Raw genomic sequence first — 144,179 nt, 5'->3', positions numbered from 1 at the left:
GGAAGGAGAGCTTGTGCTAAGGTATGACAATCGACTTGACAATCGTTTTGATGCCAAGTTTGAAACAAGATGGCAAGGGCCATACATAGTCAAGAAGGCTTTCAATTCAAGTTACTATCAACTTATGGACTTGAATGGTAAAGAGCACTCCAGGAAAGTAAACGGGTATCGCTTGAAGCCCTATTTGAGTCGCCTTCTACCAAAGGATCTACCAAAGATCTGTCCAAAGGCCGCTGTCTCATGTCAGTATTGTTACATGAAGCATGAGTGTAACTCCAGCCAAAATTCTGAGGGGCTAAACAATGAAGATCTCGTCAAGGACTCTGAAGCACTCTCTTTGGAAAAGATGCTCTATGATGGTACATGAATATACCATCATCCAGGGGGAGGGCTAATGATAGCCGTTTTTTCGGCTCTTTGTAATTGCCACAGTGAGTTACCTCACCCTACCAAAATCACCCAAACACTGTGGCTACCCCTACCATTTCACTGTACATAGGCGTGCGTGAGTCACGGGACTTTTCCCATATCTTCTTAAAAACCCTCAGCTAGCTAGTCACTGGGCTAGGTGAGCCAAAAAAAAAAAAAAAAAAAAAGTATATTATGGCCTCTTTGTGTGTAAATATTTCATTGTATATATGGCCTAAATATAGGGATTTTTTATAATTATTTTGGTATTTTATTTAAATATTTCTACTTAGGTGTGTGTTTTATTAAACATATGTACACCTTCTTTCATCCTCTTACACCATAAGTATATTTTTTGCCAATATGTACATACTCTAACCTTATATTTTTCCTTTATACAAATCACTCCCACATTTTCACCCTCACCCTCGTGAAAACAAAAAATTGATTTCTACTCATTGGTCAAGTTTATTATATTATTTACTTGCATACCTTTTCCTCTTTCACCCAAAATAATTCAAAGAGGGACCATATCATATGATTCCAATATCTTTCCATATCCATAACTCCTCCATATTTTTATTATTATTTTTACTCATTATTCTAACACCATGTGCTCATTGAGCTAAAGTCCATGAATAGTCCATACACTAGTCCCACCATGTATATATTTCTTTATTCACCAATAATCCTCCTCCATGCATGTGTCAAGGGCAACTTGGATGCTTTGTATTATGATATGACAAAGGAGGGGCTCACTCTTGGATGCATTGTACAAATTCAACAAAGGAGGGGTCCACTAAAAGACTTTTGCAAGCATAAAAACAGGCTTTTTGGTGAGAATTTTGGCACCTATCTCCACTCCGAATTTGGAGCAGTGGTCAAAAGAGAAAATGTAGCCCACGCTCTGGATAATCACCTCAAATGTTTTCATGATTTTTGGAGCTACCAGCGGTGAGCTATGATTTTTTGAGTGGACCCCAGTCTGCCCACTTTTTTCACAAGTAGTCCATAGTCTTCTCTCACCTCTTTCCACACTTCTACACACACACACACACATTTCTCTCAATCCCTCACTCAAACCTGCACCTTCAATGGTTTCTCTCACCTTCTTCACCATTAACCTCCCCACTTACTCCCATAGCTCTCATATGAGCTCTCCATGTACATACACCATCTCTATGCCTCTCTCTATTACTTCCAAAGTACAATTCCATCTTACCCCTTATATATATACATAAATTCAGCATGTGTACCATGATTAACCTCTGCAAATCAAGAGATATCATCAACGGAATTACCATTTTCATCCCGATAATCAACCTTGGTGGCGGTGGCGTAAAGAAGGGAAGACGAAGAAGAAGGTCGATAGTCATTTTGAGAACCTACACAAGTAAGTCCAAAACTTCTTCAAGCTTCACCATCACAAGGATTTTCTCACTTCATTCAACCATCTTACTTCAACCATCCACCTCATTCTACCCATTGTAAATGTAACATTAACTTTCTAGTGATTACTAACACTAACCACTAACATACTAACACAAAATAGCATTGACCTAACCATAAAAGACACCTCACCTCAAGACATGTATAGTAACTCTCTCTCTCTCTCTCTCTCTCTCTCTCTCTCTCTCCCCTTCCTTAAAACTTACTTTCACCTTATCTACCATCAATAATGCTCTCTTTTGAGCCCACACCCATGACTCAAGCAGACAAAGAAGGCCCGCAATGTTTTGATATTCAAAAAAATCATAATCCTGATTTGTTAGCTTGTAAATTAGGATTTCCAATAATCTTAATATGGGGTCTCCAACCTATAAATAGGCCCCTCTCCTTCTTGTAAAACAACCTCCAACATCTCACATAGCACCCCAACACTCTATGCGTGAGGAGAGACTTAGGTGTAGCAACCACTTGTGAGCTTCACTCTTGGTGTGAGAGAAGCCTTCAAGCTACACATTGCAAGTGAGAGAGCGTGAGTTCCACAAATCTCAAAACCACTATTTTACATGCTCCTTCATCATCAATAAATTGAGGTTTGGTGCATCAAAGGCGTGATTCGACGTTTAAATCTTCGTCCTTCCATTTGTGCAATACGGTTTGGTAAATTCAAGGTGACTTGTGTATTTTGAGTTTTTATCGGTTGATCTTGATTTGAGAAAGTGTTTTAGTGTGTTTTCCATTGCCAGTTTTGTGTCCATTGTAAGAGGGTATTGTGGTGAGAGGTCTCCCACACCCTAAGACAGTGTGTGTGTGTGTGTGTTTTGGCAATGATTAGCAATCACTAAGCATTGAGTGAGTTTTGTACAAGTTCTACGATAGCATCATAACGAACCATCTCCATTTGCAAGTCACAAATAAGGTATTACGCAAGATCCTTCCCTCTCTCTCTTCCCTTTGCTCTAGCTCTCTCTGGTCCATTTCATGTGTGTCTTGGTGTGAGGTTGTTTGTGTGTGTTGTGTGGTGCATCTTCTTGGTTGTGCCAAAATCTCTCTTGCGTCCTAGTTCGCATACCATAACTAGGTGGTGCCCCTATCTTGTTTTGGTTTGGCTGTGGGTTTGTTGTTGTGTTGTGCTTGTGGTTGCCCCAGCCCCAATTGAGCAGCACGGGAGCCTTGAGGGGTGTTTAGAGGTCGCCTCTCTTGTTGCCCGCCCCGGACCGCCTCAATAGTCTCGCTCGCTACGGAGGAGGAGCTACTGGATGCAGAATCTGTATCCGCTGACACTTCTCCATAAACCGTACAGTTATACACTAAGTACAATGCCTCTCTCGTTACTTGCTCGAAACTTGTACAAGCTTTCAAGTGCAAGTCCTTCTTGAGAGTGTCGTTCCTCAGTCCCTCAATAAAGAGAACAGATAGTCTGTCATCTTGTGGTCGTTCACGTACTGGACATCTCTCAATGTATTGTTTGAAGCGAAGTGAAGCTTCCTTCACCTTTTCGTGTTCTCTCTGTTTAAAAGCATATATTTGTGAGACCGTATTGTGCTTAATCCCTCGTTTTGAGAATTCCTCAGCAAACTCTCTTAGCAAATGGTCAATGTCATGGAATCCCCCAATGTTCATTGGTTGAAACCATGTCAATGCAGTACCTTCTAGAGTAAGACCAAATCCCTCGTATTGTGTATGGAAATCTGTTATCTGCTCAGCTCTTAAGACTTGCTTAAAGAGTGACACATGTGCATACGGATCTCCTGAACCACCATACTTCTTTTGCACACACTTGGCTACTTGAGATGGTCTCATACGTCTATGATCTGCTACCAATCTCATTGCTCCTGTGTCTCGGCTAAAGTTTTCTCTAGCATCATGGACTTCATGGGTTACCCTTGTCGGTTCCTCTGCCCTGAATCTACTACTAGGAGGTAAATGTGATGGTTCCGCTTCAAACCTTGGACCTGGAGTGGTATAGGTGGGGATTGGAACTGCACTACCTCGATTCGTCTCCATTGACTCTCTGGAATGTAATGATCCCATTGGTCCGAGCTTCGAGTCCCAAGGTTGACTGAAAGAGTCAGCAACCTGAGTTCTTTGTCCTCCTGTTGTCATTGAGTTTTGCACTCCATTTGTTGGTGCTGGTCTATGTGAGCTAGAAGTAACATAATACTGATGTAGTGGTCCCCCAAAGTATGTATATCCTTCTAATTCTTTCTTGCCCATTGTTGAGTATTGCCTGCCATACTTATCGTAAGCGGCAATTTTCACTTCCGATCCCTCTGTGTAGGTAAAGACATAGAGTCTTTTTTTGTCTGTCAACTCTCTGGTGTAGGGTTCTTCACATCTATAATAGAGATCTTGCTCCCCATTATTATATTTGTACAGCCCCACATAGATGTTATCAGTGTTGATCCTTATAGTTTCATTCTCTCTTCTTAACCTCGCATTAGGGAAGTTCATTATTGGTGCTTTCTCCTCGAGTTCTTCATCTATTCTGGCTTTGGTGCCCATCAATCCCCACTTGTCCACAATGTTAGGGTTTAGGACTACCAAGTACCTGGTACCCTCATCATCTAGATATCTATCTCCGCTATAGCTCACAGGCACTAAGTCCTTGAACTCACTAGGTCTATCTTCTATCTTTACACAATAGCGGTCCATTCCATCTTTGTAGATCTTGGCACCTTGCTCATTGTCGTACTGGTATTTTATGAACAATAGCTTCATGGTGGCGGAAGGGTTTGATGATCCTGCTGCCATATTTTCTCTGTTGTTCAGGTTCAAGTGTTCCAAGTTTTCGGTGAAAATCTCGTAAGATCTCTCCGAAGAAGTATCAGAAACACTTCCTTCAAAGATCGGCTCTAATGGTTGCACCCAACTTTGGTTTACACTTCCCTCGGTTGATATGACACTTGCTTGTTCCCCTTGTTTTGGTTGATTATTCCGGAGATTCCTGCCCGATCTCAAATTCATCAATTCCCCTAAAGGACTGTAGCTTTTCCGTCTCGGCAATTTGTTTTCCCCAAGTTTTTGTGGTCAGAATTGATCCAAACTGACTGATAATTGGTCAATTGTTTAATCTTGTCAGTTGGGCAACTTCTGTTTCATCAAGTGAGAATTTTGTTACTGTTATGCTGAAAAAGACATTATACGCGTATGATGTCGTTTTTCACAGATTTTGACTATTTTGGTTATGCTCACTCTCAGTGGCCCCTTTATGCTCTGTTCACTCACAAAATTCAGTTTTAACTCTGTTTGAGCAAGTTATGGCTAGTTCAGGCTTTTCTTGGCAATTTCCCGCTTTTGACTTGTTTTTTGGGTCAATTGTGATCCAAATGGTATGAAACTTGAAATATAACCTCTAGACAGCTATTACAATGGATCTGTGTTAGCAAAGTATCAAAATATGTCCAAAATTAGGTCAAAGACATCATACGCGTATGATGTCTTTTTCATCAATTTGGGTCCAAACTTGATATTTATGCTTTCAACAGTGTTTGTGACAATCTTGTCAGGTCAGATTTCAAAAATAAGTAGTGGATGTGCCAAAAGACATTATACGCGTATGATGTCTTTTGTCCCAGATTTTGACTATTTTTGGTTTTAAGCCTTCTCCAATGTTTATAATTGAGTTTCAAGTGTTTTTGTCAGGTTTGAATGTAAAAACAAGATCTGAATCCAAAATTTCCTATTCTTTGCGTTTCTTGGACTCCGACTTGTCTTTTTTGGGTTTCTTTGAGTGTTAATGCTCTTGTTTTAAGTTGATCTTAGGGTAAAACCCCCCTTCTAAACACTCTGGCAATGTCAAATTTTCAATTTTAGTCTCTGTTTAGGTCCTAAGACATCATACGCGTATGATGTCTAAAGTTGCAGATTTCCAGTTTTTCAGCACAGAACTCTTCCAATAGCTCTTTTAAGTGCTCAGCAACAATCAGTTACACAGAAAATTTTTCTGAACTTTGTTTATTGCATATTTCACTATCAAAGCGACTTTTTCAGTGATCTAACATGCAATCAAACACATCAAGCAAATAGAACACCAATTGATAGCTCTAGATCACGATCAAATCAGGCCCTACCTAAGCTACTTCTAATCATAAAATGGATTTTTTGCAATTGAAAATATAAAGAGATTTACTACCACACAAGGAGTAGCAAATGCTTTTTATGTCAACAACCACTTAAACACCATCAAAAACAATCTAATCTAAGCTAAACTAAAAATACTGTCAACACGGAAGACCCAGGAATACCCCACTTCCTAGTATCTCTCGAGACCTTCGGAGTCCACCACTCCTAGATCTTTTCTAACTAAAGTATACAAAGTAGTTTATACGACTCACCTCGTAGGATTAGTCTAAGGTCACCTACTTAGGGCTCTCGTCCCCGGCAGCGGCGCCAAATGTTAAGGCGGTTACGCCGCTAGTGGAAGCTAAATAGCGAGAACTCAACCAACAACAGAATTTGTCAGACGAGGACGAAGCTTGACCCGCAGGCGCATGGAAACAACTAGGTGGGTGTCAAATCACCTACTCGACCTTCTAATGACAATCACTACTAAGGAAATCAAATCTAAGTTCTAAAACACGCAAGTGACTGAAATCCGTACTACGAACGAATGCTATACGAAACAGGATCTAGAATCATTGAATCGATCTCAAACTCAAGGGGAAGTCTATACACTAGGTAAGAACAACACCCTAAAGACTTGAACTGCAAAATCAACCTATAACCACTCCGTGCGGTAAACGCGTATGAAGACAGGCCGAAAAATACAGGTGACCGAAACTTGACCCCGATGGTACTAATGTGTAGCTCTACTCGTTGTGGTTCTATAGATATGCTGCACGCTCTATTCTGACACACGAGTTGGAAGAAAACTCACGCCGAAGCTCGTAGGAACTTACCACACGTAAAAGCCGATAGCGCGCACTCTTGGTATCAGTGCGTAGCTCTCGCCGTTGCTAACACAATGGCGGTGTCGCTTCTCCAATGGCGGCTCCGTAGCTCGCGTAGCAAGGAGATAAGACTCTCTCTCTCTCTCTCTCAGACACAGTCACGGCGCTCAAAAACTCACTTTGATTAATAATTGAATCCCCCTTTAGGTTACAAAACTTTGGCTTATATACCTCAGCCTTGGAGGTGAGAACATCTCTAATTATTTACATTAACAGGTGAAATTACTTCGGGATTACAAGTTGGAAACTCAATTGAGTCCCGTTACTTAATGAATGGCTCAAATCAAAATTAATGTCGGAAAGACATTTATTACAATCAATGGTTACAAAATGATGGATGTGAGCAAAAATGCGGGTGTGATCCTCTGCTGGCTCAACACCATTTGTCAAGATTAACTCATGGAAAAGTACCCATTAGGATTGATGGTGACGTTGGTGCAATCAAAGTGTGTTAGCAGTGGCTAACACATGTTACACCAATTATGCATCAATCTAACGATGTGCACAATATTTCCTATTCACAATTGTATAAGGTCTTGGGCTCATTTGGAGTTCCAAATTGTATATGCTAGAGGGTTCATCTTAATCCCATCGTAGAAAGGCTTGTGGTGTATGCCTTTATAAGAAATCCTTTTATGCAAAGAGGCTTCATTCTTGAGTATCCATTCTTGAGAGCTCTCTCTTGAGTGTTGCCTTTATGGATAGCCTAGCCTTGAGCTTAATGCCCGTGCTTAGAAGGCTAGTGCTAATCCTTTGTAATTAGAGAAGAAGTTCTTAATCTAATCTCTACTTTCTTTATTAGTCTTAATATTTCTATATTCCATTATGTCATGAAGTAGTTTCACCTTCTCATTATTCTAGATTTGAGTGCATGTGATGACTTCTGGCTTATTGACCACTCCTATCGTTCTATGAACACTCGATTTGTGATATTTAACATCTCTAATTAGGTTGATTAAGTAGGTTCTTAATCTTGTGATTAGAGTATGTGTCCTATTGTTTGCTCATGTGTGGATGGGTTTAATGAAACTCAAGCACCATTCACCTTGTGTGTGTAGCTTTTGATTAAGTACCTTGATTGGTATGTGGTGATTGGAGAGGCCAACACCAATGCAATTAGTGTGTGATTGTAAAGAGTGTGCTTTGAGATTCTAGTCTATGGCAAGATTGGAGAGGCCAACACCAATGCAATTAGTGTGTGCTTGTCAAGAGTGTGCTTTGAGATTATAGTCTATGGCAAGATGGACTTTGGTGGGCTTAATGTGTGTAGGTGAATCTTGATTCATGATTATGGTGTGATTAGAGTTAGTGATTCATGGATAATCTCTATTGCATTAGAAGAACATTCTCTTGAATCCTCTCATTCGATACATCCAATGATGCTCATTTTTAATATTTCTCCCATGAACATGCTTTCTACCATGTCTTAGTGTTTTGCTTTAGCGGCACATGAGGATGTACACCAAATTAGGAAGGGGGGAATGTTAGCAGTGGTTGACACATGTTACACTAATTATGCGTCAAGCTAGGGATGTGCTATGAATGTGCAAAATATTTCTTATTCACAAATTTTTATAAGGTCTTGGGCTCATATGGAGTTCCAAATTGTATATGCTAAAGACCTCAACTTAATACCATAGTAGAAAGGCTTGTGGTGGATGCCTTTATAAGAAAGCCTTTTATGCAAAGAGGCTTCATTCTTGAATATTAATTCTTGAGAGCTCTCTCTTGAGTGTTTACTTTATAGATGGCCTAGCTTTGAGCTTAATGCCCATGCTTAGAAGGCTAGTGCTAATCCTTTGTAATTAGAGAAGCATTTCTTAATCTAATCTCTACTTTCTTCATTGGTCTTAATTCTTCTATATTCCATTATGTCATGAAGTAGTTTCACCTTCTCATTATTTTAGATTTGAGTGTGTGTGATGACTTCTTGCTTATTGACCACTCCTATCCTTCTATGAGCACTCGATTTGTGATGTTTAACATCTCTAATTAGGTTGCTTAAGTAGGTTCTTAATCTTGTGACTAGAGTATGCGCCCTATTGTTTGCTCATGTGTGGACGGGTTTAATGAAACTCAAGCAGCATTTACCTTGTGTGTGTAGCTTTTGATTAAGTACCTTGATTGGTATGTGGTGATTGGAGAGGGCAACACAAATGCAATTAGTGCGTGCTTGTCAAGAGTGTGCTTTGAGATTCGAGTCTATGGAAAGTCGGAGTTTGGTGGGCTTAATGAGTGTAGGTGATGCTTGATTGATGATTATGGTGTGATTAGAGTTAGTGATTCATGGCTAATATCTATTGCATTGGAAGAGAATTCTCTTGAATCCTCTCATTCGATACATCCAATGATGCTCATGCTTCCATGCCCTAGCCGGGTTTCCGATCCTAGGATTGATAATTTTGTTGGTCTTGGGTTGATTAGGTGATGCTACAATTGCCCCGAACAAAGTGTGTTGACCAAAGAGAGAGAGAGAGAGAGAGAGAGAGAGAGAGAGAGAGAGAGAGAGAGAGAGAGAGAGAGAGAGAGAGAGAGAGAGAGAGAGAGGAGATCAAGGCCAACAGAGGATCAGGAGAGAGAAAAAGTCAAGGGTGCATGAGAGAGAGAGAGAGAGAGAGGCCAAGGTTGACAAAGGATCAAGAGAGAAGATCGAGAGAGAGAGAGAGGTCGAGGCTGATAGAGGATCAAGAGAGGGAAAAAAGGAGCAAAATTGATGGTGATGACAATGTGGGATTGAGATGTGTTTGCCAAGGGAAAAAATCTAGGAGAGAGAGAGAGAGAGAGAGAGAGAGAGAGAGAGAGAGAGAGAGAGAGAGAGAGAGAGATAGATAGATAGATAGATAGATAGATTTTATTATCATCCTTGGAGGTCAAATATAACCTATGGGACCAAAGTTACATGTGATGTAGTATGTGTATGGCTGATGAGTGACTCTTGATGCTCCAAATTGTGGTGATGAGAGTCACAATGGAGAGCCCACACTGTGGGCTGGGAGAGGAAAGCGTGAAGGTCTAAGTTATGGCTGAAAATGTGAGAGAAGCAAGTTCAGATGTGACCAAAAGCTGAGCACTCTAGTAGTGTGTGGTACTCAGACTCTCGAACTTGCAGTGAGCATAATGTGCACAATCAATTTGACTCTTCTCCATTGCCCCAACGCCCTATCTCACATCGAAGGAAATGGGAGCTAAGCTGAATGGCTGCGATAGTGCGTATCGCGGACAAGGAAATAGGCTCAAGCATGTAAGTGTGAGTACTATTTCCTCTCTCAGCGCAGAACATGGTTTTGTAGTTGGGGGCAATATGGGTGGTGTAATGTATGAAGCATGACCCACCGGATTTCTCCCAAGCCGTAATACATTGCAGTTGTAGAAAAGCTTCATTCACTTGGGAGTCAATTGAAGCATCATGTAGCAAGTGTAATGCATCCCATCTCCCAAACCACTTCTTTATGTCTTGCATCCATCCCGTGCTCAAGATCTTACTTTTATGCATCTTTTGAACTTTTTTGCTTGCTTCCCATGCAATTGTAGGAAGTCGATGTGAGGGGTTTTGATGCATCTTTATCATGTACTCCATAACTCTTTCCATGCCCATAACCTCAATTGGAAGAGATCTCGACTCAAGAAGTAGGAGCATATATGGTGTTTGTGTCTTAACTTGGAGAAAGTTTGTAAGAAAATGCTTTTGGACATTCTCAAACGCTTTCCTTTGAAAGCTTTTGTGCTAGCAATGGTATTCGGAGGCAAAGGACAACCCCAATGACACCTCAACAAAATGGAATTTCAGAAAGGATGAACGAGAAAATCATGGAGCAAGCACAACGCATGCGGCTACATGTAGGATTGCTGCTTGAGATTTTGGCAGAATCCATAAGTACATTGTCGTGCAGCTCCGCTCCCATGCTAAGAAAGATGCTAGAAAAATTCACATCAAGTTGTTTGAAGCTTACATGATTACAAATGAGATATTGTGACCTAGAATTGCAGTGCTCGATGTGCTCTACCAGCCTGTCTGTAGGGCTCGTCAATCGGAGCTACGGATAAGAAGTTATGAGAGTTTTAAGTTGAGTCAGCAGCAGATCCGTACCGGATTGAGCAGCTGCTGCAGCTGAGGGGACAGAAGTGAAATGAATGCACGGGCCTGAAGTGATCACTTTGTGGAGCGTGTCGGTCTTTTCAGATCAGCGAATCGGAGTTACGTTTGCCAAGATATGGGCCGTTAAAGATTCACCGAGGGTCGGCTTCGTACCAGTTAGGTCCGCTTGATCGGAGTGCCGTCTGGGATTTTTATAGCCTCAATAGGGTTTGTATGCATTTTATGCAGTTTGGGAGTTCTACAGGGATTTACGGCTCGTCAGACAGAGTCCGGCTTGATCAGATATTATCGCTTGAGGTCGGTGTCAGTTGTCGGCACTGTTGAGCTGGGTAATTTTGGCATTATCTGAGAAGCTGATGCAAGCTATTAACAACCGAGTGCAAAGGGACTTCTGGCAAGTTCAATCACCTATACGTGCATCTTAGAAGCATGAGGCATTATTCGAGATGCTAGTATGCACAGTAAAAGTCACGAAGATATTGTTAGTCAAGGATTGTTGTGGGAAGATGTCGTGCTTGACAAAAAACATTTTGATCTTCACTTGTGGTTGGCAATGCTTTGGCCGGCATGCGTGCCAAATGTGATGCCTTCTACTTGCCGTCCGCTCACTATTAGACTCAATGGTCGTCGTCGGGAGCAAAGGCTGGCCGTCCAAGGCCATAAGTTAAAGGGCCGCCCAAGGCCATAAGACAATGGTCGCCAAAAACCATTTAAATAGATACCCAATAGGGTAAGCAGTGTGAAGGCAAAAGAAAAAGAAAGCAAAGAGATGGCGTTGCAGTGCGCAGAATAGCGCATGGGAGAGGAAGAGCTCGCGCGAGCCGGCTCGGGCCTCACTCGGTGTAGGCGAAGAAGGAAAAAGTGCTTAAAATCCCCTTGCACTTCATTTTGGTCCAAGCGGCGGCCGATTTGGCGCTGGTCACTGTCCGGGCCTGCCATGTCATCACAGACGCTCCCACGCCACGTCAGTCTCACGGCGCTGTGACTGCGTGGTGGGGCAAAAACAAAAGGAGGGCTATTAAAAGAAAGCTATCAATGAGAAGGTGGGGTTCGTGGAAAAGCAACGAAAGAAGGGAACGAAGGGAGGAAGAAAGAAAAAGCTTGGGAAGCAAGAGGGAAGCTCTCTCTCTCAGCTTGGAGAAGGTGCTCGCTCTCTGTCTTCCGAGCTTAGACAAGGAGCTCTCTCTCTTTCGTTCTTGATCTAAAGAGAAGCAAAGGCAACAAAGAGAAGGGGAGAGTTGTTCGAAGAGAGAAGGAGAAAGTCAAGCATGGATTCTCTCTCTCTCTCTCTCTCTCTCTCTCTCTCTCTCTCTCTCTCTCTCTCTCTCTCTCTCTCTCTCTCTCTCTCTCTCCAGATCTCGGGAAGACAAGAGAGGGAAGCCATCGAGCTTGGAGCAGAAGGTAGAAAGGGCGAAAGAAGCTTGAAGAAAGCACGATTCTCTTTTGGCTTAGGCAAGGAGAGATCGACAAAGGCTGGTAAGCAGTCATAGGAGAAGAAATAAGTTTCAGCATAGACAGTGATTGAAGACAATCAAACAGATGGAATCGACACAATGGGATTTTGTTCGTCGGCAGGCAACCTAATTTTATTTTTTTCTTTTTATTGAATCGCGGAGCCGCTAACGGCCCGGAGTATTTTGTAAGGGGAGTTTAAGCTCCTAAATCGTCATTCGTATCGATTAACGGTGTCATTAACGACACTTCTTCATAATTGTGCATCAATTTTGTCGGTGTTACCGATTTCTGAGCAAGTTTTGTGCGTCGATAGCATTACCAAGTGATTAAAAGCTGCTCTATTGTGTGGTGCGGAAAATTTTTGCTCTCAATTTTTCCACAACCAGCAGCCCGGTGATGACCTGGCTCAAGTTTCGAACACCTATCCCCCGACACCTGGTGAACCCGACGTGAAACCGAGCCGGGGGTGGGAAAATTGTTGAAGCCTATGTCTACACCACAAGAGGCAGCCATGCAGTAGATGATGCAGCAGTTTGCGGCATACATGCAACAGCAACAGGCTGCCCAACAGCAACATAATTTGCAAGAGCGGATTCGTAAAGCTCGTCAAAATGTCTGCAACGGTTTGAGGGCCGAGATATTTCAAAATTTTGCAATTTGTATGAGCAGTCTATGGAAGATAATGGTATTGAAGACCAGGATGTAGTGGAAGGATTTCATCTGATTGCAGTGCTAGAACTTAGGGCCCGGATTAAAGAAATTCAAGCGGCTCAAGGGCCGAGCTGGCAGGCTTTTAAGAAGGCGCTGCAAGAGGAATATTTTCTGGAGGATTCTCAACGGGTGACCAGACAGAGTTTTTCGAAGTGGGTGCAGAAGAAGGGTAAAAATTTATCTGCACGAGAACTGTTGCGAGAGTTTGAAAAGAAGTTTGATCAGTTATCGTTAGTAGAACAACATTCCTTGAGGGATCAAAAGGTGGAATTGTTTATTCAAGCTGATGATCCGCGACTACAAAAGAATTCGGTTCAATTATTGGAGGATCTGGCGGGAGAATTGGGTTTGACATCAAATTGGAAAATAGTATCTGAAGCGGTGAACATGATCGTAAAACGACAGAAGCGAGTTGATAAGCAAATCGTGATCGAGGTACTGGATGATGATGAAGAAGAGATTAAAGAGAAGCCGCCCACTACATTACCCAAAGTGGAGGGGCCTGTTCTTGACGATCTCGTTAAAGGTATTCAAGAACTAAATTTTAATTTTAAAACTGTTAAATTTGAAGGGTTAGCTGCAAAGGCGTCTACTTCTGAACCTATGCAGCAGCAACAACCACCACGTAAAAATTGGGATCGATGCATGTGGTGCAATAGTAAAGACCACAGGTTTGTGAGAGAGTGTAATGAGTTTGATGAAGCTTATAAGAAGAATGTGGTTTTTTGGAAATACAAGAAGATTCATCTCAGGGCGACAGGGGAAATGCTCCGCTTGAACTTTGGCAGAGGCAAAATGAAGAAGATAGTGGAGGAAATACAGCATATGGGCTGCAAGTTTGTGGTAAGGAAGATGATGATGGTACAGGTGCAAAGGGCCAGTTGTGGCCATATGCTCTAAAGACAGTAGAAGCAGGTGAGGTAACATACAGGAAGTTACGACAGGTGGGAAATTCTATTCGAGAAACCACTCGGTGGAGCGATCCAGTGGATTCTCTTTCGGTATATGCTTATATTGCTAAAGCTCAAGCCAATGAAGCTATGGTGGAAGAGAAGCGGAAAAGAGATGAAGAGGTGGCTGTGGCATCAAAAAGGACGACGAGATCCAGTAATAAGAAAGAAGAAGTGCCAGCTCCTAAACCTGCTCCGGAGGTGGTTATGGAAGAGGCTCCGAAGGATAAGAAGCAAGGTAAGCCTAAAGGGCCCTCGTATAAACTCAAGTCTGATATTGAACTGGCTACAAATTTGAAGAAAGTTTTTGAAGAACGTATCCTAAATAGTAAAGTGGAGCTTGGGGGATATTCTTGGAATTGCTAAGCACGAGTTCCATGAAGAGATCATCGACATTATAAAAAGAAAGCGGCAAGTATCGAGTGATCAAGAGTCAGACCCAGTTAAAAGCCAAGTGGTTCGTCACATTGAAGCAATCTTGGAAGACTATGAAGAGTATTTAGCAGATCTTGAAGAAGAAGAACCAAAGCCTGTGCTGGTTCCAAGCCCGATTATACCTGAGGTAAGAAACATGCATTTTAATGACGGTGAAGATGAAGAAGTCATACCCAAGAGTCACTTTTGGAGGACTCATTGGGCAAGAGCCACGACAGAAACAGTGGTAAAGCTTGGCGACATTGAGGAGCCGGTCTTAGCCCTCATAGACCATGGTTCAGAAATCAAGCTCATGGCAAAGAATTTGCACCAAAAGGGGAAGTGGCCTATTGATGTGGATCACGGGTGGCGAATTCGAGCTGCCAACATGCTTCTTGGAGATATTTACGGTGCATGTGCGAATGTTAAGGTAACTATTGGGGATGTCTGTGATGAGAATTTTTTTTTAAATACAGGAGCATTCTTCCTACCCATTGATTCTAGGACAACCCTACATTACGGCTGTGCGGATGGAAACTAAGGTGCTGGATGATGGCTCGGCCTATGCCAGGGTTCGAAGCCGAGATGGTAAGAAAGCGGTTCAATTTCTAACTGTATGTGTTGATCATGTTAGAAACAAAGACAGTTTATGTGATCGTCCAACACCAAAGATACGTAAGGAGTTTAAAGAACAAAGATTTGCTCAGGATTTTCTTGGGGTGCCACTATAAAGCGGGACTATGGTGGTGCAAGTGAGGAGAAGTTCTCGCAAAGAGAAACCTTCTCTTCAAGATTTCTAGGGTTGACATCTGAGGGTTCAGTATCCTACAGGAAATTTAATGATTTAACTAAGTGGGAGAAACAATATGTTTCAAGCATTCAAAGTGACTTGCAGGGATGTGATGTGCTAGAACCGGATGATGTGATATCAGGAATCTTCGAAGAGATCTCTTATGTTGATACTATGTCAGAGCTTGAGGATATCAAGCAGAACTGGTTAGAAAGTGGAACTGAAGTTGTTAAAGTGCACTCAATGGACATATATGAGGCACTTATGCATATTGAGGATGACTTGGATAAAGAAGTTGAAGCACAAGTAGAGAAGAAGTACAAGACAGTTGCAAAGAAAGTGAGACCTCTGGCTACACCTCTACCAGAGGGAAGTGATGAAGTAATTAAAGAAGCTTCTCGACAGCCTATGCTCAGAAATCCTAAGAACATTGGGCACAAATTCACTAAAGAGACATTGCAACAGCTGAAGGTGGGAGAAGATGGTTTTCTCAACGAAGAGGAAATCAAGTGTTTTCAAGGTATGCTCGAAAAACATGGTAAAGCTTTTGCCTTTGAGCCAAGTGAGATTGGGTGTGTGGATCCAAGTGTTGTTGCACCTATGGTTATATTCACCGTTCCTCACATGCCATGGAGCTTACGTCCTATTCCAGTTCCTAAATCTCACTTGCCAAAGCTTATCAATTTGCTTAATGAGAAGATACAAATGGGAATCTTGGAACCATCATGTGCGCCATATTCTAACCGATGGTTCACTGTTCCGAAGAAAAATGGTACTTTAAGGTTTATACAGGATATGCAACCTGTTAACAAGGTAACAATCGCAATGTGGGTTCTGGCCCAATTGTGGATGAATTTGCTGAGTCTTTTGCAGGTAGGTCAATTTACTCTATGGGTGATCTTTATTCTGGATATGATCAATTTCAGTTAGCTTTGGAGAGCAGGGATCTTACTACGATGCGTACACCTCTCGGATTGGTAAGGATGTGCACTATGCCACAGGGTGCTACTAATTCTGTAGCTTATATGATGAATGGCATGAATAAGGTATTAAGGGACTTTATCCCACATGTTACTATGCCTTTCATTGATGATCTACCGATTAAGGGCTGTGAGGAAGGCTCAAAAGATGAGGTAAAAGATCAGAGGGGGTGCCGACAGTTTGTTGCTCAACATATTGCTGACTGTGATGCCATATGATCCAGGCTGTTTGTATGAAGATTTGTGGGTTAATGTATGTTTATGCTCGACTGATTGGAAATTCTTGTATATTCCCTATGATCCTGGAGGATGGTACAAATTTTTTAAAGGAATACTCACAAAGGGACAAATGATTGGGTTCCCGTTTGATCCCGGGGGCTACTAAAGTGCTAGTTACAGATTTGAAGAGTATCAGTTATCTGTTGTAGCAGGTTTCAAGGTACAAAGTTTTGTTTTCTAAATTATGCTAAGTCATAATAGCTTTGGTTATGCATTCAATAAGATTACATGGCTGGCTTCTAGCTGACTTCTTTGGACAAATGCTGAAGTATCTTTACATCTTTTGAGTTGGTTCTGCTACCATAACTTGAGGTAAAGGACTTGACGGCCATTCTGTGTGCAGACAGAGTAAGGCATACTTGAGCTTGACAGGGTTCCTTAAAGAGAGCTTAATGGTCAAACCGTGTGCATCATTAACTGGAGCACTTGAGTCTGGTGGGGTTCACTAAACAAGTTATCCATGATTGAATGCTTTGAAGATACGAGAGATGCAGTTTAGAGAATTTTGATGGGACAGCTACCTAATGATTAAGCTAGAACATTGATGATAGGGTATAAGACTTATTTCATTTATTATATGTTTACCAGTTACGTGGATCTGATGATGGGGAAAGAGCTTAAGGTACCCGTAGTAGATGCAGATTGAAGTGCTGTTGGCACAGACCGGAGGCTGTGCAGGTTCAGAGGGGGTGGATGTCGTGCAGCTCCGCTTCCATGAAGAGAAAAGAGCAGAGGAATGCAATCTAAGCTTCTTTGAAGCTTACACATTAAGTGAGCAGTGATCAGGGCTTGATGATAGGCCAAGCTTAATGATTAATGTATGCTAGATGCGACTTAAAAGGGCCAATAGATGCCTCAATGATGCCAAAAATGAGTATTCTTGCAGTGACCATAGATGAGAGATTATGACCTAGAATTGCAGTGCTTGAAGTGATCTATCGGCCTGTCTTTACAGCTCGTCGATTGGAGCTACGGTGAAGAAGTTATGGTAGTTTGAAGTTTGAGTCGATTGCAGATTTGTACCAGATTGGGCAACTACAACTGAGGTGACAGAAATGAAATGAATGCAGGGGCCTGAAGTGCTCACTTTGTGGAGCACGTCGGTATTTTCAGATGAATGATCGGAGTTCCGATCGATTGCCAAGATATTGGCTGCCCGTTAAAGATTCACGGAGGGCCGGTTCCGTACTGGTCCGCCGATCGGCTCGGTTGGTGTCTCAACTCTTGGAGTTTTTGTCTTTCGTCCAGGTTTTGGAATGCATGAGCAGTAATTGCTTTGATGAGTCTCATGTTTGGAATGTGGTCTCTTGGAATGCATTGACTGCGGGATATACCCAACAAGGCACGGTCAAGAAGCATCCTTTGCCTTACCTAGTGCTTCACCGGAGTCAAGCCTCGAGCTTGCTCTCCACTTAGCTAGTCAATTAATCAATTAATTGATGATTACGATGATTTCCAGATTCAGTTGCATCGGTTGTTCTTGTTCTCTCTCTTTCACACCTCTCACAGTCAGAGGCCCGACGCCTGCCCGGCTCACGTAGCGAACACATATCCCCCGACAACATGTGTATACTTGATCAACCAGTCACCCTCAACAACATCCTGCTTAGCCAAAACCTTCTTCTTCCTCTAGGCTACTAATGTCAATGCTAATTACTACTTCCTTGTGATGCAGTTGCCTTGGTGGCTCATTGTTATAAGGCTCTGATTGCATGGTGCTACTATGCTTCCCTCTCACCATGGCTAAAGGCAAGTGTACAATAAGAGCATACTTTAGAAACTCTGGTGACAACATATGTGAAGGATGAGTGCGACATAGGTGATGGCTTGCACCTTTGATTAGCGCACCCCAATTCTCACACACCTCTAATGGTATCCTCTTTGTGATGATTTTGCTTAGTGGGGAATCAACTCGCAATTCCAAAATTTTTCCAAAATTTCCCACTTTTAAGATTTTGACCAACCAAAATCTGATTGCATATGACCTAATAACATCCGACTTCAGATATTCCAAGTGACCAACCATTTAGCTCTATAGACTGGGAGCTCTAACCTGCTACTTGATCCAACTCACCATCTGAAAGTGCATCAATTTTAAGTGCAATCTTCTTCTCTTGTATTGGGTTGTCAAACACAACCTTCTTCTTCTCCATGTTCTGTTCATAACACTGATCAGCACTAGAAACTCTATCCACTTGTCTTTCTATCAACTTCTCTGACTCTTGTATTGGGTTGTAAGATACAACCTTCTTCTCCATGTCCTGTTCATAAAACTAATAAGCACTAGAAACTCTAGCCACTTGGCTTTCTATCAACTTCTTTGACTCAATCAACCAAGTTAAGGGCCAATCCAAATGAGGTGGTTTCCCCTAAAAAAATTTCAACCTGAATCCATTAACATAATTCTCAACCCTAGTGCCAAAAACATTAGCTACAATAAATGTTCCCTGGACCAAGTCTTGCACAATCTGCTATGGACCTTTATATATTACAGTTAACTTACCTGGATGTGGCTCTAATTTGGAGTTATAAAGCATCACCCAATCTTCAATTTGAAAAACCTTAAATTTGACATCCATGCTCACCTGAGCTTTTCTCCTTCATTGAATCACTTTAGTGATGTAGGAACTAACTAACATGTCCTCTTCCAACTGCATCAGATATTTTCTCTTGACTTTAATTGATAGTTTAGGGCCCATTTTTTTTGCACTCACTCTGAGGCTTGGCATCTACAAATTTCATTGGAAATATAGCCTCAAGGTCATACACCAATTTGAATGGATTCATACCCCAATTTGAATGGAGTCATACCTGTTGTTACCTTGAAAGAAATTTTGAAAGACTATAATGCTGAATCTAGCTTCTGATCCTAATGCTTTTGATCATCCTGAACAATCTTCTTCAAGATTGTAACCGGAGCCTTAGTGGTACTCTCAGCCTGACCATTGGCCTAAGGATGATAACCTGTAGATTTCTTATGAATTATCATATGAGTTTTGGTTATCTTTGAAATGACCTGATCATTCAAGAAACGAGTTCCCTTGTCACTCACCAATTCCACAGGGTAGCCAAACTTGGTCATAATGTTGTGGTGAAGAAACATGGCAACACTATGAGCTTTGTTGTCCTTAAGGGCTACAACTTCCACCCACTTGGTGCAATAGTCATCAGTAGCAACCAAAATATATTTTCATCCCTTGTAGTGGGATTTACCAGTCCCCATTTTTGAAGAGGTTATAGGATGATCAAACATCCTATCCCTAGAATTTGATTCACCAAACTTCTAACAAATAACACAACTTTTTTCATGTTCATGAGCATATTCAACATAGTAGGCCACCATAATCCATCTTGCAACACCTTTTTACCAGTTTATATCACTTGAAAAGTGTCCACATAATGCTCTTGAATGAGCTTCCTGCAATACACCTTTCTGTTCAAACTCAGGGCACACATCTTCTAATCACTTGATCAACTCCCTTTCTATATAAAGCTCGTGCTATCACAAAAAATGGTCTACTTTTAAGAGAAAACTTTCTTCTTCGATCACATGTAAAACCTAATGGAATTGTACCATCTGTCAAAATTAACATGTGATCATACCATGATTCAGATATTGCATTTTGAGATTCAAACAACTCATCATCAGGTAGATCATGTTGAACACCTATTGGATCTTCTCTAGTTTCAATTCTGCTTAAGTAATATGCTGTAGCATGCTCTTTCCTAGGATTATGAACAATCACAAGGTCAAACTTCTGCAACAACAACATCCATCTAGCTAGTCTCCCTATCAACAATGCCTTCTTAATCAGATACAACAATGCTTGATGGTCAACATGAACAACCACTATGTTGCTAAACAAGTAATGCCTTAATTTGTTTAAAGCATACCCCATGCCAAGAGCTTCTCTTTTTGTCACAACATAATTTCTTTCAGCTGGTGTTAACACTCTACTGGCATATTACAAAGGTTTGACCCATACTCTAACTCTTTTGTGCATAAGAACAACTCCAAAAGACATATCCGATGCATCAACATAGACATGAAATGGTAACATCCAATGTTGACTTTGTAATATTGGTGCAACTGATAACATTTTCTTCAACATCTGAAATGAGTTCTCTTGAGGCTCAGTCCAAACAAAGGGCACATTCTTCTTTGTCAAATGAGTAAGAGGCATGAACACATTTGCTAAATATCTGATGTACCTAGCATGCCATTTAACTTAGCTAGCAAACCTGCTCACTTCTTCACATTTTATGGAGCTCGGGCTACTTTAATAACTTCAATCTTCTTCTCATGAATGGACATTCCTTCCTGAGAAACCACATGACCTAGAAGTACTCCATTAATGACAATCACACTCTTGAAACGGTTAAGGCACATTCTGAACTATCTACACCTTTCAAAACACAACGTTAGATTATGCAAGTGCAAATCTTTCTTTAAAATACAGAAAAATTATCCACAAAGATTCTCATGAAATCCTATAAGTAAGGTTCAAATGTTTTGTAAACTGTAAAATTGAATGATGGTGGTCCATTTTTGAGCCCAAAATTCATGACTTTAGATGAAAAATCTCCCCACTCTGTTATAAAAGTTGTTTTGTGGTGATCCTCCTCAACGACCTTGATCTCATTGCATGAAAAACCATCCAGAAAACTATACATTTCTTTCCATGCAATTGCATCCAATATTGCATCACAAAATGACATTGTAAATAGATCAGTGATAGTGGTTGCATTCAACTTATTTGTAATCAACATAAACTCTGATCTTGCCAGTATTCTTGGGTACAACAATGATGGGTGATAACAAGGTAACTTCATGAATTGGTTCTATAAACTTGAGAGACAACAAGTTGTCAATCTCATGATTGATCTACTAATATGCAAAATTTGGATTCATTACGTACCTTTGTTGCTCAATCAAAACTGCATCCTCTTTGAGATTAATATGATGATGTTGCAAAGTAGGATGTATTCTCTTAACTTTAGAATAATCCCATGCAAAGAAATCTTTATATTCCATCAATAAATGAAAAAAATCCAGCAAGAACTCTCCATCCACATGAATACTGACCCTGACTATCGTTGGATCTTCTTCAGTGCCCAACTTGAGGTCCTTTCACTCATCTTACTTAAGAGTGTGTTTCATTTGCAAGATTTCAATTTTGAGCTTTTGCAATCAAAACCAATTTTGTGAGCTTTTTGATTTTAGACTCAGAGCCTTTTCTAAGGACACAAAAAATTAATCCAAAACAAAGACATCAGGATATTATACACACCAAAAAAGATCTATAATCTCAAAACAAATTGGCTTAAGATTTTGAGTCTCTTTTAATGATACACACCCAAGTTTCCAAAAGCCCTAGTTTTGAGCTTGTACTATCTTCTAGATAGATACCACAAAAGAATGCTTCTGTTACTAAAAGGAATTCAAATAAAGTCTCATGTGTCTAGAAAAGCTACTCCACATCTAATACATAATAGAAATATCCTTCAATGCATACCTCCACATGACAATCTCTAAGATTTAGGTTCACTACACCACATACTTTATCTTGCGGGTTTGCCCTAGTACAAATGCAAGGTCTGTGGGAGTTAGTGCAGGCTGATGAATGACCATGTGCTCTTTTGGTTGAAGCCCTAGAATATTCACGTACACATAGTACATGTGCTTACATGTACACATAGTAAATGTGCTTACATGCCAAAAACTCTTTATATGTAGATTCTCTCTTCTGAAAATTGGGACATGTGCAACTAGGTTCTACCTTAATGTGTGTACATCATAACAACTCTCTGTCAATACCCAAAAAACTATGTGTTGTTTACTTTATAGTTTCTTGTCCAAGAATGTTGCAAACATACTTGCAGCTGACTCCAATCTCTTTTGCACTTCTTTGGAAATACCATGTCTCCACTTACTGCTACTCGAGCCTCCTTTTGTAAGAGAAGAATTTTTATTGTTCATGCATTGTAGTGGTGTTGCAAATCTGAAAATTGAAATCCACTTTGTACCAAGCTGTCACTCGCTTCCTTTGATAAGTTGGTTCCAATATCCACTTGCCAGAAAGTAGGAACGACAGGTGAGAATTTAACTTGCCTCTGTACTTTTTGTGTGTGGCCTACTTCATAATTGAAGAACCATATCCACTGTGCAATTGTCTTGTCTTTAAAAGTTCTCTCAAACCAAAAATAGGGAGCAACCATTCCCACATGACGGCTTTGTAATTTGTTATCACAACTTCTCTTCCCTACCATTCCAAAACATTTCCTCATGCAATTGGCTGGCATCATTCATAAATCCCACTCTTCGCGGGCAACTTGGACCTCTTGAATACACCTTGCTGAATTCTCCCCAGGTTGCACAGGAATGCTGTCTCCTGCTTCATTTTCAGTGAGACAACATATACTTCTTAATTATCCTCTCTATCAAAATGTATACTCTGTGGTCTCCCTATGGTTTTGCTCTGTCTTGCTTCCATTACATATCCAGGTTTATGTGAGCTTGTAAGGACTGCACTTGTTTTCTTCTTCCATTGTACTGTCTCTTTGTCAGCTTCCATCACAGGCTCCTCATACAAAGGAATACCAACAACCAAGCCATTTAATGAAGGGCCCGTTCCGATGTATCTACATGTGGTGTATCCCAAACTTTTTTCATATTGAATATATGCATTCAAAACGTCACTGACACATGCATCATAAAGTGAGATTTTATGTTTACCACCTTCACCTGCCAGCCAACTAGCATGGATGCTCTCTGACAAGTTTATACTTGGAATTTGAGCTTTTTTCCATGGACTCTTACTGACCTATAAATACAAAACGATTAAAACCATATAAATGTAAATCTCTATTTTCATGTATTTAATAAAACCAAAAAAATAATTGATATACCATTGTCTCAATGCTTCCTCATTGGGAAATCCGTTGCTCTCACCAATTAAACCATCTCTCTAAAGCCTTTTTTATTATCCCCTATCACATATTTCACCCACCATTATCGTACTGTGGAAGCTATACGGGAAGCCTCATTTGTAGTCTTTGCTAAGCGCCACGCTTCACACATTTCAATGTGATACATTTGTCTATCTATAGTGACATGTTTTTTTGTATGTTTGTGTAGACTCTACTCCCAATGGAAAAGAAATGAGCACTCCCTCCCCTCCATTACATTATGTTGTCCTCCATTGTATACATGACGTATTGCTAGCCAATTAGCCCTGGCTTCATCAGACATAAATCCAACAAAGTTCGCTCGTTCATGCCTACACCTATCCATACTGTGTTTAAATTTCTCCAAAACAAGATTTGTGTTTCTTCTTCTTCTTCTTTACATTCACATATTGCAATCACCTGCAATGCTTGCATGCTGTACACATACAACAAATAAGTAATAACAGGTGTCTTATATCAAAACATGCTATCTAGCATGTTTTTATAAATTCACTTAGCCTGTTGGGTGAGACCAAGGGTGACCCCATCGTACTTTTTCTCCATACCAAGCATGCTTTTATTGTTTTGAATTGGAGGAAGCTCAAAACAAACATTGCCATTATAAAAATTTGGGAGCTCATCAACTTTTTTGGGAGGTCCAAAAACCGATTTGCCTTTGTCTTTCATCCATGAAATAATGGATGTATCCTTTGAATACTCTTGCCTGTATGCTCCACCCTACTTGTGTGTCTTGAAAGGGTCTTGGTGACCTGGTTAGTTACACTATCTCCAAAACAACTACGTCTGTACCTTCATCAATATCAACATCTAAATGTGATGGAGTCAAACTTTTGTTACATGGTGTAGCGAACATATAAGAATCATCAACTTATTCACTTATTTCTAAATTGTCAGCCATATAAACATAGCCATCCAAATGAAGAATGTGGTAAGCTGAGGGTAGAGAATGGTCAAGAAGGTAATGCTTTTGATATTCATGATCCCATCTTGGCAACACATTGACCTTAGTCTCAGAGCTCCTTGTCTGAACGACTACTTGCAAGCCTTCAAACTTAATAGGAGGCAATATGCTTTGAAGAAAATATCCATTTCATAATAATGAGACTCTATAATCCATATGAGCATCATTGATCGTCCATGAAAGCATAGCTATAGCTGTAGCTATCATGTTTGAGACAAACAGGGAGGAATAATACTTGAGGTAAATAAAATGACAAAAAGAGAAGGAAGAGAATGTGCATAAGGTACAAAGAAAGTGTAAAAGCATGCAACTGAAAAAAGTTAATGTGCCCATTGAAAACTGTTCTAAATCGATTTGGAATATTTAGTCTTTAAGATTAACACACTCATACCAATACCAGTAGAGCCGACTCAGAGTACTAGTACTACTATAGCAAAAAGGAAAATATGAGTACAATACCAGTACCACTACCAGTACATCAATATCCATATAGCAGTACTAGTTCTAGTATTGTCAGTACAATACAATACCAATACCATTACATTACAATACCAACACCATTATAATACCAGTACCCGTACAATACTAGTATAAGTCTAGTACTAGTATAGCAATATATTAGTCCAATACCATCAGTCAGGTCTAATCCAGTACCAGTCAGGTCCAGTTGAGTCAGGTCCGGTACCAGTTTGGTACAGTCCAATCCACTCAAGTCTAATACTAGTTAGGTCCAATACTAGTCAAGAGGTCCACTCTAGTCTAGTCCAATACTAGTCCAGTCAAGTCCAATACTAGTCTAGTCCAATCCAGTACAGTACCAATACCAGTCAAGTCCAATACTAGTCTAGTCCAATCCAGTACAATACTAATACCAGTCTAGTCCAATCAAATAGCAGTACAATCCAATCTAGAAGCAATACCGTACCATTCTAGTCCAGTACTAGTTCAGTATCAGTTTGGTCCAGTCCAGTAGTAGTCTGGTCCAGTACCGGTCCAGTAGCAATCTCTGGTCCAGTCTAGTCAGGTCCAACCCAGTCCAACCAGGTTCAGTACTAGTACCAATCAGGTCCAGTACCGGTCCAATCCAATACTAGTCCAGTCAGGTCGAGTCTAGTCCAGTCTAGTACTAGTCAGGTTTAGTCCAGTCCAGCAGTCTAGTACGAGTCTAGTACTAGTTAGGTCCAGTCCAGTCCAGTCAGGTCTAGTATAGAAGTACAAGTATCAATACACGAGTACCAGTACTGCCAATAGAGTTCAATACCAATATCAATATATTATTTAATAGATTATATAGTATATAACATTATACTTTTACTTATACTTATAGTAAAAAGTATATAGTAAATAGACTATATAGTATATAGAGTATATACTATACATTGTATATATTAAATACAATATATATATGTATATATATATATAATATAATATAATATATATATATATTGTAATTATACGTATATTGTACACAATACAGAGTATAGTAATGTTATATAATATTTATCGTTCATAGCAAAGTTTGTTCATTTCACCGTTTTTTCATAGTGTAGGACTTTATTCTTATCGTTTCCGTGAAGTTTTAAATTTTGACCTAGGACACCTCTGGAGAGCTAGTTTTGAGGGTGCTAAGGTCAAAATTTGGAAAAGTTTTGTATGTAGGAATTGTAGTCCCCAATACAAGGAAACATATTGTTTCTTCAAAGTTTTTTCAGATTCCATCATTTTGATGCTCGTTTAAGCCCGTAGATTAGGGAAAAAGTGAGAAAATGTTGTTTTGTGTTGTTTTTGTAGAAATTATCAACTTGCAGGTGAACTTTTGGCCAAACTGAGCAGGATATGGATTTTTTGCATCACATGACTGCCATAGAGCTCAACATGACAAACAAATTGATATGAGTCGACCCCGGGCCAACCAATCCCGAACCGTTTGGGAGTTACGGCTCACTGAAAATGGCCGAGAATTGTGGACTTGAATTTTTTTTAATAAATTTTTTTCTGAATTTGCTAACTCGCGTGTGTGGATTGTGTTTTTGCGTTTCTTATGCGTTTGTGTGCATAAGTCCTCCTTTTGAGCCTTAATTTGGGCCGCTTTGATAAAGACAGGAGAGAGGTTATAAATAGACAATACCAGTCCAGTATCGGTATAACAATATGCCAGTACCAATATTTTTTGGGCCGCTTTGCTAAAGACTAGAGAGAGTACTAGTATAGAAGTATGCAAGTACTGCAATGATACACTGTATTGATACTGATATTGTACTGTAATGGCAATACTGATATTGGTATTGATATTGGTACGGTATTGGTACTATGTACTGATACTAGTATTATACTGTATTGGTATTGGTGCTAGTACTGGTATTGATACTGATAGTAGTTGTATTCGTATTGGTATTAATACTGGATTGGTATTGGTGCTAGTACTGGTATTGATACTGATAGTAGTTGTATTGGTATTGGTATTGATATTGGTACCGGTACTGGTACTGGTACATAATAAATAATAATATATAGTGTATATAGTAAATAGTTAGGTAGAGTTTTGTTTTAGTTAGTTTGGTCTTTGTCCGTACATAATGTGAATGTCAAAGCTTAGGTTTGAAGCACTACTTTTGGAGCCCATCGTCTACCTGCTTGAGCTAACACAGGCCTGTACCATCTCTCTTGCACGCGCGCATCATGTTGGTGCCTCCTCTCTCTCTCTCTCTCTCTCTCTCTCTCTCTCTCTCTCTCCCTCTCTCCCTCCCTCCCTCTCTCTCTCTCTCTCTCTCTCTCTCTCTCTCTCTCTCTCTCTCTCTCTCTCTCTCTCTCTCTCTCTCTCTCTCTCTTCTACCGTTCCGACGCCACAAGATAGACCGCAAAGAACCGTTAAATACAGAAAAAAGGGGGGCGTAGAGCCCTCCCATCATCCGTGTGCGTTGAACGGTTCTTTGCGGTCTGTCTTCTGGTGATTACACGCTTTCCTCAAGTTTTGATTAATAACATTTTTGGCGTTCATGTCAAATCTATATGATAATTTTTATGCTTTAATCCAAAATTGCAAAAAAAAGGGGGGGGGGGGGGGGGGGGGGGGGGGGGGGGGGGGGGGGGCAGAGCTCCCCCATCATCCCCCCCCCCCAAAGCATAAAAAAGTATCAAATAGATTTCATTAAATTTTAGGATTAACTCCACAAAATTAACAAAAGTGTGACAAAGCTCATCAAATCAACAAATAAAATGGGGAGGCAGAGCTCCGCCATCATCTGCACACGTGCAGATGATGAGGGAGCTCTGCCTCCTTCTTTTTTTGTCGATTTGATGAGCTTTGTCAACGGTATTATAGGAAAAATGCTTTTGAAATAAAACCTACATTACTTGATATATATTTGTTCAATAACCACATCAAAAATGCAAGAACAAAGGGGGATACAGAGCTCCCCCATCATCCGCGTGCGCGAATGATGGGGGAGCTCTACCTCCCCCCTTTTTTTGCATTTTTGATGAACTTTGTCAATGGTGCTGCAGGAAAGATGCTTTTGATTAAGTTTTTGAAATGCTTTTCCCCCATCATCTGCATTGACAAAAAAAACGGGAGGTAGAGCTCCCCTATCATCCGCGCACACGCGGATGATGAGGGAGCTATGCCTTCCCCTTTTTTTTTTGCGTTTTTGATGTGGTTATTGAACAAATATATATCAAATAATGTAGTTTTTTTGCATATATAGTATACTACATAAAAAAGGTAAAAAATGGGCACACTACTCAGGCGGTCCAGGGCGGGCAACAAGAGAGATGGTGCAACCACAAGCACAAGCACAACACAACAACAAACCCACAGCCAAACCAAAACAAGATAGGGGCACCACCTAGTTATGGTATGCGAACTAGGACGCAAGAGAGATTTTGGCACAACCAAGAAGATGCACCACACAACACACACAAACAACCTCACACCAAGACACACATGAAATGGACCAGAGAGAGCTAGAGCAAAGGGAAGAGAGAGAGGGAAGGATCTTGCGTAATACCTTGTTTGTGACTTGCAAATAGAGATGGTTCGTTATGATGCTATCGTAGAACTTGTACAAAACTCACTCAATGCTTAGTGATTGCTAATCATTGCCAAAACACACACACACACTGTCTTAGGGTGTGGGAGACCTCTCACCACAATACCCTCTTACAATGGACACAAAACTGGCAATGGAAAACACACTAAAACACTTTCTAAAATCAAGATCAACCGATAAAACTCAAAATACACAAGTCACCTTGAATTTACCAAACCGTATTGCACAAATGGAAGGACGAAGATTTAAACGTCGAATCACGCCTTTGATGCACCAAACCTCAATTTATTGATGATGAAGGAGCATGTAAAATAGTGGTTTTGAGATTTGTGGAACTCACGCTCTCTCACTTGCAATGTGTAGCTTGAAGGCTTCTCTCACACCAAGAGTGAAGCTCACAAGTGGTTGCTACACCTAAGTCTCTCCTCACGCATAGAGTGTTGGGGTGCTATGTGAGAGGTTGGAGCTTGTTTTACAAGAAGGAGAGGGGCCTATTTATAGGTTGGAAACCCCTCATAAAGATTATTGGAAATCCTAATTTACAAGCTAACAAATCAAGATTATTATTTTTTTGAATATCAAAACATTGCGGGCCTTCTTTGTCTGCTTGAGTCATGGGTGTGGGCTCAAAAGAGAGCATTATTGATGGTAGATAAGGTGAAAGTAAGTAAGGGGAGAGAGAGAGAGAGAGAGAGAGAGAGAGTTACTATACACATGTCTTGAGGTGAGGTGTCTTTTATGGTTAGGTCAATGGCTATTTTGTGTTAGTATGTTAGTGGTTAGTGTTCACTAGAAAGTTAATGTTACATTTACAATGGGTAGAGTGATTTGATTTGATGAAGGAAGAGGGGTGAATTAAAAGAGAATCATTGGGATGGTGAAGCTTTGAAGAAGCTTGAACTCACCCTTGTGTATATTGTGGAAAAAATGACCGCTGGTCTTCTTCTTCTTCTTCGCTTCTTTACGCCGCCGCCACGGTTGATCATCGTGATGAAAGTGGTAATTCCGTTGATGAGATCTTTTGATTTGCAGAGGTTAAGCATGGTACACATGATGAATTTATGTATATATATAAGGAGTAAGATGGAATTGTACTTTGGAGATAATAGAGAGAGGCATAGAGATGGTGTATGTACATGGAGAGCTCATATGAGAGCTATGGGAGTAAGTGGGGAGGTTAATGGTGAAGAAGGTGAGAGAAACCATTGAAGGTGCAGGTTTGAGTGAGGGATTGAGAGAAATGTGTGTGTGTGTGTGTGTGTGTGTGTGTGTGTGTGTAGAAGTGTGGAAAGAGGTGAGAGAAGACTAGGGGCTACTTGTGAAAAAGGTGGGCAGACTGGGGTCCACTCAAAAAATCATAGCTCACCGCTGGTAGCTCCAAAAATCATGAAAAAATTTGAGGTGATTATTCAGAGCGTGAGCTACATTTTCTCTTTTGACCACTGCTCCAAATTCGGAGTGGAGATAGGTGCCAAAATTCTCACCAAAAAGCCTGTTTTTATGCTTGCAAAAGTCTTTTAGTGGACCCCTCCTTTGTTGAATTTGTACAATGCATCCAAGAGTGAGCCCCTCCTTTGTCATATCATAATACAAAGCATCCAAGTTGCCCTTGACACATGCATGGAGGAGGATTATTGGTGAATAAAGAAATATATACATGGTGGGACTAGTGTATGGACTATTCATGGACTTTAGCTCAATGAGTACATGGTGTTAGAATAATGAGTAAAAATAATAATAAAAATATGGAGGAGTTATGGATATGGAAAGATATTGGAATCATATGATATGATCCCTCCTTGAATTATTTTGGGTGAAAGAGGAAAAGGTATGCAAGTAAATAATATAATAAAAGTAACCAATGAGTAGAAATCAATTTTTTGTTTTCACGAGGGTGAGGGTGAAAATGTGGGAGTGATTTGTATAAAGGAAAAATATGAGGTTAGAGTATGTACATATTGGCAAAAAAAATATAATTATGGTGTAAGAGGATGAAAGAAGGTGTACATAGGTTTAATAAAACACACACCTAAGTAGAAATATTTAAATAAAATACCAAAATAATTATAAAAAAATCCTATATTTAGGCCATATATACAATGAAATATTTACACACAAAGAGGCCATAATATACTTTTATTTTTTATTTTTTTTATTTTTTTTGGCTCACCTAGCCAAGTGACTAGCTAGCTGAGGGTTTTTTAAGAAAATATAGGAAAAGCCCCCTAACTCACACACGCCTATTTGCAGTGAAATGGTAGGGATAGCCATAGTGTTTGGGTGATTTTGGTAGGGTGGAGTAACTTAGTATAGCAATTATGGAGAGCCGAAAAACGGCTATCATTAGCCCTCCCCCAGGATGATGGTATATTCATGTACCATCATAGAGCATCTTTTCCAAAGAGAGTGCTTTAGAGTCCTTGACGAGATCTTCATTGTTTGGCCCCTCAGAATTTTGGCTGGAGTTACACTCATGCTTCATGTAACAATACTTACATGAGACAGAGGCCTTTGGACAGATCTTTGGTAGATCCTTTGGTAGAAGGCGACTCAAATAGGGCTTCAAGCGATACCCGTTTACCTTCCTGGAGTGCTCTTTACCATTCAAGTCCATAAGCTGATAGTAACTAGAATTGAAAGCCTTCTTGACTATGTATGGCCCTTGCTATCTTATTTCAAACTTGGCATCAAAACGATTGTCAAGTCGATTGTCATACCTTAGCACAAGCTCTCCTTCCTTGATGCCTTTGTCCTTCAGTTTCTTGTCGTGCGATTCTTTCGCTTGTGTGGCTTTCCTCTTGTAGCACTCGTATGCTGCTTCTCTTTTCCACTCAAGCTCCACTAACGTAAGAAGTCGATCCATCCATACCTCTTGATCATCTTGTGCTCCTTTGCCATGAAGTCGCATTGTTGGAATGTTGAGCTCGATAGGCTGCAAAGCCTCTTGACCATAGACCAAGTGAAATGGTGTGAACTCCGTGGCTTCCCTATATGTGGTTCGATATGCCCACAAGGCACCATCCAAGAAGTCATCCCATAATTTTGTCTTGTTTTGCACCATCTTTCTAATGATTCCTGCAATGACACCATTAGCCTTCTCTACCAAACCATTTGACTGTGGGTAGTATGGTGTGCTATGACGATGTAGAATGTGAAGCTCTTCACAAACTTCTGTGAGCAAGCCCTTCCTAAACCCTGGACCATTATCAGAAACAATCTCCAAAGGTGTGCCAAATCTGCAACAAATGTGAGTGTACACAAACTTGCTAACTGTCCTCTCATTCACTCTTGCCACACTTTGAGCTTCCACCCACCTAGTCATACAGTCTACAGCCACTAGAATGTAGAGTTTACCATTTTTTGTCCTAGGCAGAGGACCCATAGCATCAATGCCCCACTTTTCAAAGGGTCCATTTGCAAGCACTATTTGCCTCGGGCCATGCACCAACCTTCTATTTCCATTTATCTGACAATTGTGACAGCTTTTACACCAATGTTGAACATCCACATGCAAGCTTGGCCAAACATACCCCGCAAGCAAAATCTTCTTCACAGTTGATTCTTGGGCAAAATGACCACCACATGCCTCTTCATGCAAACCTTTTAGAATGGCTGGAATTTCCTCAATAGTTGGTACTCTTCTGCATACTTGATCCTTCCCTTTTTGATAGAGGGAGCCTTCTAGGAAGAGATATACGCTTGCCTTCTTCATGAGTCTCCTCTTCTGAGCTTTTGTGAAGTCTGGTGGAAACTCACCCTCCAAAATGTAGCCAATGATGGGAGCCAATGACTCCAATCCCTGGTACCTCAGTTTCTTCACAGCAGCCGCCACCATGATGACCTGCACTTCTTTCTTTACACATGCAACGGCTTGTTGTGCAAGTAAATCAACATCTTCATTCTGTTTCCTAGGAATATGATATAGTTGCACTTCTTCAAATTGATTAAACAATCTACGAATGGCATGAACTTTTGTCCGTAATCTCTCATTCTTGCATGCCCAAATGCCTAAAATCTGTTTAACAATGAGAAGTGCATCTCCCTTTACCATGAGGCGTTGTATCCCTTGGCCAATGCACATCTTCAAACCTTGAAGTAGAGTGTCATATTCTGCTTCATTGTTGCTAGCTGAACTTGGTAGATTGAACTTCTCTTTCATGACCACCTCTCCACTTGGGTTGAGCAACACTAGCCCTCCCCCTGCTTTTCCTGTGGCTCGACGAAAAGCTCCATCAAAGAACAAAGTAAAAGCATTAGGAATACTTTTTGGTGGTGGCAATGGTAGGGTCTTTACTTCAGGCACCTTAATCTCCTTTTCGTGCACCCTATAAGTGAGAATCCCTGCCAATTGTGCACGCACACTATCTTCTACCTTGAAAGAGTATTGAAACTCTTGCAACTCCATAATCCACTTTGAGATCCTAGTACTAAGATTCATTTGAGATGACACCCAAGGGAACAAATTTTCTGCAGTGAGAATTACAAAAGGTTTTGGTAGTAGGTAGGATCTAAACTTTCTCACCGCAAACATGAGAGAAAGCATCATGAGTTCTACTTCTGTGTAGTCTCTCTCCAAAGCATTCATGACCCTACTAGCAAAGTAGATGGGTCGCATCCTTGTACTGTGGGGATCTTGTTGTAGCAACACAGCACCAATTGTTTCCCTTCCAACACTAGAGCTAACAAAGAATGTGTACTCCCAACAAGGAGGCATGAGTGTTGGTAGCTCTGACAAAATGACTTTAATGTTACAAAAGTACTCTTCAAGCTCATCAGACCATGCAAATTCTACTTGTTGTGTCAACTTTTGCAAAGGGTGAAGTAACTCCGAGGCTAAGTGAATGAAGCGTGACATATACTTCACCTTTTGAATGAATGAGATGACCTCCTTAAGACTCTTGGGTGATGGTAGCTCAATAAGAGCCTTTGCCTTTGAAGGATCCACTTCAATGCCTTTGTAAGAAACTTTATGACCAAGCAAGATTACTTCATCCTCACCTATATGGCACTTGTCGGGGTTGAGTTGACCTCCCATGTCGTAGAGCTTCTTTAAACCTTCTTCTACCCTTTGTAGATGCAATGATTTTGAGCTATAAATACAGAAATCATCAATGAACACCCTAATCGACTTTCCAAAGAATGCTTGAAACACCATATTCATGAAACGTTGGAATGTTGCAGGAGCATTTGTCAGACCAAATGGCATGACTCTAAAAGCATAACAACCCCAAGGAGTGATAAAGGTTGTTTTCAATTGATCCTCCAGTGCAATCCCTATTTGAAAGTAACCTGAGTAACCATCGCACACAGTGTACTTCTCATGACCAGCTACCTCATTTAGTATCTCATCCTGGAATGGGAGGGGAAAGTGATCTCTCTTTGTTGCCTCATTGAGGGGACGGTAATCCACACACACCCTCCACTTGCCGTTCTTCTTAGGAGTGACAACAACAGGAGAGACCCACTCTGAATTCTCCACTGGATAAATGAACCCTGCTGCTAGAAGCTTTCTTACCTCTTTGAGTAGAGCCTGCTCTTTAATGACTCCTAGCCTTCGTAGCTTTTGAGCCTTAGGTGTGGCCTCTGGCTTCAACTCAATCTTGTGTTGAACAACATCTACTCCACGCACGTCGGTGTAGTCTTTCGCAAGGAAATGGAATGGGAAAGGAGACTCCTCATCTCCATTAGAATTCAAGGTTTAGACACAAAAGTGCTCCATGAAGAGTGGATGCAACCCAGCCTGCCTTTCCCTCTGATGAAATTTGAAGTGATAAAGACGGAAAAGAGAATAGAGGAGGAGCAGTATGTCGCTCTTTATGAAGGCGACATCACAAAGGATGAACAATCAAAGAAGATTGTAGATTCTCAACCTAGATGGAGGAAAGGTTGGCTGAACAAATACCCAACCTACCTCATCTACTTGGTAGAGGCTCCAAAGGAGATTCGGGAGGATGCAACCTTCTGCCCGGTGCCAAGAGTCAGAAGCTGGGAAGAGCATGGCAGGATTGCAGAAAAGAAGCCAAATTGGCTCAATTACCCAAGGATGCCAGGACCAAAGGCAGGAGAGAGAATAGGTAAAGCCTACATGGTGAAAACCCTAACGGGCACCATCAAACTCTTTACTGGCTCTCCTGACCTTTCGTGTCAGATGCTAAAGAAAATCTGCAGGACTCTCCTAGCATGCATTGAAGTGTTCGCGCCAGATAGAGCCACGACCTCGAGTCTACTATCGACGGCCGACACAGTGACAGATATGATGTATGATCTTTCTTTGCAGCCATCACCAAAGGTGTTACATCTTTTATACCAAAGAATTATGTTTTTGCCTAGCTTCCACATGCAAACATTCGAAGAAGCTTTCTACACCGGCTTTTTCACTCACGAAAGCAAAATATTCGGCCCAACCTTGACCATCGGCAACCTACGCTACGAATCACATTTGCAGATGCTCAAGACGACAGGACTCTATTGACCAAGCCTCAAAGTCATGTCAGGGATGACATGAACGCGGAGGGGGGGAGTGTTGAGCCAGCAGAGGATCACACCCGCATTTTTGCTCACACCCATCATTTTGTAACCATTGATTGTAATAAATGTCTTTCCGACATTAATTTTGATTTGAGCCATTCATTGAGTAACGGGACTCAATTGAGTTTCCAGCTTGTAATCCCGAAGTAATTTCACCTGTTAATGTAAATAATTAGAGATGTTCTCACCTCCAAGGCTGAGGTATATAAGCCAAAGTTTTGTAACCTAAAGGGGGATTCAATTATTAATCAAAGTGAGTTTTTGAGCGCCGTGACTGTGTCTGAGAGAGAGAGAGAGAGAGAGAGTCTTATCTCCTTGCTACGCGAGCTACGGAGCCGCCATTGGAGAAGCGACACCGCCATTGTGTTAGCAACGGCGAGAGCTACGCACTGATACCAAGAGTGCGCGCTATCGGCTTCTACGTGTGGTAAGTTCCTACGAGCTTCGGTGTGAGTTTTCTTCCAACTCGTGTGTCGGAATAGAGCGTGCAGCATATCTATAGAACCACAACGAGTAGAGCTACACATTAGTACCATCGGGGTCAAGTTTCGGTCACCTGTATTTTTCGGCCTGTCTTCATACGCGTTTACCGCACGGAGTGGTTATAGGTTGATTTTGCAGTTCAAGTCTTTAGGGTGTTGTTCTTACCTAGTGTATAGACTTCCCCTTGAGTTTGAGATCGATTCAATGATTCTAGATCCTGTTTCGTATAGCATTCGTTCGTAGTACGGATTTCAGTCACTTGCGTGTTTTAGAACTTAGATTTGATTTCCTTAGTAGTGATTGTCATTAGAAGGTCGAGTAGGTGATTTGACACCCACCTAGTTGTTTCCATGCGCCTGCGGGTCAAGCTTCGTCCTCGTTTGACAAATTCTGTTGTTGGTTGAGTTCTCGCTATTTATCTTCCGCTAGCGGCGTAACCGCCTTAACAAATGGTTAGCCCCTAATGTGTAGTTCCATTTTTCACCACCATTGTGAAATAAAACTCAAGTAATTTAATGAACCATCTAACAATACGCCTTGTATTGCAAGGTTTGTTTACTAAGTACAATAGTGCTTGATAATCCACCGAACACAAAAAAAAATTGCAAGAAGGTATGAATTTCTTCACCGTATAGACTGTTCCTAGCCCTTCTCTCTCTGTGGTCATGTAATTCTTTTCCACACTATTCAATTGTCGGTTGGAGTAACATATGGGTGAAAACATGTTAACTTGTCGCGCTTTTTGTGCTAGTTAGCAGTTTCAAGTTAGCACATCTTCAAAAAGTCGGGCGTCCGGTAAATTTTTTACAAATAATATCAAAATTTTTCGGAGGTTGTACATTTGGATTCCTTGTTTCAAGTGCTTTCTATTGATATATCATATGTCATAGATCTTGGAGATGTAGCTCAGTTATTGTACTAGTTAGCATATGTCAAAATTGTGCTAGTTAGCATTGTCCGGGACATGAAAAAGCATGACAGGTTAACATGCTTTCACCCATATATATGAAAATCCATGTTTTCGTCTATAGGTTATACTAGAATTCATCCTATAGCATAAGTTGATGCATTGATGTGGACATGGAAGATCTTTGTCTAACCAAGAGCTTATAGAATTGGAGTGGAAATCAATCTCTGCTTCAATGTGTGGAATGTTTCTTCACATTCTTCGGTCCACTCAAATTTTGTGATAAGAGAGTAGAGAGGTTTGGCAATGACTGCATACATATAGATGAATCGTCCATCGTATCCACAATGGCCCATGAAGGCTTGTACCTCCCTTAGTTTTGTAGGTCTTGGTAAAACAACAACCACTTGAATCTTCTCAAGATCTATACAAATGACGTTCTTGGACGCTATGTGCCCTAGAATCTTCCCCTTTCTTACCCATGAAGATATATTTTTTTTGGATTTAAGTAGATGCAATAGGTTTTGCATTTGTCAACTTGATCTTTTCAAGTATTCTATATGCTCATTCCTTGAGAGAGAATGCATGCATACACCATCTATGTAAATCTCTAAGAATTGTCTTAGATACTCCCCTTAAAAGAATGACTCATCAACCACTGGAATGTGGCAGGTGCATTGGTTAGACCAAATGACATCAATTTGTAAGTGAATATGTCCCACTCCATAGAAAAGGTTGTCTTTTGCTAATCTTGTAGCTTTATAGCAAGCTAGTTGTAGCTTGAAAAGCCATCAAGAAAGCTATAATCTTCCTTTCTTGCAACTTGCTCTATCACATGATCGATAATAGACAAGGAATAGTTGTCTCCTATAGTAGCTTCATTTACTTACTTGAGATTCACACATGCTCATAATTTCCCATTTTTCTTAGACACTACCACAATTACTGAAACCCAATCGATATGATCAATCTCATAGATAAACTTTTCTTCTTTAAGCTTGTCAATCTACTCCTTGATCTTCTTTGCAAAGGTTTTGTTATAGGTATAGGAACGTTGTCTACCAAGCTTTGCATCGCTCTTTAGGAGTATTGTGTGTTGATAGATGTTTGGATCCACACCCTTAAGGTCTTTGTATGACCATGCAAACATATCTCTATACTCTATGGACGTAGCTATCATTAGCTGCTCTTCCTCCCCTATGAGATCAACGGCAATGTATGCCGGATTTGGTTCGTCTCTCGATCCAACTAAATCTATGTGCTTGGCCTTTTGAGTCCATCAGAAGATGTCCCCGATTCTTTTTAGTTCCCGCATTGGTTGTTGAACAACAATATTTTGATCTTGTATTGTATATCTTTTGTAGTGAGAGGGTGCATAAAATTGATCCGTGTCTGATTCCTCTTCACTCTCCATCTCAATTGTCCAAACTTCTTTCAAAATTTGTTTCAATTTTTGGTATTCCAATTTGCACTCAATTTGTTTCATTCTAAATGACGTCTCACTTTTTTGTTTATTTTTTTTTTATTTTTGTTATGAATTGTCTTTGTGGAAGCATGTCTTGTGTATCTATGTGTGATCTTATTTTCAACACAATCTGTTCGTTGCGGGAGCGAATCACACCACCATAAAGTGCATGCAACACAACCTAGATCAACATAATGTCAATCAAGGACACAGATGACACGATAGGCACATGGAGGAAATCTCTTTAGCTTTTCAGGCTGAGACCATCCTACACATACAACACTCTGAAAGGCCAACTAAACCACAACCTAGGATCTCACTACTCTCAACTACACCACCTAAGCCACATACACACAAAACGGAAGGAAACTCACTAAATCATACCAAAATCGTACGAAACTTAAGGAACACCATCCCCTCACTAGGATACACCTGTCCCTAAGTCTCTACACTCAAACCTGGGGGATTCACTCTAATTACAAAATGGGAAGCCACCTGTGAGCGGACAACTTTGATAAAACCCCTATGTATGACCCATATTAGGGAATAGACCCCCCTTCCTACGCTTATACGATAATAAATGAAGAAAACTATCATACCCCTATCTTACATATAAAAGTTAGCATAGTGACTGACAACGTACTAAAAGGAACCACTTCTATTGATAACTAGATGTACCCTCAATGAGTTTGACTTTCAAACTATGTGCCCGATCAGCGTGCACTCTAGCTTACTCGTCCAATTTTGAACCATCTAAATTACTCAAAAAACATGGTTATAAATTTGTGTTGGGTTCTCCATGTAAATTTGCATCTATAAAAACTCTTTATAAATTTCATCCCACAACAAATGAACTATAATCACAAAACAATCAATTGATATAAAGCAATGTTAGTTCTTGCATGTATCTTTATAGCTATTGACTCACAAGTTCAAGGGAAAACTCTTTGAGGAAGCCATGATTTTGAAACACAAAAACTTCCTCTCATTTTGTCCTTTTCTTACTTCTCCCTCCCCCCCCCCCCCCCCCCCCCCCCAATAAATATGATACCCCCTCCCTTATTTTTAAACTTGGGAGATAAAATTATTGGGGGCCTACCCCTAACTTATACGCTTATGTAACTTGTAAAAAAGCTCCCTCTCCTGCACTTACATGGTTGGATAAGTTTTCCATGGTGAATCCCCCGGGCACTCAAAATACTCACTCTAGACTCATCTGAAAAAAAACACGTATAAAGACATAGCAAAATAAGTGTCTGAAATAGAAATCTATGAGTATATATGCATAGCTTATGTCTCTACGATTCTAATGAGATCTTGCACGCAGAAAACACACATCATTTGATATACTTACGACCACGAGTAGCTCGTAGATGCGCGAGCGTGTATGCTCCGTTCCGTGAGGAATGCTTGGCGTTGTCGCGTAGCTCTTGCCAAGGCTACATCAATGGTGCAGTCATATCCACAATGTGATGAACGAGTGGGGAGTGGCGCTAGGATCAATCTCACGCTCTCTCTCTTCCTCTCTCACACACACAGACGATGGTAGCTTAAAACTATTGATTATGATAAAAGTTTTGTGTACAAAATTACCTAGGTACCTTATATACTAAAGTCACCTTAGGTTAAACCTAAAATAGAGTTTAAAGGGTAAAATGGCTTGGTATTTGCAATCTAGAAGTGCCATTGCACCCCGGCTTCTACAACTAGACTAGCTACTTATTACAAATGATGTTTCTAACCATAATCCGTAGCATTTCATAACTCTCAGAGAATAAGGCTTTATTGAGTTATGTCGGTTGTTGACCCGCCGTCAACATTGCTGCTCTTATGAGTATCAAATACTACATTTTGTTCCTCATAAGAGGCATAGCTTTTCTTCTCACTTGCTTTTTGCTTCTCACTTGTTTTTCATGGTACCTTTCTTGTCTTTTGGATTTTTGGTTAGGAGAATCATTTAAGGTCACCTCTCTTTCTTTGGGTTTTGTTTTGTTTTTAGAGCTACTTGATAGCTCATCCTTTGCATCTATCTCTAGAAAAATATCATCTTGTGAATTTTGGAACTCTTTCTCACTTTTGTTGCTTAGACTCTCTGATGGAAATCACATCAACTATGCATTTTCACTCAATAGTTTCTTGTGCAACTAGGTCCTTGGTTTCCAACCCTGCTTCCAAGATAACACTCACCATTTGGAAGGGTACCATGTAATATCCCTCTTAAACAAAAAATCTTATCGGGGTTACTTATTCACACATACATCTAGAGTAGCCCGTATTCAATTCAAGCCAAAAGGTTCAAACAATTCTTCAAGAAATGGCTTACATTGGTCTCTTTAGGATACAATCTTGTCTTACTTAGAGCTCACACTTGGAAGCTCTACATATCCAAAGATGTGCTTTAGTCTATAACTACGTAGGTATTTCTTGCTTTTTTGAGAGCAAGAGATCCGCTTAAGGTCACGGTCTTCCATATGCATTTATTAAAGATCTAACTTTGTTTGGAAAATTCAAGGCGTGATGTCTTTTTAATTGGTAAGGTGATGAGATTGCCAGCTTGGCACTTTTCTCTGATGACACTCGCAATGCATTCATCCTCATCCATGGCTTATCATGGCTCTTAGCTCAACCACAATCGACCCCATCATCTTTGCTCTTATTGCATCTTCTTGTAAGATTTGCTTTCGATCAGCCACCTTCATTAAGCCTATATCATAATTGGCTCAATGCACTGCAGCACTTCATGGTTTGCATATTCGAAAGCTGAAAATGCTAAGCAGTATGGTTATCTTCATTGATTAGCATGTCTTGTGCTCTGAACTCTCTGGTCACTACCATATCCTCACCTCCAATTATCGCTCTTGCTACCCTACTGGCTTGTCATTCGGCACGAAGCTCACCGTAGCCATGCAATTATCTCATTGCCTCTTTTGCATGCACCACAGAGCAAGCCTCATTCCCCACCTGTGAATATTGCCTTTATTTTTATTTTCTTCTTTTTTGGTTTGACTTGTTGTCACCCATCTTAATTCTCGGGTCTCATCATCTTGGAAAGCTACCTAATTGTGAGTGCCAATGATCATCGGTGTTGGCTCATGTGCTCCTTTACAACTCCACAAACCCTACAACTCCCTGACATGATGCCATGAAGGATCTCTTGTGCCATCCCCTACTAGGCTTCCAAAATCGAAGAGTACCAAGTGAACTTTAATCGGCCAATCCATAGGGAGGATTTTATTTTCAACTCAAAAGATGCCCCTTTTCCATGATCGGGCTACCCCAAGGGACAAAAGGTATCCAAATTCGTGGCACGGGCTCACACTTTACTAGGCACGGCCATCAAGTTTCAAACAGGGTACTTGGCTAGTAATTTGGCCGTTCATCTCTCATCAAGACTTGCTTCTCCTCAAACTCTTGACTGACCTCGCGTCTCGGGATTGCAATATTTTTCAATTATATTCCAAACCAACTCATTTAGTCTTGAATCTGAGATTGTTTTCCCATTGAGGAGCTTCGCTACACTCAAGGGGAGAATTGTCTTGTGTTTCTTATTTTATCATATTATATTTGGGCAATCCATTGCCATAGAGATAGTATCTCTATTTTGGTAAGACCCCCATTGCATATTGTAAAATTCCTAGCATTCTGCAACCTATGCACAATAAAATGAGTATCACTCTATTATACAGAGATGATATGCTCTACACAATAAAATGAGTATCACTCTATTATACAGAGATGATATGCTCTATACAATCTATGACTTGTACGAAGGCATGAACCAAGGACATGATAAAGATGAAGAAGATAATGAACATCATGAAAAACACGAATGGGAGTCAAGGAGGAAGAAAACCACTATGACACATGAAGCAACACTGTCTTCTCCTGGACCTTTATGATTATGATTATCATGTACTCTATAGTTGAGCCTAGGCATGATCAATGGCCACCTTGTGAACCATAGAGAGATGTATAATTTTGAACCTCCTATGATGTATCAATGGACCATTGCAGACCCTGGATGAGTCACCAAAGAGTACCATGATTAGGTTTAAGGGGGATCTTGTCAGGGTCCTCCTCATGACTATCTCTTTCCTATGACACATAATGTATGAGGCATACATGCATGCACACATCCATGACCCATGAAGATCCCATCTAATTGAAGTCCACAAGGACTGTATTTAAGAAGGTCCATGATTTCTATCCTTTATCATCCTAGCTTTTGGCTATAAAAGCAATATGTATCTTGATCATTTTAATTGAATGCATTGCTATCACCTTTTGCATACACAGTGTGACTACTCATTTGATTAGTTTTTTATTAACTCTATTACACTAATCATCCAATGAATGCCACTAACACTTGTCCACATTAACTAGCACTAACCTTTTCAGCTCATACTCAATTTTTCACACACTATTACACATTGGAATCTCTCCTACACAATGAGTGTGCTATGATTGATACTTTTGGCTACACGACGTTTGATGAATGGAAACTTGACTAGTCTGAACAAGTGAAAGAGAAGATTACAAGTTTACGAGGATCCATAAACAAGCTTGTGTGGTAAAGGAGTGTAATGGATGCATACCACATAATGATGTATGTTATGTTTACGATTCACAACCTTGATCAAAAAGCACCAAACCTGGGAAAAGTGTGGATGACATAGTGGATAGTCCAGTAAAGTTTAAAAAATCTTGAGGAGGTAAAAGAGTTTTTAGTACTAGAGAACGTGTAGTGAATATCATTTTTTCCAAAACAAAAAAAAAAATCTAAATATTTTCATGCAAGGTGGCAGAGTGCTCATAGTCCACTCCATAGTGTGGCTTAGATGTTGGATCTAGAGTATTGGAATTTAGACTTGATGTGAAATACAGAGGTGGTCAACGATTTCTATTAGGTAGCCAATATATTATGCTCCAATGCTCATGATCAAATTAATTTCACTAGAGAGATGAGTGCATTCAAATCTAAATACTTTCATGCAAGGTGGAAGAGTGCTCATAGTCCACTCCATAGTGTGGCTTAGATGTTGGATCTAGAGTATTGGAATTTAGACTTGATGTCAAATACAGAGGTGGTCAACGATTCCTATTAGGTAGCCAATATATTATGCTCCAATGCTCATGATCAAATTAACTGCACTAGAGAGATGAGTGCATTCAAACTAAAAGAAGGACCTTTTGCAAATGATTTTGTCCAATTGATGCAAAAGAGCAACCTACTTGGAAGTGGTGGATAATGGAACGGTGGGGAGCATTACTTGACTCTATTGCCACTTGCAATGAAAGTTTTGGTACAATGTGCAGCAAATTCAAGCTCTCAAAGAAATTGGAGTATGTATGAGTATATTCATAGAACAATCCGCAACAGATTATTAGTAGATAGAGCTTAAAAAAAGTTTACATACACTACAATGAAAAGATATTGCATCATATCAAAAGTGTTGGCTACCATGAATAAATGCCCAGTTGGGTGTATGACTATCAAACAAAAGATAGAGGTGAGTTCAATGTTGGCATATCTTAGGGAACAATAGTCAAAATCAACGAGAACCTCATGATAGATGTAGACGATTCAACATAGAAAAATAGACAATGGTCAAACTTAGACCAAATAATGATTCTACAGACTCAGTATAAGAAGTTACAAGATTGCAAGATGTGAAATATAAGTGAAGCTCAAATTATTCAACAAGTTTTGAATGTATACAATGCTGCTTTAAGGCAAAATTAAATGTCTATTGTTGTAAAGGTTGGTGTTTTGACCGTGCTTCTTCAAGAGTGAATAGATTTCTAATTGCACAAGGGATTCTTTGTCGTGCTTGCTTGAATTTATGCTCATTGGCCATACAAAACATGTAATATACACCTTGTGGAATATCTTGAGAGCAGATTCTACATTGACTATTGTTTTGCATTAATCTAATTAAGCAAATTGGGTGATAATACTGGCCACATGCCAATGTGTAGTAACCACTCCATCCATCAAAAGTCTTGTAGCATATTGGGAATTGAGAGGATAAAGGTGCATCTGAGTATGATATGGGGACTAACTTTGGAAACACAACTAAGTCACTTATGTATGTCCCTTGAACAGGCAAAGTATTCACTTGTTGTGTCAAGTTTTGAACGTCTTGGTTTAGGCAATCGAGACTTTTTTACGTTCTAGTTTGTGACGCTTTAGGTGTTTGGATTACTTGAAGGATCCATGTTATTCTTGCATCCTTTTCCATCAGTTGTGTTGTCAAAATGTCTTTTTCCTTTTTCAAGTTTATCTATGTGCCTTCAACTATTAGTGCCAACTCTTCTTGTGTGAATGTCTCACAATTCTCCCTTATATTGTGTGTGGCCACGGTTCTCTCCTTTGAGGAGAATTCTATTGGATATTGTTGAGAAAAGTGTGTATATAACATCTTTGTAAAGTATAGAGCACAATCTGTGTTGTGCAATGGATGTCCAAAAACTTCCAAGTAGATTCTCTCTGTGTTTTCTGTGATTTCTTGTTGATGTTGGAAATTCAATACTTTCCACCTACCTTTCTTGATCTATGCATCTTCACATGGCTATATTTTCTTGATCATTTCCTTGGTCGCTTATTTGTTAATATCTTTGAATTGCGTGTGGTTTGGGTTTTTTCATTTCGATAGTTGACAAGTTGTGTGTGTCACTTGATGCTTCGACATACCATGTGCTAGAGACTTCGTGCATTGAAAAGCATCAACATCTTCTTGGTGTTGATCTGTTGGGGCCGGTTGTGTGTCGCATGCCTAGTCTTGCTCAACCATGGTGTTTCAAAACTACAATTGTCAAATAGACACATATTAAATGTCTTGTCAAAACATTGTTCCCTCTTTCACTCTTCACTTCAAAGTGTTTATCAACTATAGATAGTTTGTCCAATGAACATGATTATAGACATTTGGCATAAACACTTCATGTGTACAGTAGTCAACACGATTGATTATAGATTATGGACCCAAATGAAAAATTGTTCTTATGCACAGTAGTCAACACAATTCATTATAGTCAGATGGTCCAAATAAAAACCTAGATGAAAAATCATTTACAACAAATGATGGTACCAGTGTTTAATACAGATAAAAAGACAACGTAAGTTCAATGTTAGGATCTATCCTTAAATACTCTTTGAAAAACAACAAAATATCTGAATCATCTCTTCTGGCCTCACGCTCTCTTAACTTTATCCATGTGTCCACCTTTTGTTATGGCTTTGAGAGTCTTGTGGTCAGGGTGATAAAAAAATACTCTCCTAGCTACATTCCAAAAATCCATCAACATCTCATACAAAAAACCTAACACATGTATATCACTGGCCATTGTGTAGTATACATCCAAACATTGTAGTATCATAGATTTTTGGAGCAATCCATGGCCTCTTTGATGCCGATGCAAGGTTTATTTGCATCGGTGAAATATAACATTACATTATATAGATGCAGATTGCAACGTTCAGCGCGACTAGAATGAGCGTCCACGATGCCGTCAGCGTACAAAATGGATGGCATGTGCTCCATCACTACTTTGAGACGTACATACTCTATCTCCGATGGTTGTTGATTTGTGCGTAGAAATTTCTTCCAACCATAGTTGAGTTTGTACATGCAACGTCAAAATACGCCTTGTGAGAACGATACGTGGTACATTAAGTCCCAATGAGCCCCCATTATAGCATGAAAAGAGAGTGATCCAAGGGGCTTCTATAGTGAAACCAATGCATCTAACAATGGAGGGGTGCAATGTTTGCATGTCTAGCTTTGTTTCAAATCTATCAAACTTTGCTTATGTCCCTCCCTTACAAAATTTGCCTACGTAATTGATGTGCTCTAGAAAAAAGGATATGCCCTTAATAATATATAAGTTGCAGACACCAAACGAGCCTGTTCCAATCCTAGCACCTTCTATCAAGTCTTCATGGGGAATGCCAATCAAACCGCACACTTGTCATTCAATGTTGTGTGCATGAATATTTCCATGTTGATGGCATCCGATCGGTTGTCAATGGTTCCATGTGTACGTTGCAGCAACTTGACTCGCTTGGGCAAAGTGGATTTATCCTAAGGATTTCACTTTTTTCATATTTACCTCCTGCTCCTCCCACTCTGAATCCCATAGCTCTACTTTGGCCATATCTACCTCCTGCTCCTCCCACTCTTTGTCCCATAGCTCTACTTTGGCCATATCTACCTCTTGCTCCTCCCACTCTTTGTCCCATAGCTCTACTTTGGCCATATTGCAAGTGAGAGGAATGTCTTCTTTCAAATTGTGGTGGTCTTCTTCTCACCGTCTACGACCTGTATTCTCCCAAATAGTGCTAATGAAATCTTGAATAAAATTGTCGCTCTCATTTATCTGCTAGATTCTGGCAGCTGCACACAATGAAATTGCCTATATACACTCCTTGCGAATGGACCGCCTGATGATTCTCCTTTGTTCAGACGTCATTTTTACATTGGTCAATTAAAAAATTGATTAAAATATAACTGCATATTGCATCTAGGTTTGGCATGTTAGACTATCAAAATAGTAGATTAAAGACATGTAACACTTTAAAAAACTATCTCAAGCCATAAGACATTGATTCACATTTTGATTGCTAATTGACGATAATGCAAATCGAATACATTGACTCTACAACTCAATCGTTTGAAACATACGGATTAAAAACCCTTAACACTTCAGACGACTATGATAAACCATAAGACATTAGTTCACATTTTGATTGTTACCACTAGATATGTCCAAATTTGATGAAATATGACACAAACCATGACGATAAGGATAATCAAATACATTGACACAATCTTTCAAACCATACAAAATTAAATACATGTAACATTTTAAAAAACTAGGTTACACTATAAGACATTAATCATATTTTGATTACTAGCACTAGTTCTATACAAATTTAATAACATATGGTACAAAGCTAAAAAAAACCAATATGCAACTCTCTCCATAGTCATTTTTGACAGAAAATCTGCGAACGAATAGTTTGTGGTAGTTTATTTTTGAAAGGGATGTAAATCTTTCAAGACTGTCGATATTTTTTACTACAAGTTAATTAGTAGAATTTAATTTTACAAATTATTACCAGTTTGAGATAAAATGTTTATTTTTTATCTTTTCATGAAAATTGTAAGAATTATACATATGTAGAGTGAGCTTTTTTTTATTAATTCCATATATAAGAAGTTTAATACAATTGAAGTTTAATTTTGTGATGAATTGATATCCAAAGTTCAATATGTTAAAAAAATAGCATTATATGATGAACAAATATTAGTTTTGCAATAGAGTTTGTTAGCATAATAAAGGCAGTTGACAAATAATTCAATATAGATGCGTTATGATTTGATATAAGCTACTTTGACAAAAACAATTAACATGAACATTTATAGACATTATGAAAATTTGTATACGATGTACTCTTCACGGACGTGTTACCGACCAAGTGTTTTGTGTACATAATACTCAAACAAACACTCTATATACAAGAACATACAATTTATACAACGTTCATATGGCCGAGTCAACGATCTAAATGCCACATTTTATGCATAAACACATACTTCTCACAAACACCACACATTAGCCGCGTTACCAATCAAATGCAATTCGAATCAAAAGATAGTTTAAATACAAGCTTTATATGACCGCATTACTAACCCATACCCATATGTTTCTTTTGCATAGGGAAGGAAAGTTGACTCACCATAATGATACTAGTATCATCACCTTACCGACGTAGTACCCATACAATGAGCCAATACTTAGAATGAGCGTCCACGATGCCGTCAGCGTACAAAATGGCTGGCATGTGCTCCATCACTACTTTGAGCCGTGCATACTCTATCTCCGATGGTTGTTGATTTGTGGGTAGAAATTTCTTCCAACCATAGATGAGTTTGTACATGCAACGTCAAAATATGCCTTGTGAGAACAATACGCGGTACATTAAGTCCCAATGAGCCCCCATTATAGCATGAAAAGAGAGTGATCCAAGGGGCTTCTATAGTGAAACCAATGCATCTAACAATGGAGGGGTGCAATGTTTGCATGTCTAGCTTTGTTTCAAATCTATCAAACTTTGATTATGTCCCTCCCTTACAACATTTTCCTACGTAATTGATGTGCTCTAGAAAAAAGGATATGCCCTTAATAATATATAAGTTTCAGACACCAAACGAGCCTGTTCCAATCCTAGCACCTTCTATCAAGGCTTCATGGGGAATGCCAATCAAACCGCACACTTGTCATTCAATGTTCTGTGCATGAATATTTCCATGTTGATGGCATCCGATCGGTTGTCGATGGTCCCATGTGTACCTTGCAGCAACTTGACTCGCTTGGGCAAAGTGGATTTATCCTAAGGATTTCACTTTTTTCATATTTACCTCCTGCTCCTCCCACTTGCTCCTCCCAATCTTTGTCCCATAGCTCTACTTTGGCCATATCTACCTCCTGCTCCTCCCACTCTTTGTCCCATAGCTCTACTTTGGCCATATCTACCTCTTGCTCCTCCTAGTCTTTGTCCCATACCTGGGGGATTCACTATGGATTTCCGTATGGTAACACGTGAGTATACAAGAGGGGGGTTTTTAGAGGTCAGTCATAAGCGTATACAATAGGGGTACCTCCCCCATTATTTCATGCTTGTACCGTATGCATAAGGGAGGGGGGGAGGCCTACCCCACCGCGGGGGGGGGGGGGGGGGGGGGGGGGGGGGGGGGGGGGGGGGGGGGGGGGGGGGGGGGGGGATATTAAGTGGTTATGCCATAAGACACATACCCTAACAAGCCAATTAAAGAATCTTTCACATGAGGGTGTTGTTCTTGGTATTTCAAAGAGTTAATTTACTCCACTAGCAAACTAAGATAGCTATACCAATGAGAAAATATGGTACCTCCCAGTCCTTTCCCTTAGCTAACATCTTTAAGACTTGTTCAACAAGCTTCCAGATTTGTTGGGGTGATGCTACCATAAACTTGACTAATCTTCTTCTGTGTAGTCAGTAGGCATCAATATCTTGGACATTCAAATCCTCATTAGCCTCTTCAACATCATCATCATCAATACCACCATCTGCATAGCCTGTGCCTCTACATCTACACCCTCATTTTTTTAATTGTTTTCTTCTTACACATTATCCAAGTCACTCTTCTCTTCTTATTCTTCTATGCAAACTCAGTAACAACACCAATGTCATGATCAAGAGCTTCTCCTGCACCCATGATACCACCTTTACAACTGTCATTGTAATCTATAATAAGTTTCCCAATCTTTGCCTGTGATTGTTTAGTAGATTTCCAAACTCTTTATTCTCATCTAGATCCTTGGTGTTGTCATTCTTAATTAAGGACAACTACAACTTTATTAGCTACCCTATGTAAAATATCTTGGGGTTGATCGCCATATTGTTGTTACGTTGCACCATGGTCAACAACGGTAGAGAAAGCTTCCCAATGTAGAAGAGGTAAGTAAATGTTATTTCTCTCTACACTATAGACAAAGGGGGAGGGAGTTCGTAAAAATGTACAAACATTAAAAAATGCTTGTAATCATGGCACTATTTTCAAGGGCATAGCTTCTTCATTGACTTGGTCTCTTATGTCCACTATGAGATGCAAAGAGGGTGTTAGAGTTTTGGCATCTCAATTGAACTACCCAAAGTGATCCCACTATTTATTTTGGCTTTTAGGTATTTGTTTTACTTATTTGTCAAAGTCTGGGTAGGGAAATTTATTGATTAGCGCACTTGGCAATCAATTAGCATTTTTTATGAGCCTTGTGGAATTTTCTATATCTACGTATCATTTTTGTTGGGTAGCAAGGGCAATCTTGGGCGACCTCTCTACGATGGAATTCCCTCCTCCGGACAACCTTACATAGGCTTTGTGGTCATGTAGTCACAAAGTTTCTTATCTGAGATCTAGCTCAATTATCTTGCTAGTAGGAGATGCTCAAGATGTATGCTCACCTAAGGTCTATCCATCAAGGGCATGCCATATCTATGTGATACCACCCTTGGTCACTTGTATTTGGTTTTTTATCAGTATGGGGAGCCTTTTCGATCTCTCTCTCTCTCTCTCATGTCATGTCATGTCGCTCTGTACCTCAGTGATCTCTCACTTGCCTTGTATATGTATGTGGCATTGTAGTTGTTCTCTAGTGACTGAGGATCTATTCGGAGTCAACTTGTCCATGTGTGTAGCCAAAAACCCTCACTCGTCGTACATTTTTTGCTATTGCCCTGGGCCCTAGTTTGAATTTGCCTTTCCATATGTGTGAATCTGAATGCCTTTAGGGTTTTATTCTGAAAATTTGTGAGGGAAAGTGAACGTTGCAAACAAGGTCGCTTTCTGTGCAGGGGAGAAATGATGGAGTGGGCAAGCAACAAGCACAGTAGGTGTTTCAAAGGACATCAAGGAAGTAGTGCATGAAACACGTGCGCAATATGTCTTGAAAGAACTGCCTTTACATCGATTGCCCCCTGTCGTGGTGAGGATCATGTTATCTCCACGGTTGACATTTTATATGATGAGAAAGAGGTGGTCACTTTTGCCTATGGGGGAGACACGCAAGTCACGCCCAATTCCCACAGCATCAAGTCGAAGACACGATATAACGTAGCAGTAAACAGTGTGGGCATGGACCAGGAGTGGAGGCACTTTCAACGTGCACAAGAGAATGCACATTCTCCATTTGCAGCAATAGCTAAAGAAAGGGCTACAGGAATACCTGGTGGCGGCAGCACAGTGATGACTGAGAAATTAGCTTGGGGTAACTGGTACAGTTTTGATGAGCTAAAGCAGGTGACGAGCCACTTTATTGAAACAAATGTTGTGGGGAAGGGTGGGTATGGCATCGTCTATCGGGGGCTTCTCCCTGATGCTTCTGTTGTAGCTGTCAAGCATCTGCTTCACAGCAGGTGAAAAAATTGTTCCATTCTCTTCATTGTTTGTGCATCCAAATTTCTCAACATGCCAGTTTTGATGGATGTAGGGAACAGGCTGAAAAAGAATTCAGGGTAGAAGTGGAGACTATAGGTTGTGTCCGGCATAAAAACCTTGTCAGCCTTCTCGGATACTGTGCCGAAGGTCCTCACAGGTGGGAGATATTAATTTCTTTTTTCAGTTGTGGCAGTCTTTCTTGTTGAATGTAATGGTATTCATTTTGCAGAATGCTTGTTTATGAGTATTGGACAACGAAAACCTGCAGCAGTGGCTTCATGGCCCATTGGGTGCAGCTGAACCTATTCCATGGAATGCACGAATGAAAATAATTCTCGGCATAGCCAAGGGGTAATTTCTTCTCACCAAGTGTGCAGCTATTTTTTGTTGTATTCATTATGTACAAACTTAATACATTTGATAACTTCTTGTGGAAGAGGATTAAGTTACCTAACTTATTGCGATCAGTGCTCACATATGGAGTGACTTGGTTTTACCAATTGTATTGACGTTCTTACAATTCTCGAGCACACATGCGCTAAGCAAGACTAGACAATGTGGTCGCTTGCTTCAGGATCGTACCAATGTATTCTGGTTTACGCTTTCTACCTTGTGGTAGGCATGAAAATGTATGTTTAGCAATTGTGGAATACTTATGCACAATATCTGTTATAAGCAAAGGTGCTGCCATGTTGAATGTGTGCTGCTAAGGGTTGGGACACCCATCATTTACCTCCTCAAACATCAAGACATTCAACTCTGCAACTGTCAAAATAGATATGTGGCCAAATTTCCCCAGTCAAACATTGACGCATAAGTGATTAAATATGCTGGAAAAGCCTTCATAATTATTCTACTATCGGATATTTTTTTAGGGTACTTTTTCTCACTATTTTTTTTTTATCTGCATGTTAATGGTTGCCATGTTTCACTATCCTAGACTGTAGTTTCTATTAGATTGTTGTGACTAAGAAGAAGAGGAGGAAGGACCTTTTGGTAGCCTCTGCATTTACTCATAGCAGATTATGGATTCTAGGATGTAGAAATATATCCTTTTCCTGTGCAACATTAACCAATGTATGAATTGTGTAACATAGAAACCTCATCTTTCATATTCCACAATTTTTGACATATACCCCTTTTGTGTTATTATCCAAGGTATATGAATTAGGTATCAGCTTCTTATTCTGCATTCTTAGACGAAAAGTGGACTAGGAGATTCTGAGTACTCATGAGCATCATTCTTTTTGTCCAAGCTAATGGTGTTTTGGCATTTCCAGGTATCACTTTGAGTTTGGCTAGGAGACACTTGTGGAAATTATGTAAGAGCACTACGGTTTTGAAGCAGACAAAGCATCAATCTACTTATTTGTTGCTATTGTTCCGGTCATGATAGATTCTTGTATCAAGATTTGGGTAAGTCTAATTTTTTTTAGGTTTACCTAAAGGTCGCTCTCTCTCTCTCTCTCTCTCTCTCTCTCTCTCTCTCTCTCTCTCTCTCTCTCTCTCTCTCTCTCTCTCTCTCTCTCTCTCTCTCTCTCATTAGGCACCCATTGTATTAGTGCTCACACATACCCCACATAGTTTCAACTTAGTTATCGCTTGCATGTCTGAATTCTTAATGAAGTTTTCGGGCGTTGTTCGAAGGGAATCTCGTTAAGATGAATGCATGTAGCTGCTGGACAGGGCCTGATGCACGGGACATGGCCTCAATGTGCAAAAATTCCCACTTTGGAGAGTTAGCAGGACAAGTTTCTGCTTGATGTTGGGAGAATGGATATGCAAACAAGATCACAGCAGACATTCAAAGGCTGCCCAGCCTTGCCAAAACTTCAATTGATGTTAAGCATGCCTATTGGACTTGGAAGGGTAGCAATAGGTTCCTATTGGGCAGAAGGCTGATTTTTGGTCCTGATGTTGCATTGTTGCTATTGACTTTGGTTCTCATCCTAGTCCCTGTATTGGTGTTTGGTATTTTTGTTGGAAGGCACCTTGGGAAAGATTTTTCACACTTTGGTGGTATATCAATCTTGGTGGTTACATTAGCTTTTACATATGGTGTCTTAGTTTTTCTCTTGCTGACATCTGATAGGGACCCTAGTATAATTCCACGTAATAAATATCCACCTGAACCAAAGGAAGAATGCTACTCATCATCCAAGTGGAGTGGCGGGAAAACACCAAGGCGAAGGCTTTCGTGAACAAAGGATACGATTGTGAATGGGATGGCTGTGAAAATCAAGTGTTGTGACACCTGCATGCTATACAGGCCTCCTCGTTGCTCACATTGCTCTATCTACAATATTTGTGTCTATCACTTTGACCATCATTGCCCATGGGCTGGACAATGCATTGGACGAAAGACTTATGAAAACTTCCGCTATCGCTACGACAAGAAGGAAAATCCTTATGATCAAGGAGTTTTTCACAACATGAGAGACATTCTTTACTCGAGTTTTGGAATGTCCAAGATAGATTTTTGTGCACAAGTTGAAGCTTCAGACAAAACCAAACGAAGTTGATGATGCTTTTGACCATGGCGGTGAGAAAAGTTATAACAACATTGAGATTAGGGCGAAAGTCCCCTGGATGCCTACTGCTCTTGATGCTTTTGTTCAAGAAAGGAGTGTTATTCATCAGACCTACGGGAGTTCTAGTAAAGAAATAAGGTACAGATATGAGAATGGTTTTATAAAAAGTCGGGATCATTCTTCCTACGGTTGCATGGAAGAAGGTGGTTCTCTCACTCATTCTATGGAGGCATTACCTGAAAGAGGCTTGGTAACTTGTTTGTATTGGTCACATTAGTGCTACTTGTATTTGACAGTCCCCTCGCTTTGATGAAGACGAGGAAAATGATGAGCCTAAGAGAGCTTGGCACGATCTTCTACCCAATCATTGGTCTTGCGATTTATTGGTTAGTGGTTCTTTTCATATAAAGTCACATTTGTTGTCCTCTTTTCTTGCTATCGGTCTCTAGACTCTAGTTCTTTTGTTAAAAAAAAGTTATTTGGATCATTTATTCAATTTTCTCTTCAAGAGTTTTGGCTTTTATCCTTTGAATTATAATAACCCAGCTTGATTGCAAGCTTGGCTTAAAGTGAACTAGAAATGCTTTTAGCAAAAGCTTCAAATTTTGACTTAAAAACGAGGAGACTTTTAAGTTTGCCTTTATTTTATAGTTCTAATATTCTATTACATATTGTTTGCAAAAGTTAGAATGAATAGAAACGTTTGAGTTTGGTACATGACATGTGTGTGTGTGTCTGTGTGTGTGTGTGTGTGTGTGTGTGTGTGTGTGAGAGAGAGAGAGAGAGAGAGAGAGATAGATTTTAATAAGAAAGAGACATTTAGGGAAAAAATTATAAGTTAATACCTTTTGTAATGTGTTTTTATTTAATAAGTGAAGTTTTCCATGGTTGTTTATGATCATACCATTATTTGTTATTTAGAGAACAATCCATTTCATATGCGTGCCTCAAATCCCATGTTGGAAGCCTACTAAGTAGGTGGCTAGTATCATTTTTTTTTAGACTGAGATTTGTATCGGTTTACAAGGGAAATGATGTCCGTCTTTTGACATCGTCTTTTGATAAATTACATTGAATCGATTGGTTTGTTATAATTTAGTATTCATTATATTTTTTGCTTTTCATGGTTTGTTCTCTTAACATCTATTGCAAATGAAAACACACTACAATCTACACTTCTATTCATTTGCACGTCAACATGTATTTTTGCAAAAGCATGTGCTTCTAAAATTGTTATGTTACTAACATACATAAAATAGCAGGTCATAACATTCCGTACGAAATCCGTATGAGGGGGGGTGGTCATTGCGAGAATGTACGTATCTTGTCCGTATGTAGGAGGGTAGGTTAGCATGTAAGATACCGTACATAGGGGGGTTTCTCTACTTTTGATGCACGCAGGTGACATCCCCCCATTACTAATAGTGAATCCCCCGGGGTCCCATAGCTCTACTTTGGCCATATTTCAAGTGAGAGGAATGTCTTCTTTCAAATTGTGGTGGTCTTCTTCTCACCGTCTAGGACCTGTATTTTCCCAAATAGTGCTAATGAAATTTTGAATAAAATTGCCGCTCTCATTTATCTGCTAGATTCTGGCAGCTGGGCACAATGAAATTGCCTATATACACTCCTTGTGAATGGACCGCATGATCATTCTCCTTTGTTCAGACGTCATTTTTACATTGGTCAATTAAAAAAATATAACTGCATATTGCATCTAGGTTTGGCATGTTAGACTATCAAAATAGTAGATTAAAGACATGTAACTTTTATAAAAACTATCTCAAGCCATTTCACATTGATTCACATTTTGATTGCTAATTGATGATAATGAAAATCGAATACATTGACTCTACGACTCAATCGTTCGAAACATACGGATTAAAAACCCTTAACACTTCAGACGACTATGATAAACCATAAGACATTAGTTCACATTTTGATTGTTAACACTAGATATGTCCAAATTTGGATAAATATGACACAAACCATGACGATAAGGATAATCAAATACATTGACACAATCTTTCAAACCATACAAAATAAATACATGTAACATTTTAAAAAACTAGGTTACACTATAAGACATTAATCATATTTTGATTACTAGCACTAGTTCTATACAAATTTAATAACATATGGTACAAAGCTAAAAAATCCAATATGCAACTCTCTCCATAGTCATTTTTGACAGAAAATCTGTGAACGAATAGTTTGTGGTAGTTTATTTTTGAAAGGGATGTAAATCTTTCAAGACTGTCGATATTTTTTACTACAAGTTAATTAGTAGAATTTAATTTTACAAATTATTACCAGTTTGAGATAAAATGTTTATTTTTTATCTTTTCATGAAAATTGTAAGAATTATACATATGTAGAGTGAGCTTTTTTTTTTATTAATTCCATATATAAGAAGTTTAATACAATTGATGTTTAATTTTGTGATGAATTGATATCCAAAGTTCAATATGTTTAAAAAATAGCATTATATGATGAACAAATATTAGTTTTGCAATAGAGTTTGTTAGCATAATAAAGGCAGTTGACAAATAATTCAATATAGATGCGTTATGATTTGATATAAGCTACTTTGACAAAAACAATTAACATGAACATTTATAGACATTATGAAAATTTGTATACGATGTACTCTTCACGGACGTATTACCGACCAAGTATTTTGTGTACATAATACTCAAACAAACACTCTATATACAAGAACATACAATTTATACAACGTTCATATGGTCGAGTCAACGATCTAAATGCCACATGTTATGCATAAACACATACTTCTAACAAACACCACACATTAGCCGCGTTACCAATCAAATGCAGTTCGAATCAAAAGATAGTTTAAATACAAGCTTTATATGACCGCATTACTAACCGATACCCATATGTTTCTTTTGCATAGGGAAGGGAAGTTGACTCACCATAATGATACTAGTATCATCACCTTACCGACGTAGTACCCATACAATGAGCCAATACTTATCACACAAGGACACTATATTCCTCGTGTAACCGAGGTGACGTCCCCATGGTAACCATCATTCTATAGAACAACTAACTCCCTACTGTTGTCGTGAAATACTACATAAGGTATACTTACGACTGGGAAGAATACTTACCTATTCTCGAGTTTGCCTACAACAGTGCTAAGCATGTCACAACAGGTTTTAGTCATTTCATCCTTACGTACGGGTTTCAACCTAGGTCACCAGTTACGGTTTTGGAACATAATATCTGAATAGAGTTTCTTACACTTTACTTGTGTCTTAAATGGCCCACATATTTTTCATATTCTATTGTCTTCTAATATTATAACAAGTAGTATGCATCATATCCCCGGGGGATTCACTATTAATAATAGGGAGATGTCACCTGTGTGCATCCAAACTAGAGAAACCACTCTATGTACGATATCTTACATGCTAACCTGCACCCCTATATACGAAAAATATATGGAAATTCTCGCAATGAGTCATCCCCCCTCATACGGATTTCGTACGGAATGTAATGACCCACTATTTTAAGTATACTAGTAACGTGACAATTTTAGAAGCACATGCTTTTGCAAAAATACATGCTCAATTGCAAATGAACAGAAGTGTAGATTGTAGTGTTGAAAATTTCTTACCCTTCTTATAAAAAGGGAAAAATTTGAGTTCACATTTCATTTGCCATATTAAAAATTAGGCGTTCTTCTTAGTGCGATTCCCGAAGATTTATCGTTTTTCATTATCTCACCATGAATTTTTTGTACCACCATGAAGCTAATATAATTACAAGTTACAAGTATCTTCTAAATTGTAGACAAAGGGATATAGTGGCTAGCCATTAGAGAGTAACATAAATAAATATACTTATCTGAAAACATTATTGTTGATAAAAACATTATATTACTGCTCGACTTAGGAGCTACTTTGGACTCATAAAAAGATTCAAAACTCAATAAACTAAAATAGAAAAAAGTAAACATTTTTAAAGCTTTAGTTAAACATGCACAACGTACACTAGGATTAAGAGCTAGTTAAATCTTTAAAGCTGCAATGTTTCCACATGAACAAGATTTATGTAAAGAAATATAAAAGCCTCAAAACAAAGTTATTCACTAAATAACAAAACTCAAAGAAAGTAAATCAAAAAAAGTTGGTTCCACCTATCTTTTTTTGTTGTCGATGTCATACTACAAATTGTGAAACAGTGGACTTGATGCCCCAATAACACAAAAGGCAAGAAAACCAGGTCCTAATCCAAAGACAAAACCAAGTGATAAAATCATGAGACTTGCCAAAAGTTTTACATAACTAATCCAGAGTGCATACAAAGTGCTACATAATGACTTCAAAGTCCAATCCAAAAAGGATGAAGAAAAATTATGAGACATGAAACAAGAATGACTATACTAGTAGAATTAGGGCAATCACAAAGCGGATTCTGTATTGGAAGCTAGCCATGTACATAATTAAAAGTAGGCTGCATTGTGGAGCTATGCAATGCAACTAGTTTTTGTTAGCTATAGCTGAGTTGTTTAGAGTTATGCAATGAAACTAGTTTTTGCTATCTATAACCGAGATAAAACTGAAAAAATTCAAGAATCTATATTACCGGTAAGATTAAAGAGAACAATCATGGAGAGAGAGCAAGGGACATAAGAATTTGCCCTAAAAAATAGAGTTGTTATAGGTGTGCGAGCAAGGAAAAGGCATGCAAGGATGGACATTAAAGTCGTTAAACATCTATGAGTAAACTTTGCTAAATGATAACTTTCCATAAATAAGAGTTGCTACAAATCTCAAGAAAATACACTCTTATGGGATGTGGTTGCTAGAGTGAGGAGATAGAACATGCAAGGAGGGAGAAGGGGGGGAGTGAGAGAGACTGGAGGTCGTAATCATTAAAAGGAAAGCTAGAAAGAGAGAGTTTCACTTTTGAAGAAAGAGAGAAAAAGAGGACGTGAGCCAAAGAGAGAGACAAACATTCTCCAAAATGCACCTCTACCAAAGAGGGCTCAAAGAAGGGGATAAGTCTAAAGTGGGGAGAGGACCAGGATTCAGATCTTCAAGGTTAACCGCCTATCTTGAATGCACAGAGAAAAAAGGTTTTTCAAGTCCACCATGAGACCTACAATCAAAGGATTCACATTAACAAAAAAGAGTTTTTCTTGTTCAAAGAGAATGCATATACCCCCCCCCCCCCTTCCCCCAAAAACGGTTGCCCGAACCCACAACCATTAAAGAAAACCCATAAATGTACTCTTCTTTGGAGCGCCCCCCAAGAGTATTGCCCAAGCATTTACTCAGATAGTACCCCACAGATTGGCCACAATTCGTATAAAATTATCGAACACAACTACTATCCATCATCGTAAAGTATTTCAAGCGACAAACCCCAAAGCAACGTACATCAGAGAACAGGAGCCAAGGTCCATCATTGGCAACATCTCACTGCAACCAAAACAAAATCGCTGATAGGAACGTTTTCAAGCCACTCACAACCCGAGGATGGCTTTGAGTCTCCCAATGCAAACCAAATAAAACTTTTGAGACTCAACTATTCCCAATCGGATTATAATCTCTTCTCGCAGTTTGGCCAAAGCAATCTCAACACGTCATTGCTAGATCGTAGACAATTTTAAGACAAGGTCAAGATTGTCTTCAAACTTGCAAACATAGCACTCGCAATCACTTTATAAAACAAAGCCAAATTTTGCATGATCATGTAAAAATCCAAGCTAGATCTCTATACAATGTTCCTTCATCAAGGTGGTGCTTTCTCTCACATAAAGAGCATGTTTCTTATTTGTGACTTCTGGTGCCATCAAAGGCCAAATAGGTTATGCATTCATGCTGAGAAGAGCCACAATTATCTCAAACGAAGGTAAATTTCAAATAAGATAACTCACTGTGTTGCCCAGTTGTGAGTGCAAATAGAGGCCTCACCTGAGGATGAGTTATTGCTCCTACTAATAATCAAACCAACCAGCTTATTCCATGACAAAAGAATTTTAGAATCCAAAAGACACTTCTATGCTATGGTGGTGACAAAAGGCCTATCTTATATTGTTCATCCTCAGCACCTTCACAAGCAGGGACACAAGAACTCTCATATGGTGCAAATCATGCCTCTTGAAGCTTCATTTGTGTGTTCGCCCACGATAGGACCAGGATGAGGGTGTCCTACATCCCGCAAATCGGACCTCTTGAAGCTTCATTAGTGTGTTCGCCACAATAGGGCCGGAATAAGGGTGCCATACATCCTGCAAACAGGTGAATTCCCACCTTATATTGTTCATCCTCATCGTGTTCACCAGGGATGGTAGTCTCTTGCATCATGAAAATCAGGCCTCTTGAAGCTTCATAGTCGCCATGTTCACCAATACAGCAATGAAAATTTAAACAAATCATATTTTTGCAGTACAAATTGTTGGTAATAGTGTGTAGGGACTAGTTGAACGCAATCATTTTTGCATTCACTGTTGCGCGTTCACCCAGACAAGATGTTTTTCACATTCAACAGTACACTCATTCTTGCACATTCATAAAAATCTCTTGGACATGCAGCAGAACCCTCAGCTTTGTGCATTCATGCCTCAGTAAATCAACTCAATTTGTGCATCCATCAAACTTACTCTCTTGCCTTAACAAACTAACTCTCTTGCACATTTAGTTTTACGCTTTCAGCAAAATCTCTCTCTCTCTCTCTCTCTCTCTCTCTCTCTCTCTCTCTCTCTCTCTCTCTCTCTCTCACACACACACACACACACACACACACACACACACACACACACACACAATAGCTTATCATTGGTAGGGGGTAAATTCTTAGGTCAAATAGGGGGTGTGGCGTTATTCCTCAATACCCTATTGTCGGCAAGCAAGTGCACAGAGAGAGGGCTAAAGCATACCTTGCAACCGCGATGACCTCTGCTCTTCTTTCTTGGAGATATAGCCCCACAATGCGCTTTCTTTGGAGGTCCTCTCGCCATGGCTTCTTTAGTGTTCGGACTGTGCAGGATGTATCCCTACCCATCGGCTTTGCTTTTCCACCTTGCCGCCTTGGGCACACTCACCCCCACCAAACCTCGCCGAGTCAAAAGCATCATAAGGTCGCTTCCCACAGTCAAGCAACAGAACGGAAATGAATTATCAAATTTCTTATCTAAAAATGTATATATATATATATATATATAGAGAGAGAGAGAGAGAGAGAGAGAGAGAATAAGAGAGGAACAATACTTTAGATGTTTTGTTCAATTGTTAAAACTTACATCACAAAAGGTTAGTGAAAGGCAGTAGTTACACATTCTCGTCACCCGATTGGCTTTATCAGAGCCTATTTCGGAAACGTTACAAGAACCTTCCTCCATATCATCACGAAATACAAGTTGTACTTGTTGGCGTTTAGACATTCCACAAGTCCATGTCGCATCTCTTTAAGATAATGTAAAAGCGGGCCTTTTACATTCCAAATGCCCTCTCCACATGCATTTTGGTATTCCCAATTGAAAGCAAATGTGGCAAGATGTTTCGAGAGCTAGCGGGCCATATCCACCGAGCAAATGTTCATGGCTCTCCTGCCCAACAATTTGAGAGAGAGAGAGAGAGAGAGAGAGAGAGAGAGAGAAGTCCTCGTTGTTGGGAAAAAAACCCAAGTTTAGTACCATTTTCATTCAACTGACTTTAACTCAATATATCTTACTGGCTACAAGGCATTGATTTACTTTGACTTCACTCAAATTTCTCACTTTTTAAAACCAACGGTGACGATTTTTAATCTCTGTTTTGCGAGTACCTGCATGTTTCGATTTTGCTTTTGGACGGAGCCTTGCGCCTTGCAAATCGTAAACGAAGGTTGAACTTCTGAACCCTTAGTTGGAGACTTGGAGCGCAGGGGAGAGCTCAGAGGAGCGCAGGGGAGAGTCGAGTCTCGAGATTCTTACTCTTAGAGACTGAGTCTTGAGTTTGCTACAGGACCCATGTCCTTGAATCTTTTGACGCTCACTTAAGTTTGAGGCTTCAAGTTTCAACCTTCCATTAAAGTTCAGTGGCAGAGCAGCCTGCAGTACATACATAAACTTGAAGGATATTGTTAAGGGCACCCTTCACACACGAAGGGAGATTTCCAAAATTGATTTTCACTTAAAACGGATTATTTTAAAACACCGTCTCTGAAGGGTTACAAAGCCTCCACAAAGCCTTCAAATATGAGCCTTGAGATTTTGATTCTCTCTCTCTCTCTCTCTCTCTCTCTCTCTCTCTCTCTCTCTCTCTCTCTCTCTCTCTCTCTCTCTCTCTCTCTGTGTGTGTGTGTGTGTGTGTGTGTGTGTGTGTGTGTGTGTGTGTGTGTGTGTGTGTGTGTGTGTGTGTGTGTGTGTGTCCCCATGGAAACAACCATTGTATTTAAGGTGGCTCATGTAGTTGTATGTAGCCCCCCCCCCCCCCCCCCCCCGCGATGCCCCCTCCCTTATGTATACAATATGAGTATGAAATAATGAGGGACTACCCCTATTGTATACGCTTATGTACAAAATCCAAAAGAAACCCTCTTGTGCACTCAGTGGTACCGTACGAAAAAACACAGTGAATCTCTCGGGATCATATCCTAATGTATCAAGATAGCATTCGTCACAATCGTCACCTAACATTTAAGATCCATTGATATCATAACAATGTCATCATACATGTGGTAGTGGTATAAAACCAAATCCAAGTCAATCATTATAAATCAAATAATTTTGTGCAGGTTGACAAAATCACTTTAATAGCAATGGTGGCCAACCACATGTTTGTAAATGGTGTTGCCTAAACTGCAAAATCAACATCAAATGGGCGCATCACCTAAACTGGTGTATCTCAACTAGTGTTGCCTAAGCTGAAAAATCAATACTGTAACGTTGATATTGCCTAAATCAACACCAAGGAGAAATTTGTGCATTGCGATGACATGTGTATATATGACCAATGGGCTGGGAAAGGTTACAATATATTTAATACCAATTTGACTACAAAACTTTAAAAGATTTTGACTATAGAAAGATTTACGGCCATGGTATCCATTGTTCTAAATTTCTCTTGCTCATATGTATAGCTTTACCTGGAAAAAAGTATAACTTGACAACAAACTTACCAAGGTTAACATTATATTATCAAACTTAAATAAAGTTTATGTTTTGAGAGACAATTTGTGATATAGAAATGAAACAAACACTAAGATATACAAAATGCGCATCATTTGTGCATATATGTATGTACAAAGCACATTTATGAATAAGGCGAGGAGTGTTCTCTTATACCAACAATGTACTAGGTTAATTAGCATACCTCATAGTTCTTTGAAGATCTATGAGGAGAAAATAAGAGAGGCAAGTTAGTAAGCACTTAAAATCTATTCTCAATAGCAACTTTTTCAGTCATAACATTACTAATAGAGAAAAATAAAAAGACCATAAAAAAAGGGAAAAGAAAAATAAAAATTTTCAACAGCAAAGACAAGCTGTAAGAGGTCTCTAAGCTTGCGACAAACAAAATTAAGTTGCAATGAGATACGCAATAGATCTCCTTTATGTAATAATGGAAATATGCAGGCATTTTTGTGGAATGGTGACCCCTTCCCCAAAATTATTGTAAAATGTAAGAAAATTTGCTCGAATTTTGAAACTTTTTGCTTGGAAAATACATAAAAAGGACTTTCATTTTGTTGCAAAAATGAATTTTCCCAAATAATCGGATCAATGATCCGGAGTTGACAAGCCTTTAGAATCCATAATCAAGGAATAGGGTGATTAACTGTAGCACTTGTTTTCTTGCCCATGCCATTGGTCATCACAAGTTCTATCTCTTTGTTACCAAAGATTTACATAGGATTTTTTCAATTGTATCCAATCTCTCTCTAAATGATCTAACAACAATGCCTGGATTGTTTGTCTTGCAATTAATGCAGACGTGTGGTTAAAGATGTTGACATGATATTGTCGAATCCAGAGTGCAAACCCAGAAAACTCAATATGACTAGTGAGTTGTTTCATGAGCTTCTAATGATGCCATTATGAAATGGATGGTCCTAGTTGATAGCTAGAAGAGAGAGACCCTTTGTTGTGCCATGAGGTTTATCTTGTGTGTTACAAGGAAAAATAGAACACATCCATAAGCAATCGGGTTGTTGCCATAGGCATAAAAGACATCCTGCATGACTTATTTCTTATTTTTGGATAAAATTTTTGTTTATTTCATAATGTCACACCATACATCAAGCAAATAACGTGGCTCAACATGCAACATTACTTTTACTTTGAAAACCATAAACATTGGTACTCTCATATTTAGCCCACTTTTGACAGGTTATTTAATTCAAAGTTGTGCTCGCTTATTAGAACGCTCGTGTTCCAGCTTGGAGTTTTATTGCAATGATGGTGGCCTCCTTCAATGCAAGAATTGTTGCCCTGATGAGGGAGTCAAATTCCTTCTAGTAATTTGGATTGGCTAGCGAGAGAAAGAATATGGTGCAAACAAGAAGGCATAAAAATTGCATATGTACATTTTGTGATGAGCTTGTATGGGCATTGCTTGCTGCAGGAGCATTGGTCGAGGGAGCTTGTAACCTGTCATTAGTTTCTCCAACTCTAGTGGGTGAAGTAGATGGAGCTTTGTTTGATGGAGTCGGTGATGGCGATGGGGATGGCACGCTTATCAATGGTATCTCGATTGTGCCAGTTGCATTGGAACCCGAACCTACAATTCAAGAGCACAATTTACTTAATGATTTTTGTCATCTACATAATTGAAGGCTTGCAAAGAGACCACTTGGCACTATGTTCTACTTAAATTACTTATTGATTATTGTCATCCACATACTTAAAGGCACACAAAGAGACCAGTATACCCTAGTTAAATGGGATACTAACAACAAAATTACTACATTGTGCACATTTAACCTTTGTACATACTAGGTTACAATTTCTACTTACAATCAGATGGGCCCCAGCTAAAAGTTGAATTCTCCATATCAAAGTAGTACTCGTACATCGCCATGAAGTTGTCTGCAATCATTTTACAAAAAGAAAAGTTCATTTCGTGAATCATTTTTTAAACAAGCCACTTAACAAAAAAAAAACCTATCTCTTTATTCTTTCAAAGCACAGTTTCTGTGGTTTTCTTTTTTGAGAGTTTTGACTTGTAAGCTTCATGAAATAAATTGTCAGCATCATTATATTTGGTCCTAATGTAGCCACTTTCTCAATAGTACAAACTTTGGTCAAAGACTGTCTGTATCCATCCGTAGCCACCTTCAGTGAGTGCTTGTTGGGCTCTCTTATGAATCAAATAGACTCATAAGAGAGGAACAAGAAAATTCAGCCACTCACCATGCTTATCACAGCAATGGCACTCCATTCTGAGCTCACTGATTTAATCCGGTTTCATTAGCTTTATGAAAACTCTTCACGGCAATGAAAGATCAAGGGTTGCAATAAAGGGAGTCCATATCCCTGCCTTTTTTCTGGTTGAGGCCATAAAACAAGGGTACCCTTTGGCAGCTCTTCCATATGCAGCTATCAAGAGAGAAATGCTTGGTGTTTATGGGGTTTCAAGTATCCATGTGTCAGGGATAGCAGTGGGTTGTGACCAAATTAGATAGATAGCAAGGCCTTCAGCTCAACATTCTTTGCAAGGTTCATGTCCTCAACCACTTCATCACCTGTCACCTCTCGTTTCATGTTAGCTTGCTCGAGGCTGATTTCGCGAAATCATTGCTAACTTTGAGAGTGCTAGAAAGGCTAAGGTCAGCAAGAAGATCTGCACTGCTCGGACGTCTCGGCATCGTTTGTATATTCTAAGTGGCTAACAAGTTCTAAGGAAAATGGGTCCAGACAAGTATCCTCTTCCTTCTTGAGAATTGTAATGACTTAGTTCCAGAAGGACGTTCATTATCTGGCTAGGAGATAACAAGTGGAACATCAGTGTTTAGCTGTTAGGTGGATCAAAAATGCTTAAAGAACAAAGGCCTTCCCCAATATTATTGCTTGGAAGAATCAGTGAATAGGTCAAAACTAAACAGAAACTGGCACACTAATGGCATTTCAACTTTGAAAGATTACAATTTTCGTTCCTCTGTCAGAGACAGAAAACCTTGATGCCGTTGATCTTGTACCAAAGTTTGAGCCAACGCCCACCTTGGACATGGCAGTCCTTCCGGACCTCGGCTGACCGGGGGGAACTGTTTTTTACCGGGTGAGAATCCTGGAGTACCAGCAAGGTCTAAGAGCGATAAGGGTACGTTCCTTTCGGCCTTGGTCCTTAGTGCATCACTGTGTGGCACAACTCTCCAGTGATTCCCTGATGTCACCTCCGGGTGGCATGACTAACAAGGAGATATAGAACAAAAAAGATGGCATAAAAAGATTTTTTCCAAAATGCTGTTACCACAAAGTGCCATTACAATCCACTGCTATCTCTGGGACATAGGTACTTGAAAGCCCATAGAAATACTCTCCACTTCAAACAACGAATGCATTTCGAAACACGGCCACCCGTTTGGGCCCTTGCTTGGTCCTATTCTAGTCATCAAAGGCCTGTTCCAACTTTGGTTAGTGGCCAGCAAAGGGTTTTTAAAAACTTTCCAGATAAATTTATCACTAACAAGGACATCCATGAAGCTTGACTGAGCTATTTGCTGTGAGGTAATAAATGACATTATGCAAGAGAAACAAAATCTTCCGCAAAAATCGTTCCTTTTTGAGGACTTCGGCAATTAAAAGCCTGCCACCTCAATCAAGCCTCCATTTTCCAATCTATTGTATACAAGTCTCCCCCCACCCCCACCCCTTTTATTCTGTAGTATACAAGTTCCGAGCCTTAGGAATTCATCAACACCATTTTGGCTTGGTAGAGTTTCAGAAATGCTGTTACCACTAAGTGCCATTACAACCCAATGCTATCTCTAGGAAATGGGTACTTGAAACCCCATACAAATATTCTTAAGACCCTTCAAACAAGGTATGCATTTCGAAACACGACCACCTGTTTGGGCCCTTGCTTGCTCCTATTCTAGTCATCAAAGGCCTGTTGCAACGTTGGGTAGTGGCCAGCAAAGGGTTTTTAAAAACATTGCAATAAATAAAACTCATCACTTCAAGGATATCCATGAAGATTGGCTGAGCTATTTGCTGTGAGGTAACAAATGACATTATGTCAGAGAAACAAAATCTTCTGCAAAAATTGTTCCTTTTTTAGGACTCCAGCAATTAATTAAAGACCCGCCACCTCAATCAAACCTCCATTTTCCAATCTATTCTAGCATACAAATCTCCCATGGCTCTCGCAGGATATTTCTGTGATTAGCCTCATCATGAAGACTTCGCACATTTTTGGGTACTTAATATTGATATCAAGACAGGTAGCCAGCCTTTTCTTTGACTACTATGAACCCTTCATGCTTTAAATCTGCAAAAAAATTGAAAACCAAGAAGAGAAAAAGAAGCTAACTCACATCCAATAATTGGGGGTGCATCCAATGAGTCGGAAGGTAATATTCCTAAGCAAACAAATGTATTAACGTCCTACAAAAGAGTTCAGCCAAACAATTTGCAATTAATCAATAATCATTCACAACAGGAGTGAGTTATTTAAGTATTGAAACATCGAGTGCTTGCAAGGTAATACATTTTCTATAAAGGCGAAGAGAGGATCCACAATTTGCCAGATACCTCCTCCAGCAAATGTAAAGTTCAATGAAGACAGGCTATCCTGTTCTGCCTTTGTCCTACAACCACATTTGCATTTGAGATGACTTAGCAGAACAAAGATTGATGAATGTAAAGGGTGTGCACATTAGATTGGAAGTGGAATACATAGATATATTTGTCTAAGGACAGATAGGGAGATTTATAACATTAATCAAGTAGTAAAATGTTAAGACACATGATTATGATACCATAGGATGTGCATGTTTTTTTTTTCCTCTCTTTTTGAGAGAGAGAGAGAGAGAGAGAGAGAGAGAGAGAGAGAGAGAGAGAGAAATGAAATGAAATGAAATGTTATATTAACGTCTTCAAGAAGGCCAGGGTGACCTATGAGACCAAACTGATACAAAAGTGGTGAATCTGTTACAATGTCTGAAAAGTGTGAAAGTGTGAAAATAAATGCGAAAAACTGAATACAAGTATTGGATAGACTTCTTAGGAGAATTCTGGGTGTCTAGCTAGAATGCTTCTAATCCTTCGTTGTAGTCTCCTCCGGTGAAGTGGGCTTCTGCATCTCGGTCGTGGTCGTCTTGATTTCCTAAGCTCAATCGCCCTGTCAATGAGGGTGCCTTTGGTATGAATGTGGGTACTCCTTTGTGCTCGCTGCTGGCCTCTTGCTTCTCCTTCCATTCCTGCTTGAAGCTTCTATCGATCCGAAAAAAAATCTGTGATCTGCCTCTGAGGCTGTAGTGCTCTGTCTTCTCATTAGATTATCCCTGTGCCGATGTAGTTCCAGTAGGTACAAGCCTAAGCACCTTTGATCTTGGTATTGCATGACTCTATCTAGAGGTCCAAAGCCTTCTTTGAATAGGCAATGGAAACGCCCACGTATCTCATAGTATACGGTGCAATGGCATATGTAGTGTAATTCTGTCTCCGGCTCCATTCCGCATAACTTGCAAATTCTGCTCTCAGGTGAGATTCCCCTAAATCTGCCAAATTCAATTTCCAGCTGGTGTGAGGATGTACGAATCTGACCAATAGCACATCTCAAACCATGAGACAGGTGGGTATCCATGTAGCTCGGGCGAATCACAAAACAATCTTCAGATAGCTGTAGGAAGTTTTCTTTGTAGTCGGCCATCTTCGTGCCCAATTCTTGTGTAGGGTCTACCCATGTCCTCTTAGTGTCTAACTGTATAAGATCCTGGCGGATGATTTTATTAATCTCCGTTCGTGTGATTGCCAGTGATGGAGCCTCAAGAGAGTATTGGCAGGGGGGTAATCTTTCCATATTGGAAGAGAGAGAGAGAGAGAGAGAGAGAGAGAGAGAGAGAGAGAGAGAGAGATGAAATGAAATGTAATATTAACGTCTTCAAAAGGCCAAAATGACCTATGAGACCAAAAGGTTACATGTGGTGAATCTAATATCAGGTCTGGGTACAAAAAGTACAAAGAACTAAAAATAAAATAGTGGGTAGGGGTGGGGTGAAAGCTGATACAAAGGGGAGACAAAGGGTGAGCTGATTTCATTATCGTCCTCAAAGATCAAATATGACCTATGGTAACAAAACAAACAAATCATGTGGGGTCTATGGGGCTGATGATAAGTGCCTCTCGATGCTCAAGAATTGTGGAAGTGAGCGTCGCAAATGAGAGTCCACATAGTGGTTGGGAGACGAATGTGAACAAGAAAGCTCATGGCTGAGAATGTGGGGAAAGCAAGCTCAAATGTGATTGAAAAGCTGAGCATTCAAGTAGAGTGTGATACTGTGTGTGTGTGTGTGTGTGTGTGTGTGTGTGTGTGTGTGTGTGTGTGTGTGTGAGAGAGAGAGAGAGAGAAGAAGAGAATTTTTAACGTCGTAGGAAACTGTCCAGAGAGAGAGAGAGAGAGAGAGAGAGAGAGAGAGAGAGAGAGAGAGAGAGCGTACGTTGCATTCCAACAATGGCTGAACTGCAAGGATTCACTATAGCGGAAAGCCCAAGTCTTAAGTGTAGTCTTATTTGCTAACTGCAACCAAACATAATCCACACTCAAATTAAGGAAAAAAATTAACCTACTAGAACAAAATGAGTAAAAAGGAGGGGAGTGACGGGGGAGGTTGCTTACAGCGTCGCCGATAACCTTGATAATCTCAGAGGGCAAGGTGGTTAAGGACGTGCCGGTGTCGAATATCACTCTTCCACGTACTTTTAAGCTTACCCCTCCTGCCACAATATCTTCCAACCCAAGCACGTAAAACAAACTGCACAATAGAATTGCACATTCCCGTGATTAGAGCTTGTTGCTTCAGAGTCTTCCACCATTAGTTTGAACAAATTTATCAAAGTTGGAGAGAGTAATGCATATCCAAGATCAACCGAGTTAAAAGTTTATAAATGAAAGATCTCTTGGTTGCTGATCAAGGCTAAAATAAACTTTGCACATAATTTAAAAGATATGTGGCACACCTTGGGTTGATGGGAACGAGAGGAGTGCTTTGAAGAGAGGCAGCTGGTTTCCTTCCAAACACCAGCCTACCGACGGCCGATGGAGTTGAGAAGCACATGGAAAACACATCCCGAACGACTCCACTGCTTGCAAGAGTTCTAGGTACAGAATAAGCCTCGGGCCCTAGACCAAACAACCCATTAGGTGCACCTCCCTTGAGGAAGTCCCCAGTTTGCAAATTGCCACACCTACACCAAAGTAGCAGAGCATTCTTAACCCTTCATGCTCTTTGAAAGAGTGAGTGCATGCCTGAGAAGCTGAAAATTATCTCCGGGAGCACTTAATGAACAGAACTTTTGTCAAATCCAAGTGAAAATGTAATCATTAACAGAAAATGCAAGTTAAAATGCAACCAAACAGAGCTTTGGATTAACAAGTGCAATGTAATTAATGATGAAAATTTGCCTACATGACATCAATTGTGTGTCCATCTTAGGTGATGATACTTCCTTGAAAGTGAAAACATACATTCTCATTGTGCAAGTAAAGAAATCAATGAGCAAACTGACACTCCGAGAAGGCTTTACAGAGCCAACAAGAAAAAAGCACACAGCCATAATTTGCATTCTTACCCAAAGTAAATGTTTGGCGAGACGCTCGGACCGATCCCGCTCTCGGGATTCAGATGCACCACATCTTGCACAAGTGTTCCAGAGGAGGATGTGTTGGGAGAAATGTAGTTGGAAACGTAGGTGCATGGTTGGGTCGTATTGTTAGCCTCACAAGCACTTGGTGACAAGGTAGTTTTGCACATCGCGCTGCTACAAGAAACAGTCTTGCTACTTGTAGAGTTGGCTGGGCTATATATTGCGAAATCTATATTCTATCGACAGCAAACAGCAAAGTTAGGCAATATTAAGAGAGAGAGCTAGCTTACTTATATAAAAGCACAATGCTATCATGCGCATACACTCACTCACTGGAACATGAATGCACACTCTAAGAATGTCTCCAATGAAGCCTCCACTCGTATATTAAAGTTTTGCTATAATAGTCAATGGAACCCACATAAGTGCGCGGTTTTTTGTGTGTGGGTGTGAGTAGCTTTACTTTTTGAACCGTCGAAGCACCTCAAGATTCCTGCAGTGTCGAATGCAATGGAATGGAGAGAATAGGCTTTGTTATCAACCTTCCGTTAGTGAATGAGACTTTTGCGTTGATTTTGTTCTCTTACTCAAAATCAATAGAGTGGTGAAGGGAGAGGCAGATCTCTCAAGTAGATTGGTGTCACGTGCACATCTAAACCCTTTGTGCATGTGGACAAGCTCACTCCTACTTCTAGGGTTTATGACAGCATACGAAGTGTTATGGCACCCTTGTGAGCCTCTACGCAGGACATGCATGCCCACGCACTTTAGAGTAGTTGCATACCCTCTGATAGCACATAAGCACTGCCATTGTCATGGCAACTGCTAACCTTAGTTGTTGGTTTCTTACTGATGATTTTTATTTAATTTTTGGGACCCTCTTTTTGAAGTCACAAATGGCCGGACATTGCGTGGCCAGTGTGAATCGGCCGACGGCCGAGAGTTTCACCCGTAGTTGGGAAGGGCACATCGCCACGAGATGGTCAAGCCAGTCGGCACTGGAATCCAAGCAATAAAAGGGTGTCTAGTCTCAGCTCAAAGTCATTTAGGCCGCCTCGCTATACTTATAAGTCGGTGGGTACTAGGCATTAACTCTAAAGAGGCAAACTAGACACATGGTGGTTCTGCAGCAATTTGCCACTTTCGGTCAGAAGAGGGGGCGCCCAAATCGAGAGAGGAGGCTCATTTGCAGCTCAATGTGCTTTGCAGTGTGTGTAGTGAGTAGTGGGTGCAAGTGATCACAGCTTTAATGGAAAGCTTGCCTTCTCCCTTGTCTCATGCAACGCGATGACTTGCCCTCGCGTATCTCATTCCCCCCTTTGGCACATATGGTAATGCCCCACTAGATGGGCTACTTAGTTGACCATGTACAGTTCTGAGGGTTTATGCGCGTTTGCTGAGGCAAGAGCCTTCTGAACAGGAACCAGATTAGCTAATTGCTAATCCCCCATAGGTACGCACAGTTCCATCGCGAAGGATTGCGAAATCGGAGAGTTTTCTCACGTGAAAACTCGTCCAATTCGAAGGGGAACTCTCCCAATGCGTGCGAAAGCAACTGAAACATGCATAGATGTGGTCGCTCCGCTCGAAATGGTCCAAAACAGAGAATTACAACCCGCTGTGTTTTTCTACAGGTTTAGGGTTTTGCACTTAAACTGCACGAAATCGCCAGGGGAGCCTCGAAAAGGCCTTGGGATGTGTGTACAGGGCTGTAGGCACCTAACAGTGGCAAAACAAAAAATTACAGCACGCTGAAATAGACCTGCAACTCAACGTAAAGCTTCCACAATGCAGCGTCCTAGGCGTGTACTTTTGACCTACAAGGGTTTTGCACCGCAATGGACATGTCCGGACAGCTTGGTGGGAGTCAGGTGAAAGTGATCAGATCATTTCTTTGCATTAAGAATAAAGAAATACCGAAAGGGACGCCAGTCTTTGGGGTCAACAGGTGTCCGCGTCTACTTGGTAGCGCTCTAGCTTCCAAGCCGTGTGTCGTTACAGGTTTTTATTTGCAAAGTTTCTTTGTGTCCTAAAGTCTAGAGTAAAGTTTCGGGTGAAAGCCAAAGTCTACCGCCCTACAGGCCAATCTCATGGTTCCGTCACCGGGATAGAATCACTTTTCGTCAAGAAGTGAGCCTCGGTTAGTTTGCAGCGAAGACATGAAGTACAGGAACGCCGGATTATACTATGGCCGACGAAAGGAAAGGCATCATGGAAGAGGGTTCCTCTTCACAAGACACGTAGGCAATTCCTACAGTGTTTTGAGGTTGGCGAGAGTTCACGGCCACGTCTGTCTGTACCTCTTGTTGATGTGAATGCTCCACCAGTGCAGGGCTTTATGACTGAGCAACTTGAAGATGATGCATGCAAGCCTCAATTGGTTGCCATTGTGAATGTCTTTTCTCCACTGGTGTAGAACCCAAGGTTAGTTTTTGCAAGCGCCACCAGTGCAGCAGCAGACAAGGCAACTCACACAACCAATAGAGCCCGATGAGGCTCAAGCCCAGGTACTTCATGCGTCCCAACAGGATAGGGAGCACTCGCACGTTGCAGAGTCAGGGGCTCCAAGGCAGGTTCCTTCCGTCCATGAACAGGTGGTTAGGACGTCAATTCCACAAGTTTTGCCAATTCAGTTCACCACCTTTCAGAGTCCACATTTTGCATTAAATGGACAGGGAACTAGTTTCGAAGCAATGCATCAGGTTTTTCCACCACCCAGGTACATCCTGGGTATTTCGGGGGTGGATCTGTGTTCCAAAGTATGGTTGGTTATGCGCTTAGAAACCAGCAATATATACCAGGAACAGTGTTTGGGGGTATGCAAGGCATGATGCCAAACCCCATCTATGGTAATATCGGCATGCAACAAGGCTTTCAGAGCAATCATGGCCAATTTGGGGTGCCACAGGGAAATTTTGGCATGGCTGGTTTTTCTGGATAGCAGCCAGATATGGCACTTACGACGCAAAATGTCAACGGCCAAGGAATGCCGATGACCCCTACAACAGTGCCCATGTTGCAGACAATTCCCTATTACAATTTGGGGGCATTAGAAAAGCCAAAAGCTTACAAAGAAGGTGGTGCAGCTATAATGTTTAGCACTTTCAACGGCTTTGAGGATAAGGCAAATGCTCTTACTTTCCTCCAGCAATTTGATACAGCTTATGCAGGAGGGAATTTTATAGAGGCCTCTAAGCTCAGGAAAGTTGCCACTTTCTTGAAAGACAATGCGCTAACATGGTGGACGACATTGTTGATGCAAGGACAGGCACCTGCCACATGGGTATACTTCAAGCAAATGTTTGCATCTGCATGGCTGTCAAATGAATTTGAAGCCGATGTCATGACGGATTGGCACCAACTCACTGCGGCTACTTGAAGAGCCTACAGGAGTACAATCGGAGGTTTTGCAAAGCGTTGCTCTCAGTAACCTCCTACAGGTTTGTGCCACTAACAGAGCAGATTGAGAAATATTGTTGTGGGCTGCCAAAAGGGCCTCGAGATTATTGTACAAAGAACAGAGTGGCTACTCTCACTCAGCTTAAGAAAAATTCATTAAAGAAGCCCTTTGTGAAAACGGCTCCTGAAGCGTTACAAGAGTCAAAAAAGGTCAATAAGGATAAGGACTCAGCCGAGACTTCTGGAGCGCAGGCAAAGAAACAGAAAAGAAAGCCTTTTGTGTGTAAGTCGCTCGAGGAAAAAAAGGTCTTGATGGCTGAGAATAAATGTTTTATATGCGAGCAGACTCGTCACTTTGCTACAGATTGTCCACAAAGGAAAAGACCAGCTGGCTCAAATGATAAAGAGGACAAGAAAGGAAAGAAGCCCAAACCCACGGCAGGTTTAGTGCCAGAAGTGGTGGGTGATAGGCCAAGCACGGATGCCAGCGAGTTATGCAGAGCATGGGGTAAAGTCAGAAACCAGACGGCACTTATTTTCTTTGATCTAGGTGCCAAAGCCAACTTTATCTCACCAAAGTTAGCTATGAAGTTGGGCATCAGAGCTGAAGATATGTACACAACAGAGGCAGGGTTGGCATGTCTTAGCCACTCAGAGTGTGTCACTCCCATCATTGGAAAGCTACGTCTGTATATTCAGTCGTATGTGGACATGGAAGAGTTCTATATCATGCCATTGGAAGGGTGCGATACGCTGTTGGGAATTCCATGGATGTTCCGAACACATGGCGTGGTGGATGTCTTCGACAAAAAGATCACCCTTCAGCATAGGGTCAAAATTCATGTTTTGGATGTAAAGCTTAAAGGGGAATCTATCCCTATTGTATCCGCTTCGGCTATCACTTCTATAATTAAAAATCATCTTTCTGCATACTTGGTTTTTGCACGTGATGTTTCAAATAGTTGTCAATCAAATTTATCTGAGTTAGATAAAGAAAGGTCAACATTTTTGCGAGATTTACCGTGTGTTGAATAAGAATACCATCAAGAACAGGTTTCCTATCCCAAGGATTAATGATATTCTTGACCGTTTAGAGGGTGCTGCAATTTTCTACAGGATAGACCTTAAGAGTGGGTTCCATCAGATTCGTATAAGGCCAGAGGATGTGCACAAGACTACGTTTAGGACGACGTTTGGTCTCTATGAGTTTTTAGTGATGCCATTTGGTCTTACAAATGCTCTTGCTACGTTCAATAGGATGATGGACCGGATTTTCCGCTCGCATCAAAAGTTTGTTGGCACAGTCTTTGATGACACGATAGTCTATTCTAAGAATGAAGAGGAGCATAGCATCACTTGACCATTGTGTTCGAAGAGTTACACAGTCACACGTTACTTCTCAATCCTAAGAAAAGTGAATTCTTCTTGGAAGAGATCTACTTTCTTAACCACATAGTGTCAAAGGATGGTGTCCAAATGGATCCCGCAAAGGTTGAAGCTACTAAGACATGGCCAGACTTAAAGACTGTGCACGATGTCCGAAGCTTCTTGGGATTGTGCTCATACTATAGAAGGTTTATTAGGAATTTGCACAGATAGCTTCACCTCTTCACGCTTTGCAAAAGAAAGAGGTCACTTTCAGATGGACCCAAAGAGAGATTTCAGCTTTCAGTCTCTTAAAGGAAAAGTTGACTTCAGATCCCGTGATTGTTTTACCAGATCTCACGAAGTCATTTGTGGTCCAGTGTGACAGGTGTGGCAATAGCATCGAAGCAATGCTAATGCAAGATGGTCGGGTAGTAGCTTATGAGAGCAGAATCTTGCAAGGGCCAGAAAAGACTATGCAAATGTATGAGAAAGAGCTACTGGCCGTAGCTGGAAGCACTACCTATTAGGCGCTGATTTTGTTGTCCAGAAAGATCATCAAACCTTGCGATACTTTTTGACACAGTCAAAGCTATCCGAAAAGCATATGCGATGGGCAAACATTCTTTCTATATTGTTCCACTTCTAGATTGTGCATATGGAAGGCAAGAAGAATGTTGTGGCTGATGCGTTATCAAGGAAGCCACAAATTTCAGCTGTGTCAATTCCTTATCATCATGAGCTTGATGACATGAAGGAACAATATGCTACTAATGAAGATTTTGCAAGGATCTTTGAAGAGTTGCAAGATGGGAAACCTCATGAGCACTACCTCCTAAGAGACGCTTTTATGATGATACATGGCAGACTTTGTGTCACTAGGCCATTGCGACATAAGGTCATGGTAGAAAGTCATGTCCCACCGTATGCAGGTCATCGTGGTATTGATACGACAGTTAAAGCAGTAGAGACATTCTTTTATTGGCCTACTTTGAGGAGAGATTTGTGCGAGCAAGCGTGATTTGCCAAAAGGTCAAGTTTGACAAGCAAAAGGCACTTCATGAAATTGTCAAACACTGAGCGTTCATGAAGTTGCTAACACTGGTCTTGCCTTGTTGAAAGGAGAGGACGGTGGGTTTCCGAGCAACGACAAAGGAGGGCAACAAAAGAAAAATTCAGCGAAGAAGCCCTTTGTGAAAACGGCTCCTGATACGTCTCACAGGGTTCAGAAAAGGCCACCAAAGACAAGGATTCAGCCGGGACTTCTGGAGCCCAGGCAAAGAAACAGAAAAGGAAGCCTTTTGTGCGCAAGTCGCTCGAGAAAAAGAAGGTCCTAATGGCTAAAAATAAATGCTTTATTTGCGAGCAGCCTAGTTGCTACCAATTGTCCACAAAGGAAAAGACCAGCTGACTCCAATGATAAAGAAGACCAGAAAGGCAAGAAGCCTAAACCCACGACAGGTTTGGTGCCAGACATGGTGGGTGACAGGCCCAGTACAGATGCCAGTGAGTTATGCAGGGCATGGGGTAAAGTTAGGGATCAGACGACACTCATCTTCTTTGATCCAGGTGCCAAAGCCAACTTTATCTCACCAGAGTTAGCTATGAAGCTGGGCATCAGAGCTGAAGAGATGGGGTACACAACAGAGGCAGGGTTGGCATGTCCTGGCCACTCAGAGTGTGTTACTCCCATTATTGGAAAGCTACATCTGCATATCCAGTCATATGTGGACATAGAACAGTTCTATATCATGCCATTGGAAGGGTGCGATGCGCTACTTGGGATTCCCTGGATGTTCAGAGTACATGGCGTGTTGGATGTCTTCGGCAAGACGATCACCCTTCAGCATAGGGACAAAACTCACATCTTGGATGTAAAGCTAATAGGAGAGTCAGTCCTTATTGTATCTACTTCTGCTATCACTTCCGTAATAAAGAATCATCTTTCTGTGTACTTGATTTTTGTACGTGATGTCTCAGATAATGATCAGTCAAATTTATCTATGTTAGATAAAGAAAGGTCAGCATTTTTGCAAAAGTTTAGTGACTGTTCTTCTGATTCATTACCGTCGCAATTGCCTTCAGAGAGACCTGAGGACCATCGGATAGATTTGGTGACAGGGTGTAGCCCACCAAATAGACCTCCCTACAGGGTTAGTGCAGCGCAACAGAAAGAGATTATGGGCCAGGTTGAGGATTTATTAGAGAAGGGGCTGATTCAGCCTAGTTCTTCACCCTTTTGCTCCCCAGTGCTCCTAGTGCAGAAGAAGGATGGCTCATGACGCATGTGTGTTGATTACTGTGCGTTGAATAATAATACCATCAAGAATAGATTTCTATTCCTAGAATTGATGATATCCTCGATCGTTTAGAAGGTGCTGCAATTTTTAGCAGGATAGACCTTAAGAGTGGGTACCATCAGATTCGTATAAGGCCAGAGGATGTGCACAAAACTACGTTTAGAACGACATTTGGTCTTTATGAGTTTCTAGTGATGCCGTTTGGTCTAACAAATGCTCCTGCCACGTTCAACAAAATGATGGACCGGATTTTCCGCTCGCATCAACAGTTTGATGGGACGTTCTTCGATGACATGATAGTCTATTCGAAGAATGAAGAGGAGCATAGACCTCACTTGACCATTGTGTTCGAAGAGCTGCGCAGTCACAAGCTACTTGTCAATCCTAAGAAAAGTTAATTCTTCCTGGAAGAGATCCACTTTCTTGGCCATAGTCTCTCAAAGGATGGTGTCAAAATGGATCCCGCAAAGGTCGAAGCTATTAAGACATGGCCAAACTTGAAGACTGTGCACGATGTCAGAACTTTCTTGGGATTGTGTTCCTACTATAGAAGGTTTATCATGAATTTTGCAGAGATAGCATCACCTCTTCATGCTTTGCAAAAGAAAGAGGTCACTTTCAGATGGACCCAAAAAGAGATTTCAACCTTTAGTCGGAAAAGTTGACTTCAGATCCAGTAATTGTTTTGCCAGATCTCAGGAAGTTATTTGTGGTCCACTGTGACGCGTGTGGCGATAGCATCGGAGCAGTGCTAATGCAAGATGGACGGGTAGTAGCTTATGAAAGCCAAATTTTGCAAGGGCCAGAGAGGACTATGCAAGTCTATGAGAAAGAGCTCTTGGCCGTGATTCATGCGCTTTCTAGTTGGAAGCACTACCTCTTAGGTGCTGATTTTGTTGTCCAATCAGATCATCAGACCTTGCGATACTTCTTGGCACACTCAAAGTTATCTTAAAAGCATATGCGATGGGCAAACATTCTTTCTATGTTCCACTTCCAGATTATGCATGTGGAAGGCAAGAAGAATGTTGTGGCTGATGCGTTATCAAGGAAGCCACAAATTTCAGTTGTGTCACTTCCTTATCATCATGAGTTAGATGACATGAAGGAACAGTATGCTACTGATGAAGATTTTGCAAGGATCTTTGAACAGTTGCAAGAGGGGCAACATCATGAACACTACCTCCTCAGAAATGGTTTTATGATGATGCATGGCAGACTTTGTGTCACTAGGCCATTGCAACATAAGGTCATGGAAGAGAGTCATGTCCCACCGGTATGCAGGGCATCGTGGTATTGATGTGACAGTTAAAGCGGTAGAGACATTCTTCTATTGGCCTACCTTGAGGAGAGATGTGGATGCCTTTGTGCGAGCATGCATAATTTGCCAAAAGGTCAAGTTTGACAGGCAAAAGGCACGAGGGTTGTTACAACCACTGCCGATTCTGGATAAGCCATGGGAAAGCATTGCTATGGACTTTATCTTTGATCTTCCAAGAACGCCAACAGGGAATGATGGTTAATGGACCATTATTTGCAGGTTCAGCAAGCAGACCCATTTTATCCCTGTCAGGAAGAAGATAAAATTTGTACAATGTGTTTAAGTACCATGGTATGCCATAATCGATTATCAGTGATCGTGATCCTCGCATGACCAGTTTGTTCTAGTGAGGATTGTTTGAGAACATGGGGCACTACGCTCAAGTTCTCGTCTTCGTTTCATCCACAAACTGATGGACAATCAGAAGAGGCTAATTCTACTGTCTTAGATCTGCTGAAATGCTATGTGTCAGATAATAAGGGCAAGTGGGAACAATATTTGTCTATGCTTGAATATGCGTACAATAATACGGTGCATTTGTCTACTGGCAAAGCACCTTTTGAGATTGTTGGAGGTGGCAAAAAGGTTCATCCCATTTTGCATACAAAGGACATGATTTTTGAGACAGATCGATATGTTGAGAACATGGATGAAATGTATAAGAAAATTAAAGTTGCCTTGGAGAAGACTCAGGCAAAGAAGAAAAAAACTACTGATCGTCACCGTCGTGAATTGCTAATATCACCTAGTGATTGGGTTCTGTTAAGGTTCGAAAAGGCAAGGTTAAAGAAGATGAAGGGCAAGGAAGGTTGTTTCCTAAGCTCAGTATGCATTACTATGGGCCTTTTCAAGTGCTTGATAAGATCAGCGATGTGGCTTACAAGCTGAAATTGCCTGATGCGTGGAAGATTCATAATGCGTTTCACGTGAGTCTTCTAAGACCCTTCGTGGTTGATGTGCCAGAAGCTATGCCAGATGAGGATCAGCCAGAAGTTGAGGAACTTGATGAGATCCTGCCACCTGGTACCTAAGCAAGTTTTGGGCACATAAGGACAGAAAAGTTATAGGACAAGTTGTAAGACGTTATTTGGTGTGAAGTTCAAGAACTATCCGCCTATGGATGCAAATTGGATGGAAGAGCATGAACTATCAAAGTCACCAAATGTATTGCAGCTTTACCTTGAAGCCTTTAGGTTACAACCTACCTATGCCCCAACACAACGTGTGCAAAGGAGGGGTAATGATAGAGCTAGCACATCAAATGTACATATGAATTCAGTGTTATAGATGGAAATGACAAAAGTATGAAGGTCTCATTAAGTCATTTGTATCTATGTGTACGACCTTTCTTGCAGATACATGCGATGATAAAAGAGTGTTGATAGCACAAGATCATCAGTGGCATGTATTTATGGTATGCAATCGAGGACGTTTGCGATTTCAAGAGGGAGGTATGTCACGAGGGCGTGGCAGCTGTTAACTATGTCACGAGGACGTGGCAACTGCTAACCTTAGTTGTTGGTTTCTTTCCAATGATTTTTGTTTTACTTTTGAGACCCTCTTTTTGAAGTAGCAAACGGTCAGACATTGTATGGCCAACGTGAAGGTAGTTTCACCCGCAGACGGGAAGTGGTCGGCACTAGAATTCGTACAGTAAGAGGATGTCTAGGCTCATAGCAAGGTCATGTAGGTCCCCCCGTCGCACTTAGCAAGTTGGTGGATACTAGGGATTGAACTCAATAAAGGTATAAAGTCAAGGTGGGACTACCAACAGAAAGTATCCGAGAGTTGGGCCACATTGCACTTTTGGATGCGATCCCAATGAGGATAGATGGTCAGATGACCAGTGGGAGCCCAACGGAAGCATCTCCTAAAAATTAGGGAACTGCTATTTACGGCCGTGAAATGTGTTCGCGTCATTACCTTCGGAATGACCAGGGAAACACTTTACAACTCTGCCGCGAAGTCAACTGGGCAACCAGTCGGGAGATTTTTAGGCGGCAACCCCGAAACAGGCAAAAGTTTGTAATTGCGCCAAGTGGCAGATTTTCATGCACTTGCCCCATTCAGAAAAATAGGAGCTGAGGGAGGCCTCATTTTGGTTTTTGTCACATGTTAAGAGCTATGGAGTGCTTTCTTTCCCTCTCATGTACAGTGTGGTGCTAGGAGTGATGCCTTGCACACTACACACTGCTCTCTCTCTCTCTCCTACGTGCAGTTATGTGATGCCCCACAAGAGGGCTCTTCATCTGACTGATGTACAGCTGTGTGGTTTCATGCTTTTGTGCTGAGGCAAGAGCCTCCTTGAGCAGGAACAGGGGTAGCTAGCTGCTACTTTAAAGCAGGCACCAGTGAGGGTCATAACCTCACCGTACAGGTGCGAATTCAACGTTGTGTATGCGCTGTAAATTGACTATGTATGCGCTGTAAATTGACTGTTTTTCAGCCATACGGACGCCAGAACCATTGGGAATCATGCCCCACTGACAAAGGACATCTAGGGGACTATTTGGGGCTGAAAACAGGGCAAAAACCAGTAAATACAGCATGCTGAATTTACTATTTTTGGACAGGAATCAGAGGGTTTATGCCAGTGGAAGAGAGTTCCAACAGAGGAATTGGTTTCGCGCAAGTTTTGGGGCTGTTATGCTGCCGAAATTTGGCCGAAACAGGTGGTCTCTAGCTCGATACAGATATAGGATTCCCAGGCCTCTTCTTTGTAATTTACCCTCCTAAAGAATAAAGAAATACCGAAAGGGGCGCCAATTTTGGGACCTACAGGCTGTCGGCGTCTGCTTGGGGCATTCTAGCTCCCGAGCCATGTGTGTTCTTAAGTGTTAATTCCCGTCACAGGTTTCCTTTGCTCGTTCTCTCTGTGTGTGTCTAAAATAAAGAATTTCGGGTGAAAGCCAAAGCATACCGCCCCACAGGCCGGTTTCAATGTCCTTCGTCACCACGGGTTGAGATTGTTTCACAATCATCACTCTTCTCCATGGTGTTGGAGAATTAGGCATGTGATAAGGCTAGGTCGAGGTAGAAGATAAACTTTGCAAATCTGCCCACTACAGCCGAAATCAGCCCCAAAGAGTAAAAATAACAAAAAAATAGCAAACCGTCACTTCTCATCGCGAAAATCAGCACCATAAACTCGCACAAATCACCAATCCGAATCAAGAGTACATCGTGGCTCTGATACCATGTCAAAGGTGCAGCCGAAAAGGGTGAATCGTGTGATGAACTTGTTTGCAACCGCGAGCAAACCACCTCTCTGTACCACGCAGCCTACATCTCGTATCTATCGCGATGGATCTCCTCACCGTCAAGGTCCTAGAACGTACCGCCCACCGAACGGGCACGTGCACACACCACGAGCTGTGGCACACTGAAGAGGGTGTGGCCACACTATGGAAGGGAAGCGCTAGCAAGGCAAGAAGGGATCGCTGCCAGAAAACACGAGAGAGGGTGATCGATGTGGAGAGAGAAAACCGCTAGAGAGAGGAAGACTGAAGTAGCCTGCATAGAAAATGCTAGCAATGCTAAAAACGCTAGAGAGAGTAGAGTGTCGGGAACATTGGATCTCTGCATTGAACAACATGCCAAAAGTACAAGAGGGGGGGGGGGGGGGCATTTGCTGCCTATATAGGCAAACTACTAGTTTGCCCTACCTCAGCCAGACAACTCCACGACCCTGAAAATGGCCTAAAATGCTAATAAAGATGTAAATTTACTGAAAGTGACCTGGGACACATATTTAGTAGCACAACAACAGAAGACTCGAGACTTGACGAGTAACCCCAACAACAGGGATCCCGCCTCATGCAAACCCAAGCAAAACAATGAAGTGCACCGCAATGAACAGGTACATATGTTGCTAAATGGATTTATCTGATAGAAAAATAATTCCTCGCGTAACACATCCAACCCTATGTGTCCGCGGACAAGCTACAGCATGACCAGGGTTCAGTTCCGGCAAGTCAGTCTAGAATAGGAAGTGATCTGGCACTTTTGTGAGTCTGTTCACAAACCGTGCATGTCCAGACACTTAAGAGTAGATGCATATCCTCAAGTTGCACACAGCATGACCATCAGATTCCAGTCAGATCCCATCAGTAGCACTTTTACAGTGCATAGACCTATTTTCTCTATTTTTGACATTTTTCACTTATTATTTTTAAGTGACTTTTGTTGAAAAGTAGGTAGGGCAATTTTGCTAAGTTTGTATAAATAAAAACCTAGCGCTAGCACTTTCTGGCAGAAGAGGAAGCAGGAGCACCTTGCTCAACAGGCAACTTCTCAGCAAGACCAACCCCCGCGGCAACTCTGGCGTTTTCTCTCAACAGAAGGCCTAGCGTTTTTGCACCAGATAAGCCAGCGTTTTTGCACTTGCAAATTCCCGGGGATAGTAGACAGCAGATCGGCCCTAGCGTTAGCAGATTCCCACAACAGCACAGCAAATTTCCTAGCGTTAGCAGATTTCCCCGCAAGGTTAGTTTTCAGCCCTAGCGTTTTTTGTTTGCAGAACAACATCAACATTTTTGCAGATCATCGCGACAAAGTCAGCCATAGGACCAGCGTTTTCAGTTTTCAGCCTTTTGCACTCGCAGAACAAGTTCCGAACCTCGCAGATCTCATCTTCCCGCAACAATTTCTCGCCGCACGGTCAGATCCAGCATAGTTCGCAGATTCAGCCCGGAAAACGCAGATTTCAGCATCTGCATTTTCAGCATGTCGTCATCGCATCGTCGCCATCGACATCATCATCGACATAGAGTCAGAATTCAGCAGATACAAGATTTGCAAATTTCAGCCCTTATCATTTTCAGTTTTCAGCCCGTCTCGTCGTCGTCCTCATCGTCGTCGACATCGTCGGCAAGTCCAAGCATTGTAGAGATTTGTGCAATCATAAGTAGACCGCTCTCGCCATAGAGAGTGGGGCCTTCGGAGGAGGGTTTTACGTCGTCTCTGGTGTCGTATTCTCTTCTCTCTCTCTCAAGTTTCATGCACTTCCATTCACAGTGTCCATTCACTTTGTTTGTGTCCATTGCACTCTCTCACTAAAGGAACAGAAGGCTCTCCCTTCCGTAAGTAAAAGGAACTTTGAGCACAGTCCGGAGCACTCATCTTGAGCAAAGTTCAAACATTCATTCCGCTGCACCTTACATTGATATCAGAGCTTTGGCAGTGTTCTGTATCACTCAAGGAAAGAACCACAAGAACCACAGAATTTTTTATTTTTTTTGCTAGTTGTGGTCGCACGAACCCAAGTTCGCTTGGGCGTGTCGATTCCTAATCGTGTTTTTGAATAGTGACAGGAATCCCAAGAAAGAAGGGCTTGTCCAGCCTCTCCTTGTGCCTCTTTTCACTCATTGAGAGAGGACCGTGCACTTAGCGGCCGGCCAATCAACGTGAGGTGGGAAAAAGCAACCTTGGTGTGAGCGCAAGGCCTCTAAGGGGTGCGCCCGCAGAAAAGAGCACAACTCGGGTGAAGAGAAGATCCTTCTCTAACACAGATTGCAAGCTAAAGAAGAACCTCAAGACCCTCAAGAACCCAAGAACCCAAGACCCCCAAGAACCCAAGTTCCTCGTGAACTTAAGAACCCAAGACCACAAGAACCCACAAGAACCCAAGACTTCAGTGGATGGCCATCACTCGAAGCGGAATGGATACTTCGCTTAGAAGTGATGAGCATGAGAGAGACGAAGAAGAACTTTTCCCACCAGGAGGTTTTTCCGACCCTCCCCCTTCCCCATCTATGCCAAGGATTGCACTGACTCCTATGGAGGAGTTGGAGCAATCGTTTATGGAAAGGAAATTAGAACGCGAAGCAAGGAAGTTAGAACGAGAAGAAAGAATGACAGCCGCAGATCGTGAATACGAAGAAAGAATGGCATCCATAGCATGTGAGTGCGAGCAAGCGCGCTTAAAAGCCAAAGTAAGACAAGACGAATTGGATCATGAGCACGAAGAAAGAGAAGCAAAATTTGATCGCGAGAACAAAGAAAGACAAGCAACATTTGACCGCGAGAACAAAGCAAGACAAGCAATGAACGACCGACACATGAAAGAGATGTTGCAACTCTTTTCTCGAGTTCAGGCACAGATGCAAGAGATTCAGGAAAAGGAGACTCTCTCAGTCTCTTCTTCTCCAAAGCATGACACACAGGATTTGCATGATGATTTGAATGATAATGATAAGCATGATGATATGGATGACAATCACAAGCATGATGATTTGCAGGAAGATGATGTGATTTTTCACGAGAATGATGATTTGAAGTCACTTAAAAATAATAAGTGAAAAATGTCAAAAATAGGGAAAATAGATCTATGCACTGTAAAAATGCTACTGATGGGATCTAACTGGAATCTGCTGGTCATGCTGTGTGCAACCAGAGGATATGCATCTACTCTAAGTGTTTGGACATGCATGGTCTGTGAACAGACTCACAAAAGTGCCAGATCACTTCCTATTCTAGACTGACATGCCGGAACTGAACCTTGGTCATGATGTAGCTTGTCCACGGACACATAGGGTTGGATGTGTCAAGTGACATCCCCTCCTTTTCAAAGTGAGGTATTGGTACTGGACTATATGGCGTCGAGGGAGATTGCCAATAGCATCCGGAATCCTGGAAGGGACTCTTCGTCGGCCCGCTCGGATGTGTGGGTCGTGCGGTACTTGAACTTCATAAAGGTCTGCAATGCTTGCTTCTTTGGGCCGCGCCGAAAGCGACACAAAGTCTTCTGTGGCTCCTTCAATGCTTCAACTTCGTCGAGAGTCGTGCTTCTTTCTTCTTCAAGAATCTCCATGGCTGAAAATTCTTGAAACCATTTCCAACACAAAACCATGAACATACCTATTCCATGTAAAGTGACTGGAAAAAATCTCGTCTTCCTCAAAGACTGTGCATGCAATGTAGATGAACAAAGAGACGGAGTGCCAAACCCGTTCACCACACACACGCAAACAATGAGATCGAATCTTTCTCTTATGATCTAGAGCAATCAACTATGAGCAAAGGCAGCAAGAGCACCTTGCTCAACAGGCAACTTCTCAGCAAGACCAACCCCCGCAACAACTCTAGCGTTTTCTCTCAACAGAAGGCCTAGGGTTTTTGCACCAGATCAGCCAGCGTTTTCGCACTTGCAGATTCCCGGCGACAGTAGACAGCAAATCAGCCCTAGCGTTAGCAGATTCCCACAGCAGCACAGCAGATTTCCTAGCGTTAGCAGATTTCCCCGCAAGGTCAATTTTCAGTCCTAGCGTTTTTGGTTTGCAGAACAACATCAGCATTTTTGAAGATCATCGCGACAAAATCAGCCATAGGATCAGCATTTTCAGTTTTCAGCCTTTAGCACTCGCAGAACAAGTCCTGAACCTCCCAGATCTCACCTTCCCGCAGCAGTTCCTCGCCGCACGGTCAGATCCAACATAGTTCGCAGATTTAGCCCGGAAAACGCAGATTTCAGCATCTGCGTTTTCAGCGTGTCGTCATCACATCGTCGCCATCGACATCGTCATCGGCATAGAGTCAGAATTCAGCAGATACAAGATTTGCAAATTTCAGCCCTTGACATTTTCAGTTTTCAGCCCGTCTCGTCGTCGTCCTCATCGTCGTCGACATCATCGACAAGTCCAAGCATTGTAGAGATTTGTGCAATCATAAGTAGACCACTCTCGCCATAGAGAGTGGGGCCTTCGGAGAAGGGTTTTACAACGTCTCTGGTGTCGTATTCTCTACTCTATCTCTCAGTCTCATGCACTTCCATTCACAGTGTCCATTCACTTTGTGTCCATTGCACTCTCTCACTAAAGGAAAGGAAGGCTCTCCCTTCCGTAAGTAAAGGAACCTTGAGCACAATTCGGAGCACTCATCTTGAGCAAGTTCAAACATTCATCCCGCTACACCTACATAAATCTTAATAAATTATTGGATTTTTTAAGTGAGAAGGTTTTTTCACTTTGGACACCTGGAAAAATAATTATGCGTGAATTATTGGATATATAAGTGAGAGGGTTTTTCTCATTGCAGACATCCGAGTACAGATATTTCTAATGCGCAATTCAGAGTAATGACGAGACCACTGTGAACAGGAATATCTGTAAGGCCACCAGGAACGGGTTCTTCTGATGCGCCACATCGGATGGGTGACAATGAGCATCAGGAAGAAGTATTCAACTATCCGGGAACAAACATCTCTGATGCGTCATAGGATGGGTGACATAGAGCATCGCGAAGGAGATTGTACCGTAAGTTCGGTAGAAAAGGACTAGGTGATGGTTATTCTTGATGCGTCACATGGTGGGTGACGGGGGCATCGAAAAGGGAATATTCCATAGGTGGGAGGCAATTCCGAACTTAGTTAGAATTGTGTGCCACATCATATGGGTGACAATGAGCATCAGGAAGAAGTATTCAACTATCCGCGAACAGACATCTCTGATGCGTCATAGGATGGGTGACAGAGCATCACGAAGGAGATTGTACCGTAAGTTCGGTAGAAAAGGACTAGGTGATGGTTATTCTTGATGCGTCACATGGTGGGTGACGAGGGCATCGAAAAGGGAATATTCCATAGGTGGGAGGCAATTCCGAACTGAGTTAGAATTGTGCACAAGGATGAGCAAGCACTTGAATGAAGATGAGTACAGAGGAAACTTTGAGGAAAAATTGATTCTTTTTGAGAAATCAGGTTGCTTTTTGGGAAAGCAGATGCTTTCCCGCGTACTATTCTATATCTGCATTGCATCCGTGCATGTGGTTGCATTCCAGGGACACCTAGGTTGTGATTGTGTAAGCATTGTTCTCCTCTTATAAGATTTTACTGAGTTTTAAACAGGTTCATACCATTTTTAAAAGGAGGCCGGCCGTCCACATAATAAGTGGGCAGCCGCCTCTATTTTAGGCAGAACAAAAGAACTGAGGCGCCCCCACCTTCCCTATTCTTGCTGGGAAAAGCAAGCACAACCCTCTATTCCTGCCGACTCTAGAAGGCTATAAAAGCAAGTACTAGTGCCCCCGCTCCTTACAAAGGTGCCAACGCTAGGGAGCAGAACTCTGTCGTGAGGATGATGGAAGGAAAACCCAGCGCTAAGACTTCAACAAATCTAGTACCACTGAATTAGCAATCGCAGATTGCCCGTCAGTCTGCGGGTGGAAAGATGACGAGAACTGCAACCGCCTACCAATGTTCTCCCAAATTGCCTTCCAAAACAAAATCATGAAGGGTTCCCTGTCGCAGACAATCGTCTCGAGCATGCCATGTAATCTAAAGATCTGGGCCACAAACAGTCTCGCTAAGTGATCCGGCTTGACTGTTTTCTTCACTTGAATGAAATGAACCTGCTTGCTAAATCTGTCAATAACAGTCCAGATACCATCGTGACCACTTTGAGTTCTCGGGATATCAAAAATGAAATCCATTGTAATACTTTCCCACGGGCGAGTGTGTATGGGCAAAGGCTGTAACAATCCTTGTGCTTTATGCCTGTCAAACTTGACCTTCTGGCATACCAAGCAACTGCGTACAAACTCGTCCACATCCTTCTTGAGTCTCGGCCAAAAGAAGTATCTCTCTACCCCTTTCAAGGTGGTAGCCATGCCGCGGTGACCCATAAAAGGCGGACAGTGGCATTCGATCATAACCCTTTCCCTCAACAGCTGTGTAACGCACAACATGGTTTTCCTCATCAAGTAGCTATCCCGAATGGAATATCCCGCTATTGTTTCCCCATCCCGTATCCGTGTGAAAATGTCTACAAAATCTATATCCGTGGCATATTGATCGACCATATCCTCGAAGCTCCTATGGTGTATCGCAGAAATAGCCAGAACCAACGGCTTCCGAGACAAAGCATCTGCCACCAAATTCTTATGTCCCTGCACATGGACAATCTGGAAGTGAAACTGTGACAAGATGTTCGCCCACCGCATCTGCTTTTCCGATAGCTGCTTCTGTGACAAGAAGTAGCGTAAACTCTAATGGTCTGTAAAGACAGTAAAATCTGCTCCGAGTAGGTAGTGCCACCACTGAGTAAGAGCATGGATAACCCCCAAAAGCTCTTTCTCATAAATCTATGCTGTCAATTCAAGCCTTGAGAACAATCGGCTCTCGTAGGCAATGACATGGCCTTCTTGCATTAAGACCGCACCCAGACTACGACCACAAGCATCACAATATACTTCAAATGACTTCTACAAGTCCGGCAAATTCAAAACTGGTCCCGTAGTCAATTTCTCTTTCAATCTCTGAAAGGCAGTCACGTCTGTCGGTCCCCACGAGAAAGGGACTCCTTTCTGTGTCAAGATATGCAAAGGGGAAGCAACCTCTGTAAACTTTCTAATGAACCGCATGTAGTACGAACACAATCCCAAGAAGCTTCTAGCTTCATGGACATTCTTCAAATCGGGCCAATCACGGATAGTCTCTATCTTGGCCGGATCCATCTGCACTCCTGCTGTGCTGACACGATGTATCCCAAAAAGTGTATCTCTGGTAGGAAAAAATCACTTTTCTTTCCATTAATCACTAACTTGTGATCTCGTAATGCCTGAAAGACTTGAAGCAGATGTTCTCTATGTTCTACCTCATCCTTGGAGAAAAATAATGATGTCGTCAAAGAAAGTGCCAACAAAAGCCTATACCCTCGAAAAATCGTGTCCATCATCCGGTTAAATGTCCCAGGAGCATTGGTTAAGCCAAAAGGCATCACCAAAAACTCAAATAACCCAAAAGTTGTCCGAAAGGTTGTCTTGTAGACATCTCCCAGCGCGATTCGGATCTGATGATATCCACTTTTCAAGTCAATCTTGCTAAAGCACGAGGATCCCTGAAGACTGTCAAGTATATCATTGATTCTAGGAATCGGAAATCTGTTCTTGATGGTGATTTTGTTGAGAGCTCTATAATTGATGCACATTCTCCAAGATCCGTCTTTCTTCAAAACCAACAACACAGGAGAGCAGTACAGCGAAGTACTAGGCTGGACAAGACCCTTTTTCAAGAGGTCTTTCACTTGGTTCATATCTCTTCATTCTGGACTCGGCTCACACGATAAGGTGGCCGGTTCAGTGGTGTGCTTCTAGGTATCAGATCAATGGTATGATCTTCAGGACAAGCGGGTGGTAACTCGCCTGGCAGGCCCTCTGAGAAGCAATCGGCATGAGCGTGGAGAAAATCTTGGCGTTCTTTTTCAAGTTCAGACATATTTGTCCTATTCTCATCATTCATCTCTGTCAAAAGATCGAGTAAACAAACAGACTGGATTTTATTAATTTTGAAATGGCTGAAGCCGATACAATAGGGACAGACTTGCCCTTAAGTTTTACATCAAATACAATGGTTGCCCTTCTCTATGGTCAATGTTGCTTTCCTCGCCCCAATAGTCGACCACGGCGTTGTTCTTGTGGTACTAGGGAATTCCCAAGAGGACATCACAACCTTCCAAAGGCATTATGTAAAGTCCTCATGCCCCAAATACCCCTGACAATGCAACCGAAGTTTGCCAATGACGGATGTAATGGCTACGTCCCTATAGTGCCGCTAGAACTGCCTATGTAAGTAGTCCCATCTGATTGGGAGTGATCTCGAGCCGCGCCGCCAATTCCGGTGAAATGAAGTTGGCCTTGGCTCCTCCATCAAAGAAGATCGGGGCTTCTTGGTCTTTTACTTTGCCCCAAGCTCGGCAAAGTTTTGTACTCTCGTCCATCATGCTGGTATCAATACCCACGCAATCTGGAACCAGTCATGTTTTTATCTTGCCTTTTCTCCCACGGTCCAGCTGCTCTCGAACTCTCAGGCCTTTCGTCGTCCTTGTCGTTCTGTTCTTTCTGTGCCTTTTCAGGGAACCTCGCAGAGATATGCCCACTTTCCCCGCATCCAAAGCACTTCCCCTCTTTGATGAAGCGGGCCCTCTCTTGAGGAGTGAGTTTGGGTCGTGCATCCTTTTCTTTCTTTTCCAGATTGCTCTTCCTCTTTCTACTTTCATTTGTCGAAGTCTGTTCGGCTCTTTGCGTCATGATTTCATTTGTGGGGTAGGTCAAACTGCCGGAGTGAATGGCAAAACCCCGTTTCGCATGACTCATCAACTCCTGAATGGAAGCTGACTTTTGTTCCAAGCAGTGATCTCGGATCTTTGTAAGAAGACCCAAGGTGAACCGCTCAATCTGTTCCTTGAACGAGATCTTCTTAAATGAAGAGGCGGATAGAAAAGAGCTCCAGAATCTCTTGCAATAAGCGTCCACTGTATCCTTCTTGGTCATCCGAAGATGGTTCCAAGCAGATCGTATGTCGCGTTCATACTCTCGAGTCGGCCAAGAAGAAAACAAAAGCCTCTTGAATTTCAGCCATTTAACTGGCGATGTCTTGTTTAAGAGAAGCGTGGACCACCAAGTTCGAGCATTCCCCTTAAAGTAAGAGACAACCCTCCAAATCTTAGAGTGCTCTGAGTAACACCCTCCTGAGAAAGCTATGTCAAACTGCTGTATAAAAGAGAAAGCCTTCGAAGCATCTCTATAACCAAAAAACGTGTCAAATTTAATTGACTGTCAACCTTCCTTAAACTCTCGGACTTTCTTGCTTTTGTCTTCCAAAAAGTCATATTGGTTGGCTTTATAAAAATTCTTCTTCTTTGCATAAAAGCTGCTGTCGTCAGAGTCTGAACTATCTGAAGACGAGTCCTCCGTAGAACTGTCAACCACGGAGCAAGATTTAGGCTTCTTCGCCTTTTTCTTGCCCTTTCCAAAGCGTTGCTTTTTGCTTCGCTTATTGCCTTTTCTGTCTTCTTTGCTCGAGTCAGAGGAGCTGGAAGAACTCGAAGAAGAAGAAGAAGAAGAAGAAGAAGAATTGGGTACTCCTTCAAATCGAACACACTTCTTCTGCTTTCTTGCCTTTTCAAATGTAGATTGACGAGCCAAAAAACCCGGGAAGTCAGCGCCTTTCTTCTGCTTATTGTCGTGCTTTTTAGCTTTGTTCTACATGTCAAAAAGCTGAGCAATTCGTGCATCCACCACCTCTTCTCATCCTTGCTCTGTGTACATCCTCGGAGTAGGAGGTTCCTTCAAGACCGGTTTGAGGGGTGGCTCTGTGGTCTGCCGCCATTGTGCATGCACCTCATTGAAAGAAGTCTGGCTCATATATTTTGCAAATTTTGGGTCCTTCGCAAAATTAAGCATCATCTTTGTTGCATCGCTGATCAATCGTTGACGCTCCATCTCTTCGAGCTCCGCTTGAGTAGGCCGAGGCGAGCCATACTCGCGTGAATCTTCGTTGTGATCTCTTCCCGCATCTCCGGATGCAGAGGAAGTCGACTGATCTTTGCTTGAAGCCACAAGTGCCGCGTAAAAAGGATCGGATTTCCCGTAGAAGAGAAATCGGTCGTGCTCTGATACCACTGTAACAAACTTGGACACTCCAAGTCAAGAATCTACCGCGACACCACAAATAATCACTTCAAAACAGTTCACAGTTCACAACTGATTCGACACTGGGCCGGTGGAGTTCCGTGCCTAGAGATATTGGCCCCAAAGACTGGCGCCCCTTTCGGTATTTCTGTTTGTATTAATCTGCAACTCAAGGTACAAGTAAATCGTAGGGACTCACTCTCATACTCTGCGTCCAGATGCTTTGCAGAGTGAGGACCCAAAGACTAATATAAAGAGTTTACAAGGGATGCTAAAAGCAGACCTCAAAAGCTTCAAAAGCTATCCATAAAAACTGCCTCTAAGATAGGCTTACAAAAATAAAGCAACTTTCAAAGGCTTCTAAAAAGCCTTTAGCGTAAAAATTCCAACCAGCGATTGCGTAGAAGAAAACTGCCGCGCTGTTGCTTTTTTCCGTACGCTGCCTGCCAACTTTCCTGCGCCGCATTTGACGAAGGTGTCCGTACGCTGCCGTCATGTCATTGCTGCAACGTCACTGCTGCCACGTCAACCAGTGTGTGTGTACAGGGCAGCAATAGCATCCACGTCACCAATTTGTGACAGCCTTCTGTTCCTTTAGTGAGAGAGTGCAAATGATCACAAACAAAGTGGTAAACACTGAGAGATAGAGAGAGAAGAATACGACACCAGAATGTTGTCAAACCCTCCTCCAAAGGACCCACTCTTTATGGCCAGAGCGATCTACTATTGATTGCACAAATCTCTACAATGGAATGGACTTGCCGAGGATGTCGACGACGATGGGGACGGGCTGAAAACTGAAAATGCTAATGGCTGAAATCTGCAAACCTTGATCTGCTGAATTCTGACTCTATGTCGACGGCGACGACAACGATGCGACCACGACGCGCTGAAAATGCAGATGCTCAAATCTGCAAATAGCGGGCTGAATCTGCAAATGCTGGTTGATCTGACCATGCAGCGAGGATCTGTTGCGGGAAGGTGAGGTCTGCGAGGTTTGGGAGCTGCAGTATGGAGTCTGACTGCTGCAAATGCAAAACGCTGATGCTAATGTGTGTTCTGTCGCAGGGAATCAGCAAAACGCTAAGGGATATGCAAGTTGCAAAAACGCTAGGGCTGTTGTTGCAAAAACGCTAGACAATCTGCTCTGAAGTGCCAACGCCAAGCTGATATGCAATGCTGAAAAACGCTGGGCTGATCTGCATTTGATGAAAACGCTGGCTGGTCTTTGGTGGCTGAAAACGCTATGTCCTCTTGCCGGTCTTGTTGAGAAGGTGCACTTCAGAAGGTATCTGCTGCCTCTTCTACCAGAAAGTGCTAGCGCTAGCTTTTTATATATAGATCCTTAGCCAGATTGCCCTACCCAGTTTTCCAACAAAGTCACTTATAATAAGTGAAAAATGGCTAAAATAGGGACAATAGGTTTTCTGCACTATAAAATGCTCCTGATGGATTCTAATAGTACTGCTGATGATCGTGTCGTGTGCAACCAAAGGATATGCATCTACTCTAAGTGCCTGGGCATGCACAGTCTACGAACAGACTCACAAAAATGCCACAACACTTCCTAAGCTAACTGAACCCTTGTCATGAAGTAGCTTGTCCACATGCACATAGGGTTAGATGTGCACGTGACATCCCCTTCTTTTTAAAGTGAGGTACTGGTATCAAACTGTATAACGTCGAGGGAGATCGCCAATAGCGTATGGAATCCTCGAAAGGACTCTTCGCCGGCCCACTCTCATGCATGGGTCATGCGATATTTGAACTTCATAAAGGTCTGCAACGCTTGCTTCTTTGGGCCGCGCCGAAAGCGACACAAAGTCATCTGTGGCTGCTTCAAAGGTCCAACTGCATCGATGGACGTAGGTCCACCTTCTTCAAGAATCTCCGAAGAGGAAAATTCATGAAACACTTCCAACACAAAAACATGAACATACCTATTCCATGTGAAGTGACTGGAAAATAACTAGTCTTCTTTAAAGACTGTGCATGCAATGTAGATGAACATATAGACGGAGTGCCAAACCCTTTATCAAACAAGCGCAAACAATGGAATCGAAACTTGTCTTTCTGATCTAAATCTATCAACTGTGGCAAATCACAATGGAAATGCAGATGCTTGATGCAACAATCCTTCTTGTGCTCTTTCGGATACTGTGTCATGCCAAGGAAGAGACATGGAATGTGGATTCCTTGGGTGCAAACATTTCATCTTTTCATGAGTAATCCGTATACATCCGTGCTCATTCATGAGTGAATCGTGTTCATCGTTGTCACGTGGCACATCCAACCCTATGTGTCCGTGGACAAGCTACAGTGTTACCAGGGTTCAGTTTAGTCAGTCAGTCTAGAATAGGAAGTGATCTGGCACTTTTGTAAGTCTGTTCGCAGATCGTGCATGCCCAGACACGTAGAGTAGATGCATATCCTCCGGTTGAACACAGCATGATCATCAGCATTCCCATCAGAATCCATCAGGGAAATTTTCCAATGCATTAAAACCTATTTTTCCTATTTTTGACATTTTTCACTTATTTATAAGTGACTTTTGTTGGAAACTAGGTAGGGCAATTTTGCTAAGATAATATATAAGCAAACCAGAGCTAGTACTTTCTGGCAAAAGAGGCAGTAGGAGCACCTTGCTCAACAGGCAACTTCTCAACAGAAACCCTAAGAGACCTAGCGTTTTTGCATCGCAACAGAAGGCTAGCGTTTTTGGACCAGATCAGCGAGCGTTTTTGGTCTTGCAGATTCCTCACGACAGCAAGAAGCGAAGACTCCTAGCGTTAGCAGATTTGCACAGCGACAGCAGATCAGCCCTAGCGTTAGCAGATTTCCACCGCAAGTCAGATTTTCAGCCCTAGCGTTTTTTGCACCTACTAGGCATTTCAGCGTTTTGCAGATTCATCCCGACAAGATCACCAATAGCACCAGCGTTTTCAGTTTTCAGCAGTCAGATTCCGCAGTATAACCCCCAAACCTTGCAGATCTCACCTTCCCGCAGCAGATCCTCGCCGCACGGTTAGATTCATCGAAGTTTGCAGTTTCAGCCCGGAAAACACAGATTTCAGCATCTGCGTTTTCAGCGCGTCATCGTTGCATCATCGTCATCGCCGTCATCACTGACATAGTCATAATTCAGCAAATAAAGATTTGCAGATTTCAGCCATTAGCGTTTTCAGATTTCCACCTGTCTCGTCATCGTCCTCATCGTCGTCGACATCGTCGGCAAGTCCAAAGCATTGTAGAGATTTGTGCAATCAATGGTAGACCGCTCTCGCCACAGAGAGTGGGGCCTTCGGAGGAGGGTTTGACAACATCCTGGTGTCGTATTCTCTTCTCTCTCTATCTCTCAGTCTCATGTACCTTCATTCACAGTGTTCATTCACTTTGTTTGTGTCCATTGCACTCTCTTATTAAGAACAGAAGGCTCTCCCTTCTGTAAGTAAAGGAACCTTGAGCACAGTTTAGAGCACTATCTTGAGCAAAGTTCAACATTCACTTCTGCTACACCTTACAATCGTACCATATAGCATTCCTATGAAAAGGGATCACATAAGGACGGTGACAAAAATACGGGAAACCATCACGAAGGAAACACTCGAACAATGCGTGCTGACTAATCATGCGCACACATAATACTTCCTGTGGGGGTTCTTGGGACCTCAACTCGAGAGCCAAGATCGGTTCTTCGTGATTGATCGAATCTGCAATGAGGTTAGCTTCACTAGACAAAGTATCAACTAAACCATCATCCTTGTGAACAATCACATCTTTATCATACAAATCATCATATTTGTGAATAATCACATCTTTATCATACAAATCATGTGTCTCGTGCTTTGGAGAAGACAAGACTCAGAGAGTCTCCTTCTCCTGATTCTTTTTAATCTTCGCCTTCACATTAGAAATGAAAGATGAAGAATGAACAACTTGCTCCCCACGAATGACAATGGGAGAGTCACTCTTGGCATTGAAAGTGAAAGTATTAGCTGCCCAATCAATGAGAGGGCTATGCTCACAAAACCATCGAATGCCTAAAAGCATATCACATCTTGAGAGAGGAGAGACTACAAATTTTCTGCGAAAGGACGCTTGTTGAACAGTGAACAAAACATCAAGGCACTCTTGCGTGATGAAAGAGTCCGTACCGGGAGCGAAGCCTGACACCTCAAAAGGAGATGTCTTGCTAACCTCCAAGTGGGCTCTTTCGACAAGAGAGTCACTTATCACATCATGCATATTGCCTGGATCAAACAATATGACAAAACGCTGACCCTTCACATGACCATAACACTTAATGAGAGACTCATCAATGGGAGGATCATGAGAAACTTGGGTCACACTCGTGTTCTCATTTATTACATTAACAGAGGACGTGGGTTCTGTGGGTTCTTTAGATTCATTAGATTCAATCTTAGGACATGTTCTTTTTATGTGACCCCTGATGTGACAATGATAACATCGACCTTGCTTAGAATAAATGCTTTGTTCTTCCGGCGTGATGTATCCTCCTAAAATTCCTTGTTCTGCCTTTTCATATGGAGTGAGCTTAGGTTTAGCAATTGTGTTAGCTTTACCCTTAGGTTCATTTGGAGAGTTCTTTCTTGAAAGACTAGAGGAAGATTGGTGAGGAGAGTTACCATTCTTACCGTTCACTGTTCTGAGGGTTCTGAGAAGTCTGAGAGGTACTTTGGGAAGTCTTGTTCTCCTTAGGCTTTCCCTTATTGTGCTTAATCTCCTGTATGAGAGCAATCGCTACCGCCTTCTTGAGATCTACGAGGTCGAAGACTTCTACATCAAACTTGATATATATTCGTCCAACCCAAAAAGGAAAGCCTCTTTGCGCTAATCATCATATTTGCGTAATTGGGTGCCGAGCTGCAAAACACGGTACGTGACTGGCATACCATTCTGCTTGAGATTGCGTCAATCTTCTTTTAACCGCGCTAGGTACTGAGGAGGCATAAACCGCGTCTTGAGCTTGTCTTGGAAGTCGGCCCGATTGAAGGAAAGAGGTGCGTCTTCGTCGGCTTCCTCTAGGTGCGCAACCAATTGTGCCTCTTGCCATGCATGGTACCAATTAATGGCATCACAGGCAAGGTACATGGCTGCCGTTAAAACCTTGCTATTTCCTGTCTTCTTCGTTGTCACAAAATAAGCATTAAATTGAAGCAACCAAGAATGAATAACACTAGCATCCATCTTACCGTCATACTTACTGAATGTCAACTTCTCGGTGACGGGGTTGTGGGAATCCGAATCTTGGCTTGCGCCACTTGATGAACCACCAACATCTTTGGCCGGCTCGGGTTTCGAGGTCAATACCTGTAGGACCAACTCTTGCATGTGTTGCTCTCTCTCTGCCTCACGCTCTAACTCCAAGGCCGCTCATCTTTCTTCGTGCTCGCGATCCAATTCTGTCTTTCTTTCTTTGCGCTCGCGATCCAATTCTGCCTTTCTTTCTTCGGCAGCCAAGCGCGCTCACGCTCTAAGGATGCCGTTCTTTCTTCGGGTTCACGATCCAATTCTGCCTATCTTTCTTCGCGCCGCGCTCCAAGGCGGCGCATTGCACTTCTTGTCGTATCATCATGTCCATCATCGTCTTGACCAAAGCCTCCATAGGATTTGGTGCAATCCTTGGCGTAGATGGGAAGGCAGAAGGTTCAAAAAAACCTCTTGGTGGGGAAAATTCTTCTTCGCCACTTCCATGCTCATCACCTCCATGCGAAGTATCCATTCCGCTTCGGGTGATGACCATACACTGAAGTCTTGGGTTCTTAAGTTCACAAGGAACTTGAGTTCTTCTGGTTCTTGGGTTCTTGAGGGTCTTGAGTTCTTGAGGTTCTTGAGCGTCTTGAGTTCTTGAGATCCTTGAGGTTCTTCTTTAGCTTGCAATCTGTGTTAGAGAAGGATCTTCTCTTACCCGAGCTCTTCTCTTTCCCGCGCGCACCCCTTGGCGGCCTTGCGCTCACACCAAGGTTGCTTTTTCCCACCTCACGTCGATTGGCCGGCCGCTAAGTGCACGGTCCGCTCTCAATCAGTGAAAAGAGAAACAAGGGGAGGCTGGACAAGCCCTTCTTTCTTGGGTTTCCTGTCACTCTTCAATAACACGATTAGGAATCGACACGCCCAAGTGGACTTGGGTTACGTGCGACCACAACAAGCAAAAAAAATTCTTGTAGTTCTTTCTTTGAGTGATACAAAACACTGTCAAAGCTTTGATACCAATGTAAGGTGCAGCGGAAGTGAATGTTGAACTTTGCTCAAGATGAGTGCTCCGAATTGTACTCAAGGGTTTCTTTTAACTACGGAAGGGAGAGCCTTCCGTTCCTTTAGTGAGAGAGTGCAAATGATTACAAACAAAGTGGTAAACACTGTGAATGAAGGTGCTAAGACTAAGAGATAGAGAGAGAAGAATACGACACCGGAATGTTGTCAAACCCTACTCCAAAGGCCCAACTCTCTATGGCGAGAGCGGTCTACTATTGATTGCACAAATCTCTACAATGCAATAGACTTGCCGACGATGAGGAGGGCGACGAGACGGGCTGAAAACTGAAAACACTAATGGCTGAAATCTGCAAATCTTGTATCTGCTACATTCTGACTCTATGTCAGTGACGACGGCGACGACGACGTTGCGACGACGACGACGCGCTGAAAATGCAGATGTTGAAATCATAGTCACAAGGGACGCATTCCGGAACAAGGAACAGGGGACGGGGCTCAAATGGATGTTTAGTGTAAAAAAGAGGGCGGGACGGCAAGTGGGGACAGGAATCCCAAAAAAGGGTGTCCCGTGTTACTATGGCTGAAATCTGCGAATAGCGGGCTGAATCTGCAAACACTGGCTGATCTGACCGCGTGGAGAGGATCTGCTGCCGGAAGGTGAGATCTGCATGGTTTGGGGACTGCGGTACGGAGTCTAACTGCTGCAAATGCAAAACGCTGATACTAATGGGTGTTCTGTCGCTGGGAATCTGCAAAACGCTAAGGGATCTGCAAGTTGCAAAAACACGAGGGCTGTTGTTGCAAAAACGCTAGACAATCTGTTGTGAAGTGCTAACGCCAAGCTGATTTGCAATGTTGAAAAACACTGCAGTGGCTGATCTGCATTTGATGAAAACGCTAGCTGGTCTTTGGTGGCTGAAAACGCTATGTCCTCTTGCCGGTCTTGCTGAGAAGGTGCACTTCAGATGGTATCTGCTGCCTCTTCTGCCAAAAAGTGCTAGCGCTAGCTTTTTATATATAGATCCTTAGCCAGATTGCCCTACCCAGTTTCCCAACAAAGTCACTTATTAATAATAAGTGAAAAATGGCTAAAATAGGAAAAATAGGTTTTCTGCACTATAAAATGCTCTTGATAGATTATGATGGTACTCCTGATGATCATGATGTGTGCAACCAGAGGATATGCATCTACTCTAAGTGCCTGGACATGCACGGTCTACGAACAGACTCACAAAATTGCCACAACAATTCCTAAGCTAATTGAACCCTTGTCATGAAGTAGCTTGTCCACATGCACATAGGATTAGATGTGCACATGACAAAAGAGAGAATGATACTCTGAGTGGGCCCCCCTCTCTATCGCTAGAGAGGTATTTGCTTTAAATTGCACAAATGTTGATACGATGGACCTAGATGCTAAGATACTGATGGGATCTTTTGGTAGATGTTTGGATCTGCGAGACTAAAGGCTTGAATGCAAAAACGCTAGGGCTTCTTGCTAGGATCTGCAATGGCGACAAGGCTATGGGCTGAAAAGTCTACTGGCTGATCTACTACGATGGGCTGATTTCGGAAAATGCTGGCTGATCTGATACGGAAATCTGAAGACGCTAATGTTGATGGATGGATCTGCGACAATGCGACGAGGCTATGACTTACAATTGAAAACGCCGATGTTGATGGGTTGATTCGGTGCAAAAACGCCTGATAGGCTGAAGGTACTATGGGTACTTCGTGCCAGTATTGACGGTACTGACTTATCGTTGAGAAGTGACTCCTAGGGTCACTTATATATGGGGTAAAAGCTGGGTAGGGCAATGCCACTTAAAAACCCACAATTCCTAAATGATAGTAAAATGTCACTTATTAATAAGTTGATGTACTACTAATAAGAGGTGCTTCATATGCAAGTTTTACCTAAGCTTGGTACTAATGGTGTTGTATGGGAACACTCCCCAATGCCTTCATCGAGTAGACACTGGTTGTGCTCATGTGCAATCAGAGGATATGCAGCTACTCTAAAGTGCCTAGACATGCTCGTCTTGCATACAAGCTCACCCATAATACTTCCTAAGTTATCCTAAACCCTAGAGATAGGAGTCACCTTGTCGACATGCACATAGGGTTAGATGTGCCTGTGACACTATCCAATTTGAATCTTCTACCTTATTAGAGTTTTGGAGGTCATCTCCCGGGTTTCCCTGTTTAGATCTCCTAAGTGAGGACTTATTTGTGGCTGCGCGCAGCCTTGTGCGGCTTTCCCATATTCTAGGCATGTGGGATGATTTTCAAGATTTGGTCCAAACCAGCCACTAGTGACCCTTTTGGTGGGTGTCCTATCTTTTTCCCAGTTTTGCAAATTTCAAGAAATTTAGGCTTTTTATGAATGTAGGTGAAGCATTTTTGTTGCTCTCCTATATAGGGAGGGGTAGAGTGCCCCCATTCTGTCCATGTGTGCAAAGCCTTGTACTCTCTTGTTGGCAATGTTTTTTTCCCACGGGGCTTCTTCGCACTCCATCTTCTCTCTCTAGCGTTCTTCTCTCTTCTTTGCCTCTCCCCCCCTCCTCTGCGTGTCCCTTGCCACCACACCTTCGGTTTCACTTTGACATGGTGTCAGAGCCTAGGTTTGACGACGCCTAGTGGATCCGGAGCACGAGGGGCTCTTTCAGCATCTGCGTTTTCAACGCGTCGCCATCGACATCGTCACCGACATAGATTCAGAATTCGACAGATAAAGATTTGCAGATTTCAGCCCTTAGCGTTTTCAGATTTCAGCCCGTCTCGTCGTCGACATCATCGGCAAGTCCAAGCATTGTAGAGATTTGTGCAATCAATAGTAGACCGCTCTCGCCATAGAGAGTGGGGCCTTCGGAGGAGGGTTTGACAACATTCTGGCGTCGTATTCTTCTCTCTCTCTCTCTCTCAGTCTCATGCACCTTCATTGACAGTGTTCACCACTTTGTTTGTGTCCATTGCACTCTCTCACTAAAGGAACGGAAGGCTCTCCCTTCCTAAGTAAAAGGAACCCTTGAGCACAGTTCGGAGCACTCATCTTGAGCAAAGTTCAACATTCACTTTTGTTGCACCTTACATTGGTATCAGAGCTTTGATAGTGTTCTGTATCACTCAAGGAAAGAACCACAAGAATTGTTTTTGCTTGTTGCAGTCGCACGTAACCCAAGACCTCTTGGGCGTGTCGATTCCTAATCGTGTTTTTGAAGAGTGACGGGAAACCCAAGAAAGAAGGGCTTGTCCAGCCTCCCCTTCTTTCTCTTTTCACTCATTGAGAGCGGACCGTGCACTTAGCGGCCGGCCAATCGATGTGAGGTGGGAAAAAGCAACCTTGGTGTGAGCGCAAGGCCGCCTAGGGGTGCGCCCGCGGAAAATAGAAGAGCTCGGGTAAAGAGAAGATCCTTCTCTAACACAGATTACAAGCTAAAGAAGAACCTCAAGATCCTCAAGAACCTCAAGATTCAAGACCCCAAGGAACCCAAGAACCCAAGACCCGCAAGAATCCAAGTTCCTCATGAACTTCAGAACCCAAGACTTCAGTGGATGGTCATCACCCGAAGCAGAATGGATACTTCGCATGGAGGTGGTGAGCATGGGAGTGGCGAAGAAGATTTTTCCCCACCAGGAGGTTTTTCCGACCCTCCCCCTTCCCCATCTACGCAAAGGATTGCACTAACTCCTATGGAGGCTTTCGACAAGATGATGATGGATAGAAAGCTAGAAAGCGACGAAAGAATAGCCGCTATAGAGCATAAATACGAAGAAAGAATGGAAGCCAGAGAGCGTGAGAACGAGCAAGCACACTTGGAAGCCAAAGAAAGACAAGCCAAATTGGATCGTGAGCGCAAAGATAAGCAGACTTTGATCGCGAGAACAAAGCAAGAAAAGCAATGAGCGACCAACACATGAAAGAGTTGTTGCGACTTTTTTCTAATGTGCAGGCACAGATTGAACAGAATCAGGAGAAGGAAACTCTCTAAGTCTTTTCTTCTCAAAACCATGACACACATGATTTGCATGATAATGATAAGCATGATGATTTGCATGATCAAGATGTGATTACTCACAAGCATGATGATTTGCAGGAAAAATATGTGATTGTTCACAAGGATGATGGTTTAGTTGATGCTTTTTCTAGCGAAGCTACCCTCATTGCAGATTCGATCAATCACAAAGAACCGATCTTGGCTCTCGAGTCAAGGTCCAAAGAACCCCCACAGGAAATATTATGTGTTCGAATGATTAGTCAGTACGCATTGTTGTAGTGTTTCATTCGTGATGCTTTCCTGTATTTCAGTCACCGTCCTTATGTGATCCCTTTTCACATGCATGACATATTGTTCGATGAGCACGATTCACATGAATGAGCACGGATGTATGCGGACTACTCATGAAAAGCTGAAATGTTTGCATTCGAGGAATTCACATTCCATCTCTCTTCCTTGGCATGACAGTATCCGAAAGAGCACAAGAAGGATTGAGCATCAAGCATCGGCATTTCCATTGTGATTAACCACAGTTGATTGATTTAGATCAGAAAGATAAGTTTCCATTCCATTGCTTGCGTGTGTTTGATGAATAGTTTGGCACTCTGTCTATATGTTCATCTACATTACATGCACAATCTTTAGAGAAGACTCGAATTTTTCCAGTCACTTTACATGGAATGGGTATGTTTATGTTTTTGTGTTGGAAGTGGTTTCAGGAATTTTCATACTCATAGATTCTTGAAGAAGGTAGACGCATAACTATAGACGAAGTTGAAGCATTGAAGGAGCCACAAATGACTTTGTGTCGCTTTTGGCGCGGCCCAAAGAAGCAAGCGTTGCAGACCTTTATGAAGTTCAAGTATCGCTGGTGAAGAGTTTTTTCGAAGATTCCTGACGCTATTGGCAATCTCCCTCGACGCCATACAGTTCGGTACCAGTACCTCACTTTGAAAAGGAGGGGATGTCACGTGACACATCTAACCCTATGTGTACGTGAACAAGCTGCTTCATGACATCGGTTCAGTTCACTTCAGTCAGCCTAGATTACGAAGTGATCTGGCACTTTTGTGAGTCTGTTCGCAAACCATACATACCCAGGCACTTAGAGTAGATGCATTGTAAGGTGCAGCGGAAGTGAATGTTGAACTTTGCTCAAGATGAGTGCTCCGAACTGTGCTCAAGGGTTCCTTTTACTTACGGAAGGGAGAGCCTTCCGTTCCTTTAGTGAGAGAGTGCAATGGACACAAACAAAGTGGTGAACACTGTGAATAAAGGTGAATGAGACTGAGAGATAGAGAGAAGAGAATACGGCACCAGAATGTTGTCAAACCCTCCTCCGAAGGCCCCACTCTCTATGGCGAGAGCGGTCTACTATTGATTGCACAAATCTCTACAATGCTTGGACTTGCCGACGACAATGAGGACGACAACGAGATGGCTGAAATCTGAAAATGCTAAGGCTAAAATCTGCAAATCTTTATCTGCTGAATTCTGACTCTATGTTGATGACGATGTCGATGGCAACGATGCGACGACAACGCGCTGAAAACACAGATGCTGAAATCTGCGTTTTCCGAGCTGAATCTGCAAACTTCGCGGGATCTGACCGTGCGGCGAGGATCTGCTGTGGGGAAGGTGATATCTGCGAGGTTCAGGACTTCTTTTGCGGTAACTGATTGGTGAAAACTGAAAACGCTGGTTCTAGGGCTGAATCTGTCACGATGGAATTGCAAAACGCTGGATGTCCTGCTGCTCCAAAAATGCCAGGGCTGAATTCTGTTGTCGCTGTGGATTAAGCTAACGCTAGGGCTGATCTGAGGTTGTACTGTGGCCGAGAATCTACAAGTGCAAAATGCTGGCTGATCTAATGCAAAAACGCTAGGCCTTCTGGTGAGTGAAAACGCTAGAGTTGTCGCGAGGGGGAGTCTTGCTGAGAAGTTGCTTGATGAATAAATTGTTCCTGCTACCTCTTCTGCCAGAAAGTGCTAGCGCTAGGTTTTTATATATACAAACTTAGCAAAATTACCTTGCCTAGTTTCCAACAAAAGTCACTTAATAAATAAGTGAAAAATGTCAAAAATAGAGAAAATAGGTTTAATGCACTGAAAAATGCTCCTGATGGATTCTGATGGTTATGCTGATGATCATGCTGTGTGCAACCAGAGGATATACATCCAATCTAAGTGTCTGGACATGCACGGTCTGCGAACAGACTCACAAAAGTGCCAAATCACTTCCTATTCTAGACTGACTTGACTGAACTGAACCCAGGTCATGCTGTAGCTTGTCCACGTACACATATGGTTGGATGTGTCACGTGACATCCCCTCCTTTTCAAAGTGAGGTACTGGTACCGAACTGTATGGCGTCGAGGGAGATCACCAACAACATCCGGAATCCTGCAAAGGACTCTTCGCCGACTTACGTTGATGTGTGGGTCCTGCGGTACTTGAACTTCATAAAGGTCTGCAACGCTTGCTTCTTTGGGCCGCGCCGAAAGCCACACAAAGTCATCTGCGGCTCCTTCAATGCTTGAACTTCGTCTATAGTCATGCGTCTACCTTCTTCAAGAATCTCCGAGGATGAAAATTCCTGAAACCATTTCCAACACAAAAATATGAACATACCCATTCCATGTAAAGTGACTGGAAAAAATCTCGTGTTCTCTAAAGACTGTGCATGCAATGTAGATGAACAATTAGACGGAGTGCCAACCCGTTCACCACACACGAAAACAATGAGATTGAATCTTGTGTTTCTGATCTAAATCGATCAATTGTGGCAAATCACAATGGACATGCCCATGCTTAATGCTCAATCTTTCTGGTGCTCTTTCTGATACTGTGTCATGCCAAGGAAGAGACGTGGAAAGTGACTTCCGTGATTGCAAACATTTCATCTTTCCATGAGTAATCCGAATATATCCGTGCTCATTTCATGAGTGAATCGTGGTCAACGTACAATATGTCATGCAAAGGAAAAGGGATCACATAAAGACGTTGATTAAAATAGGAAACGGTCACGAATGAAACACTCGTACAATGCGTGCTGACTAATCATTCGAACACATAACACTTCATGTGGGAGTTCTTTGGACCTTGACTCGAGAGCCAAGATCGGTTCTTCGTCATTGATCGAATCTTCCTGTGAGGGTTCTGTGGACCTCGACTCGAAAGCCAAGATCGGTTCTTCGTGATTGATCGAATCTGCAACTAAACCATCATCCTTGTGAACAATCACATCTTGATCATACAAATCATCATGCTCGTGAAAAATCACATCGTGATCATCATGCAAATCATCATGCTTGTCATTGTCATTCAAATCATCATGCTTATCATAATCATGTAAATCATGTGTGTCATGCTTGGGAGAAGAAGAGACTGAGAGAGTCTCCTTTTCCCGTATTTCTTGCATCTGTGCCTGCACTTGAGAAAAGAGTCGCAACATCTCTTTCATGTGTCAGTCATTCATTGCTTGTCTTGCTTTGTTCTCACGATCAAATGTTGCTCGTCTTTCATTGTTCTCGCGATCAAATTCTGCTTCTCTTTCTTTGTTCTAACGATTCAACTTTGATTATCGTGCTTTGGCTTCCAAGCGCGCTTTCTCGTACTCTCGCTATATGGCTGCCATTCTTTCTTCGTATTCACGATCTATGGCTGACCGTCTTTCTGCAGATTCATGATCTATGGCTGCTCTTCTTTCTTCTCGTTCTAACTTCCTTTCCATAAACAACTGCTTCAACTCCTCCATAGAGGTTAGTGCAATCCTTGGCGTAGATGGGGAAGGGGGAGGGTCGGAAAAACCTCCTGGTGGGGAAAATTCTTCTTCGCCTCTCTCATGCTCATCACCTCCAAGCGAGGTATCCATTCCGCTTCGGGTGATGACCATCCACTGAAGTCTTGGGTTCTTAAGTTCACGAGGAGCTTGGGTTCTTGAGGTTCTTGGGTTCGTAAGGTCTTGAGGTTCTTCTTTCGCTTGCAATCTGTGTTAGAGAAGGATCTTCTCTTCACCCGAGTTCTTCTCTTTTCCGTGGGCGCACCCCTTGGCAGCCTTGCGCTCACACCAAGGTTGCTTTTTCCCACCTCACGTCGATTGGCCGGCCGCTAAGTGCACGGTCCGCTCTCAATGAGTGAAAAGAGTAACAAGGGGAGGCTAGACAAGCCCTTCTTTCTTGGGTTTCTTGTCACTCTTCAAAAACACGATTAGGAATCGACACGCCCAAGAGGACTTGGGTTACGTGCGACCCCAACAAGCAAAAAAAAAAAAATTATGGTTCTTTCCTTGAGTGATACAGAACACTGCCAAAGCTCTGATACCAATGTAAGGTGCAAAAGTGAATGCTGAACTTTGCTCAAGATGAGTGCTCTGATCTGTGCTCAAGGGTTCCTTTTCCTTACGGAAGGGAGAGCCTTCCGTTCCTTTAGTGAGAGAGTGCAATGGACACAAACAAAGTGGTGAACACTGTGAATGAAGGTGCATGAGACTGAGAGATAGAGAGAAGAGAATACAACACCAGAATGTTGTCAAACCCTCTTCCGAAGGCCCCACTCTCTATGGCGAGAGCGGTCTACTATTGATTGCACAAATCTCTACAATGCTTGGACTTGCCGACAATGTCGACGATGATGAGGACGATGACGAGACGGCTGAAATCTGAAAATGCTAAGGCTGAAATCTGCAAATCTTTATCTGCTGAATTCTAACTCTATGTCGATGACGATGTCGATGGCGACGATGCGACGACAACGCGCTGAAACGCAGATGCTGAAATCTGCGTTATCCGCGCTGCATCTGCAAACTTCGCGGGATTTGACCGAGCGGCGAGGATCTGCTGCGGGAAGGTGAGATCTGTGAGGTTCGGGACTTCTTTTGCGGTAACTAACATCTGAAAACTGAAAACGCTGGTTCTAGGGCTGAATTTGTTGCGATGGAATTGCAAAACGCTGAATCTCCTGCTACTCCAAAAACGCTAGGGCTGAATTCTGTTGTCGCTGTGGATTCTGCTAACGCTAGGGCTGATCTGAGGTTATACTGTCACCGTGAATCTGCAAGTGCAAAAACGCTAGCTGATCTGATGCAAAAACGCTAGGCCTTCTGGTGAGTGAAAACGCTAGAGTTGTCACGGGGGGAGTCTTGCTGAGAAGTTGCCTGATGAACAAAATGTTCCTGCTCCCTCTTCTACCAGAAAGTGCTAGCGCTAGGTTTCTATATATACAAACTTAGCAAAATTGCCCTACCTAGTTTCCAACAAAAGTCACTTAATAAATTATTGAAAAATGTCAAAAATAGGAAAAATAGGTTTAATACTCTGGAAAATGCTCCTGATGGATTTTAATGGTAATGTTGATGATCATGCTATGTGCAACCAGAGGATATGCATCTAATCTAAGTGTCTAGACATGCAAGGTCTCCGAACACTCACAAAAGTGTCAGATCACTTCCTATTGTAGACTGACTTAACTGAACTGAACCCTAGTCATGTTGTATGTAACAAACTGCTGACGTGTCAAAGCCTAAAGAATGGAGACAACTTACAGATGTGGACGAGGGGCCTAAACTATCACAAAGTGATGACGTGACTACCCGAGAGCAGAAACCCTAACCCTAATTTCTACTAGAAACCCTAACTATTGAAACCCTAATTTTGGAAACCCTAACCCTAAAACCTGCAATCCCTAATTTTGGAAACCCTAACCCTAAAACCTGCAATCCCTAATTTTGGAAACCCTAACCCTAAAACATGCAAACCCTAATTTTGGAAACCCTAACCCTAAAACCTGCAAACCCTAATTCTAGAAAACCTAACCCTAAAATTGCAGAAACCCTAATCCTAACCCTAAGGATAGCAGGGAAAATTTCAAAAATTGCGCTGGCTGATGACGTGGCCGAGCCTCAAGATCGATCCTTCGTAATTGATCGAATCTACAACGAGATTAGTTTCGCTAGAAAAAGCATCAACTAACTCATCATCCTTGTGAACAATCACGTCATCTTCATGCAAATCGTCATGCTTGTGAGAAATCACATCTTGATCATCATGCAAATCATCATGCTTGTCATTGTCATCCAAATCATTGGCATTCAAATCATCATGCTCATCATTATCATTCAATTCATCATGCAAATCCTGTGTGTCATGCTTTGGAGAAGAAGAGACTAAGAGAGTCTCCTTTTCCCAAATCTCTTCAATCTTTGCCTGCACATTAGAAATGAGACAGGAAGAATGAACAACGTTCTTACGATCCAATTCTGTTTTTCTTTCTACGTACTTGCGATCAAATTCTTTGGCATCGAAGCGTAATTACTCGTGCTCACGCTCCATGGTTGCCATTCTTGCTTCGTGCCACGTTGTCATCATGTCCATCATCGTCTTGCACCAAGCCTCCATAGGATCCGATGCAATCCTTGGCGTAGATGGGGAAGGGGGAGGGTCAGAAAAACCTCCTTGGTGGGTAAATTCTTCTTCGCTACTTTCATGCTCACCACTCTCATGCGAAGTATCCATTCCGGTTCGGGTGATGACTATACTCTGAAGTCTTGGGTTCTTAAGTTCACGATGAACTTGGCTTCTTGTGGGTCTTGAGGTTCTTGAGGTTCTTAAGGTTTTCTTTCGCTTGCAATCTGTGTTTGAGAAGGATCTTCTCTTCACCCGAGTTCTACTCTTTTCCGCGGGCGCACCCCTTGGCGGCCTTGCGCTCACACCAAGGTTGCTTTTTCCCACCTCACGTCGATTGGCCGGCCGCTAAGTGCACGGTCCGCTCTCAATGAGTGAAAAGAGGCACAAGGGGAGACTGGACAAGCCCTTCTTTCTTGGGATTCCTGTCACTCTTCAAAAACACGATTAGGAATCGACACGCCCAAGCGAACTTGGGTTCGTGCGACCGCAACAAGCAAAAAAATTCTTGTGATTCTTGTGGTTCTTTCCTTGAGTGATACAAAACACTGCCAAAGCTCTGATACCAATGTAAGGTGCAACGGAATGAATGTTTGAACTTTGCTCAAGATGAGTGCTTAGAACTGTGCTCAAGGTTCCTTTTGTTCTTATGGAAGGGAGAGCCTTCCGTCCTTAATGAGAGAGTGCAATGATCACAAACAAAGTGAATGGACACTATGCGTGCAAGTGTATGAGACTAGGAGATAGAGAGAGAAGAGAAATACGACACCAGAGACGTTGTAAAACCCTCCTCCGAAGGCCCCACTCTCGTCGGCGAGAGTGGTCTACTATTGATTGCACAAACTGGTACAAACTGAATGCATGTGACTGATGCAAGTGTAGGCTAGATCGATGATGACGACGGAGATGGCGAGACCGATCTAAGGACTGAAATCTGCTACTCTATATCTGCTGTCAAAAAAAGATAAGGGCTGAAATCTGCTGCAAATCAAAACGCTGAATTGGGGCTGATTTCTGCTGCTGAAAAACGCTGATTTGGGGGCTGAAACTACAGGTCTTTTAGAGCTGAAACTGACGGTTCTTATCTGCTGAAAATTGCAGCTCTTAGGGCTGAAAATCGCCATGCACAAGAGAGGGCGATCTGGCTCCAAAACGCTAGGGCTGCAATTTTGGAAAACGCTAGGGGTTGGGATCTACTGGCGATGATCTTCTTGCTGAAAACGCTATGCTGAGGCTGATGCTGGCGATGAGCATCTGATGCAAAAACTCTAGGGAAGGGAGTCCTTTGCTTGGTGGAGAAACCCCCACCAAGGTCTTGTTGAGAAGTTGCATGTTGAGCATTGGTGCTCCTACTGCCTCTTCTGCCGATTAGTGCTAGTCTAGGTTTGCTTATATACAAACTTACTCAATTTGCCCTACCTACTTTCCAACAAAAGTCACTTAAAAATAATAAGTGAAAAATGTCAAAAATAGGCTAAATGCACTGGAAAATTCCCCTGAAGGATTCTGATGGATTCTGATGGGAATGCTTATGATCATACTGTGTGCAACCAGAGGATATGCATCTACACTAAGTGACTGGGCATGCACAGTCTACAAATAGACTCACAAAACTGCCAAATCACTTCTAAATCTAGACTGACTGGATTGACTGAACCCTTATCGTGTTGTAGCTTGTCTACGGACAAATAGGGTTGGATGTGTCACGTGACATGACCATTCAAGAAATCTATAAATGAAATACGTGCAAGAGGGAAATGGTCAATCTTGCACGAGGGGAGATTGCACCCAGTGTCTGCGTTATTCTTCTCACCTCTCCTCTCTTCTCTCTCGCCGTGCCGGCATAGCACTCCATTCTAGGAGGTGCGTCTGAACGCGCCCTATTGCTCTCTCTCTCTCTCTCTCTCTCTCTCTCTCTCTCTCTCTCTCTCTCTCTCTCTCTCTCTCTCTCTCTCTGTTTGTGTATCTCGCGATTATGCATCTATATGGTTGCCAGGTATGTCGATTAGTCTGTTTTATGGTTTGTAGTATGCTAATTTGGGTATTTTGCAGGGAACTCCACATCTCCGTCTGTAGCATTCGTAGCAGATCCTCGCCGCACGGTCAGATCCAACGTAGTTTGCAATTTCAGCAGAAGAACGCAGATATCAGCATCTGCGTTTTCAGCGCGTCGTCGTCGAAATCGCCACCATCGACATCGTCACCGACATAGAGTTAGAATTAAACAAATAAAGATTTGCAGATTTCAGCCCGTCTCGTCGTCGTCTTCATCGTCGTCGACATCGTCGGCAAGTCCAAGCATTGTAGAGATTTGTGCAATCAATAGTAGACCGCTCTCACCATATAGAGTGGGGCCTTCGGAGGAGGGTTTGACAACATTCTGGTGTCGTATTCTTCTCTCTCTATCTCTCAGTCTCATGCACCTTCATTCACAGTGTTCACCACTTTGTTTGTGTCCATTGCACTCCCTCACTAAAGGAACGGAAGGCTCTCCCTTCCGTAAGTTAAAGGAACCCTTGAGCATAGTTCGGAGCACTCATCTTGAGCAAAGTTCAACATTCACTTCCGCTTCACCTTACACCTCTCGGGTTGATTTGATGCGCCTTCTTGATCCGGCTCGATGTGGGTTGCAAATGGCAACCGCAAGGTAATTTGGAACAGATTTTCACACCCAATGTGAAAGGATACAAGGGCTGAATGTTGGCTAAAAAAACCAAGTGTCACGTGCACATCTAACCCTATGTGCATGTGGACAAGCTAATTCGTACTTCTAGGGTTTAGGACAGCCTAGGAAGTGTTATGGAACCCTTGTGAGCCTGTACGCAAGACATGCATGTCTAGGGACTCTAGAGTAGTTGCCTACCCTCTGATTGCACATAAGCACACCCAGTGTTTTTAAGGTGTAGGCACTGGGGATGCATAGTATAGCATAGTACCAAGCCTAGGTAGTTTCACTACACAGAAAGCACCTCTTATGAAGAGTTCATTAAATTTTTCATAAGTGACAATTAGCAGTATTTTAGCAAGTTGTGGGATGTCAAATTGCCCTAGTCGACTACAGATTATTACCCTATAAAGATGACCCCAAGGTCACCATTCTCATCATCGGAACAACAATACCCTCTCATGGGCAACCAGCACATAGTACCCATCAGCCCTCTGGCGTTTTCCGCTAGCAATACCTCTTCAACACCCTAGCATTTTGCCTAGCATCAACCTTCAACCATCATTGTCCTCTTCTTCAGCACACCCATCCCCCAACCTAGCGTTTTCCGCCATAACCAGCAAGACCAGCAGTTCATCAGCATTTTCAACCAGCACCCTTAGCGTTTTTGCATCAGCATCAGCCAGCCAGTGTTTTGTTCCAGATCAGCCATAGCATCAAATCAGCCTCCGGCACTCATCAGCCCAGTTTTCAGCCCATTAACGACATCCGCATTAGTAGATCAGTCCATAGCATGGTCAAGTTGCACATCCCTATCAGTTCCACTAGCATTTTTTCATTGCAGCCCTTAGACTTGCAAACACAAGTATTAGAAGCAAGATCCCATCACCATCTGAGAATCTAGGACCATTGTATCAGCATTTGTGCAACCTAAAGCAAATACCTCTCTAGCAATAGAGAGGGGGCCCTTGGAATTTGGGACCCAATCCAGCATTAGTCTTCTTCTCTCCCTATCACTCGTAGAACCTTCTTTCATAGTATCTCTCTCTATCTATCTATCTCTCTAGTCTTTTGCACATCTCATGAATTCAAAGGAACCTTGAGCACACACTGTGAACACACATCCTGTGTTATCACTGTAAATCACTTCCGATGCACATTACTAATGCCAAGGGGAATAAACCAGCCCCTTAGACCTGCAATAAACCAGCGATTTCAGCCATAGTCCCATTGCTGCTATCCACGTTTTCAGCAGGGAATAGACCCCCAGATTCAACAGCGTTTCCTTCTCCAAAACGCCAATAGATCTCTGTTTTGATAGCGTTTTTACAGCAGGACTTTCAGCCTTGAAGCAAAGCAGTTTCAGCCTAGGAATCGATAGCAGAACCACCCCATTCAGTTGCAGATGATCCCCCAAGATTAGCCTCGAAAAACACAGCCAAAAACAGTCCATTTTCAGCCTTGAAACAGTCCAAGAAATTCAGCATCTAGAAGATCTCAGATTTCAGCCCAAGTCGCCGTCGTCATCACCGTCGTCGTCATCGGCATAGTCCAACTTGCATCTGTCCATTGCATCTGCATTGTACTCTTTTGTGCAATCAAGTAGACCACTCTCGCCGACGAGAGTGGGCCCTCCGGAGGAGGGTTTTACAAACCTCTCAGTGTTGTATCTCTTCTCTCTCCTTCTCTCAGTCTCATTCACTTGCACGCACTAGATCCACTCACTTTGTTCGTGATCACCGCACTCTCTATAAGACGGAAAGCTCTCTCTTTCCCTAAGAACTGAAAGGAACCTTGAGCAGTAAAGATCACTAATTTTGAGAAAATACAACATTCATTCCGCTGCACCTAACATTGGTATCAGAGCTTTGGAAGTGTTCTGCATTACTCAAGGAAAGAACCACAAGAATTTTTTTGCTTGTTGCGATCGCTTGGGCGTGGCGATTCCTAATCGTGTTTTGTTGAAGAGTGACAGGAATCCCAAGAAAGAAGGGCTTGTCCAGCCTCCCCTCGTGTCTCTTTTCACTCATTGAGAGCGGACCGTGCACTTAGCGGCCGGCCACTCGACGTGAGGTGGGAAAAAGCAACCTTGGTGTGAGCGCAAGGCCGCCAAGGGGTGCGCCCGCAGAAAAGGGTAGAACTCGGGTGAAGAGAAGATCCTTCTCAACGCGATTTGCAAGCGAAAGAAAACCTCAAGAACCCCAAGAACCCAAGACCCTCAAGACTCACGAACCTCAAGACCCTCAAGAACCCACGTTCCTCGCGAACTTCAGAACCCAAGATTATAGTGCATGGTCGTCACTCGAAGCGGAATGGATACTTCGCATACAGGTGATGAGCATGAGAGAGGCGGCGAAGGTTTTTCCCCACTAGGAGACTTTTTCAACCCTCCCCCTTCGCCATCTACGCCACAAGTTGCACTCACTCCTATGGAGATGATGGTCAAGTCGATGTTGGACATGATGGCACAACAACAAGAACCGAAACGAGTTGCATTGGCACAACTCGCAAGCAAAGCAGAAGCACAAGAAGCCAAGGACCGCGAGCGCGATGAAAATCGCCTTGCTCAAGAATGTGAGCGCATTGCTCTTGCCGCAAAACAAGAAGAAAATCGACTTGCTTTCGCACGCGAGCCTGATGAACGCGAGGCTCAAAGGGAGATTCGTCATCAAGAATTTATTTCCCACATCCTAGCCTCGAAGACCGAACCACCCAAAGATCGTGGAAGTTCGTCAAGTGACGCAAGCCACGACGCGGATTCCAACCATCCAGTCACAGAAAAGTTGACTTTCAGTAAGTATGACGGTAACATGGATGCTACAGTTATTCATTCTTGGTTGCATCAATTTAATGCTTATTTTGCGACAACTAAGAAGACAGAAAATAGCAAAGTTTTGACGACAGCTATGTACTTTGCCGATGATGCCATCAATTGGTACCATGCATGGCAAGAGGCACAACTAGCCGCGCACCTAGAGGCAGCCGACGATTTCACGCCCTCTCTTTTAGTTGGGCTGATTTCCAAGACAAGCTCAAGGCGCGGTTTATGCCACCTCAGTACCTTGCACGATTGAAGGACGATTGGCGAGCTCTCAAGCAAAATGGTATGCCGATCATGTCTTTTTCTAATCGTGTTTTGCAGCTAGGTACCCAACTTCGCATATCGGATGATGAACGCAAAGAGGCTTTTCTCTTTGGATTGGACGAGTATATCAAGTACGATGTCGAGGTATTCGATCCAATCGATCTCAACAAGGCGGTAGCGATTGCTCTCGCACAAGAGATGAAGCACAACAAGGGAAAGCCTAAGGAGAACAAGACTTCCACAAATACCTCGCAGACTCCTCAGAACGGTAAGAACGGTAAGAACAGTAAGAACGGTAAGAATGATAACTCTTCTAACCAATCTACCAACAGTCTCTCATCAAAAAATTATTCCAATGAATCTAAGGGTAAGGCTAACACAACTGCTAAACCTAAGCTTACTCCAGATGAAAAGGTAGCACAAGGAACTGTAGGAGGATACATCACTTCGGAAGAACAAAGCACTTATTCCAAGGAAGGTCGTTGTTTTCATTGTCACGTTAAGGGTCACATAAAAAGAACATGTCCTAAGCTTGAATTGAATGAATCTAAAGAACCCACAACACCCACTACATCTGTCAATGCAATGAATGATAACACGATTGTGCCCAAAGTTTCTCAAGACCCTCCCATTGATGATTCTCTCATTAAATGTTATGGTCGTACGTCGGGGCACCGTTTTGTCATATTGTTTGACCCAGGTAGTATGCATGATGTGATCAACCCCTCTTGTTGAGAGAGCCCGCCTCTAAGTTAGTCCGAGATCTCCTATCGAGATCTCTGGCTTTCGTCCTGGTATGGACGCTCTCATCACGAAGGAGTGCCTTGATGTGTTGTTTGCAATTCTACAGACTGCCTTCATTAGAAGATTTGTTGTTTCTCCTCTCACAGGATGTGATATGATTTTAGCCATGAAATGGTTTCGTGAAATCAACCCTCTCGTTGATTGGGAGGCTACCACTTTAACTCTCAATGCCAAAAGTGATTCTCCTACTGTCTTTCATGGAGTGGATACTTCTCCTTCTCCATCTCTCATTGCTAATATGCAGGACAAGGTTGAAAGGATTCGAGATAAGGAGACTCTCTCAGTCTCTTTTGCTCCATAGCATGACACACATGAATTGCACGATTATGAGAAGCATGATGATTTGCAGGATAATGATTTGGATGACAATGACAAGCATGATGATTTGCAGGTTGATGGTGTGATTGTTCACAAGGATGATGTGTTAGTGGATGCTTTTACTAGCGGAGCTAACCTCGTTGTAGCTTCGAGCAGTCATGAAGATCTGATCATGGCTTTCGAGTCGAGGTCCAAAGAACCCCCACAGGACGATTCGATCATTCAGGATCAACCGATCTTGGCTCTCGAGCTTTGGTCCAAAGAACCCTCACAAGAAGTATTGTGTGTTCGCATGATTGATACGCACGCATTGTTCGAGTGTTTCATTCGTGACCGTTTCCTATATTTCAATCAGCATCGTTATGTGATCCCTTTTACTAAGCATGACATTGTATGTTGAGCACGTTTCTCTCATGGATGAGCACGAATGTATGCGGATTGTTCATGAAAAGTTGAAAAGTTTGTATGTCAGGAAGTCACATTCCATGTTTCTTCCTTGGCATGACACAGTTTCTGAATGAGCACATGATTGTATGAGCACCAAGCATGGGCATTTTCATTGTGATTTGCCACAGTTGATGATTTTGATCAAACAGAAAAAATTCGACCTCATTGTTTGCATGTGTTTGAGGAACGGGTTGCCACTCCATCTCTATGTTCATCAACATTGCATACACAGTATTTAGCAAAGACAAGATTTTTTTCCTTCACTTTACATGGAATGGGTATGTTCATGGTTGTGTTGGAGATGGTTTCAAGAATTTTCAATCATAGTGGTCTCGTATGGTCCCGTACGTTTTGTACACATACGATGATGTGCGGTACTAAACGAACTAAAAAATATTAAGATATACGATGACGTTACGTACGTTCAAAATAAAAAAACAAAGAATTCTTACGTCTAAGGCTCAGGCCCTTGGGTTTAAACTTTACACTTAAAGAAACTTGACGTTATGAGATCTTCAATGGGAGCTTGAGAGGGAGAGACCCAATGGAGAGAAGATGGAGAGGCAAGACTCTAGTCTCTAGAGCTTGTCACTTGAGAGCTAGAACATGGGAGCATTGAGCAATGAGAGCATTGAGAGCAATGAGCATTGAGAGCATTGAGAGCTTGAGAGCAATGAGCATTGAGAGCTTGGAAGTGTTGGAGAACAAGATGGAGAGGCATTGCTTAAATAGGAAGAGGCTAGAGCATGAGAGAGAGAGAGAGAGAGTTGGGCTGCTCAATGTAATCCATTCACAATTGTGAATTTTGCTTTTTTTATTTTTATTTTTTTATTTTATTTTTAAAAAAAAACGTACAAAACGTACGAAACGTACGGGACGGTACGTGACCCACAACACGGAACGAGACGTTCCGTACGTCGTACGAAAACTACCCTGTTTTCAACCATGGAGATTCGTGAAGATGGAAGAAGAACGACTCTAGACGAAGTTGAAGTAAGAAAGGAGATTCAAAAGACTTTGAGTCGCTTTCCACGCAGCCCAAAGAAGCAAGCGTTGCAAACCTTTATGAAGTTCAAGTACCGCACGACCCACACATCAGAGTGGGCCGGCGAAGAGTCCCTTCCAGGATTCCGGATGCTGTTGGCGATCTCCCTCGACGCCATACAGTTCGGTACCAGTACCTCACTTTGAAAAGGAGGGGATGTCACGTGACACATCCCAACCATATGTGTCCATGGACAAGCTACACCACAGCAGGGTTCAATCAGTCCGATAAAGTTAGATTAGCAGTGATCTTGCACTTTTGTGAGTCTATTCGTAGACCGTGCATGCCCAGTCACTTATCATAGATGCATATCCTCCAGTTGCACACAGCATGATCATCGGAATTCCCATCAAAATCCATTAGCATCAGTTAGGGGAATTTTCCATTGCATTTAGCCTATTTTCCTATTTATTGGGATTTTCACTTATTATTTTTAAGTGACTTTCCTACAAAAGTAGGTCGGGCAATTTTGCTAAGTTAATATATAAGCAAACCAAAGTTCACACTTTCTGGCAGAAGAGGAAGCAGGAGCTCCCCGCTCAACAGGCAACTTCTCAGCAGTACCCCCCAGCAGCAGATCCTCGCCATCCTCCCATTCCCCTTGGCGTTTTCATCCACAGCAGAACCTCAGCATTACTGGCATTTTCCCAAGTCAGTCATCGCCCTCCATGCTCCCTCATGCCTGGCGTTTTTGCTCTTCACTTGCAGCAGCCCAGATTTACTAACGCCAGCATAGTGTTGCAGATTTGCATCGTTTTCAGCACCTAATCACTGCAAGGGATTCAGCCCCTTAGACCTGCAATAAACCAGCGATTTCAGCCATAGTCCCATTGCTGCTATCCAGCGTTTTCAGCAGGGAATAGACCCCTAGATTCAACAGCGTTTCCTTCTCCAAAACACCAGTAGATCTCTGTTTTGATAGAGTTTTTACAGCAGAACTTTCAGCCTTGAAGCAAAGCAGTTTCAGCCTGGGAATCGATAGCAGAACCACCCTATACAGTTGTAGATGTTCCCCCAAGATTAGCCTCGAAAAACGCAGCCAAAAACAGTCCATTTTCAGCCTTGAAACAGTCCAAGAAATTCAGCATCTAGAAGATCTCAGATTTCAGCCCAAGTCGCCGTCGTCATCACCGTCGTCTTCATCGGAATAGTCCAACTTGCATCTGTCCATTGCATCTGCATTGTACTCTTTCGTGCAATCAAGTAGACCACTCTCGCCGACGAGAGTGGGCCCTTCGGAGGAGGGTTTTACAAACCTCTCGGTGTCGTATCTCTTCTCTCTCCTTCTCTCAGTCTCATTCACTTGCACGTGCCACGCACTAGATCCACTCACTTTGTTCGTGATCACCGCACTCTCTATAAGACGGAAAGCTCTCTCTTTCCCTAAGAACTGAAAGGAACCTTGAGCAATAAAGATCACTAATCTTGAGAAAATACAACATTCATTCCGCAGCACCTAACAAGAACGGCCCAGAATGGCTAGGAATGGGCAGATTTTCAAATTTTGCTGATTTGTCTTGTGAGCCTTCCCCTTGATAAATGTCCCTTCCCCCACCCCATTACCTTCACAATGCACACAAGCTTTCAAGGGGCAAAGATAAAGCTCTACCCTCTCGAGTCTCAACTCTCAAGCTCTAGCCTCTTTCAAGCTTTCAAGTCTAGACTCTAGAGTCTACAAGGCTAAAAGCTCTCCCCCTCTCTCTCAAGCTCTCTCCCTCTCTCTCTCAACTTTCAAGCTCTCTCTCTCCCCCCTTCTTTCTCTCCCCTCTCAAGCTCTCAAGTCTACACGACACACGTTTGCCATAGTAAGGTTGAATGGTCTTCAAATCAAGTGTTTTGGGAGTGTTAAGAGTCAAAGGACTCTGATACTACTTCTATTCAATCACACAGAGCTTAAAATTGCATTATTTGGGTGTTTTTATGCCTCCCGTTCCGCACCGTTCCCGTTCTGAACCCCTCTCCGTTCCCCCGTTCAACGGAGGATCTCGTCAGCGTTCCCGTTCCGCGTTCCGGCGGGTAACTATGAAAAAAGAAGGAGAGAATTTTAACATCGTAGGAAACTATCCAAGAGACCTTAAAGATCTATCCGAGAGAGAGAGAGAGAGAGAGAGAGAGAGAGAGAGAGAGAGAGAGGGGACGAAAAGATGGGGCGCCAATCAGCCCTCTCAAGGACTCCCCACACCATTACCAATGTGGTATTTGCTTTAAATTACACAAATGGAATGTACACCTATGCAAAACTCCACTTGACTAGAATGAATGATGTAGCCATGGTAACTCTTCAAGATGAAGCACCCTTGGGGCTAATTTGATGCACTTACTTGATGTGGGTGGCGAATGGCCACCGAGGGGTAGATCTAGAATTGATATGCACACCCATATGAGAGGATACCAGAGATGAATGTTCGTTGCAAAAACGTAGATCTAAGATGCAAAAACGCAAAAAAGTTGGTTTAATACAGGCTCAAAGTAGATGCAAATGTTGCAACGAGGATGGGCTAGCAAGTAGCTTGATCGCCAAGGCAAAGAGAGTGCTAAATAAGGGAAGGTAATGGTTGCGGATGGACGCAACAAAAAACGCAGATCTGGCATGTAAGTTCGGAAAATGCTAGATCCAATTGGATGTAGTGCTTTCATACAAAAACCCTAGGAGGATCTTGTTGGGGTGGCCAAGAATGTGGGTAACTAATGGTGGATGTGCTCCCTTTGGTAATTAGTTGGATCCTGGCCAGGCAATGATTTGACATGATTTAAAAAAAAGATTTTAAAATAATTACTTTAAATAATTATTGGGAGGGGTAGTCTCTTGGTGATATTGTTGCACACCTTCCAACTAAGAATCCGATTATTGCAAAAATTGACAAGTTGGGTTCCTCTAACTTAAATCTACATGCTCGCAATGCCAAATGCCCATCTTAGTGTCATAACATCTATCAAAATGTATACAAACCATTTACCCTAGAGGGTTTCAAAAATGGAAAAAACTATATGATGGACTTGTCCAAACACACAGGTCCTACAAATTGGCTGACAAAATGCTTGAGCTAAATCCCTTCAACTCTATAGACAAACCTTGGCTCTGAAAACATAGGTAGTAAGTCCACGTGGCGCAAAGAGACATGTGCACATGACAAATCGAGTAGTGCATAAAGGGCCTACATCATACATTCTCCATTTGGTCAATGGGAATGTGGCATGAGGATATCACCAAGAGGATCACATACAAGGACTCAGGAGCCAAGCTAAGCATTTCTTTTGAATAAGATGCTTTGTTATTGAAGGATAGCTACTCAGGCTAGGCTAGTTTCTGAAGGCTGCGGTGCCCCGTGGAGGCACTTCTATCCTTGAAGGAAAGGCATGACGAGAATTACCCTTCAAAAGAAGTATAAGGTTTTGCACAACAATTGGACAGTATAAGCACTCACACAATCACTTTTACCACTAACTTGAATGAATAGGAAATTTCAAATTTAAATGAGTGGAGTGTGTACCACGTTGAGGCCATAGCTTGCCCAATCAGCGGCAGAGCATTGCTGGCAGTTGCAGGGCACCCACAGAAGGTCACTGCCAGTGTCCAGTGCCACCAGGAACGATTTCGGTGGAGTCCCCAGTGCTATCTCGGTGTAGTGTATCCTGCACCCCATTACACCCACATTAGTCTCCACTAAGCAAGTTAACGCTCTTTTTCCTATCTTCATTCTCTTCTTCACAGATTCTTCACACTCTTGGTTTTTTGGCACTCTGTGCTTCACACATACATCCATTCCTTCACCCGTTTTCTATTTAAGAGCACCCACAAATCCTTTCATTCCCTGCCATACACACACTGCCAACTTGGGTGTTAAGAGTAACAGTGGACATGTCTAAAATAAAAGCTTGGAAATGCATAAAGTAAATGCATTATAAGACAGATAAGCTATCTGAGATGCATAATCAGGACAGACAGATGAAAGATGCCTACCCTCCCAATGAGGGGATGTAGATGGTCGCATTCACTGGGGCCAAAGAGTAGACATCTGTGTCGTTACCAAGAAGGTTGCGTGCCGCGGCTCGCTTGTGGCGATCATGCAAAGCCAGAGTGTGGTAGAACTCAGGTGAGCCCGGGGCCGGCCATTCTTCTGATGCCAAGTGCTCCCACTCAGGCCTCCCTTTAGTGAGGTCCCGGAACTCTTGTGAATACTTGTACACCATCTGCATCTCAAAGCTGCCGTCATTCCACCGCTCTGCTGCGGTGGTGGTGCTGCCTGCCCATAAGCAGCCTAATAGTAAGACAACCATTAGAACTGTCTTTCTTGGCATGTGAAAGATGCACCTCCATGTTGCTGCTAAACCTGGCATTGTACTGTGTATGTCGGCGGGGGGTCGTCCGCACGCTGAGAGAGAGAGAGAGAGAGAGAGAGAGAGAGGTCCTCCCACTCCCTCAGCTATGGAGTGAAGTCAAATGGAAGGGGGTTACAACTTACAGATCGTATAGCACGCTCTAGAGGTCGACGCGGAGAGAGAGAGAGAGAGAGAGACTGTGTTTGTGTGTGTGTGTGTGTGAGAGAGAGAGAGAGAGAGAGACTGTGTTTGTGTGTGTGTGTGTGAGAGAGAGAGAGAGAGAGAGACTAGGCAACTCACTCTCCAAGTGCCTCTCGTCAAGTTGCCAAATTCTCAATCGAGCCGGGACCAGCCCGAATTCTTTATAGATATTTCTGCGTGTAGTTTCTTCAGCGTCTACGCGGTCAACACGGTTTGGAAAAGAAAATAGTTGACTTTTCGATCGGCGAGGTTAAAATAAATACGAGCACGATGACTGCCTTTTGAAGACCCCATTCACGCAAGGCTTAGTTACGAGTTAGAGCTGGGTCACACTCGGGGACAGTAGGGAAAGGAGATTGCCATCTTCTCCATTTTCATTACTATGCTATTATGTATGCTAGCAAGAAGAGTGATGATAAATTAAGAACTAATTTTTTCTCCTATGAAATGTTTCTTCTTCCTCTTCCCTGCCCTCATTCTTTGCTAGCTCTCTCCACCTTCGAAGGTGTTTGAGGTCTTGGAATTGAGGCTTGGGATAGTTAATGCTTTCATCAAAGTTTATGTTATGCTGATGCATGAAGCTTTCCATCTTCATTGCATCACCTAGGTCACAAGGAACACAAGGATTGTATTGTAACAAGTCTCTCTTGATGGGAGAAATCATAATACAAATGCCTATTGGAAGGGGGGCAGACTCCACATAAATCCGGTCCTCAATTGTTGTTATGTTCTCTAAATTCTCTCTCTTGCAAAAGTATTCTTCATGCCAAGTTAATTAAATGCTATATTTATGTTGCTACCATCAATTATGTTCACCCGTTATGCTCACAAAGTAATTTCACAAAAGTACTCTCTCTAATTTTTGCTACTCTCAAGTTAATAGGCCAATTTCATTACATTCGTATCAGAGCATTTGGTTTCTCTTTTCTTTCTTAAGAAGAGAGGTCCTTAAGTAGCCTATAAATGGTTGATTTTGTTAATTATATTAGGGTAAGTGGAACTGGGATCTATTATTGGTTTTGTTGAGCTCACTATGTGGAATATGGTACACACCTCAGAAGCTTTGGACATAATAATAGCCAATGAAATGTCAAAGCTCATTCACTTTTTAGTGCATTCCTCTCGTCAGCTGTCATCTCCAGTTCCTTCCCCTCTGGGTGCGGCCAAAGTTTAGCTTTATCCCCACTGCCCCAGCTCACCTTGGGTGCGACTCGACTCTTATTGAACTCATAACTAAGGCCTCTGTCACACACGTGCATCGTGACGTGTATGCAAGTGAGATGGCAAAAATTTAATTACTGGTTGACTGCGACATCCGCCAAAGTAGAAAAGCAACCGGCCTCACCCCCTCGCCCAACCTAGGGACTGCGCGGACATGAGCAAAAGAAGACGTGCGAAGGATGGCCATTGGGAGTGAGTTGCATACCTTTCACCACAGCGTCGATGCTTTTCCAATTGGCTGACGCTAGTTCGTGAGACGAAGAAATGAAAAGTCAAATCAAATTCTATGTGTCCTCCAACCGTGTGACATTACGGGCGCCCAAAAGGGCTCTTATTTTGCCTGTCCGACACCCGTGTGTGACATCTTGGTCACACGCAAAAAAGACCATTTAATGAATAATTATGCCTACCTTTTGTAACTATGCCAATTTTGGCGTAGTGGTTAAATGAATAACTAACGTTGTGGCCACACGAGGCATAGTTATCTGTAATGGGTAACTATGCCCTGTGCAGGCAACTTTGGCTTGCCTATGGCCACACGATGGTGCAGTTACAAATAGTTCATCAGTTCACCACCACTCGTACATCTGCTCTACGGGCATCTGCAGGTTGTCGAGCTTGGGAGGAAGCAAACCCCCCGACAGCAAGGGCCCATCATCACGTAGCGATTGGTGCAACCTCTTCTTAGCGCATCTTTTTAAACTTTTTCCAACTTGAGCCTGTTTCATTTCCTCGTGTGACCATAAAGGAGGCTTAATTATATGTCAGGGTTACTGATAACTAAGCCTCATGTGACCACACCATTAGCCTTGTGTGACCATGCAACAAGTTATTCATTTAATGCTCTGTTTGCGCATAGTTGGCATAATTATCTACAATTGATAACTAAGCCTCGCATGATCATAGCCCAATGAGCATCTATTTATAGTAGGTTTCATAGAACACGGAGGCAAGGTTTTGGGTTCCTCTAAGCACAGATGTCTTCTTGTACCTAATTGACCTACAAAAAGTGAAACACAATGGTGAGAAGGCGAGAGAGTGGGTAGAGTTAAGCCAACTCGGCACAAAATTGGCAGTCGGCTCTTGGAGTCAACATTTCGTGTGTGCGAAAGCGCTCTAATCTTAATATAACCCATGAAAACTTAGAGTGCATTCACACAAGCGGGGTTAACCACAACTCTACCGAATTTAACAAAGTTACAAAATGATCTCTACAACCATTTCCCCTCCCATGAGAATGAAGCTCGAATTCTACACCTTGCAAAATTGCTCCTGTCAACTGAACACTCCCAACAAATGTGTGAAAGCTTCCTCAAAAGGAAAGAATGTGAAATTTGGAATATCACAATTTAGAACCCCATTCCACCCAGCTCAAGGATGGGCTCCAAAATACATTAGTTGAGCCTTTCAAAGCATATCATGTATGCTCTTAAATGCCTTTAGCTTTTCCCCTTACAATTCCGTCCTATTTTATGCAATTAAAGTCTTTGAATCTCCACTTTTCTTTCGGTAATTTGGTACTCCAATACGATGCAAGCTCTCAACAATTGGGAGCATTAGGTTAATGTGTATGTGCCTTGCACTTGAAAATGATGCAAGTACCAACTCTGACCACTTGACAAAATGCTTGTAGTACATCAAGTCCCTGCAAACCCTAGGTCGGGGGCCGGGGCTCTTAAAACCCTGTCCCACCATCCCATGGCAAGCTTTATAGTCAACAAGGTTGATTCAAGATGGAGATGATAACGGAAATGGACTATGAACATTGAGAATAGCGAAAATAAGAAAACTGTAGTGAGCATTTTTATGAGAATACTTTGAGAAAACAGAGGGAGAACTTGATTAGAGGTAGCAACATAATCATTATACTTTATTAACTTGGCATGAAAAATACTTCGCAAGAGAGAGAATTAGAGAACTTGACAACAGTTGAGGACCAGATTTATATGGAGCCAGTCTCCCCTCCAAAAGGCTTTTGTATTATAGCTTCTCCCATAAGGAGAGACTCGGTACAATACAAGCTTTGTGTTCCTTGAGACCTTGATGGTGCAATGAAGATAGAGAGCTTCTGCACCACAAGTATGCCCGTAACTTAATCTAATGAAAACATTAACTTGTCATAAAATCTAATATCTAACCAACCCAAATGATTTTCTCATATTAAATTGATCATTTAATGTGGGAGAATAGACGGAAACAAGGGTTAGAATATAGACATGTGCTTACGGGTCTATCTCAACACGGGGCCAATGGTAAAGGGGTCCAAATGAGAAATGATATGTCAAAGATCAAGGCTACCCAATGGAGCTTAAAGACCTTAGTGTTAGCTTCATTGAAGACCTCCAAAGGTTAGTGTTAAAAGTCCTTTGACCTTAGGTAAGCTAGGGTCGAGCTTGACGTGGAAACCCTGCCCAAGCTTTGAGGTGCTTGTTGTGCTTGATGACTAAGGTGCTTGTCATGCTTGCCGACTAGGGAGCTTGAAGTGCTTGTGGGAACACTACCCAAGCTTGAGGTGCTTTGTCGTGCTAGCTGACTAAGGTGCTTGTGTTCCAAAAGTCAACATACTCCCTACTCATGAGGGGGCGAGCCCTAAAGCTAGGGGGATGAAAGAGAACACACACACACACACACACACACACACACACACACACACAACGTAAGCCCAAGCCTCAAGAGGCAGCAAGGACACATGTCAAGCCCCTACCCATGCTCCCCTTATGTTGTGTCTAAATCCTATTGGTTGGCCCCCCAAGGGGTCCAATGATAAATTAGTTAATTTAATTAATTGTTTTTGCATTTATTAAGTCCTCTCCCTCAAAGGAGAAAGGGGGCACTTTTCCCAAGGCTATCCTTGTTTCTTGATATGCCTCTTGTATGTGATTAGCTAGGTCTGAAGGGGTCCAATGATCTTCAAGCATGAATGAGCTACAAGGGAGGGTCGACCAAAGCAAGAAGGGGGGTTGCTTGGGGGGTATACTCTCATTGTACAAACTGCAAAGTGCAAGAGCTCCTTCTCCTTCTCCAAGCTAATAGAGAAGTTGAGATACTACACCAACACTCTTGGCTATGAAATGCAAATCCAACCAAGAGCCATGCTTCGATGCTTAAGCTTTCCATCTTCTCCATCTTCATTACTATGCTATTATGTATGATGGCAAAAAGAATGATGATAAGTGAGGAACTATTTCTTCATCTTCATTACTATGCTATTATGTATGATGGCAAAAAGAATGATGATAAGTGAGGAACTATCTCCATCTTCATTACTATGCTATTATGTATGATGGCAAAAAGAATGATGAGGAACTATTTCTTTCTTCTATGGAATTTTTCTTCGTCCTCTTTCCTACCCTCATTCCCCGCTAGCTCTCTCCACCTTTGAAGCTGTTTGAGGCCTTGGGACTAAGGCTTGGGATAGTTAATTCTTTTTGCAACGTTTATGTTATGCTCGTGATTCATGAAGCTTTCCATCTTCATTGCATCACCTAGGTCACAAGGAACACAAAGATTGTATTGTACCAAGTCTCTCTTGATGGGAGAATCTATAATGCAAATGCCTATTGGAGGGGGGATCGGCTCCACATAAATCCGGTCCTCAATTGTTTTCATGTTCTCTAAACTCTCTCTCTCTCTTGCAAAAGTATTGTTCATGCCAAGTTAACTATGTCATAAAATCTAACATCTAACCAACCCAAATGATTTTCTCATATTAAACTGATCATTTAATGTGAGAGAATAAACGGAAACAAGGGTTAGCATATAGACATGTGCTTATAGATCTATCTCAACACGGGGCCAATGGTAATGGGGCCCAAATGAGACATGGTATATCAAAGATCAAGACTAACCAATGGAGCATAAAGACCTTAGGGTTAGCTTCATTAAAGACCTCCAATAGTTAGTGTTAAAAGTTCTTTGACCCTATGCAAGCTAGGGTTGTGCCTTTGGTGGGAACCCGTTGGTGGGAACCCGGCCCAAGCTTAAGGTGCTTGACATGCCTAATGATTGAGATGCTTGAGATCCTTGAGGTGCTTGTCATGCTTGAGATGCTAGGGTTGTACTTGAGGTGTGAACCCAATCCAAGCTTGAGGGGCTTAAGGGCCAAGCTTGTGGTGAGAACTAGGCCCAAGGTTGAGGAACTTGAGGTGGCACAAAAGTCAAAATGAATCCCTACAAGAAGGGGGCGAGCCATGCAAGAAGGGGGGGTGGTTGATTGACCACTCTCTCTCCCAAAGGGCACCCCTTGGCCAAGGGGCAAGTAGGACACATGACAAGCCCCTAGCTAGGTTACCCTCATGGTGTGCATAAGCCTATTGGTTGGCCTTCCAAGGGGTCCAACGATAAATTAGTGTATTTAATTAATTATTTTAGCATTTATCAAGCCCTCTCTCGCAAAGGGGAAAGGGGGACACTTGTCCCAAGGCTACCCTTGTTGCTTGGTATGACTCTTGCTTGTGATTGGCTAGGCCTCGAAGGGTCCAATGAGCTTCGGGCATGAGCTAGAAGGGGGGTTGACCAAAGCATGTAGGGGGCCTGCTTGGGGGTATACTCTCCCACACACACACACATTATCACTGTGTGAAGTGCAAAGTGCAAGGTGCAAGAGCTCCCTCTCCTTCTCCAAGCAAGTAGAGAGTTTGAGAGCCTACACAAACACTCTTGGCTATGGAATGCAAATCCAACCAAGAGCCATGCTTCAATGCTTAAGCTTGCCATCTTCATTACTATGCTATTATGTATGCTAGCAAGAAGGGTGATGACAAGTGAGAAACTAATTCTTTCTCCTATGAAATGTTTCTTCTTCCTCTTCCCTACCCTCATTCCCGCCTAGCTCTCTCCACCTTCGAAGGTGCTTGAGGTCTTGGGGTTGAGGCTTGGGATAGTTAATGCTTTCCTCAAAGTTTATGTTATGCTCGTGATGCATGAAGCTTTCCATCTTCATTGCATCACCTAGTTCACAAGGAACACAAGGATTGTATTGTAACAAGTCTCTCTTGATGGGAGAAATCATAAAACAAATGCCTATTGGAGGGTGGACCGGCTCCACATAAATCCGGTCCTCAACTGTTGTCATGTTCTCTAAATTCTCTCTCTTGCAAAAGTATTGTTTATGCCAAGTTAACTAAATGCTATGCTTATGTTGCTACCATCAATTATGTTCACCCGCTATGCTCACAAAGTAATTTCACAAAAGTACTCTCTCTAATTTTTGCTACTCTCAAGTTAATAGGCCAATTTTATTACATTGGTATCAGAGCATTTGGGCTCTCTTTTCTTGCTTAAGAAGAGAGGTCTTTAAGTAGCCTATAAATGGTTGATTTTGTTAATTATATTAGGGTAAGTGGAATTGGGATCTATTATCGGTTTTGTTGAGCTCACTATGTGGGATATGGTGCACACCTCAAGAGCTTTGGACTTAGTAATGGTCAATGAAATGTCAAGGCTCAGTCACTTTTTAGTGCATTCCTCTCGTCAGCTGTCATGTTTAGTTCCTTCCTCTGTGGGTGCGACCAAAGTTTAGCTTTATCCCCGCTGCCCCTGCTCACCTTGGGAGCGATTTGACTCTTATTTGAACTCATAACTTATAAGGCCTCTATCACACACGTCCGTCGGGACGTGTGTGCCAGTGAGATGGCGAAAATTTAATTACTAGTTGGATGTGACATCCGCCAAAGCAGGAAAGCAACCGGCCTCACCCCCTCACCCAACCTAGGGACTGCACGGACATGAGAAAAAGAAGACGCGCGAAGGATGGCCATTGGGAGCGAGTTACATACCTTTCACCACAGCGTCGATGCTTTTCCAGCTGGCTGGCGCTGGTTCTTGAGATGAAGAAATGAAAAGTCAAATCAGATTCTTTGCGCCCTCCAATCGTGTTACGCGCGCCCAAAATGGCTCTTTTTCTGCATGTTCGATGCCCGTGTGTGACACGAACCTAAGCCTCATTCTTGGTCACACGCAAAAAAGACCATTTAATGAATAATTATGCATACGCTTTGTTGAATGAAAAACTAAGGTTGTGGTCACACGAGGCATAGTTATCCGTAATGGGTAACTATGCCATGTGAAGCAATTATGCCTTGCCTACGGTCACCCGATGGTGCAGTTACGGGTAGTTCATCGGTTCACCACCACTTGTACATCTGCTCTACGAGCATCTGTAGGTTGTCGAGCATGGGAGGAAGCATACCCCCAACAGCAAGGGCCCATCATCACGTAGCCATTTGTGTAACCTCTTCTTAGCGCATCCTTTTAAACTTTTTCCAGCTTGAGCATGTTTCATTTCCTCGTGTGACCATAAAGGAGGCTTATTTATATGTCAGGGTTATTGATAACTAAGCCTTGTGTGACTACACCCTAAGCCTTGTGTGACCATGCGACAAGTGATTCATTTAATGCTCTATTTGGGCATAGTTAGCATAATTATCTACAATTGATAACTAAGCCTCGCATGACCATAGCACAATAAGCATCTATTTACAGTAGGTTTCATACAACATGGAGGCAAGGTTTTGGTTTTCTCTAAGCACAGATGTCTTCTTGTACCTAATTGACCTACAAAAAGTGAGACACAATTGTGAGAAGGCGAGAGAGTGGGTAGAGTTAAGCCAACTCGACCAAAATTGGCAGTCAGCTCTTGGCGTCAACATTTTCGTGTGTGCGAAAGCGCTCTAATCTTAATATAACCCATGAAAACTTAGAGTGCATCCACAAAAGCGGGGTTAACCACAACTCTACCAAATTTAACAAGTTACAAAACGATCTCTACAAACCTTTCCCCTCCCATGAGAATGAAGCTTGAATTCTACACCTTGCAAAACTGCTCCTTTCGACTGAACACTCCCAACAAATGTGTGAAACCTTCCTAAAAAGGTAAGAATGTGAAATTTGGAATATCACAATTTAGAACCCCATTCTACCCAGCTCAAAGATGGGCTCCAAAAGACATTAGTTGGGCCTTTCAAAGCATGTCATGTATGCTCTTAAATGCCTTTAGCTTTGCCCTTACAATTCCGCCTTATTTTATGCAATTAAAGTATTTGAATCTCCACTTTTCTTTCAAAAATTGATGCGCGAAGCAACCATGGTGTGATGGATTACTTTGGTGATAGAACTAGTCCATTGAGAGTTGACATACTCGGCCATCTATTTGTGTAATCTCGCACGGAATTGTTGCTTTTGCTCGGCAAAGTCTATCTTTTGAAAGATAGTAGCCTTGAGATGTAAATCCCAAATTTTTTCCACATATTTGTGGATAGAATCATGAGAGAGAATCTTTAAACTTCACCATTTGGTAAGCACTTTTTCCTTTGCATCACTTGCAAGGAATTGCTTCATGATGGAAACTAGTAGAGTTTTCCATGTCTTTGGGGCTTCGCCGTTGCCACGAAGGCTAGCCCACCATTGACAAGCCGATTTTTGGAAGTGCATAGCTACATGGCGTAGCTTGGAGGACTCCATGAAGCCCTCGTCTCCAAAGGCCGCATCAAATTGTTGGATGAAGGCCAATACTTTATCGGTAGCACCAAAAGTGCCATCATAGGTGAGAAAAGAGATACTCTTTCCTCCCTCTTTGAACTTCTTTAGCTTTTGTGACCTTCGCCATGTAGGGTAAGATTTGCGATGTCCTCCCCTCTTGTATTCTCTAGGAGAATAGCCATAGATTTTATCGGTAGAGGAGGAAGGTGAAGAAGAAGGAGAAGAGGGTGACCTCTTTCTTGCCCTTTTCTTCCTTTGTTTCCTCTCTTCCCGTTTGGAGTGACGAGGAGAAGGACTATGGATTAACCGTTTCCTCTTGGGAGGTGTTGGCAATCGTTTAGTCCGCCTTCTTTGTGGAGCTACATCTTCGAAGGAATTTAGAGACTCATTACTTTCTTGATCTTTGGATTCCTCCTCTCGTATGGGAGAGAGTCGTCTTTTGGGGGTCTCTTCAAGAGGCCTCCTAAGCTCCCTCTCCTCTTGGAGAGGAAAGGAAATCCCATAAGCATGAAGTTGTTGAGTAACTTCGGCTTGCAAAGCGGGGTTGCCCATAGCTTGTTGCAACCTAGTGACAAGATAATTAACAAACATGGCGGCATCATCATTAGCACCTTCATGTGCAAAATCAAAGTTACCAATGTTCATTCTACTCTCTTGGTTATTGTCAGCCATGTTATATGTGTTTACTTAGTGTATGATTTGGCAATTCAAAACCTTAGTTGCTACTCCTCTTAGCCTTTGAAAATAGGCACTTAAGTATCTACACCCACGGATCGAATTGGTTAATTATAGAGAGTAGTGGAGTGAGTCTAACATAGCAAAGTTTCCGAGGGATAGCTCCTTTCGGACTTCTTATGGCTCAATAATGGTGAAGCCGTAGGAAAATCTAAAAAGACTCCATTATTAAGACCAAAGCTGTCGAGGTGTGCACCATATCCCACGTAGTGGGCTCAACAAAACTGATAATAGATCCCAAGCCCACTACCCTAATATAATTAACAAAATCAACCATTAATAGGCTACTTAAGGACCTCTCTTCTTAAGCAAGAAAAGAGAAACCAAATGCTCTGATACAAATGTAATGGAAATGGCCTATGAACATTGAGAGTAGTGGAATTAGGAAATTAGATAAGGCACTTTTGTGAGATTACTTGGTGAGCATAGCGGGTGAACTTAATTGATGGTAGCAACATAAACATGGTACTTAGTTAACTTGGCATGAACAATACTTTTGCAAAAGAGAGAGTTTAGAGAACATAACAACAGTTGAGGACCATATTCATACGGAGCTGGTCCCCCCTCTGTCCCCCCTCCAATAGGTATTTGTATTATAGCTTCTCCCATCAAGAGAGACTTGGTACAATACAATCTTTGTGTTCCTTGTGACCTAGGTGATACAATGAAGATGGAAAGCTTCATGCATCAAAAGCATAACATAAACTTTGCAGAAAGCATTCACTATCCCAAGCTTCAGTCCCACGGGCTCAAACACCTTCGAAGGTGGAGAGAGCTAGTGGGGAATGAGGATAGGGAAGAGGAAGAAGAAACATTCCATAGAAGAAAGAAATAGTTCCTCACTTATCATCACTCTTCTTGCTAGCAAACATAATAGCATAGTAATAAAGATGGAGAAGATGGCAAGCTTAAGCATTGAAGCATGGCTCTTGGTTGCATTTTCATTCCATAGCCAAGAGTGTTGGTGTAGACTCTCACTTCTCACAAGCTTGGAGAAGGAGGTGGAGCTCCTCAACCTTCACCAAGAGAGAATAATCCACAAAATGAGTGTGTGTGTGTGTGTGTGGTGTATACCTCCCAGCACCCCCCTTGCTTGGTTGGCGTAAGTTCTAGCCTTTCCACATGTTGCAAGCTCATTGGACCCCTCTCCCCCTAGCCAATCACATGCAACATGCATTCAAGTACATGGGCAGTCTTTGGACAAGTGTCCTCCTTACCCCTTAGAGGGAGAGAGCTTGAAAATATCTAGATATTTTTTGGATGGAACTAGAAGCTCATTGGACCCCTCTTTAGCCCAACCAATAGCATTCAAGCACACCATGTGGCTAAGCATAAGGAGAGCCTTACATGTGTCCCATCATGTGCCCCTTGGGAAAATGGGTGCCCTTTGGGTGAGTGGGAGGTTAAGTCAAAGATTCCCCTAACTTTGGGACTTTCCTCCTCCTTTGTAGGGTCTCTTTTTAACTCAAGCACCTTACCCCTCATGCATGAGAAGCTTCTCAAGCACCTTCCTCATTAAGTTTGTAGGGTCTCTTTTTGACTCAAGAACCTTACCCCCCATGCATGGGAAACTTCTAAAGCACCTTCCTCATTAAGTATGACAAGCACCTCAAGTACCTTAGTCATCAAGCACGACAAGCACCTCAAGCTTAGGTCGACCACCTCAAGCTGAGCCCTAGCTTGCCTAAGGTCAAAGGACTTTTAACACTAACTGTTGGAGATCTTTAATGAAGCTAACCCTAAGGTCTTGTAAGCTCCATTAGATGCACATTTCTCTTTCATAGACTACCTCCTTTTGGACCCGTACTGAGATGTAACCATCTCTCCTCTTGGTCCCCTGCTGAGATAAGTCTAGAAGCATTTATTGCACATTGCTCTTTGGTAGACCATCTCCTTTTGTACCCGTATTTAGATGCAACCATCTCTCCTTTTGGTCCCCTGTTGAGATAGGTCTAGAAGCACATGTCTCAATTCTAACTCTTGTTCTCATTTATTCTCCCACATTAAATGATCAGTTTAATATGATGGGCATTGGTTTTCCTCTTGGCATCACTTTTGTCTTTATTTTCCATGGGCTTGACATTCTGTCTAGCCCCTTGTTGGACATTGATGCGCGAAGCAACCATGGTGTGGTGGATTACTTTGGTGATAGACAAGGCCATTGAGAGTTGGCATACTCGGCCATCTCTTTGGGTAATCTCGCACAGAATTGTTGCTTTTGATCGGTGAAGTCTATCTTTTGAAAGACAATAGCCTTGAGATATAAATCCCAAAACTTGTCCACATATTTGTGGATAGACTCATGAGAGAGAAGCTTTAAACTTCACCATTTGGTAATCACTTTGTCCTTTGCATCACTTGCAAGGAATTGCTTCATGATCGAAACTCATAGAGTTTTCCATGTCTTTGGGGCTTTGCCATTGCCATGAAGGCTAGCCCACCATTGACGAGGCCATTTTTGGAAGTGCATAGCTACATGGCATAGCTTGGAGGACTCCGTGAAGCCCTTGTCTCCAAAGGCCGCATCAAATTGTTCGATGAAGGCCAATACTTTGTCAGTAGCACCAAAGGTGCCCTCATAGGTGAGAAAAGAGATACTCTTTCCTCCCTCTTTGAACTTCTTGAGCTTTTGGGACCTTTGCCATGCAGAGTAAGCTTTGCGATGTCCTCCCTCTTGTATTCTCTAGGATAATAGCCATAGATTTCATCGTTAGAGGAGGAAGGTGAAGAAGAAGGAGAAGAGGGTGACCTCTTTCTTGCCCTTTTCTTCCTTTGTTTCATCTCTTCCTTTTTGAAGTGAGGAGGAGAAGGACTAGGGGTTAACCGTTTCCTCTTGAGAGGAGTTGGCGATCATTTACTAGGCCTTCTTCGTGGAGCCACATCTTCGGAGGAATTTAGGGATTCATTACTTTCTTGATCTTTGGATTCCTCCTCTTGTATGGGAGAGAGTCTTCTTTTGGGAGAATAAATGGGAACAAGACTTAGAATTGAGACATGTGCTTCTAGACCTATCTCAGCAGGGGACCAAAAGGAGAGATAGTTGCATCTCAATACGGGTCCAAAAATAGATGGTCTATCAAAGAGCAATGTGCAATAAGTGCTTCTAGACTTATCTCAACAGGGGACCAAGAGGAGACATGGTTACATCTCAGTACGGATCCAAAAGGAGGTAGTCTATGAAAGAGCAATGTGCATCTAATGGAGCTTACAGGACCTTAGGGTTAGCTTCATTAAAGATCTCCAACAGTTAGTGTTAAAAGTCCTTTGACCTTAGGCAAGCTAGGGCTCAGCTTGCGGTGGCCGACCTAAGCTTGAGGTGCTTGTCGTGCTTGATGACTAACGTACTTGAGGTGCTTGTCATACTTAATGAGGAAGGTGCTTGAGAAGTTTCCCATGCATGGGGGGTAAGGTTCTTGAGTCAAAAAGAGACCCTACAAACTTAATGAGGAAGGTGCTTGAGAAGCTTCTCATGCATGAGGGGTAAGGTGCTTGAGTTAAAAAGAGACCCTACAAAGGAGGGGGAAAGTCCCAAAGTTAGGGGAATCTTTGACTTAACCTCCCACTCACCCAAAGGGCACCCATTTTCCCAAGGGGCACATGATGGGACACATGTAAGACTCTCCCTATGCTTAGCCACATGGTGTGCTTGAATGCTATTGGTTGGTCTAAAGAGGGGTCCAATGAGCTTCTAGTTCCATCCAAAAAATATCTAGATATTTTCAAGCTCTCTCCCTCTAAGGGATAAGGAGGACACTTGTCCAAAGACTGCCCATGTACTTGAATGCATGTTGCATGTGATTGGCTAGGGGGAGAGGGGTCCAATGAGCTTGCAACATGTGGAAAGGCTAGAACTCACCCCAACCAAGCAAGGGGGGTGCTGGGGGTACACACACACACACACACACACACACACACACACACACACTCATTTTGTGGATTATTCTCACTTGGTGAAAGTTGAGGAGCTCCACCTCCTTCTCCAAGCTTGTGAGAAGTGATAGTCTACACCAACACTCTTGGCTATGGAATGAAAATGCAACCAAGAGCCATGCTTCAATGCTTAAGCTTGCCATCTTCTCCATCTTTATTACTATGCTATTATGTATGATGGCAAAAAGAGTGATGATAAGTGAGGAACTATTTCTTTCTCCTATGGAATGTTTCTTCTTCCTCTTCCCTATCCTCATTCCCCGCTAGCTCTCTCCACCTTCGAAGGTGTTTGAGCCCTTGGGACTGAGGCTTGGGATAGTCAATACTTTCTGCAAAGTTTATGTTATGCTTGTGATGCATGAAGCTTTCCATCTTCATTGCATCACCTAGGTCACAAGGAACACAAAGATTGTATTGTACCAAGTCTCTCTTGATGGGAGAAACTATAATACAAATGCCTATTGGAAGGGGGACCGGCTCCATATGAATCTGGTCCTTAATTGTTGTCATGTTCTCTAAACTCTCTCTCTTGCAATAATATTGTTTATGCAAAGTTAAATAAGTACCATGTTTATGTTGCTACCATCAATTAAGTTCACCCGCTATGCTCACCAAGTAATCTCACAAAAGTGCCTTATCTAATTTCCTAATTCCACTACTCTCAAAGTTCATAGGCCATTTCCATTACATTTGTATTGGAGCATTTGGTTTCTCTTTTCTTGCTTAAGAAGAGAGGTCCTTAAGTAGCCTATTAATGGTTGATTTTGTTAATTATATTAGGGTAGTGGGCTTGGGATCTATTATCAGTTTTGTTGAGCCCACTATGTGGGATATGGTGTACACCTCGACAGCTTTGGTCTTAATAATGGAGTCTTTTTAGATTTGCCTACGGCTTTACCATTATTAAGCCATAAGAAGTCCGAAAGGAACTATCCCTAGGAAACTTTGCTATGTTAGACTCACTCCACTACTCTCTATAATTAACCAATTTGAGTCGTGGGTGTAGATACTTAAGTGCCTATTTTCAAAGGCTAAGAGGAGTAGCAACTAAGGTTTTGAATTGCCAAAGCATACAGTAAGTAAACACATATAACATGGTTGACAATAACCAAGAGAGTAGTGGGGGAATAAATGGGAACAAGACTTAGAATTGAGACATGTGCTTCTAGACATATCTCAACAGGGGACCAAAAGGAGAGATAGTTGCATCTCAATACGGGTCCAAAAGGAGATGATCTACCAAAGAGCAATGTGCAATAAGTGCTTCTAGACTTATCTCAGTAGGGGACCAAGAGGAGAGATGGTTACATCTCAGTACGGGTCCAAAAGGAGGTAGTCTATCAAAGAGCAACGTGCATCTAATGGAGCTTAAAAGACCTTAGGGTTAGCTTCATTAAAGACCTCCAATAGTTAGTGTTAAAAGTCCTTTGACCTTAGGCAAGTTAGGACTGAGCTTGAGGTGGGAACCGGACCTTAGCTTGAAGTTCTTGTCGTGCTTGATGACTAAGGTGCTTGACGTCCTTGTCGTGCTTGATGACTAAGGTGCTTGAGGTGCCTGTCATGCTTGAAGAGGAAGGTGCTTGAGAAGCTTCCTATGCATGGGGCGTAAGGTGCTTGAGTCAAAAAGAGACCCTACAAAGGAGGGGAAAAGCCCCAAAGTTGGGGAATCTTTGACTTAACCTCCTACTCACCCAAAGGGCACCCTTTTCTCAAGGGGCACATGGGACACACGTCAGACTCTCCCTATGCTTAGCCACATGGTGTGCTTGAATGCTATTGGCTGGGCTAAAGAGGGGTCCAATGAGCTTCTACTTCCATTCAATAAATATCTAGATATTTTCAAGCTCTCTCTCTCTCTCTAAGGGGTGAGGAGGACACTTGTCCAAAGACTACCCATGTACTTGAAATGCATGGTGCATATGATTGGCTAGGGGGTGTGCTAGGGGGTGGCCCCAAGCAAGCAAGGGGTGTGCTGGGGGGGTATACACCTTTCACACACTTATTTTGTGGATTCATTCTCACTTGGTGAAAGTTGAGGAACTCCACCTTCTTCTCCAAGCTTGTGAGGAGTGAGAGCCTACACCAACACTCTTGGCTATGAATGAAAATCCAACCAAGAGCCATGCTTCAATGCTTAAGCTTGTCATCTTCTCCATCTTCATTACTATGCTATTATGTATGCAAGCAAGAAGAGTGATGATAAGTGAGGAACTATTTCTTTCTCCTATGAAATGTTTCTTCTTCCTCTTCCCTATCCTCATTCCCCGCTAGCTCTCTCCACCTTCGAAGGTGTTTGAGGCCTTGGGACTGAGGCTTGGGATAGTTAATGCTTTCTACAAAGTTTATGTTATACTTGTGATGCATGAAGCTTTCCATCTTCATTGCATTACCAAGGTCACAAGGAACACAAAGATTGTATTATACCAAGTCTCTCTTGATGGGAGAACTATAATACAAATGCCTATTGCATGGGGCACTGGCTCCGTATGAATCTGGTCCTCAACTATTGTTATATTCCCTAAACTCTCTCTCTTGCAAAAGTATTGTTCATGCCAAGTTAACCAAGTACCATGTTTATGTTGCTACCATCATCCTTCCTCCAATAGGCATTTCTATTATAGTTTCTCGAATCAAGAGTGACTTGGTACAATACAATCTTTGTGTTCCTTGTGACCTTGGTGATGCAATGAAGATGGAAAGCTTCATGCATCACCAGCATAACATAAACTTTATAGAAAGAATTAACTATCCCACGCCTCAATCCCAAGACCTCAAACACCTTCGAAGGTGGCTCAGAGAGCTAGCGGGGAATGAGGGTAGGGAAGAGGAAGAAGAAACATTCCATAGGTGAAAGAAATAGTTCCTCACTTATTATCACTCTTCTTGCTAGCATACATAATAGCATAGTAATGAAGATGGCAAGCTTAATCATTGAAGCATGGCTCTTGGTTGGATTTGCATTCCATATCCAAGAGTGTTGGTGTAGGCTATCACTTCTCACAATCTTGGAGAAGGAGGTGGAGCTCCTCCACTTTCACTAAGTGAGAATCAATCCACAAAATGAGTGTGAGAGAGGTGTATACCCCCCCAGCACACCCCTTGCTTGCTTGGGGCGAGTTCTACTTTTTGCTCATGCCTCAAGCTCATTGGACCCCTCTCTCCCTAGCCAATCATATGCACCAGGCATTTCAAGTACATGGGTAGTCTTTGGACAAGTGTCGTCCTTACCTCTTAGAGAGAGAGAGAGAGAGAGAGAGAGAGAGAGAGAGAGAGAGAGATTGAAAATATCTAGATATTTGTTGAATGGAACTAGAAGCTCATTGGACCCCTCTTTAGCCTAGCCAATAGAATTAAAGCACACCATGTGGCTAAGCATAGGGAGAGTCTGACATGTGTCCCATCATGTGCCCCTTGAGAAAAGGGTGCCCTTTGGGTGAGTGGGAGGTTAAGTCAAAGATTCCCTCAACTTTGGGGCTTTCCCCCTCCTTTGTAGGGTCTCTTTTTGACTCAAGCACCTTACCCCCCATGCATAGGAATCTTCTCAAGCACCTTCCTCATCAAGCACGACAAGCACCTCAAGCACATTAGTCAGCAAGCACGACAAGCACCTCAAGCACCTTAGTTAGCAAGCACGAGAAGCACCTCAAGCACCTTAGTCAGCAAGCACGACAAGCACCTCAAACGTAGGTCGGGTTTCCACCTCAAGCTTAGCCCTAGCTTGTCTAAGGTCAAAGGACTTTTAACACTAACTATTGGAGGTCTTTAATGAAGCTAACCCTAAGGTCTTTTAAGCTCCATTAGATGCACATTGCTCTTTGATAGACTACCTCCTTTTGGACCTGTATTGAGATGTAACCATCTCTCCTCTTGGTCCTTTGTTGAGATAAGTCTAGAAACACTTATTGCACATTGCTCTTTGGTAGACCGTCTCCTTTTGGACCCCTATTGAGATGCAACCATCTCTCCTTTTGGTCCCCTGTTGAGATAGGTCTAGAAGCACATGTCTCAATTCTAACTCTTTTTCCTGTTTATTCTCCCACATTAAATGATTAGTTTAATATGAGAAAATCATTTGGGTTAGTTAGATGCTAGACAGGTCTAGAAGCACATGTCTCTATTCTAACTCTTGTTCCCGTTTATTCTCCCATATTAAAGGATCGGTCTAATATGAGAAAATCATTTGGGTTAGTTAGATATTAGATTTTATGACAAGGCAATTACCATAAGCATCACATTGGACCTCAAATGGCTTTGAGAGATCTAGTAGTGTGAGCACACGTTGAGAGATAAGATTCTCCTTAAGCTTCTTCAAAAGCTTCTTGCACTTTTGCAGTCCATGAATACTTAACGTTATTTTTTGTTAAGTCATGTAATGGGCATGCTATTAGTGAGGATTTTTTTTAATGAAGCATCTATAGTATGCACACATACTTATGAAGCTTCGTACCTCCTGTAGATTCCTTGGATTAGGCCATCCTTTTATTATCTCTAACTTTGTTGGATCCATACGGGTGCCATCTTTAGAGATAATGTGACCTAAATATTGAATCTCTTGTACGAAAAATTCACTTTTCTTTTGATTAATGAAAAGCTCATTCTCTCTCACAACTTGAAAGATTACCTAGAGGTGTCGCTTGTACTCTTCAAGAGAATTTGAATTGTATGAAGATTTTTGTCCATCATGAGTTTGAACACGTCTGGAGCATTTGTCAGGCCAAAACTTGTAAATTATCAAATAGATCTTCTACCGGTGGCACGGGAAATCTATTTTTGATAGTGATCTTATTTAGTGCTCTATAGTCGACACACATGTGATATGTGTCGTCTTTCTTTTGCACTAAAAGAAATGGTGAACAAAATGGAGAGGAGCTAGACCTCATCATCCCTTTTTTCATCAATTCATGCACTTGCCTCATGATCTCCTCTTGTTGAGCTTGTGAAACTCGATAAGGAGGCTTGTTAGGCAGTGAGCTCCCTGGTAGGAGCTCAATTGCATGGTCATCATCCCTCATTTTAGAGGTAGCTCACTAGGGATTTCATCAATGAAAACATCTTGGGATCCATTTAGGAAATCAGACAACTCTAATTCCTCTTGATTCCCTTTATTGCAAGGATATGGTGTTCCCCGACTCATTAGCATCTATGCACATGCTCTCTTCCCTATAGGTGAAGTAGATTCTCCTTTCTGTTGGGATTAAAGCCCAAGTGGCCTCTTATACGGATATGGCCGCCCGGCCGCCCGCCTAACTCACTTTCCTCTAACTCTCTGTATATACTCACTTATACTTTTGTGGATAATAAGGTTTTGGGAGATAACCCTTCAAACGATTCTCTGCGTACTGTGTAAGCTCTCTGTGTATCTCTGTGTGTGTGTGAGTCGATCCACGCTCCGCTACGCAACTTCAATTGGTATCAGAGCCAAGTTCAATGCATATTTGCGTAATCGCGCGCGCGCGCACTTTTCAGGCAGATTCTGGATCCGGAGCTTGGAAATTCACACTCGGCGTTCCGGGAGAATTTCCAACAGGTGACCTAAAGTTTTACCCCCCTTTCGAAGCCGTTTATGCTCTCATAATTTCAGTCTAAGCACTACATCAGAAGATAGGTTTCAGCCGCAAAGAAACCCGTCTTGTGTAGATTGGCAAGCAGGAGGTGGTCGGCATCAATATCGGCATTGACATACATCAATCATTCGTCTTCAAAGCATCATCTATAGACCAGGTACACATATATATCATCAGATATATATATATTACAGTCTGCATTGCTACTTCTTGTACTTGCCAGGTTCTAGGAGAGGTGTGGCCATACGATGGCTTGACACCACTGGGATGTATTGCAGATTGATGTACTGTGATTGTGGGTCTGCTAGTTGTGAGTCACACTAGCAGATAGACCGACGCAGCGGTCATAGGACAATGATTGGTCTATTGTAGGATGTATGCTAGTTTTGGGCAGTTTGCTGAGCCATCTATGAGGGTCGTGTGTGAGGTTTTTTGAAGCTAAGCATTGGGGGCTGGGTTACCTAGTGTGAGGTAGATTAGATTGCTGGAGTTTCCTTCTACACGCATCCTGTTCGGTGACTTTTATCCCATAGGATGTATGAATTTGTGTAGACACTGGATTTCATCTTATGCGTCAGGCCGTTGAGGCATTGTTCAAGGTTCAGTCTTGAGACAGATACAAGTTCTGGCATCGCCCAGACAGGAGACAGTGCATGCTTACAGGATAGCATATTACAAATATTTTCAGATTTGTCAATGGTAAGCTATTTATGATTGTTTTTTGAGCTATCTTTTGGTTCCCAGAGCTCAGTTTACAGGGGAGACTCTGTCAAAAGTTTTCAAAATACTGACAGTTCTTGAGGAGAGGTGTTCAGTTTGTTGTTTACAGCTTCTTTATTGTGTACAGAGGCCAGTTTACAAGGGAAAATCTGCCGGATTTTTCCTAGGAGTAAACAGTTTGGCAGATATGGCATCTTCTCAAAGTGAGACTCTTTACAACATAAAGAAGCTGGATGGCACAAACTTTCCATTCTGGAAGAAGCAGGTTTGGCAAGTTTTGGTGCAGAAAAAACAAGGGAAGCCACTGAAGCTCAAAGGGGAGAGACTCTGCTGAAGGTATGGTGGAAGATGAGTGGGAAGAGCTTGACGAGTTAGCTTGTTCCACAATCATGCTGACACTGGCAAAAAATGTTTACTTCAACGTAGCAGAAGAGATTACAGCGTATGGCGTATCGCAAAAGCTATGTGGTATGTACGAGAAACAAAGTGCTGCTTCTCAGATTTACTGGCTCAAGAAATTGGTGGATTTGAAGATGAAGGAAGGGACAGCCATGTCAAATCATCTCAATGAATTTCACACAATTTTCAACCAGTTATTAACAGCACAGGAGATAGTCTTTCCAGATTCAGTGAAGGCTATGTTTCTCTTGATCACTTTACCAGACAGTTGGGATACTTTTCGTACAACGCTAAGTAATTCTGTCGCGCCAGAAGGTCTTACAAGTGCTAATGTAGAAGGCAGCTTGCTCACAGAGGAAGTGAATAGGAAGAACATTGACAAAGGCAAAGGCAATAGTGCTTTGGTTGTTCGAGGGAGACAACAATTTAAAGAGAAGAAGGGTAAGAAGGCACAAAACCGAAGTAAGTCTCGTGACTCGAAGTCAAAGGATGACATAGAATGCTACCATTGTGGCAAGAAGGGTCACATAAAGAGAGACTATACGAAGTGGAAACAAGAAAAAGGCAAAACAAAGAGTTCTGAGCAAGATGAAAAGAAGAGTTCAGTGAAGATTGAAGAGGTGAATGTCACAGGATCTGGTTCAAAATGTGATTTTGGTATAGCAGCTGGTGACATCTTCCTCACAAGCAATCTTGATTCTGTTTTCTTGACTGCAGAGGATGGACATGCTATGAGTGATTGGATTATCGACTTAGGGGCATCTTTACATGTTTCTCCGCACAAAGAGTGGTTTACATCATATGTGACTACTAAAGATTATGTCAGACTTGGCAATGAGCAGGTTTGTGACATACTTGGAGTGGGAGATGTGCAGTTGAAGTTTCAGAATGGCTCTTCTTTATGGCTCAAGAATGTCAGACATGTTCCAACAATTCGAAAGAGCTTGATCAGTACAGGGAAGTTGGATGATGCGGGTTATGTGACAATTTTTGGGAACAACGTTTGGAAGATCTCCAAAGGTTCGATGACTGTAGCACATGGCAGCAAGTCAGGAACTCTGTACACTTTACATGTTTCAGAGGTTAAAAACCATGTAATTAATGTGATTGAGCAACCAAGTGTGTCACTGTGGCATCGTAGGCTGGGACATATGTCAAAAAGAGGAATGGAAATACTTTCTCATTATGGTTATTGGCCTGGCTTTTCATTTCAAGATTTCGAGTTTTGTGAGCATTGTGTTTATGGTAAGCAAACACAGGAACCGCACAGATCAAAGAGGAATCGTAGGGATGAATGGTTAGCTCTTGTGCACAATGATCTATGCGGACCAATGCCTAGTTTGTCACTAGGGGGAGCAACATACTTTTGTACATTCATAGATGACTATTCTCGCAAAGTATGGGTTTACTTCTTGAAGCACAAGGATGAGGTGCTCAAGGTCTTTAAGACATTCTTGCAGCTTGTGGAGAATCAGAGTGGTCAGAAGCTGAAGTGCTTGAGAATTGACAATGGTGGAGAGTACGTTTCCAAAGCTTTTCAAAACTTTTGTGAAGCAAAGGGATAAAGCGGGAACTTACTGCACCATACAATCCTTCACAAAATGGAGTTGCAGAACGTATGAATAGGACCATACAAGAGAAGGTCAGAAGCATGTTGTCAAATGGTGAGTAGCCTGATGGATTTTGGGCGGAAGCAGTGGCTATAACAGTCCATTTGATCAACAGGTCTCCTAGTAGGGTTCTGGATTAGAGTGCAGTGGCCGAGATACTATGGACAGGCAAGGCACCTTCATATAAGCATCTCAGAGTCTTTGGTTGTGAAGCTTATAGCCATATTCCTAAGGAGTTTATGAATAAGTTAGAACCAAAGAGCAAGAAGTGTATATTTCTTGGCTACGGAGAATTGGGTGAGAGGGGTTACTGGCTTTGGGATCCTGAGTCCAGAAAACTTATTCGTAGCAATGATGTGCATTTCAATGAAGCCAAGTTTCACGCTAAGCTAGAGAAGACAGAGGAGTTTAGAAGAGTTGTCTTCAGGGAAGATGGACCTAGTGCTAGCACATCAAGACAGCATGGTCGGGCTCAGGAACAACTTATAGTGGCTAGAGAGACAAAATCGGTTGTGGTGAGACGTTCTGAGCGTGTCTCCAAACCACCTGATCGTTATGTGCCATCTCTAAATTATGTCATGCTCACAGATGGCGGAGAACCATCTTGTTACAAGGAAGCATTACAAGTAGTTGACTCGAAAAATGGTAGTTGGCCATGCAGTCAGAGATGACAACTCTGCATAAAAACCAGACATGGAAGCTAGTTAAATTACCACAGGGCAAAAAGGCTCTACCTTGTAAATGGGTTTACAGGTATAAGATCACCGCTCATGATAGTCAACCAAAGTACAAAGCAAGGCTTGTTGCCAAGGGCTTTAAGCAAGAACAAGGCATTGACTTTGATGAAGTCTTATCTCCAGTGGTCAAGATGACTACATTGAGATTCTTTTTTGCATTGGTTGCCATATTGGATTTGGTGTTGCACCAAATGGATGTCAAGACAACATTCTTGCATGGTGATTTAGATGTGGAAATTTACATGCAGTAGCCAGAAGGGTTTGTTGAGAAAGGCAAGGAAGATTTGGTATGCCAGTTGTTAAAAAGTCTTTATGGCTTAAAACAATCACCAAGGGCATGGTACCATAAGTTCCACCAG

At 42.2% G+C, this 144,179-nt stretch overlaps 1 protein-coding gene and 1 pseudogene across 1 annotated transcript; one reads left to right on the top strand and one right to left on the bottom strand.

The window, feature by feature from the left end:
- Positions 1 to 50,520: 50,520 nt before the first annotated feature.
- LOC147428875 (putative protein S-acyltransferase 7) lies at positions 50,521 to 53,345 on the top strand (annotated as a pseudogene).
- Positions 53,346 to 63,622: 10,277 nt separating this feature from the next.
- On the bottom strand, positions 63,623 to 121,543 carry LOC147428874 (aspartyl protease family protein 1-like). The gene is made up of 10 exons (XM_086494889.1): positions 120,866 to 121,543; positions 120,396 to 120,537; positions 70,102 to 70,352; positions 69,490 to 69,717; positions 69,149 to 69,284; positions 68,970 to 69,049; positions 67,019 to 67,118; positions 66,846 to 66,915; positions 64,327 to 64,398; positions 63,623 to 64,090 (listed from the first exon to the last, which is right to left on the bottom strand). The coding sequence occupies exons 1-10, from the start codon at positions 121,240 to 121,242 to the stop codon at positions 63,825 to 63,827; spliced, it is 1,722 nt and encodes a 573-aa protein (XP_086351015.1). The 5' UTR covers positions 121,243 to 121,543; the 3' UTR covers positions 63,623 to 63,824.
- Between the last annotated feature and the right edge of the window lie 22,636 nt (positions 121,544 to 144,179).

Source organism: Adiantum capillus-veneris, chromosome 22 (genome assembly GCF_014529385.1).
Source record: "Adiantum capillus-veneris isolate H3 chromosome 22, ASM1452938v2, whole genome shotgun sequence".
Taxonomy (NCBI): Eukaryota; Viridiplantae; Streptophyta; class Polypodiopsida; order Polypodiales; family Pteridaceae; genus Adiantum; species Adiantum capillus-veneris.
The sequence above is the reverse complement of the archived record's forward strand: the minus strand, read 5'-3'. Positions and strand labels throughout refer to the sequence as shown.

Coding starts and splice junctions, on each gene's coding strand:
- LOC147428874 (XM_086494889.1), bottom strand. CDS start 121,242: ATGCCAGGTTTAGCAGCAACATGGAGGTGCATCTTTCACATGCCAAGA. Junction 67,119..68,969: donor AGCCATTGTTGGAATGCAAC/GTACGCTCTCTC, acceptor ATGTGGTTGTAG/GACAAAGGCAGAACAGGATA. Junction 64,091..64,326: donor TAGCTGGGGCCCATCTGATT/GTAAGTAGAAAT, acceptor CTTGAATTGTAG/GTTCGGGTTCCAATGCAACT.